This window comes from Pteropus vampyrus, unplaced genomic scaffold, assembly GCF_000151845.1.
Source record: "Pteropus vampyrus isolate Shadow unplaced genomic scaffold, Pvam_2.0 Scaffold349, whole genome shotgun sequence".
In the NCBI taxonomy this organism is placed as follows: Eukaryota; Metazoa; Chordata; class Mammalia; order Chiroptera; family Pteropodidae; genus Pteropus; species Pteropus vampyrus.
Window position 1 is genome coordinate 1408399 of NW_011889130.1, and position 144179 is coordinate 1552577.

A 144179-nucleotide genomic window follows, 5' to 3' on the forward strand; every position below is an offset into this window, starting at 1 on the left:
ATAAAGTTACTTATAACCTGGAAATGTAGTGCACAATGTTAGTGTGCACAGTGTACTCTGAACAGTACAACCTCTGTTACTCGGAAGCCTTGGCGATGCTTTCTTTTGTTTTGCTGCGTTTTCTCAGGTCATAGAAAATCAACCACCCCTTTAATAAGATGCACATTGCAGAGCTGAAGCTATTTCACTCACATATCACAGCAGACAGGGCAGGACAGTGGGCTGTGGGAAGCCCTCCAGGACAGAACTAGAACTTTAAAGCAGAGCCTGCAGCTGGAATAGACAGAAGCCAGGACAAACCTGGACAATGCTGCTGTCCCTGACCTGGCAGGTCCTTCCTATTCCAGAAATCCAATAAGTAGCAATGAGCACCCACTGCTGGCCTCTGTCCAAAGGTAGAGCTTCACTTTTGGCCACAGTGCATTGTGCAGCAGCTATGGTCGTTGACGACTGTTCTGAGAGGTATGGGATATGAAAGATGCTCTTAAAATTTGCCCCCGGAGGCTCAAAGCCAAGTGTGACGTATAAGAGGTAGCAAAGACCCCTCCAGGGGTCTGGTGAGAGAGTCCTGCTGGAGTTTTGCAGTAGAACATTGCAGGAAGGTGAGCAGCAGCAGCAAGAGGCAGAGGTGGGGATGGTGAACCATGTCTCAGCAGCCAAGTCCGAAGAGGGGGATACATCTGGTATTGAGTGAGGTGGACACCAGAGCACCTTGGACTTGGAAAGGGAGATTAAGACTTTCCCTTGGAGCGCTGGAGGCTGGCTGTGCAAGGCAGAAGAAGACCAACGTTCGAGATCCCACACACACCTCTGTAACCCAGGGTGGCAGTTTTATTATCACCATCAGTAGCTTGTCCCTCCACCTGTGCTGATCGACACTACAATGGAAAACGTCCAGAGGGCCATGTCTGTTTGCAGGGAGGACCCAACCCACTGCTCCGAGTTGGGGTGTGGCAGACTGCTACTGAGGGTCCTAGGAGGTAAGGAGTACAGACTGGCTCCTGCTCCAAAGGCTGCTGGGAGAGCGAGTCAAGTTCTCAGATGTGCTATGGTGTAAATAAGTGTCTCTCTGCCCTTGCAATTTTTACTGTTAGCTCATGTACTATTTTTACGATTTACCACTAATTACTATCTTACCACCTATTTTTACCATTAGCACCTATTACTTAAAAGAAATTATTTAAATTTGCCATCAAAAAACATAAACTGCATTACTATCATCAACAGAAACCCAGTAGCAGGAGCCACAAACATGGTGACAAACCAAACAGAGTAAAAACACAGAATGGCATCACGTCTGGCTACACTGGCTCCTCTGCTTTATCATAGGGCTGAGCAGGGGCCAGAGGCCCAGGCACATGCTGGGCGTGTCCACTGGGGCATGCCTGCTGGCAAGAGATGGGGTAGGCAGCCCCCATGCACAATCACACACTGTTCCCACCAGCCCCCAAGACACCATGTCCATACATCCCAACACTGATACCGTGCTTATACATCCCACACCGAGCCCACCTGCCTCCATGCTGATGCCCTCTCCCACGCTGTGCCTGCCTACCTCCACACTGGTATCTTGCCCACTCCACCTCCCCCATGGCACCTGCACACCATGCCGGCAAACCTCCATACAGATGCTGTGTTGGCAAGCCCTCACACCACGCCCACAAGTCCCCTGAGAAGCTGTGGAAGTGGGAAACCCACATCTCTCTGCTTTCATCAGCCAGTTGTTGTACAGGAGTCTTAAGGACTGGCATTTTGTTGTGATGAAGGTAAATGATGTCTGGGGCCACCTGCGACAACTGCAATGTCATATATAGCATCTGTGGGCTCCAACGGTGACACGCCCCAGATGCTGCTATCCCCCAGCCCGCATTCACACCGAGGAAGCACTGTTGCCAGACGTCGATGAAAACAAAGATGCAATTCTCCATCCTGATGTGGGGTCCCCTGAGTTCTGCCCCAGGCCCAGTGTGAGCCAGTGCCCACAGGCCAGGCTACAATTTTACCACCCACATCTCTCTGTGAGGACACTCGCAGGCTTCCCACTTTATACAGTATGCCCTGGGCTCCCACCAAAGGGCAGGTCTGTCCTGCTACCCTTCGTAGCCAGGGGTCTCAATGTTTCAGGCCATTATGGATGCTCCACTGTACCCAGGAGTGGGTTACATGCCTCCAAGTGACATGGAACAACAGAGTGAGAGGGTCAGCAAAATCAATGGAGCTGTGTGCACAAAGGCCTGAATCTCTGCAGGCCAGGGGCCCATCACTGGAGATATGTACTCCTGCTCGGCTTCTAGGGTCCCATAGGCATTGGCCTGGGCCTGAAGCGGGAAGTGCCTGGAAATATACCAGGCTACCTGCCATCCACGGCCTTAGTTGCTTCTCTGAGAAGTGGGACCATGTCACCTGTCTGACTTGTTCTGGCTACTGTCTGATTCAAAGACCCTGAGCTAAAAAGAGCACTATAAGTCACCTCGTAAACTACAAATGTTCATCACCACACCCAAAAACCCCTTGGCTGAGGGTGCCCCAGATAGCCTGTTGTGTGGTCTCTGGAGTTTCTCCAGCACCCCTCACCTGTGCTCACTGCTGTATGAGGCCAGTTGCCTGTCTGGGGGCCACTGGAAAAGAGAGTTTGAAAAACCAAAGTCCTTTTTCCCCCAAAATATTTTTTATTCTTGCATTACATTTGTGTCTCCAATTGTGAATAAAAAATGCTTAGAAAGTGGTTACAAAACAGTGTGAACTGACACAAGGCGCGGACTCGCCTGCTCTGCATGAGACGACATGGGGCCTGGCGTCTGGGTCAGATCGGCCTGCCTGGGCTCAGTCGGGCTTCTCACTTTCAGAATCTAGAAAACAAAACCACCACAGCTCATTATAAGCCCTACATGGTTGCACCAGGCCCTGGAAGGTGGAGCAGTGATGCCAAAGCAGTCACGTTCTTCAGAGGGCCCAGAGGCCTGACCAAAACCTGTGCACCATGCAGGTGGACCTCAGGCAGCCTCTGCCCTCTGGCCACCTTCCACACTGAGCAACTGCCTCAAATCAGACAGGGCGTCCCAGAGCCTGCATGCTTGAGGTAACAGAGAGCAAGCTGCCTCTGGCTCCTTGGGCACATCAACCCCAAGATGCCCCAGCCTCTGCCCAGGGCCAACAGAGATGAAGCCCTAAATGTGGTCACGAGGTCCCCATTCCCTCCATGAGCAGTGGCACAAACCCTGACTGCATCTCAGTGGAAATGTGAGAGCAGCAGATGGGGGCAGCCACCCAAGCTGGGTGGAGCAGGAGGCGCTGTGACTCCCAGCTTGAATGCATGCAGACACACAGACCACTGAGCATGAGGACATCAAGGATAGGTAGGCCAGGAAAACATACTGAGCACCACAGGGAGGAAGAGGTAGAGGGGGTGCGTGGTGGGTACTCTCCCCGCACCGACACCTGTGACATGGCCCTATGCCTCTGGAACAGCAGAGTCCCTTAAATGACTCTGATGGTCTCAGCCTAAATCTTCCTTCTCTCACAAGGCCCAGAACCAGATGCCTCCCCCTGTGCTTCTTCCACAGAGTCACGCAAATCCAGCTTTCTGGGAGAGAGCCAACATGGAAAGGGGTCAGGGATACCATTTAGTTGACCATGAGACTCCCTCTGTCCATGGGTCAGTCCTTCCCACATCGAAATGCAGTTCAGTTTGAATGGCTGAAAGCAGAGGGAATAGGCCAACTCAGGCCTGGAGCTGGTAGAGGCTGGCTGTCCTTGGGGCCCAGGCCACACCCAGTGGGAGCTGTGTGCAGAAGACAGGGTCCCACCCGACACTCCACTCTCATTTTAAGAGCCTGGCGGCACATCATCTGCTACACCTGGCTCCTGCTGGGGAGATGACACCCACCGCCTGCCTACCTACCCAGGTGCCCTCTCCTGTCTTCTCTATAAAGCTGGCTGGTTTGGCTTTTAAGGGACAGAGTAAGAAAAAGAAGTTTCACACTGTTTCCAAGCAAAAATGTTTATTTTTCTCCTTCAAATATACAACCTCTTGGGGATTCCATGCCACTGACCATTTGTATACAAGGCTAAAGTTCTAAAGCTCAAGTTGGTGCAGGGAAGTGGGAGAAGGTGGCTTCTACTGCCCTCAGGAACCTGGCACTGAGACTCTACAAAGGATCCAGGGGGCACCTCACAGAGAACAAAAATCTCTTACTACAGGATTGTGCCCTGGCAGAAGATTCTGCATAATCACCTAGAAAATTCAATTCTAATTGAATTGATAGAATAATAAATTTAAACCAAAATTAGTTAGCTAGTTTTGGTGAGGTCCCAAAGTACAGCAGAACTCTACAATTAATTCACAGCTGGGCAGCCCAACCAGCTGCCTCCCTGCAGAGGCTGGGAAATACTCTGGCTAGTGAGGAGCAGGGCCTTCAGCTCCCACTAGGGGCTGTTTGGTGCCCATTTGGGATGAGTCCTACTGATGTCTCCAGGGGAGATATATCCCTGCCCAGGCAGGGTGACCTTGGTGCTTGGACAGCAGTCTAGGGGACAGAGGAAGGCAGACCAGCCTGCAAGCACTGGGCAGACAGAGACCCAGGTAGCCACAGGCCTCAGTGTAGATGATGGAAAAGGAAGGAGGGCAGGCAGGAGAGTGGGTGGATCCCCAAGACAAAGGGGCCCCGCTGTCTCTGCAGAGTAGCAGCCTGCCTGTGCTCCTGTTCTCACACACACACTTACTTTCCCCACCTCACAGTAGCCCTGCCTGGCTTTGGATCTTTGAGGGCATCTCTGCTCACCTAGCACTTTCCAGCAGGTTCCACACAGCCAAACATAGCTGCTAATGTTCCTTACTAAGAGATTAACTACTACTAGCAATGCCTGGCCCCAGGAACCATGCACCCCTTAAGAACCTCACTGGCAGCGCCTGCAGTACAGCAGTTGAGGGTGTTCATCTGTCTGCTGCCAGTGACGTAAAAGCCCAGAGAGACCTTTCATGAGCATGAAGCAAAGCTCCCCTACCATTTGCAATTCTTCAATATTCAAGGTCACTAGTTCAACTTTTTTTTTTTAAAAAGCCACTTATAAAAGAAAACTAAAAATCAGACTTTAGCTTCAGACTTGTAAACCATTTATGCCTCTGCAATTTAATAGGAAATAAAGATATCAACACACAACACAATTTTAAATGAAATGCACCTTTCCCGATATATGGGTTTTTTTAAATATCTCTTTCCATCAGGGAACGAAAGGCTGTAATTCAAGGTACTGTAATTCTGCAGGGAGATTACAATGTTCTAACCATCAACTCAAGTACAGGAAGTAGGTGCAAAGACTGCAGATGTAGACCAATGGAACCTAAGAAGAAACAGTGTTTGCAGCAATAAAGAAAGCAAGGGTGGCCCTCACGCTGGCCCCTTCACTAGGTACCTTTGGGCAGCCAGGGCAGGGCTCAGAGACCAAATGACAACCCAGTTCCTCTGGGCTGTTCAATTCAGAGCAGAGTAGTTAGAGAGCTATGTAATCTGCAGCCAGGGGTTATGTGTTCTGGCCACTGGAAGCCTTAAGAACACGGGAAGCATGGGCCTATCTGCTACGCCCAGGCCTGGTCCCCAGGTAGGGCTCTGGCTGCCTTCCTGGGCTGCCCAGCTACTCCAAGAAACTGAAGCTGGGAACAGGCTTCTGTACTGGCCCAGAGGCAGTGCACAGGGTGAGGCTGAGAAGCCAGAGAGGGTAGTACCTGGCACGGGCAGGGTCAGGGAAGTTCCAGGAATGACCGTGGTGGGTAGAGGGCCAGGTGCCAGGGCCAGACATGGTGTCCCCACTGCTGCTCGAGGTGGATTCATCTAAAAAACAAGAAGAGGAGGGTACATGTGGCTGCAATCATCTGGCATCCCCCAGTGGCCCCAGGGGTTCCTAAAGTTTCTCTATTCTTAGGCACCTTGGGGTTCCTTCTAATAGCTGACACCATTGACAGTACAGGGCCAGAAGCAGAGACTCACCTTGCCTCATTCCTCAAATGTGCAGCCTAGCCACCTCTAGGCCACACACTCCAGGTATCCACAGACCAGAGCAGGCTCTCTGGGGCCTGATCCCTGAAGGTGCAGTGAGAGACCGCACATCTCAACCCAAAGGCCTCCTGCTTGATTGGTCAGTGCCAATATGAACGGACCAGAGCAGCCAAGGGCTTTAAGGGGCATGTGCCCAGAGCCTGGGAATCAATGGCAGGGAAGCCCCGCTGCTCTCCACACCCCAGAGGAAAGCACAGGGTGAGGCAGTGAACAATGATAGTAAGACTAGCATGACCATGACATAGAACCTTTCAGTAGAGGAGACTACTGAAAGAAAGGAGAACGACAAAGTTCAAACTCCCTACACAAAATGTTGGCAGATCTAACCCAGCAACTAAAAAAGATAAAACATCACCACTTAGTGGGGTGTGCCCCAAGAATGCAATGCTGCTGTCTCAGTGGAAATTGTTACACCTCACCCCAGCAATAAAATGAGAAGGAACCCCACATGATGCTCTCCACAGATGCATGGAGAACATCTGAGGAGTTCCACATTCTTTCAAGGAAAGCACAACAGCCAAGGCCAGAGGCACCTCCTCCATCTGTGAAACGGCTCTACAGAACCCGCAGCCAACCCTGTACTGATATGAAATGCCAAATGCACTTCCCCCAATGCCCCCCGCTCCTAGTCAACGTGCATAGGAAGTCCCAACCAAGGCAAGGAAAGGAAGAGAAGCATAGACTAGGGGAAAAAAAAAAAATCTTTATTTACAGATGACGACATTGTGTACGGAGAAAACCCAAAAGAATGAACAAACCAATTTCTAGAGCTAAAAAGCAAATTTTGCAAGACTGCACAAAACTCAACCATATTTCTATATACTAACATACAATGGGAGATTGTAACTTTAAAACAATACAATTTACAACTGCGTTCCAAAACATCCACTACCTAGAGATACATTTAATGAAATATGTGTGATACCTTTACATTGAAAACTACAAAACTTTGCTTATAGAAAAGACATAAACAGAAATGTCATTTGTTCATAGGAATACTCAATATTGTTAACATGTCAAATCTCATCCAGTTGTATCAAAAGATCCAATACAATCCCAATCAAAATTCCAAAAGGCTATTTTGTAGAAAATGACAGGCTGTTTGTAAAATGTATAGAAATATTAAGGACCTAAAAAAAAAAAAAAAAAAAATCAAGAAATTCTTGAAGATCAACGTAGGAGGTCTTACATTATCAGACATTAAACTTACTATAAAGCCACAGTGATTAAGAGGGTACAGTACTGACATAAGGATAAAAGAATGGCTTGATGGAACAAAACAGTGAGTTTAGAAATGAAGCTACACATATGTAGCCACTTGAAGAATGTTGGAAAGAAAGGTGCTAGAACAACCATATATGCACATAGGAAAAAAAATTGACCCTTAAATCAAACCATACACAAAAGTTAATTTGAGGTGGCTTACAGGGCTGACTGCAACAGCTAAACTATGAAACTTCTAGAAAAAAACAAAGGAGAATATCTTCCTGGTCCGGTAAGAGGCAAAGATTCCTCAGATAGAACAAAAAAAATTACTGAACATAAAAAATTTGATAAACTAGACTTCAACAAAATTAAAACTTCTGCCATTTCTCTTTCATCATTAAAAATGAAAAGACAAGACACAGGCTCATAAAAAAAAAATAGTGGACCTGAGTGGTTCGAACCTGTGTTGTTCAATGGTCAACTAGAGTTTCGATATGCAGTTAAGAATCCACATAGCAGGCTGACTATAGTTATATGTGGATTTTGACTGCACAAGGGTTGGCACCCCTAATCCTCATGCTGTTCAAGGGTCAATTGTATATGGCAAAGGATATATAATGAATTCCCATAAGTCAATAATATAGAGATTTTTCAACTTTTAAATAGTAAAGATCCCTGACCAGGAACTTTACACAAAATGGCCAACAAGAATGTGTAAAGGTACCCAAAGGCAAATGAAAACAATAAGGAACCTACTTCTAGGCTTCAAATTCTTTTTACAAATAAATTTTCAAATACAACATCCCACACACAATTTTTTAATAAGTCACAAGACAAGACAAGGCAATAGAAAGAAAAACCAGGTGAAACAGAAAATGGAAACTGTAAAATACTACATGAAAGACAGAGTTTGAGAATTTGGGCAGAGAGCTGGAAACTATAAAAAAAGATACAGTAGATGTGTGTGTGTTGGGGGATGAACAACAAATACAAAGTCTTCAACTGAAAAATACAATAACTGAAATTAAAAACTCAATGGATAGATTAATAGCAGCTTAGACACAAAAGGAAAAAATTTTGTGAACTAAAAGATCTGAAGAAAATATCTGGAATAAAGTATCAAGAGACAAAAGATGAGAAAATATGTAAGAGGCCAAGGAAAGAGTAAAAGACCTCACATATGGACTGGAGTCTCAGAAGGAGAGGAGGGGAAGAGAGTGGGGCAGGAGCTGTATGGGAAGAGATAATGGCAAAAAAAAAAAAAAAAAAATCCAGATTTGATCAAGAAATCAAGCCTTTGAGTCATGAAGCCCTATGAAGTCTAAGCAGGATAAAAATGTATATTCTTAGGCACCACATAATAAATCTTATGAAAATGAAAACATTTGAAGCCAGAAGAAAAACAATTATCTTCAAAGGACCAACAGACTGGCTGCTTGCTTCTGACAAAAACAAGGGAAGCTAAATAACAGTGGAATGAAAATGTCAACATGCTTAAATAACTGCCAACCTAGAATCGTATATCCACTGAAAATATCCTCCAAGAACGGCGATGAAACAAAGACATTTTTAGACAAAAACTGAAAAATTAATTACTAGTACACATATATTCAATGATATTCTGAATGACCTCAGATGAAGATCAGAGGCAAGAAGGAATGAAACAACACAACTAGTAAAAATGTAAATAGCTGTGGATGAATGTGACTGTATAAAAAATGTGTTGTGGTATTGAAAGTCTATATAGAATTGAGAAATAAATGCCAAAGGGGGAGAAAATGCAGTTAAAGTGTTTTATGGTCTTTGTATTGTCTAGGAAATGGGTAAGAAAAAAAAGATTTTGATAATTTACACTAAATATAAATGGACAAAATAATTAAAAACAGAATTAAAAAACTAAACAGAATCATACGCTATTTACAAGAGATACATCTAAAACATAAGGATATAGAAAGACTGCAAGTAAAGAATGAGAAGCTATATGCCATGTAAATAATAACCCAACATGAGCTACTATAGTTATAGCAATTTCAGACAAAGTAGATTTAAAGGCAAAAATCATAAGAGATACTTCATAATGTTTAAGTCCAACTCACAAGTCTGATATGGCAAATCTAAATTTGAATATACTTAATAACATAGTTTCAAAATACATAAAGCAAAATTCAACAAACTATAAGAAATACACAAACCCACAACTGTAATGGAAAATTTCAAAATTCTTCTTTCCATAACTGATAAAATATGCACAAACACGGAGAAACTCATTAGATTAGGAGTGATACTAGCAAAATGGAAGAGTAGGCAGTTCCAAACTTCCATCTTTCCATAGAAACATTGAAAAAAAACACCAGAAACTGTCAGAACTCCAGGAAGCAGCTAAAGGTTTATAGCACTCAAGCAGAAGCAAAAAGCAAATAGAGAAAAAGGCAAATTTTAAAAAGTAGGAAAGCATTTTATTTTTACTGGCCCTTGGCTCATCCTCTCCCTCGCTTTACAGCAGTCTTGAAGAAGGCAGCCAGCATTCCTCCAGTATGGTTCCCTGGTCTGGAGGGAGCAGAGATCATATTCACAAATTATTTTATATGTCTGTCCTAACCTGTTTGGGGTGGGGGTGGGGGACTTAAGGGCTCACACAGGTGTACTTCTCTGGCTAAATTTGGAACTCCAAATTTATATCGCTCAAAACATTGTAAGGCAATCAAAAAATCCACAGTTGCCAGGGGCCAAAGATTATGATTGAGACATATATAGACTGCCTAAAGCCAGGGTAAAAAAGCACAGGAGAGAGTTTCTTTGGGAAATTAGGGCATTCAAAATTAGAATTTACTGGGGAACTTAGAAAGCCATGTGTATGCCCAGAGCAGGATGCATGTTCAGAAAAGACTTGAGAAGACCTTAAGCTTTCACCACTTGTCTCAATGCAAGCAAGAAGTAAAGGCTTATGCAAATTAAGCTTCTGACGTTCAGTCGAAACAATTGTTTGTGTTCAGCAATTGTTTCAAGGGTCATTGTATATGGCAAAGGACATTGTATATGGCAAAGGACATATACAATTGACCCTTGAAACAATTGCTGAACACAAACAATTGAACACAAACAAACAAAACCAGCAAATACTGGGGAAAAAAGAGAATCTGTTTCCAGAGTTACCACTTATAATATTCAAATGTCCAGTTTTCAATAAGAAATCATAAATTATATGAACAAACAGGAAAGTATGGCCATACAAAGAGAAAAAATAGCAGAAACCATCCCTGAGGAAGTCTAGACTTTGGACTTACTAAATAAGGACATTAAATCATCTGTCTTAAATATGCTCAAAGAGTTAAAGGAAACTATGGACAAAAAAGAAACCAGGAAAATAAAAGATGAACAACATGAGAATGTTAATAAAGAGACAAATTAGAAAAGCAACCAAACAAAAATATCAGAGCTGAAAAATATAATAACTGAAATTTAAAATTCTACTAGAGGGGCTCAACATCAGATATGAGCAGGCAGAATAAATGATCAGCAAACTTGAAACCATTCAATTGAAATTACCGAGTCTGGGGAACAGAAAGAGAAGAATGAAGAAAAGTATACAAAGCCTAAGGTTCTGAGGAATACTATATAATATATGCATTATGGGCATCTAAGAAGGAGAAGAGAGAGACAGAGACAGAGAGTGAGATGGGACAGAAAAAAATACTTTACATAAAGAAAGAGCTGTCAATCACGAATTCTACATCTAATGAAAGGATCCTTCAAGAATGAAGGTGAAATTAAGACTCTGGATAAACAATAACTAAGACAGGTTGTTACTAAAGGATCTGCCCTATAAGAAATGCTAACGGCAGTCCTTCAGACTGAACTGAAAGGATAATAGACAGTAAATCAGAGCCATATGAAGAAATAAAAAAGGTAACTAAGTAGGTAAATTTATTGTACTTTTGGTTTTAATTCTATGTTTCCCCTATATAATTTAAAAGGCAAGAGCAATAAACAATAATTGTAAATCTGTGTTAATGGACAGGTAACATATAAAAATTAAATCTGTAACAAAAACAATACAAAGGGGGAGGGACGATGATGTCTAAAAGTAGGCTGTTTATATACTATTGAAATGAAGTCTGTATTATTCAATCTAGGTCATTATAAATTTAAGGCATTAATTGTAATCCCCAAGGTAACTAATAAGAGACTAACTAAAATTATACAGAAAAGTAAAGAGAAAGGGAATCAAAATTATACTCTACAAAAAAAAAAAAACAAAAAAAAAAACCCCACCAAATATTTGTTTAAAAGCAGTAATGAAGGAATTAAGGAATAAAAACCTGAGACATACAGAAAACAAATAGTTGGATAGCAGAAATCTTTCCTAATCTATAATTACATTATATGTAAACTGATTAAACTCTCCAATTAATAATCAGAGATTGACAGAATGAATAAGAAGTTTGGTTGATCTATATGCTATCTGTAAGAGACTCATTTTGAATACAAAGACAAACAGGCTGAGAGTGAAAAAATGGAAAAGAGAGCTGGGAAGCTATTATATTATCAGACAAAACAGATTTTAAGTCAAAAAAGGTTACAAGAGACAAAGAAGGACATTATATATTGATAAAAGTTTTAATCAATCAGGACATAACAATTATAAATATATAAGCATCTAATGATATAGCCCCAAATTATACAATGTGGAGAGAGAACTGAAGAAATAGACAGTTCTACATTATTAGTTGCAGACTTCAATACTTCACTTTCAACAGAGAATACAAAAACCAGACAAATCTATAAGAGAGAACTTGAATATCAACATAATCCAACTAGTTCTAACAAATATTTACAGAATACTCCATCCAACAACAGCAGAATACACATTCTTTTCAAGTGCACAATGAACATTCTCCAGAACAGGCCATATGTTAGACCATGAAACAAGTCTTAAATTTTAAAAGATCAAAATCATATAAAGTATCTTTTCTAACACAATGAAAAAAATTAGAAATCAATAACAAAAAGAAAACTAGAAAACTGACATATGTGCAGAAATTAAACAACATATTCTTAACCGAAGGGTAAAAGAAATTAGAAAATACTTTGGAACAAATGAAAAGGAAAATACATCACATCTAAATTTATGAGATAAAGAAAAAGAAGTTCTCAGAGGGAAATTTATAGCTGAAAAAGCCTACATTAAAAAAGATTTTAAATCAATAACCTAACTGTATATCATAATAAAAGTAAACAAAATAAAGAATAGAAGAACAATAGAGAAAAAACAATAAAACCAAAAGTTAGTTCTTTGAAAATATCGACAAATTGATAGTTTTAGCTACCATATTGGATAATTTACATGAAATATAAAAATTTCCAGGGACACACAAACTACTAGAACAGACTCAAGAAGAAACAGAAAATCTGAACAGACCTACAATAGTAGTAAGATTGAATTGGTAATCAAAAACCTCTCAACAAAGACAAGCTCAGGACCAGATAGATGACTTCACTGGTGAAGACTACCAGACATTTAAAGAATGAACACTAATCTTTCTCGAACTCTTCTAAGAAGTTGGAAGAGGTGGAAACACTTCCTAACTCATTCTAGGTGGCCAACATTACCTTGATACCAAAGATAAATAAACACATCACAAGAAGAGAAAATTACAGACTAATATTTATCAGGGGATGAATACTGATGCCAATATCCTCAATAAAACACTAGCAAAACAAATTCAGTAGTATGTTAGGAGTATACACCATGGCTAGGTGGGATTTATCACAGGAATGCAAGAGTGGTTTAACATATGAAAATCAATATGATACACCATTAATAAGATGAAGGATAAAAATCTCAATTCATACAGAAAAAGCACTTGAAAAAAGCCAACACTCTTTCATGATAAAAACACTCAATAAACTAGAAACAAATGGAATTTCCTCAATATGATGAAGGCTAAATACATAAAAATCCCATAGCTAATATCACTCTCAACGGTGAAAGGCTCAAAGTATTTCCTCTAAAATCAGGAAAAAGACAAGGATCCTTGCTTTTGCCACTTCTATTCAATATCATAATGGAAGTTCTAGCCAGAAAAATTAAGCAAGAAAAAAAATAAGAGGCAAACATACTGGAAAGAAATAAAATTATCTCTGTTCAGAGGCGACATTTTACATGTAGATAACCCTAAAAAAATCCACACACACACACACACACACACACACACAAATAGAAACAAAAACCTGTTAGAGCTAATTCATGAATTCAGCAAAGTTGCAGGGTACAAAGTCAGTTGTATTTCTAATAATCTAAAAACGAAATTTAAAAAAATTTCATTTTACAATAATATAAAAAGTAATAAAATACTTAGGAATAAATTTAAGGAGTTGAAAGACTAACATCCTGAAAACTACAAAACATTGCTAAAAGAAATTAAAGAAGACATAAATAAATGGAAAGATATCCCATGTTCATGGTTTGGAAGATTTAGTATTGTTAACATGTTAATACTACCCAAAGTAATATATAGATTCAATGAAATTACTATTAAAGTCTCAATGGCAATTTTTTAATTAAAAAAAAAAACTAAAATTCACTAAGATTCTTAAGGGGCTTCCAATAACCAAAACAACATTGAAAAAGAAAAAGAGTTGGATTCACATTTCCTGGTTCCAAAACTTACTACAAAGCTACATAAATCAAAGCAGTATGAAATTGGCAAAAGACATACAGACCAACAAAATACAGAATACAGAAATAAACCTTTGCACACATGTTTAAGTGATTTTCAATAAGGATGCCAAGAACATTCAATGGGAAAAAGAGTCTTTTCAACAAATTCTGCTAGGAAAACTGGATATCCACATGCAAAAGAAAAGAAGCTGAGCCCTAACCTAACACCATATACAAAAATTAATTCAAGATGGAAAGAAGTTAGCAGCTAAACATATGAGCTAAAATTATTAAACTCTTAGAAAGAATTACAGGGGGAAATCTTTGACGTTGGATTTGTCAATGATTTCTTGGATATGTCACCAAAGACAGACACGACAAAAGAAAAAAATAGATAAATTGGTCTTCATGAAAATTAAAAACTTTTGTGCATTAAAAGGTACTAACCACGGAGTAAAAAGTCAACACAGAGAATGGGAGAAAATATCTGTGAATCATATATCTGGTAAGGGATTCATATCCAGAATATATAAAGAACTACAACTGAACAATAAAAACTGCTATTCAAAAATGAGCAAAGGACTTGAATTGTTATTTCTCTAGAGAAGATATACAAATAGCCAAAAAACACATGAAAATATGTCAACATTACTAATCATGATGGAAATGCAAATCAAAGCTACAATGAGATATCGTACCTCACACCCATTAGGATGATTACCATTTAGAAAATCAGAAAATAAAAAGTATTGGCAAAAATGAGGAAAAACTAGAACCTTTGTGTGTTGTTGATGGGAATATAAAATGGTGCTGCCACCCTGAAAAACAGTGTAGCAATTCCTCAAAAAATTAAAGACAGAATTACCATATGATCCAGTGATTCCATTGCTGGATATATACCTAAAAGAACTGAAAGCAGAATCTCAAAAAGATATCTGTACACTGATGTTCATAGTAGCATTATTCACAATAGTTAAAAGGTAGAAGCAACCCAAGTGTCCGTGGATGAATGAATGGATAAATGAAATGTAGCGTATACACATGGAATATTATTCAACCTTTAAAAGGAAATTCTGACACAAGCTACAACATAGATGAACCCTGATGAAATAAACTAGTTATAAAAAAACAAATATTGTATCTTTCCACTTACATGAGGACCTAGAATAATCAAATTCATAGAGAAAGAAGGTAGAATGGTGGCTGCCGGGGGCTGGGGGCAGGGGGAAGAAATGGGGAGGTATTTTTCAATGAGTACAGAATTTTTATGTTGCAAGATTTTAAAATTCTGGAGATAGATGGTGGTAATAGTTGAACAACAATATTAATGTACTTAATGCCACTGAACCGGCACTTAAAAATGGTTAAGATGACAAATTTTATGTTATATGTATTTTACCACAATAAAAAAAAAAGGAAAAAAAAAAAGAATAAAGTTCTAAAACATGCTACAATACAAATGTACCTTAAAAACATTATGGTAAATTAAATAAACCAGACAGGAAAAGTCAAATACTATACGATTCCACTTATATGAGGTACCTAAAGTATTCACAGTCATAGAAACAGAAAGTAGAATTAAAAGTTAACAGGGGCAAGATAACTGGAGGTACCAGAGGGAGAGAACTGGAGAGTTATTTCTTAATGAGTAGTTTCTGTTTGGGATAATAAAAAAGTTCTAGATATGGATAGTGGTGATAGTTGCACAACATTGTGAACATACATAATGCTATTAAACTATATACTTTAAAATGATTAAAATGGTAAATTTTATGTTATATAGATTTACCACAAAAAAATAGCAAAATAAAAACAAAACCTTAGTAAGAATCCCAGCCATCTGAACACTAAGATCAGCAGGGCGGACAGACGGGGCATAGCCCAGCACAGGTGCTGTGGGGCCTGTGTGTGCATGACAAGCCTCCCAGGGTTCAGGGCACAGACCCTACAGGGCCTTGGGTCCATGTTAAGGATTCTCGACTTTGCTGCAGAATAATGGAGAATGGACTTAAGGAGTTAGACAGATGAAGGTGTAACTATCAGGAGGGTGCTGAGGTCGTTCAGAAGAGACTGGGAGTGTGGATATGAGAGGGAATGAAAAGATGCTGGCCCCAAGCATCCATGGACAGTGACCAACACTGACAACTTCAATCAAAACGCCAGTCCCAGCAAATTTAAACAAACTAAAAACACTCAAAATTTGTTCTCTTATTACGGTATAATTAGGCTAAAAAAAAAAAAAAACAGTAATAAAAAATCACAAGGAAATAAATAATTATGTTACTTAAAATCATAGTGGAAATTGCAAAATATTTTGAATGGAAGGTCAAAGAAAACACTACATAACAAAATCTTTGAGATGCAACTAAAACCTTTAGAGGAAATTTTATAGCCTGAAGACTGTCCTTCAAAAAAAGAAAGGCTGGAAATCAATGAACTGCACATCTCAAGACACTTTGTAAAATAAAAAAAGTAACCAAAAGATAGACAGAAAGAAATAAAAGGAAATTAATGAAATATATAATAAAGAATATCATCGAAACCAAAACAAATTCCTTGAAGAGGCTAATAAAATTTATAAACCCCTAAAGAGACTGCATAAGGAGAAAATGAGAGAGAGTGGACTAATTTCAGGAATGAAAAAAAAGACATCACTCCAAATTCTACAAAGGGTGAAAAAAGATTATGGACTTGATTAATTAAACTTAGATAAATTTAGATATGTACCAAATGCTAGAAAAGCAGAGTTTAACAGAAAAAAGAAAGAGAAACTCCACATGGTATAAAACTATAAAAGAAATTGAATCCATTATGAAAACCTTACTACCTTCAAGGGATAGACAGATGTGTAATAAAAACAGCAAAATGTCAATCACAGAGTGCAGATGGGATACGTGAGAGTTCACTACAGAATTTTCAACTCTTCCATATGTTCAAAATTCTTCAAAATAAAAGGTCAGAGGGGAATCTACGCACATTCAAAAAAAAAAAGAACTCCTAGCCCAGACGATCTCATAAATGAACTTTGTTAAGTGTTTCAGGAAGAAATAACACAATCTTGCACAAACTCCTCCAGAAGATTGAAAAAGAGGAAATATTCTTCTAAGTAGGTTTGAAGTCGGCATAGTCCTGACACAGGAATGCATCACACAACCTAAGTAAGAAAACAGCTCCTGACTTCTGCCCCCATGTGGTCTGGGCACACCTTAAAACCCAACAAGGGGTGACCCTGGGTTCTGCTGCTCTTCTAAGATCTGGGATAGAAGCCCTGTTCCCACCCTGTAACTTTGCCGCCACCACACCCCACTTACAGCCTGTATTTCGCCAGGCCCAAGAGCCCAGCCAGCCGTGGCCTCCATGTTGTGCAGCTTCTGTGTCTGCTTCAGCTGGTTGAGTGATGGCTTCAGCTGAGCAACCCCCACTGTCTTGCTGGTCCACTCATCCACCAGCTTGTGAAGGTCATCCGTGAAGGTGCCTTTCTTGTTGTTGCTGTTATTCACCTGAGCCTGGACATGCAGGGTGGGTGGGGGACCCGGCTCGGGGCCGGGGACCAGGCTGCTGGTAGAGGACCCTGGGGAGGCACATACAGGCCAGGGTTGGTGACACCGCTCCCCAGCACCATAGCTGGCCGCAGTCATCCATACAATGGTCTCGCTTAGGCCAGACAAAACCTTGCTTCAGGAGATGGTCTATATTTAAACACAATGGAACATTTACACAGGTTGTGTAACCCATTTCATCATCCAGGCCAGAGGACAGGACCCCAGCTGGTGACAGCCTTACTCGGCATCCACTATGCTCATACTGCTCAGGCCCACCAGACCCGAGTGAGAGAGCTCAGAAAACTCCTGGCACAGACTGGTGGCAGACTCTTCAGGCCTCTCTGTACAGTTTGCTCTAATACGAGGACTCAAAGGGGACAATATTTTGGGCAGAGAGCTCAGCACACAGTAGCTCCCACTATTCTTCGGGCACAGGGAAAATGCTGGCAACTAACCACTGGCATTCCTGTGAATTTAAATGGCTTGGTAGTTTGGAACTGAAGACACAGAAATTATGCCTATCCTCACCAGAGCCTGTACAGAAGGCACTAACAAAGGGCACAAACACCCTGAGCTTTCCGTCATGGGCCTGCAATCTGGGTGCCATCTGAGGAGCTGCTGACCACATTGAGAGGAGCTAGGAGGCCTGGCTGCTGGGGAGACCTGCGGCCAAGGGTCAGACAGCACTGGACAAAGATGAGTGCATTCACCACTTCACTGAAAGATTTGTTTTAAAAAACCAACACAGGACATTTTACTTTTTAAAGAATTGTGTTCCCTTCCCTCCCTCCAACACATAATTTCTGGTTGGTAATTTTGAATAAGCCGATTTTTAAATGTTCTACATTAAAAAAAATAATAAGAACCTAATGACCATCTCTTCAAACAAGCCGTTGCAAAATGTAGTCTAGTGGCTAGTGACGAAAAAGCACAGACACAAACAGTTAAACATTAGTAATGAGATTCCACACACACAAAGCTATAACTACATGAACATTTCAGCCAGAAAAGAAAAAAACAAAAGAAAAAAGGCGCGAGATGAGAGCAGTGGGCGGCCCAGGTAGACTGATACCCATTTTGTCCTGGCATCTCTCCTCTAGGGGCACTCATCTTTAGCACTTCAAGGAAATACTCATTCCTATGGTTTTGGAAAAGGAGCCAATTAACGATTGGTAATGTGTGAACGTTCCGGGGAAGGAGAGCCTGTTAGATGTGAACTGGTGAGAATGCACAAAGTCTAGGAGCCATGGAGATGTGAAGGGGCACCTGCGGGTGGCTGTCCCACCAGGTGGAGATGAAGCGGTGCCCACGGAGGGTGGGTGCAGAGCAGGACCACACCCCGTGGCTCCAGGCCCGGCATTGGAAACCTTGATGTGCGCTAGCCACAATAAAGCCCATGCGATGAAAAGCGGACAAGGGGTAAAAAAAACCCGATAATTACGACTGCTGTGCTCTTTGCCTAGACAGAGACGCTTCAAGGCAGACCCTGCAAGGGAAAAAGAAATGACACAAGACCACAGGATTAGGCAGGACAGCACACACGGGGACAAGCCACCACACTCTAAGCAAAAGTCATCAGTGTGCGAGGAGGAGCAAAGGCCAGCAGTTCAGAGAGAAGGGATTAGCCGCCTGGGCTCACTGGGCGTCCCCGAGTCAGTGTGCAGTTCACCCGAGCTTCGCCGAGGGGCGGAGGTGCAGGGCCAAGCCCCAAGCTTCAGATAGAAGTGTGTGTGTCTCTAGAAGCATATTAAAAAAAAAAAAGAAAGAAAGAAAGAAAACGAAAAAGAAAAGAAAGTAAACAACAAAAAAAGGCAAAGCACACTGCTTGGCTTTAAAATATAGGGCTTTCGGAAGCCCCACTGGTAGAGGCAAGAAAACTCCACTAATGTCAGCCAGGAGAATGCTCACTGCAGCAGGACCTGGCTCCACCTGGCCAAGAGGCCCATGGGATGTTTTCCAAGTGCAAAAAGATACATTGTTTATGCAGGTTTGAGGCCAATCCTGGATCTCCCATAGCTGCCCTGACTAGGCCAGTGGTGGGCATCAAGGAGGAAATACAAGGGGTCCTATCTAGAGAGGTGAGAGGCAGGGCTGATCCATATTCTTTGCTATACTCAGCCCCACCTGGTATTCCCTATCCACCAGGGCAGGGCGAGGCCTCCTTCTCATTGGACCACCATCAAGGGCTGTTGGACCCTGCGATCTCCAAGGCTGTCCATGCTGACAGACAGGTGACACACTGGCTTTAATGCTTGGCATGACCTAACAGTCAGTGCCCATCTGGAGGGCAGACAAGCTGGCCAGGAGGGACTGTCACACCTGGCTTACTCTGTCTTCCCGGGAGCTGGGCAGACAGAGATGGTACAGGCAAAGACATCTCAGGCATCCCCAAGGTCACTCAACAAGGCTGCGCTGCTACCATGAAAGGTCTGTCTGTGCTCCCGCCCATGGCCCCTCACCAGGAGCACTTCACCTTGCCCTGGAGGGCATCGACAACAGCACCATCCCAGCACTCTAGCCAAGGAAGACAAGCCACTGCCTCCTGTTAGAGAACAGGGGGCAAAAGTCAACCCAAGCTCCTTAGGGGAAAGCTGTGTGCATTAGACTTGAATCCAGTTGTTCTTATTTAGTTCATCCTCTGTGCTGAGGCTGACTTGAGAAAGAGAGGTGATGGTCTGCTGGATCTCTAATGTCCAAATGAAAACAGAAGGGCCAAACAGAAGCCGTCTGGACCACTCAGCTAACTCTCAGTGTGGCTGAAGGGCCTTTACTGGTCTGTGTTTTAGATGGAATCCTGGGAACACAGGGCCCTTTGGCACCAGGGCCCACACATGATCCACATGGCACCCACACAAGGCCCACACAGGACCCATGGGAGGCACACACAGAACCCACACAAGACTGACAGGAAGCCCACAAAGGGCCCACATAGGACTCGTACAGGACCCACACGAGGCTACCTGGGGCCCACACGAGACATACAAGAGGCCCACATAGGGGTCCACATGGGGCATGATGGTTTAAATCAGCCCCACCCCTGGTTTCCTGTGGAGAATGGAGATCTCTCTATAGGTCCTAGGAAGTTCCTGGCCCCAGAACTATTTGGGAAAGTGACCACATAGGGCAGCACACAGGATGACCTACAGCATCTTATCCTCGTGTAGCATGCGTCTACAGGAGCACCCCACAGAGCAACAAGCCTCCTGCCCTCAACAGCCAGACCAGGCAGCACCCAGGCCTGCAGTAAGGTGAGGCCCCCACACTGCATGTTCCCATATTCACTCTGGCACAGAAACAGAGGCTGCTCCTGGTGTGGATGGCCATCCTACTGGGCACCTGCCACCTCCCAGACCTTTGGCTGGTTACCAGGAGAATGCCTCAAATTCAGGGGTATGTGATGGGGACAGATTGCTTAAAATATGGGCCAGGCTCTAGAGCCATCCCCACACTTGCCATTTATCAAGTGTTCAAATATTAATGAAGGTCACATGGAACTGAGGCTGCAGCCTCAGCAGAGACCAGCCAGGGCTCCCCACCCCCATGACGACACACATCTCCAGTGGGTTGGCCTTACCCCAACAGCAGTATAGGCACTCAGTTCTGGCACAGAGAAGAAAATGTATTGAGCCACCAAGTTCTTAAGCTGAGAAAAGTGCCAAAACTTATCTGTGAAGCAGGAACTGGGAAGCGATGCGTCTTGGCTCTGCCCTGGGGTGACTTCACCCTGAGCATCACTGCCCAGGTTGCACGGTTCCTGAAGCACAGGGGCTGGTTCCTTGGACAGCCCGCTGTTCAAGCTGCACACAAATTCGGCCTGGGTGGGCTTAGGCATGGTGGGGGACTGCATAGGAGTTGGAGTTTCCTCCCTGGGTGTCCTCCCCTATCCCAGGGCCCTCTCCCACACCCACCATGGGGGGTCCCCACAGGGAGGGAGGGCAGGGCCTGGGGCAGGGCTGCACAGTGGTAGTGGGGGTCCCAGAGACAAACTTGCTGTATTATAAATGTTAGGCCCACTGATGAAGACACGTGAGAAAAACACAATGGCTCCATGTGCACAGAAAGAGAGATCCTGGAGGATAATGGCATCTGCCTCTGGTCAGACAAGGAGGAGCCAGGGAAGGGGAGGGTCAACGGGTCTAACAACAACTTCTGACCAATACGACACCAGGACACCATCACTTTTGCAACCCAACCCAAGCTGCCCAACTGTTCAACAGTGCAAGAGGGGTCCTATAGGATGGGCAGTGACCTCAGGGACTATCCTATCCCCAGGGTCTGTAATGCCTCAGGGTCTGGCCTTCCCCTGGGTCTGCCCATGAGATAGCACGATTGTCTGGCGCCTACCCCAAGGAGGTAATGAGGCTGCAACCTCTCCATTCTCTGTGACCCAAGCCTGGTCACTTCTCCAACATGGGGTCACCTCCCGACCCCCTGGAGGCTGCCTACAGCTCCACCCTGGGCACCACCACCCAGCCTCTTGTATCTTCTCTGAGTTTCAGAGAACTGGGATTTCCTATACTTCAGATTTTGTTTTTGTGGAACCTTATCTCCTGTTCCTTTCAGGACAAGAAACTAAAAATCTCTCCAGCTTGGGCTGGGCCAGATGCCCTGTACCCCACAGCCGTGGCTCTTGGAGCCCAAGCTCCAGCTCCCTCCTCCTCCTCTTGTGGCCAAGCTCTTGGCCCTCCCAGATCAGCTCTGAACTTTCCTGAAGTCTTTCACAGGTACATGCTCTCTGGTCACCTAGAAACTAGCAGATAGTGGCTCCAGGAGAAGCCCCAAGGGCCAGCCAAGTGGATACCGGACAGGAAGGAGCGGGTGTGTGTTCTGGCTCCTCCACCTCCATCGGAGCAACAGGGGAGCTCTGAGTCTTCACACCAGCCTAGTCCCCATGGATGTGGGCAAGAGGGCCAGCGCAGGCCAAGCACTCTCCTCACCAGCAACTTCAGAGCATATAGAGGCCATACTGTGGCCTGAAAAGACTAGGGACTCAGCCAAGACAGCCTGAAAACAACTAGACTGTGAAAAGAGCAGTGTCCTTGTATTCACAGTCAGAAGAACCAAGGCCCAGTAGGCTGACATGTGCTGCTGCCTAAAACCAACCTGCCTGAGGCCAGGTCCCCCACCTGCCACTAAGCTGTGCCTCACACATTCCTTTCCTCCTGACCAACAACAGAAGCAAAATCTTAACTCTTTGTCCCTGCTGTGCCTCAAATTTTTCTTTTATTTTAGAATAAGTAATAGTGAAGCAAAATAAAACCCTTTTTTAAAAACAAAAAAAAACAGAACCAGGTATAGAGTGGTGACAGCCCAAGAGATAAGCATGGTGCTGCTCACTCACATGTTTTTACCCCAACTACCCAGGGGAAACCATAACCTGCTCTAACAAGCTTCCTACATCTGGCCAGCAACCCTCCCAGCAGGGACAGCAGTCACCTGTCTGAGCATGAAATGCCTGGATACCCAGATGCCCTCACACTACAACCTCCCGGGCGATAGCTGTACACATACGGGCAGAAGATGAACAGTGAGTGAGCAAGGAGCCAGGATGCAGGCCTCCTCCCACCCCACCACTCAACTCAGCAACTAACCAGCAGCCCAGTGACACCTGAGCTGAACAAGGCACTTGTCAGGAAAAGAGGAGTGCTGGGTCCCCCGCTGGGCATTTCTACCTAGTCCTGGGCCTCTGAACCATCCCACCTGCCTACCAGGGGAGGATGCTCTGGGCCCTCTGACAGGGACAGATGCCTACTGTGGCCTCAGGTCCCAACAAGCACAATGTATCTTTATTGTACAAGTAAAAAGCCATGTGCCCCAAATCAGCATGTCCAATCCAATTGGTAAAAAGCTTAAGTTTTCTATTAAAAAAATCAAAATCTGAAAAGCCCACAGCTTTTGATTAATTTGCCAATCGATCTGAGGGATGAAACAATTTTGGACAGCCCGAAGCAGGTATGCCATTCCTGGACATGAGTCCTGGGTACTAGGATAGCATTCCAGAGACTCTGAGGACAACTGGGACTAAGTTTTGGTTTTGCAGGGCTTTGAGAAACTGCATAATTGACTTCATCTCTGAGGTCCATGAGATGAGAGGGAAACACACCACGTAAAGTACAGGAGCTAGAGAGAAGACCATGAGGGGCTGGGCCCATATGTGGAATGCAGCAGGAGGCTAGTAGTCACCTCTCCCAGTACTGGAGAGAATTCAAGGTGAACAGAGTGGAGAGAGGGGCTGAGGCATCCTAGCTGGAGCCCATTCTCAACATTTCCACATGCAGGGAGCGGGCAGGGGTAGACAGTACTGGATGTTGTGATATAGCCCTTATACAGAAGTTATACTCTCCAGTGACCTTCTAGCACTGTTTTAGTTTGCTACATGCATATCTTCAAAGTCCAGACACATGTGAAACACACCATGCGTCTAGAGAAGGCCGGGGTTGTCTTTTTGTTGTCGCTGGAACTGGGGACAGTGGACGTGTGTATTTGCCACAATCGCAACAGAAATAAAACTACGTCCAACATAAAAAAAAAAAAAAAAAGTGATGAGAGAAACGCAGAGTGCCTTGGGGGTCTGGGGTGGAGCACTGAGGTCAAGAGTGGGCAGGCCACTGCGCATGCTTTTGGTGCCCAGGCAGGAGCCGAGAGCATGCACTGGTGCTTTCTGGGGCCAGATGCGTGGGCATGGACAGGGCTCCGTTATTTATATTAAATAGATGAGTTCAATGGGGTGGGGTGGCATCCTATAAAATGTGTAGAAGGTAATGAAGACAGGGAGGGGGTGGGGGAGAAACCAAGGGCCAGGAGGTGATAAAATACAAAAGAACAAATACAGACAGATGGACACAGACACAGGTCCACTGAGGAATCGAGCGCGAGGTTTGCTATTAGACTTATAGGTCACTCTCTCAGACGTTGGGTGGTAAACCGTCCAGCCTGCAAATGAATATAGAGGGAAGAAAACAAAGAGACAGGAATCAAGTACAGTCTATGGGCTTCCTCCTACACCACCAGCCACATCAGCCTCGTCACTTAGCATCCACGGCTGCACCTAGCCCAGCCTAGAGGACCACAGCCACTGACCACATAATGGAAAGGAGGAAGCATTGGAACAAAAGAGAAGCGAACCCCGGGAGCGGGTGTGGGGTGGGGCAGGGGACCAGACGCGGCAGCAGTCACCACCGTGTCTCTGGACAGACATGGCACGGGTGAAGCACCTCATCGCACGGCTGCTGCGTCCACGGCAATTCCTCCTCAAGGCCAAATTCCCAGCTCAAGAGCTGTGCCCTTGTCCCCCCAACGGCCCTCCTGACAGAAGGACCTGTGTTTAGCAGGGGGCTTGGACAGGGGAGGCCAGTGCCTGAGATCCAGCACAGAGCACAAAGCAGACACCACATCTGACCTCTCAGTGGTCCTGGTGCCTTTCCCAGGTCGCTCTAGCCAAGCATACCTCCCTCTGAGCCACTTACAGTAAGACTCAGTAATGGGTGGGTCATCCACTCTTTTCATCCAAAGGCTACATCTATGATTACTTCTTTAAGAAGCATTGGCCACAGCTCACGTCCCCTCTACACCACATGGGCCCTACGTGGCTAGCACATGCTCGGAGACGGGCAAACTGAGAATCACCTGGGCCATGCGCTCCGCCTCCATCACTGGCTAAGCCGGAGCAGATGTCTGCAGACAAGGAGGCCCGCACGGAGCAAGGCTGCTGGGTCTGAACTGCCTTCCCACACGGGTCTGATGCTGCCACGGGCCCCGCCCCAGCTTTGGTGGGGTCCTTAGCAGGAGGGGCTCTGCTGCAGTCTGACAAATGACCTGGGTGGGGAGAAGGGGGGACAGGCACCATGAGGCGCCACAGGACAGACCAGCCAGTGCAAGGTGTATCCATCCTCCCTGCTCTTTGCTAGGTGACCTTGAAGAAGCTGAGTCCCATCAGGCAATGGGTATGTGGCTGGGTCAGAGTGTTGGGAAGAATAAAGAAAATGACCACTGTCTCCACTAGTCACCAACACTGTGCTGGGCCTGTGTTGTACAAATACAGTGAAAGGACAGCACATCTGGAGATGCACATCTGGGCTCAAAGTGGGCCTGTAAACTTCCTCCTCACTCTAATTAGTCTCCTGTTAGCTTCAGAATTAGTATGTAATTCATATAATTCTTGCAACTCAAAGATGTGTACCCTGCAAGTCATATACAACACTAAGAGGGATGGCTTATGGTCAGCTCACCACCAGCTTCCCACCTGGTGCAACTGAGGATTTCAGCTCACTGGATCTCTATTCCAGAGTGTAGAGGCTTGGGTCAGCAAGCATCCCCAGTTGCTTGGGCATCATGGTTAAGGGCAAGGGGTCCTACTACCCTATCCTCTCCCTTCCCAAAAACAGCTGCTCAATCCCCACTGTCAGCAGGTGATATATGTCTGAGAATCAGGGTCAGAGGAAGCAGACCTATCCTAGGCAGTACCCTGCAGGGAGGAGTAGGTAGGGGAGAGCAGCCCTCAGCTCTGGAAAACCTGAGCCTCCTCCACCTCTCTCGCACACTGTAGCCCATGGGTGGCCGAGGGCTCTGAGCAGGCCTGCCCACTCACAGCCCTTTCTTCTTACAACAGCATTGGGGAAGAGGCCCTAGCCCTCTACAGCCCACATGGCTTCCCCATTCCTAAGAGAACAGAGTCAGGAAGCACTTTTCGAGGTCTGGGTATCTGCCTTTCATCTGCCCCACTCCCGGCCCAGCCCCTGCCCAAGGGTGGCCAGGAGGGCACAGGGCCAACCTGTGCTGGAGGCCACGACCTTGAGCTGTTGCACCAGTGGGTTCAGCAACTTCCCCGCCTTCAGCTTGCTCTTGCTGGTCTTTCTCCGGCGGCCAGCTGGGGGTGCTGTATGGAAGAGCCCCAGGTTGGGGGGTAGCGGCTTGCCCAGGCGGCGGTACAGGGCCTCGATCTCTTGCTTCTGCTGGCTCTGCAGCTCTGAAATTTCCTTCAGGTGTCTGCAGGAGTGCAGAGAAGGGAGGGCAAGTGAGTCTGCTGGTCATTTCCAAACCACATAATGCCCCTCTAGGACAAGGGTCTAGACTAGTATCAGTCCATGGTCTGTTAGAAACCGGGCCACACAGCAGGAGGTGAGCAGCAGGCAAGCGAAGCTTCATCTGTGTTTGTAGCCGCTCCCCAATGCTAGCATCACTGCCTCAGCTCCACCTCAGATCATCAGGCATTAGATTCTCATAGGAGCGCCAATCCCTCATGCCAAAAAGGTTGAAGACCGCTGCTATAGGAGAGTCCTCGAAGGGTGTTAGGAATGGGGTGGGCAGCCCACAGTAGGGGACACGGGCCTTTCATTTAAATATCGCTTTCTGTTTCTTTACACCTAAACTAAGTGGGCATTACAGGGGGCCCCTGGCATCAACACCTAATGACACGAAGCTGCAGAAGGCCAGCCTAAGTAGATATAAGTTTTCCAACATCCAGATTCATAACACGCTGTATTTTTTATTACTTTTTTGGAGGGGGGTATGGACAACTTCACACATTTATGCTCAAAATACAAACCCTGAACATAAACATAGGCGAAAGGAAAAAACAGTATTCAGAATTGGGAGGTTTACCAGGTGTTACTTCCTCCACTGGAGGGCAGATAGCACCAGAAGCCTCTCAGATGAGAGAATGTGGCAGGTTCAAGTCCAGACACAGATTGATAACCAGGGGCCTGGGGTTCTGGTTGCAGCCCCTCCTTGCCATGGGGGCTCCCAGCTCAGGCAACATCACCCACAGGGCACAGAGCTGAGTTGACAGGCCACGCAGGTGGGAAACCTCCATTAAGTTCTCAGTGGAAGCACTGGCTGTGTGTAAGGGCAGTTTCTAGGACAAGGCAGAGAAGAGCCAGCGGTCCCTGCTGGTCTCCCTTAGGACATAATGGCCGAGTCCCTGGCTACCTTCCTCGTCTGCCTCTTACCTTCTGCAACTAGAGTGGTACTGGGCCAGATACCATCCCTTTAACCAAGTCTCATGGGCCTCTGCCGCCCTGGCCAGAGGGCTCAGCCTCTCAGCTTCACTCCAGGCTCATCTCTATGTGTGCTTACTTGGGAAACAGGTTTTTTTTCATAATTGGACAGGATGAGGCAAGTTCTGATTTTACCTCTTGGGTCTTCAACACCGGCCTGGTTTATTTTAGAAAAATGACTCTCTAAACAGCAAATTGCTATTGCATCAGATTAGCTTCTGACATGATGAGATGTTCTGAAGTGAAAGCTGTTTGGAGAGGGGTGGGGGATACTGAGTCAGCTGGGAAGCATCTGATTTAGAAGGACCTAGGGGAGATCCCCAACTCTGAGTCTCCTGCCCCAAAGCTCATCCTTTCTTTCCACCCAGTCCCAGGGGCTGAAGCCGGCCTCTCAGAGCATGAGGCTCCCAGGGACTCTATGCTGCAAATACTGGTGGGATGAGGGGAGACAGGCACCCAAGCCTCCACAGGGTACCAGCAGGTCTGACACAAGCAGGACTACCTCCTAACTGGTAGCCACCAAGTCTCATCAATTCAGGGCCAAACCTTGCCCTCTTCTAAATGGTCTCTCCAGTCTACTGGGTTCTACGGCCTTCTTATCAGGACAGAGAGCCAGCCCCTCTCAGGCTCCTGGAACCTTTTCCTTTGTGGTGTTTCTTTGCTCTCTCCCTTCCCCTCCTCTGGCCCCACCCCTTCACCTCCAGGCCACACCTTTTCCCCCAAGCTTTAGGCACCCATCACCTCTGACTCTGGCCCCTTCACTCCCAGGCCCTACCTCCTCAGAACGCAAAGCTACTTCTTCCAGGTTTTCTCCCTCCCACCCCTCCAATTTCCCTCACCGTGGAAGGCAGCTGCATCTAGGCTCCCCTGGTCCCCTCTCATTCCTGCTGACCCCAGGCTTTCTGGGCAACACCCCCATGAGAGCGCAGACTAGCCCCTCTGCATGTGTCCGAGGATCCAGTTTGCGCCCCCTGGGACGCCACCTGAAAATGGGCACATTAATGCTGCTCCACACCCAACTATCGGCTGTCATAGGGCACCAGGGGAGAGAGCTACAAGCATCAGGTCCCCCTCCCAGCCCACATAGCCCTGTGGGCAGTTTCCAGGTCCACTCTAAGAGCTCTCAGCTAACAGCCACTCCTTCCCCAGAACACCTCTCCCCACCATGGTAACTACACTGTGGCCCTCTTGCCGTGAAGGAGACTTCAGGGTGCAGCTGCATCTCAGGGACCCTAACCACAGCGGAGGCAGGTAACACTTGCAGGCAGAGGGAATGTGAGGAAGGCCTGAGCAACACCGGGTCTGTCCTGTTGAGGCCAGAAGGGGACAGCCACAGGAAATGGAGAGGCACAGCTACAAGACCAGAAACTAGGCTGGCCAGTGACATTGCCTCTACCCTGTCATCTGGCTCAAGCTCCAAGGGCATGTGGTGAAACCTGGAGCACCCTGACACCATGGCCTGGACGCCATACCAGCCTATTACCCATCCCACAGGACCTACTTCTCTCGAAGACTCTGCAGCTCCTTCCTAATGTCGGCATCCTCAATCTCTGAGTCATTGTCACTGCTGATGTAGGATGACTGGGAGTGAAAGGAGGTCACACTGATGGTAGGGACCTTCACGCCCGTCCTGTTGGGTGTTTCTGGGCCCGGAGAGCCAGCCCTTGAAGACCTGTGTAGGAAGGCAGTGGCCTTCTTGACGAAGTCGCTGGCCACACTGCTGCCACTCCCAGGAAGGGAGCCATGCTTCTGCACAGAAGGCCTCCTGTGTGGGCACTCGTCCCCAGAGTCACTGGACACGGGCTCGCCAGGGCCGACCTCGATGGAAGAGGCCGTCTGCACTCGCCGCAGGGCCAGCTTCATGTCAGGGCTTTGGGGCCCCTCTTGTAGGTACACGTCGGGTGGAGCAGAGTACCGCAAGCTGTGGGGTGAGGCCAGGGTCCATTCGTCCTGGGTGCTGATTACCGAGAACCGGCCCACAGTTTTGGCTGGTGAGCTGCCATCCTGCTGCCGTGGCCGCTTCGGAGGGGACCCTGAGGCCATAATGCCATGTGTCTGGAACTGGATGGCCTGACTGCCCTTGGTCAACATCCCCAGGCAGCGCTGCATGGGCTCAGCAGAGGTTTCCCCAAGGACCCTGCTACTCTGATCTGTGGTTTCCGGATGTGCAGGGATGGCAGAAGTGGGGGCATCCTTGGGAAATAGAGGAAGGGAAAAGATTCCATGCGAACACAAGCAGAGAGCAAACCCCACCAACCGGCCGAGTATCTCATCATCTCAGCAGAAAATTACCTACCTGAGGGGCACTGGACGCTGCAGGTGAACCTGAGGCCACCCATCCTCCATCAGTTCCCAGCATGTTGCTCAAAGATGATGCTGCTGTAGGAACATCAAAATTATTACTTGTACTGGTGCCAAGGACAAAAGCAAGAATGGCTCAAGGCTAGCTGAATCGCAGTGGGAGGGCAGCGTGTAGGAGGGAAAGGAGCCATGAGAAGCTGTACTAACCCCCTCACTTCACAGGAGACATCTTAGAATCTGGGGAAGGGAGGAGGCCTCAGTCCAATACAACTCGGGACCCTGCAGGCACCTGCTCCAGACCCTTAAGCACAGTCAGGCCTTTTAGACACCTGATGGTAACACCCTGTCTCACCTGCCATCTCTATCACCTGACAGTCTCACCCTGGCATGTTCTGATGATAAAAGGGTCTCATGAGGTCCTGGAAGTAGTAGATCGATAAGGCCAATTCCTAACCCTATTGCTCCAGTGTTTAGGGAAGGTCCATGTCATCTGAGGCTGTCTCAGTTTCCCCAACTACAGAATGATACTTCTGACCTGCTTTCCTAAAACTGCTGTGAAGAGTGAATAACAGCAGAAGGAGCTGATGTGTGGGAGATTGGCCTGAGCTGAGACCCACACATGCCAAAAGAAAGCCATATTGGGCAGGCTGGATGGGGGGACTGACATTCATTTCCACAGACAGGGACTTTCTCTCCTTGGGACGTGATCACACCCTAAGATATCATGACAGGCTCTGCCATGTCTGGTTTCCATCCAAGATGCTGCAAGGATGAAGGATGGAGATGCAGAATGCTCTGGAGCAAGGAAGGCTGGGTGGTACCTTGTGCACACTGGGGGCAGGGCCAGTGACCTGGGGCTCATTACCTGCCACTGGTGAGGATGTGGCCTGCTCCAATGTGTCCCCAGGCCCAGGAGCCATTTCTGACTTGTCCGACTAGAGAAAGAAACAGAAAGGAAAGAGCCATGAGCCTCACTTGCTGACACTTCGGCAGGTAAAACTGCAAATCCTCTCCTCCTGTCCAAAGGCTGGGCTCTTCCTCCCGAGGATGCTCGGAGCAGGGCACTTCATACACACTAGGCTGTCCCAGCCTGGTCCTGACCCTGCACACGCATGCCCCACCTCCCCAAATGGGCCACTCATTGTAAAACACCTGGGCAGGTCAAGCAAAGAGGTGGGTCTCTGAGAACAGGATGGCCCGCATAGCCAGGGTGTCTGCTCGCATAGGCTTGAGCTGGCCCCCATCCTTGTCCAGACCTCTGCCCTGTGCCAGCACCTCTTAGAGCAAGGCCAATACTCACCGCAAGCTGGGATAGTAGGGCTGGGTCTCCCCCAGAGGCTTCTGTGTAGGTCCAGTCCCCTCTTGGGGGCTCCATGGTAAAGTCTCGGTCGCCCACCTCCACAGGGGTCCCAGCTGAGGCAGAGGAGGTGGGCACGTGCTCCTGGTAGAGCAGAGTTCGCAGCTTCTCATCCAGGCTCTTGATGGTGCTGTCCACAAAACCCACCCTAGGAGGTGGCCCTTCCCCATCTGACTCCAAGGCTGAAGGTGGCTGCGGGGGGATGGCAGGCCCAAGTGGGGGGCTGGGAAGCTGGGGGGTGGCCAGGCTAACGGCCCCCACCACATTAGGGACTGAGGTTAGAGACTGGCCTAGGGCAAGCTGGGGAGTCCCACCAGGGGCACTGGGCACAGGGGCTGGAGCTGGCAGGATCTCCCCCGGGGCGCTAGCCTCCCTGGCTGAGGCAGGCTCCTCCAGACCTGTAGGGTGTTGGGGGGCCTCTGGAGGGGAGGTGCAAGGCCCTAGGGCCACACCCAGGGGCCTTGTAGCAAGCTGGGCATCATGAGTCTCTGCCAGGGGCTGGGGTGTCTCGTGCTCACTAGCTATCCCCTGAGAAGTCCCTGGACCCCCTGCCTGCACAGCAGCCCCCATTGCTGGCTCTGGCTTGGGGCTGGCAGCTGGTGCAGCCATGTCCTGGGGCACAGAAGTCATGGGAGGAGAGGATGGTACCAAAGGGACTGGTACACCCCCAGGGGCACCCCTGGAGCTTGGCTGGCTCGGAAGTTGTGGACTGGCTGGGAAGCCGGATTTTTCCTTCAAGGACAGCTGGTCTTTACAGGGTGCTGGATCTAGAAGAGATAGGAAAAAATGCCTCTGTACTGGCCTACTCTGTTACTATTTACCTGGCACTCTGCTGGCCAAACAAAATGCCCTCTGTGAGCTGGCAGTGCCCCACATACTGGTCCCTTCTCTTTTTCTCTGATGTGTCAACTTCAAAATGGGGAAAGTTTAACAAACATGTTCCTTGGAAAGAATTATAATTTGTCCCTATGCAATAAATTTAATATCAAGGGCTTCATTAGAATAAGGTAGTTATTTCGTTCTGTCCAAATTTTTAATAAAAAGTAGTAATGTTAACAGGAACATCAACTTTTATGTATCACCAATATGGAATTACACTGAGAAATCAGAATAATCATTCAGCTCTGAGCATCTTACTACATGACGTGAATTATGTATTTATTTCCACTTAAAGAGTGGTTAATATTGGAACAGATAATAGAAGGAAGCATACCTTAAGTTGGAACCAACACAAACAGGCAAATATTTGCTTTGGAAAACATTGTTTTGAAATCAATGGCATTTTCTTCAAATAAAAATAAAGCTATGGTGTAACCACCATGACACTTACTTAAATATTTACAAAAAGTAGACAGGCCACTATCTCTTAAACTTGGCTGCAAAGTGGAATCACCTGGAAGGTACGAAAGAGGATGGTGGGGCCCTTTCACAGAAATTCAGATCTCCCTGTGTGAGGTGGGGCCTAGGCTTCTTCAATCTTATTGCTTTTCTTTCTTTTAATTATTTCCTTCTCCCCTTCTCCTCTTCCTCTCCCTCCCTGCTTCTCTCCTTCCCTAAATTCTTTACATCTTATCCCCATATTGCATTATCTAGGACCTCCAGTAGGGTACTGAAAATAAGTAGTGATAATGGGTATCTCTATATTGTTCTTCCATCTCTAAAAGAAAGCATACAAGATATCATCAATTAGGAATATTTGCTATTGTTTTTAAAATAGATATCCTTTGTCATATTAAAAAAATAAATTTTATACCTATGTTCCTATCATTTAAAGTCATTAATGAATTTTGAATTTTATCAAATGCCTTCCTCCATCTATTGAGATGTTCAAATGCATCTTTAATCTGTGCCTCTGGCAACCACCGTTCCACTCTCTGGTTCTGAGTTCAACTTTTTTTTTTTTCCAGATCCCACATGTAATCAAGATCAGTGTTTGTCTTTCTCTGGTTTATTTCACTTAGCATGACCCTCATGTTCATCCATGTTGTCACAAATAGCAGAATTTCCTTCTTTTTTTAAAGCTGTATAATATTCCATTTACCACATTTTCTTTATCCATTCAACTATTAACACTTTAGATTGTTTCCATGTCTTAGCTATTAGAATAATGCTGCAATGAACATGTGGGTAAAGATATCTCTTCAAGATAGTGATTTCATTTCTTTTGGCCATATACCCAGAAGTGAAATTGCTGGATCATATGATAGTTCTAGTTCTAATTTTTTGTGGAACCTCATACTATTTTTCATAATGGCTTTACGAGTTTGCATTCCCATCCTCACATGTATGAGGAGATATTTCATTATGGTTTTGAATTGCACTTCTCTGATGATTAGTGATGTTGAGCTCCTTTCTAGGTACCTGTTCACAAGTTGTATGTCTTCTTTGGAGATATGTCCCTTTATGCCCTCTGCCCATTTTTTTATTTGATTATTTTTTGTTGCTTTTTTGTTACTGAGGTGTGTGGGTTCCTTACATATTTTATATATTAACCACTTATCAAATATATGACTTGCAAATATTTTCTCTCATTTTGTAGGATGCCTTTTCGTTTTGTTGTTTCTTTTGCTATGCAGAAGATTTTAGTTTGATGTAGTCCTACTTATATTTGCTTTTGTTGCTTATGTTTTTGGGATCAGATCCAAAAAATCATTGTCAAGACCAATATCAAGTAGTTTTTCTCCTATGTTTTCTTTAAGGACTTTAATGGTATCAGGTCTTACATGTTTAAGTCTTACATGTTTAATGCATTTTGAGTTGATTCTTCTCTGAGTGGTGAGAAATAGATCCACTTTCATTTATCTGCATGTGGATATCCAGTTTTCATAAAATCATTTATTAAAGAGACTATCTTTTCCCTATTGTGTGTAACTAGCACCCTTGTCATAGATTAATTGATCATGTGTGCATGGCTGTATTCCTGGGCTCTCAATTCTGTTCTACTGGTCTATGTGTCTGTTTTTAAGCCAGTACCATACTGGCATTGATTACTATAGCTTTGTAATATAGTTTGAAATTAGGAAATGAAGATGCCTCCACCTTTGTTCTTTTTCAAGATTGCTTTGGTTATTTTGGGTCTTTTGTGATTCAATATTAATTTTAAGGTTGTTTTTCCTATGTCTGTAAAAAAAAAATGCCATTAAAATTTTGATAGGGATTGCATTGACTCTGTAGATGGCTTTAGGTAATATGGACATTTTAATGATATTAATTCTTCCAATCCAAGAATATAGGATAGCTCCATTTACTTCAGTCTCTTTTATCAATATCTCATATTTTCAGTGACAGGTCTTCATCTCCCTGGTGAAACTTATTTCTAAATATATTATTGTTTTAATGCTATTATAAATATCATTGCTTTCTTAATTTATATTCCAAATAGTTCATTTTTAGTGTTTGCATATACAACTGATTTTTGCATGTGGATTTGCATCCTGCAACTTCACTGAGTTGTGGAAGTGCTGCCTCCTCTTCAATTTTTCTGGAAAAGTTTAAGAAAGATTGGCATTAATTCTTCTTTAAATGTTTGGCAGAAGTCACCAGTGAAGTTATTTAGTCTGGACCTTCCTTTGTTGGGAAATTATTGAATATAGATTTAAGTCCATTGGGATTTTCTATTTCTTCATGATTTGGTCTTGGTAGGTTATATGCTTTTAGGAATTTATATTTTTTTTTCCTAGATTTTCCAAAACATTGTCGTATAATTGTTCATAGTAGTCCTATGATTCTTTGATGTTACTGTGGTATCACTTGTAAAGTCTCCTCTCTCAATTCAGATTTTATTTGAGTCCTTTCTTTTTTTTCTTAGTCTAGTTAAAGGTTTGTCAATTTTGCTTAACTGTTAAACAAACTAGCTCTTAGTTTCATTAATCTTTTCTATTGTTTTTCTAGTGTCCATTTCATTTATTTTTGCTCTTATCTTTGTTGTTTCCTTCTGCTAACTTTGGGCTTAGCTTGTTCTTTTTCTAGTTCCTTCAGATATAAATTTAGGTTATTTGAGATCTTGTTTCTTAATGTAGTATAAACTTTCCTCTCAATACTGCTTTTGCTGCATCTCTTAAGTTTCAGTATGTTGTGTTTCCATTTTTGTTTGTCTCAGGATATATTTCCCTTTTGATTTCTTCTTTGACCCATGGGTTATTCCAAAGTGTTGTTTAATATCCGTGTATTCATGCATTTCCCAGCTTTCCTCCTGTTATTGGTTTCCACTTCAGTTGGAAAAAATAACCTGATATGATTTTAATGTTCATAAATTTGTTAAGACTTGTTTTGTGATTTAATGATCTGTCTTGGAGATTGTCCCATGTGCACTTAAGAAGAATGTACATCCCGCTGCTGTTGGGTGGAATATTGTATGTGTGTGTGTGTGGGGGGGGCGGTGTAATCTTAGGGCCACTTGTTTTAAAGTCTAATATGTCCTTATTTATTTTCTATCTGGATGCTATTTATCATTGAAAGTGAGATATTGAAATCCACTACTATTAGTGCATTGTTATCTATTTCTGCCTACAGATCTGTTAATACTTGCTTAATATATTTAGGTGCTCTGAAGTCAGGTGCATATATATTTACAATTGTTATGTCCTCATGGTGAATTGATTCCTTTATTATTACATAATGACCTTCTTTGTCCCGTTACAGATTTTGACTTAAAGTATATATTTATCTGATATAAGTATATCTATTCCTGCTCTTTTGGTTTACATCAGCCTGAAATATATTTTTCCATCCTTCACTTTCCTATGTGTGTCATTAACATTGAAATGAGTCTCTTGTAGAGAGTATATAGTTTTGTCTCGTATTTTTAATCCATTCAGCTATTCTGTATCTTTTGATTGGAGAACATAATCCATTTACATTTGATTACTGAAAAGAACTTACTATTGCCATTGCCTCTTTTCTCTTTATTATTTGTGTACCTATTCTAGGTATTTGCTTTTTGATTACCATGAGGCTTACATTAAAAATGTTGCTATTAACAGTCTATTTTAAGTTAACTGCGATCACATATAAAAACTCTACACTTTTACTTCCCCTGCACACATTTAATGTCTTTGATGTTGCAAATTATATTGTGTATCCATTAAAAATTACTGTAACTATAGTTACATTTAATACCTTTTTAAAACTTTTATACCAGAGTTAAGCGATTTACACACAATCATTGTAATATTATTCTGAATGACTACTTACTTTTACCAGTGAGTTTTACACTTTCATGTTATTAGTGTCCTTTCACTTCAGCTTGAAGAACTCCCTTTAGCATTTCTTGTAAGGAAGGCATAGTGGTGAGGAACTCCTTCAACTTTTGTTTGCCTGGGAAAGTCTTTATTTCTCCTTCATTTCTGAAGGACAGCTTTGCTAGTTATAGTACTCTTGTTTGAATGTTAGTTCTTTCTTTCAGCACCTTGATTATATTGTTTCCACTCTCTCCTAGCCTGCAAAGTTTTTGCTGAGAAATCGGCTGAAAACCTTCTGGATATTCCCTAGTATGAAATGAGCTGGGGGTTTTTTCCCCAGTGCTGCTTTCAAAATTCTGTCTTTGATTTATCATAGTTTCATTATAATGTGTCTTGATGAAGTCTTGTTTGGGTTGAATATGCATGGGGACCTATGAGATTCATGTACCTGGATGTGCGTATCTCTTCCTAGATTTGGGAATTTCTTAAATAAAAGCTTTCTGCCCTTTCACTCTCTCTTCTCCTTCTGGGACTCCCATAATACAAATAGTTGCTTTATGGTACCTTACAATTCAAATAGGCTTTCTTTACATTTTTACATTCTTCTTTCTTTCTCCTATGACTGGATAATTTCATATGATGTGTCTTCAAGTTCACATATTATTTCTTCTGCAAGTCTGATATTGATATTCTATTGCATTTTTCCTTCATTCACTGTATTTTCAGTTCCAGAATTTTTGTTTGGTTCTTATTATAATTCTATTTCTCTGCTGAACTTCTCATTTTTTTTTTCTGGTTTTGTTGAGTTGTCTAAATGTGATCTCTTAAAGTTCATCAAGCTTTCTTAAAGAAATTATTTCTAATCCTTTGGCAGTTCATAGGTCTTTACTTCTTTGAGGTCACTTACTGAAAAATTATTGCTTATTTAGTGGTATCATGTTTCCTTGCATTTTCATGTTTCCTGTAGCTTTAGTTGATATTTGTACATTTAATGAAATAGTCATCTCTTCCAGATGTTACAGATTGGTTTTGCTGGGGAAAGACCTTAACCTGTGATTGTGTTCAGGGACACTGGCTGCGTGGGCTGTGGTGGTTCCAGCTACAGGGCAGGCCCAGCAGTGTCATCTCTATGTAGTTCCATCAGCTGGGGTTGGCACTGGCAAAGATAACCGGGGTCCTCAACTGCAGGTAGCTGCAGCAGCTGTGGGGGCTGTTGGGGTCTTCAGTGGTGAAGGCTGCTGGGTACTTCCTGATCTTTTTCTCCCATGGGGGTGTGGTGGTTAAGGGGATCCCTCTTGGCACCAGGCTCAGCTGTGGGTACTCTCACAGTAGTGGTAGCACTGGTGTCTGATGTGCAGACATCCGTGATGCAGAGATATAGAGTAGAGGTCTGGATGCAGTGTTCACAGAGTGATGACTCCAGATCTGGGCACTGGCTAGCCCACAGCGACCATGGCCCCAGTGCCTGAGGTGCATGAGTGTGCAACTGCCATGGAGCTAGGGTTTGGAGTATGGGTACACCCAAAGCAGCCAGGGTTCTGGGGTCTGGCATATGCACAGGGTTGGGGAAGGCAGCTGGCAGTCCTGGTACCCAAGTGGCATAACAGCAGCTCATCTGGAGGCTGGGGAGAGAGTACAATAGCGTATCCCTCCCTGGAGGGGTCCATGGCAGCAATGGCTGTTGCTTACCTCAATGGTAAAAGCCGCCAATGTCTTCTGCAAAGCAGGCCACTGGGGTACATGCAAACTAACACTGTGGGGTCCTCTGCTGTGAAATCTATGGAGAACTCATGGCTGTTTTGAGAGCTGTAGAGATCCCCAGCAGCAGAGAATGATAGGTCCTCCACAGAGCAGACCACTGGAAAGTGTGATGGCATCTGCCATGTGACTGATGCTAATACCTGCCCTTCTTTGTTCCTAGTTCTCTACTGATGTCAGCTAAAGCCACCTCCCCAGCAATCCTTTCTGTGCACTTTTCCCCCACTTTTGCTCCACTGTGTTCCCACAGGATCTTAATTGGACTCTTGATCCCTCCCAGGGCTATTTCTATTTATTTTTAATCTGGGCAGAGTTCTTCACTTCTTATATGAACTCCACTTATCCTTTCTCTTCTTCTCAACAATCATTACCTCTTTTCCAACATTTGGTGAGTCCACCTTTCTCATTATTGTGAACATTTGTCAGTTTTTACTAAGCAGCATCAAGCTCCCTCCTCACTATGTAACTGCACTCTGAATTTCCTCTGGAGAACAACTGTCCCTACTTTCAACTCCAGGGATATAGGAGTCAGTCTCTGCATTCCAGCCACTTGGATGCATAATTCCTATAGAGACAGATATGACTCCTAGTTTTGTATAGTGCAGTCAGGCCCAGAGCTTTGGCAACCTTCTGAAAAGAGTTAATTCCCTTTTCTGCCTGTACTTGAACCTGGAAGGCTATATGCTGAGCTGTTCCAGAAATTTTGCACCACAAAGGGTAAGTATGAAGTTTTTAATTACTGAATTAACTTTTTTATGTTTATAGCACTTTTCAAATTTCCTTTTTCTTCTTATGTAAGTTTGATAAGTTATATTTCTTTCCCTTTTAATCCCTGATATTGACTGTGTCTCTCTTTTTCCTATAGTCAGTCTCACCAGGGGCTTACCAATTTTGTTAGTCATTTCAAAAACCCAACTTCAAGCTTTGTTGATAGTCTATTGTATGTTTGTTTTACATTTCATTAATTCATGCTTACCTGTTTTATTTCTTCTCTTCTTTATTTTTATTAAATTTTCTTTTCTCTTTATAAAGTTTTATAATAAACACACTTTGGTTATTCATTTTTAGCCTTTTATCCTTTCTAACAAACATTTAAGGCTACAAATTTCTGCGAAATACAGCTTTAGCTACATCCCACATGTTTTGATATGTAAAAGCTTCACTTGCATGATTTTAATATTATCATTTAGAATCTTTTCTTAAATTCTATTATAATTTCTTCTTTGCTTCATGAGATTTTTATAAATACATTTCTTTACTGTCCAACATATAGAGACTTTTTAGGTATCTTATCTTCAAATTCTAGCTTATTTCTAACTGTAGTTAGAGAACATGCATTGAATGATTCTAACTCTGAAATTTGTTGAGATTGGCTTTGTGTACTGCTTATGGCTAAGTTTAAAATAGTCTATGTGGGCTTGAAAAAAAAATGGGTACCCTTCAGTTCTTGGGTGTTCTATATTAGAATAAGACTGCTGATTTTATTGCTGAAATCCTTTATATTGACTTTTGTCTTCATGTTCTAAAGGTTAAAACTCCCATGATAATTATAGATTTATCTATTTCTTCATTTTGTTGTTAATTTTTGCCTTATATATTTTGAGACTGTTATTAAAGACACACAAATATAGAATTATTATAGCTTCCTGAAAAGCTGTCTTTCACCATTGTTCTGCCTTAAAGTCTACTTTGCCTGACATAAAAAAGATCTACACTAGCTTTCTTTACTGTTAAACTTTTATATCCTTATGTCTTAGTTTGTTAATCTTTATTTTTTCTACATTTGACAATCTTTTATATTTAGCTCATTTATACTTAATTTAATTATTGATCTAATGGATTAAAACAACCATCTGACAAATGACTCTCTGTGCGTTCATCATGTTTGGTGATGCTTTTCTTCCTCTTTGCCTTTTGTTTTTAAAAATTCTTCCCCATTCCATTCTATCACTATGAATGTGGAAGTTATCTGCTATTTTACAATTTACATAGTGGTATTCTAGAGACTATAATATCCATTCTTGATTTTGGCTCTCCCCTCTGACAATGCAAGAGCCCAGGATCTCTGTAAGTACAATTCCCTCCCCTTGATAAATATGCCCTTACCTTCATGTATGTTAACACAACAAAAATATTTCAAATTTCAGAAGACATGACATTATGTTTTTATATAGTCAACATTCCTCTAGACCTACCCATGTATTTAAAATTCCATTACTTTTATTCCCTCCTGCATTTCCAAACTTCCATTTGGGGTCACTATTCTTTTGTCTAAAAGTATCCCCTCTGTCTTCAGTTGAGATGTGCAGGTGATGAATCCCTTTAGTCTTTATTTCGTCTTCATTAATGTAGGATCCTATCACCACGTAGAGATTCAAGGCTGGCACTTATTTTCTTCAACACTCAGGATAACAGTATTCCTTGGTTTGCTGGCAAACATTTCAACTTTGGAGACTGGAGCTGTCCTATCATTCTCGCTTCTTTAAAGATACTTGCTTTTCTTCTATAGTCCTTTAAATTTTTGTCTCTGGTTGTAAGCACTTTAACTATAATATATTTAAGTATAGTTTTTCTCCTTCTCAAGAGCTTAGAGAGTCTTCTTGAATTTTGGCTTAATGTCCTTCAATTCTCTGCATTATCTTCTCAAACTTGATTGTGTCTCATTCTTCTACCTTCTGGAACCCCAATTATAACATCTTTGACCATCTCAAGGAAACTCCCCTTTTCTTAGCTCCTCTTTTGTATTTTCCATTGTTTTAAACATCTTTATCTTACTCTATACATTTTCTTTTGAGTTACATTTTAGTTTGCTAATTCTTTCTCCAGCAGTGTACAAACCATCCAGTGAGGTCTTAATCTTAACTACCATATCTTTCAGTTCTAGAATTTCCATTTAGGTTTTCCTTCTCTTTTTTTACATAGTTTCTAATTCTTTGCCAAAAACTTTACTCTAGTAATTTATTATTATTTTTTTAACACAGTAAGCATACATAGTTATCTGGTAACTCCACCATTTGATGCTCTTGAGAGTATGCTTTCTGTTACTGTTCTTTGGTTTTTAACCATTATGTTGAAGTATAATTGACACTGTCTTGATTATTATAGTTTTATAATTATTCTTGAAATCAGAGAGTGTTAGTGTTCCAATTTATTTGTTTCCAAATTCCAATATCCTTTCCATTTTCACATGAAATTCAGAATCTGTTTTTCAACTGCTACAAAGATTTCTGAGATTCTGATGGCAGCAGCATAGAATCTGTTGATCAACCGAGGGAGAATTAACACTATAACAACATTGTGTCTTCTGACCCATGAACAAGGTACTTGCTTAGGTCTAATTTAGTTTCTATCTGCAAAGTTTTAAAGTTTTCCCTGTACAGATCTTACAGCTATCTTTTTAGGCTTAACCCTAAATAATTCATCTATTATAAAGAACTGCTGCTTTAAATTTCAATTTTTGATTGTTGCTAATGCATAGGAAATACAACAGATTTTTGTATATTGATCATGTATCCAACAACCTAGCTCACTTGTTGGTTCTGGCAGTTTTTTCGGAAATTCTGTTGGATTTTCTACACAATCTTATTGTCTATAAATAAGGACAGCTTCAATCCTTTGTTTCCAACCTGGATGTCTTTGATTCCCTTTTCTTGACTTACTGCACTGCCTACAATCTCCAGTACAATGCTAAATAAAAAGTTGTGAGAGTGACATCTTTGCCTTATGAATATTTTGGGGAGAAAGCTGTCAGTCTTTCGCCATTGAGTATGATGTTAGTTGTAGAGTTTTATACAGTCTCTTGATCAAGTTGATGAAGTTCCCTTCTATTTTGAGTTTGCTGAGGATGTTTATAGTTGTTAAACTTTGTCAAATGTCTTTTCCGCATCTGAGATAATCATCTGAATTTTTTTCTAGTTTATCAATATGGTGAATTACATTCCTTTCCTATAGCCATTTGAACATATGGAATGAAGTTGTAATAACTATCTTAATGTGCCTATCTGCTAATTCTAACAACTGTGTTAGCTATGGATAGGTTAGAATGTGGATTTTTCTCATATTGTCCTTCCAGGTAATTTTGATTAAATATCAATGTAAAATTTACCTTCCTGGGCATTGGATGAATGTACATGTTGATAAACATTCTTTGTTGTGGGATGCAGTTAAGCTACTCTAAGATGACTTGATCTTTTCAGATCTTGCTTTTAAGATTTGTTGGTGGAATGAGAGTTAGTCTAGGGCTAATTAATCACAATTGAGGCAAGGCCCTTCTCAGTATGAGTTCTAGTACCATTCCCTCTAACCATCTGAGGTGGTTTCTTTTGTGGCATTAGTTTCCTCATGCACAGTACTCTGCAGAATAATCAAGGGGAATCTGTCAATCTCCAGACTTTTGTTTGTGCTTCTCTCTCCTTTCCAGAACTCTACCCTTCAAACTCTTGTTACTGGATTTCCCTAGACTCTCGGGTTGGTCTCCTGACCACAGAAAATCTGATGAGCTCTGCCTGGGTCCCTCTCTTCCTCTCTGCTCTGTGGCATGGAATCCTTCTCAGAGCAGTCAGCTGAGATAATTGTAGTCTTTTCAGTCTTGCAAGGATCAATGTCCCTTGTCTTGTGTTCAAAGCCTTGAAAAATATTGTTTCATAAATTTGTATGCTTTTTTAGTTGTTTTCTGAGGGAGAATAAATCTAGTGCCTATTGTTCCATCTTGGCCTAAAGTAGAAGTGTGAGAATCTCTTTTGTTGACTGTTGTTGCTGCCACTTTTCTTTCATGCTATTTTGCCTCATTGTCTGCCTGTTACTTTTTTCAGCATATGTAAACTTTTTCTCACTTTTTAAATTATCAAAAGTAAAATAGAACACACACATATCCATATAATTACTACCACAACCAAAATACAGAAGAATTCCAAAACCCCCCAAAAACTTCCTTGTTTGCTATCTCTTTATAGTCATACTCTCTCTCCCCACTTAACTCCTGGCAAACATTGCCTATTCGTTATTACTATAGTTTTTTGTGGTGTTTTTTGTTTTGTTTTGTTTTGTTTTGTTTTGAGAATGTCATTATAAATGAGATGGTACAGTATGTACCCTTTTGAGACTGGCTTCTTTTCACTCAGTATGACTTTGAGGTTCACTCATGTTGTTGCATGTATCGAACATTTCTTTTTCAAAACACCACAGTTTGTCCAGTCACCTATCGCAGGACATTTGGGTTGTTTCCAGTTGGGGCAATTATGCATGTAATTGCTATAATCAGTCATATATAGGTGTTTAAGTGAACATGAATTTTCATTTCTCTAGGATAAATATTGAAGAGTGAATTTGTTGTCATACATTTAGTATATCTTTATTTTTAAAATATCAAAGTGTTTTCCAGAATAGGTGTACAATTTTGCATCCCCACCAGCAATTTATGAAATCCAGTTGTTCCAAATCCATACCAAGACTTGATGTTGTTAAGTTAGCCATTCTAACAAGTGTACAGGGATCCTTCACTGTGTCTTTAATTTGCATTTCCCTAGTGGTCAATGACATTGAATATTTTTTGATATGCTTAACTGCATCCTTGTATCCATTTTGGCAAAGACTCTGTTCAAGTCCATTGTCCATTTTTTAATTGTGTTGTTCTCTTATTATTGAGTTTTGAGAGTTCTTTACATATTTCAGGAACAAATACTATGCTGAATATGTGATTTGCAATTATTTTCTCCCAGTCTGTAGCTTGTCTTTTCATTCTTTTAACAGTAGTTTTCACAGAGCAAAAGGCTTTTCTTTTGACAATGTCTGGTTTATCCATTTTTTTTCTTTTATAGATCATGCTTTTGGTATCATGTTTAAGAAATCCCTGGCACAGGTCACAAATATTTTCTCCAATGTTTTCTTCTAAAAGTTATATAGTTTTACATTTTACATTTGGATATATGATGCACTTTCAATTAATTTTTGTATAAAATGCCAAGTGTGGGGCAAGGTTCAATTATTGCATATGGGTGACCAACTGCTTCAACATTATTTATGGAAAAGACTATCCTTTCTCCATTAAACTGCTTTTGCATCTTTGTCAAAAATCAAATGGCAACATTTGTATGGGTCCATTTCTAGGCCCTCTGTTGTGTTCCACTGATCTATGTGCCAATCCTTTTGCCAAAACTACATTGTTTGGATCACTGTAACATTACAGTAAGTCTTAATATTAGGTAATGTGGTTCTTCCAATTTGATTCTTTTTCAAAACTGCTTTAGCTATGTCAATTACCTTTACACATCTATATAAATTTTAGAGTCAACTTGTCTATGTCTACAAAAATATCCTGTTTGAATTGTTATTGGTATTGCATTCAATCTTTACATCACTTTGGGGAGAACTGACATTTTTACTGTGGTGAGTCTTCCAATCCATGAACACAGTAAGTATCTCCATTTATTTAAGTCATCTTTGATTCATTTCATCAGTATTTTATAGTTTTCAACATACAGATTCTATATGTTTTGTTAAATTTATAGCTATGTATTACTTTTTTTGGAGCTGCCATAAATGGTCTCGTTTCAAAATTTTAGTTATCAATCGTTCACTGTCATCATATAGCAATACAGTTATTTTTGTATATTATGTATCCTGTGATCTTGCTAAATTCACTTACTGGTTCTAGGATTTGTTTAGAATCCTTATGATTTTTTTCATATAAAATCATATTTCTGTAAATAGAGACAATTTTATTTCTTCCTTTTCAATCCTCATGCCTTTTATTTGTTTCATTTGTTTGTTTTCTGTTTTGTTTTGTTTTGTTGCCCATGTGGAATCTGGGTAAGATTTCTAGTTCCTTGTTGAATAGAAATGGAGAGAGGGGACATCTCCCAATCTCAGGGAGAACACATTTGGCTTTCAGCACTAAATATCATGTTAGCTGTCAGTTTTCTGTGGCTATCTTTTATCAGGTTGAAGAAGTTCCCTTGTGCTCAGTTTGCTGAGAATTTTTGTCATTAATGAATGTCATATTTTATCAAATACTTTTTCTCTATAAACTAATATATGTGTCTTTCTCTTTCTAGGGAAGTTCTCATTAATATGGTAATTAATTTTTTAATATTGCCTTCCCTGGATACATTCCATTTTGTCATAGTGTATTGCTCTTTTTATATATTGCTGGATTTGACTTGTTAATATTTTACTCAGAATATTTTTCCCTTCTATGTCAATGAGAGATTTTGGTCAGTCACTCTCTTTTTACTGTCATTGTCTGGTTTTGACATCAGGTCAATGCTGGCCTCATAATATAATTTGAAAAGTATTCCTTCCTCTTCTATTTTATGGAAGAAATTGTGTAAAATTGGTGTTTTTTGCTATTTTAAAGGGTTTGATAAAATTTGCTGTGAAACTATTTGGGCCTGAAAAATTCTTTGGGGGAAGATTTTTCACTGGAAACTCAATCTCGTTGATAGGTATAGAAGAATTTAGGCTATCTATTCCATCTTTAATGAGTATTAGTAGTTTTTGGTTTTCATGGAATTAGTTTCTTTCATTAAGTTGTCAAATTTATGTGTATAGGTTTGTTCACAGTATTCCACGATTATTATCCTTTTATGCAGGGTCTGTAGTGATATCCTCTTTTATTCTAGATATTGGTATTTTGAGTCTTTTTCTGGTAAATCTTACAAGAGGCTTGTCATTTTATATTTTTTCTAAAGAACCAATTTTATGTTTCACTGTTTTTTCTATTGTTTTCAAAATTCATTGATTTCTGCTTTTATCTTTATTTCCTTCCTTCTGCTTACTTTGGATTTTGTTCTAGTTTTTCTGGTTTCTTAAGATGGAAGCTTAGGTTATTGATTTGAGACCTCTTTACCTAGCCATTTTTAGTGCTATAAATTTCCCTCTAATTACTGCTTTAGCTGCATCCCACACATTTTATTATGTTGTATTTTCATTCTTGATTATTTCAAAATGTTTCTAATTTTCACGAGACTTTGATTTACAAATTTAGAAGTATTATATAATTTTAAAGTGTTTGAAATTTGTGTTATATTCGTTATTGATTTCCAGTTTATTACATGATATGAGAAGACATATTTGGTATAACTTCAATCCTTTTAAATTTGTTAAATCTTGTTGTATAACTCAGGATATGGTAATTGGTCCATATGCACTTGAAAAGAATGTGCTGTTGTTGGGTGTAGTGTTCTAATTTGATAATTTGATAATTATGTTCAGATCCTCTAAACACTTGCTGATATTCTATCTACTAGTTTTATCTATTACCAAAAGAAGAGCATTGAAGTCTCAAACTACAATTATGGATGTGACTATTTCTCTTTTCAAAAGAAAGAAGTCAGGGTTTGAAGCTCTGCTGCTAGATGCATACATATTTAGGACTATTATGTCATCTTGATGAATTGATCCTTTTGTAAATATGTAATGTTTCTTTGATTTTTGGGTAATTTTCTTTGCTCTAAAGTATATTTTGTCTGATATTAAATACTACTGCAGCAATCTTTTGACTATTGTTTGCATGGTACGTCTTTTATCATCCTTTTTCTTTTAATCTACTCATATCATTATATTTGAAGTTTCTTGTAGACAGCAAACACTTAGGTCAAGTATTTTTTTAAAAATCCATTTTCACAATCTGTCCTTTTTTAATCCTGGGCTTTCTTTATAGATTATTTGAATTTTTTCATATTGTATCTTAGTTTATCCATGATAATTTTGACTATATTTCTTTCCATTTTCTTCATTTGATGAGTAATTTTTGATTGCATTGACTGGATAAGATTAGACTAGATTTTGAATATTATATTTTAAGTTTGTTTAAATTCTATGGTGAATGTTGATATTTTTGCTTTAGCAGGGAATACACCTGGTTAGGTTCAAGCTGCAAGCTGCAACCCACCTTCTATGAGCTCTGCTACACTATCAGTTCAGTTATCTGTGTCTCTGCTATACTAATCTGATCTGAAACACATGTGTACCACTCAGGGGGCAGTTTGGAACCTGGGCAGGAGTCTATCTACCAGTTTGGTTCTGTAAGTTTTCTATATGCTAATTAGGGTCAGATCCATGCATCACAGGTTGGGAGTTCAAAAATAACTTTATGGGGTTGCTTCCCCAAGTTCCTCCTTTCTGTGATCTTGCTATACATCCTGGTTCCCTGGGACTCCCCTTATATAACCTCTGGAGAAACCATCGCTTCCACAATTGTGAGAAGCCGGGCTAAGTGGCAGGAAGACAAAAAAAGAAAAAAAGTAATGAGTTTGGTTCTGAATATTTTTGAGCTCCAGCTCCACTCAATGGAGAGGAAGTCTCTCTCTTCTCATGGTTTTCAATCCTGTTACCCTCTGCTGCCCCTCAGAACTGTCTGTGGGCTAAGTCAAAAGAGAAGGGAGAAAAATGAAAAACAAGAAGAATCTGCCTCCCTTTTCTCTGAGCTTTAAGAGTTCCCTTTCCTCCTTTGCAAGCTGAAATTAGAGGTATTTCATGAAGCTTCTCTGTCTGCACCCAGTGCTCACTCCCAGTATTCATGTTGCTATGAGCTAAGGCCAGGAGACAGCCAAGGGAAAACCAGCTCAATGGTACTTGAAATTCTTTGTGCTTCACCATCCTCCTGCTACTTATTTCCCGAGTTCTCAAAGAACTATGCCCTGCATCAATTGGCCAAGGTGTTTAGTTAGACTGAGTGGAGAAAAGGGGTGATGAGGTGTGCATATACCATATTACCAGAACCAAGACTCCCTATCTATTTATTTTTTACTATGTGCCAAATACTGTGTTCACAAAATTGTTTGTACAAGTAATGTGGGGGTCTAGAATGGCACCACCTTCCTACAAAAAGAAACTGTGCACTTCCACCTTAGTATATGGCACTCCAAGATTCCCTTGCTGAGGGCACCACGCTCTGAGGTAGCTTCTTTCTCTGCCTGGCCTACGTCAAGGTATCCCTTCCTTCTGCAACATAACACTCCAGCAGGGCCAGCCTCCTGGCCTGGGGCTCTGAGACTTTTCTCTAGTCTGGTGAGCTATCGAAGCATCAACACTTGGCCTTTTAGCCATCTTGCAGGAATAAAAAATGCACCCAAGGTAACAGACCAATATTGGGTTCACTGCCTCTAAATCCCAACCTGATAACTCTCCAGTCTTCAGTGTTCCTGAAAATCTTCAAGCAGATGATCTTTATAATTCATCCAACTTTTTTGGTCATCCTCAGTAAATGGTTAATCCAAATTAACAGATCTACCATCATATAAGTGGCTACCTCCTTTTTCTTTTTTTATAAAGAAACTGACTCTGAAAAGTTTCCTGAGGTGAGTACATAGACAAACTAAGGTATAACTCCAGCCATGTCCTCTTAACCACTAAACCATACTGAAAACTAGCTTTATTTTATAAGGGTTTTTCTCCCCTAGTTAATTGGGTGTGTATGTATCAAAATCAAAAAGGAATACATGAACATATTCTTATTTTAAAATTGTGCCACTGCAGCCAGTGCTGCTTCTCCCTTGATCCCTTAGTCCAGGTCGGGCCAAGCCCTTTATCAGAGGTCACCAGGTCTGTCTGTGGCTCCACTAGGGGTTATGAAGCTGACTTTTTCCCCATGGGAATGATTCTCCAAAGGTAAAATGGAAGTCACTAGAAACACATGATACAACATTAAAAATGACTTACATATATTTTTCATGAATATACAGTAGTCTCTCCACATGGGATACACTGACAGAACCCCAACGGGTGCCTAAAACTGTTGACAGTACCAAAGCCTATGTATAGTTTTCTCCTGTACACACGTACGTAAGATAAAGTTTAATTTATAAAGTAGGTGCAGTAAAAGATTAAAAACAGTAACATAATAAAAATAGAATAATTATAACAATATACTATAATAAAAGTACGTGACTGTGGTCTCTCAGCAAACTCTTCATAACTTCACAGAAACTTCATTCTTACGGTAGAGCCTAGCAACCTCGGCATACAATCTTTGATCTCTCCTTATTAAGTCAAGAATGTTCACCTTTCCACTTAAAAGACACTTTACAGCTTCTCTTTGGCATATCTGAATCGCCAGCATCACTATTCTTGTACTTTGGGGCCATTATTATGTAAAATAAGGTGACCTGAACACAAATGCTATGATACCCCATCAGTCAATCTGATAACCCAGATGGCTACTAAGTGACTAAGGGGCAGGGAGTGTGTACAGAGTGGGTATACTGAACAAAGGGATGATTCACTTCCAGGGCAAGATGAAGCAGGATGGCACAAAATTTCATCATGCTACTCAGAATGGTGCACAATTTAAAATTTATGAATTATTTACTTCTGGGATTTTCCATTTAATATTTTTGGACCATGGTTAATTGCAGGTAACTAAAACCACAAAAAGTGAAAATGTGGATAAGACTACTGTACCACAAAGTTAGGTCAAGTTATATAATCATCGGGAACTTTTTCCTGCCATCTAATAGGAAATTAAAGCTTTAATCTGTTTAAGTGATTATTTTCAGGCTCCCAAGGGACCACAAAATGAGAATTTAATAAAAAGCCCCAACAGCAAGATTGCTGGCATCTGTCCACACAGGTGCAGAGTGTCAATATCTGAGTGTCAATTTCCTTGGTGACAATTTAAAATCAGCACTACAAGGGATTTTCCCACCCTGAAACAAAAAGAACAAGCAGGGCATCCCTGCAAGTGGGAAGGGGCAGGGAGTTAGGAGTTTCAAAATGACACTGGTAAAAAAGAGCAGGGGCAGAGCCCTTTCAGCACACACCCGTGCAGCCCCTGTGTGTCACCTGTACAGCAAAGGTGGCCAGCAGGCCCAAGCTGAGTGCTGCTTTCACTTGCATCATTTGGTAGAAAACCTGCACAGGGAGGGATACAGCCGCACAGGGAGCCCTTGGCTTTGGGATGACAGTGTGGGGCGAGCTCCTTGCATTTCACTGTGCACACAGCTCTGGCCAGTGAATTATGAGTGTAAGGAAAGCCAGCCTGAGGACCACAGGCTGTGGAGCAATACACAGCAGAGATGAGGAGCACTGAGGTACTAGACAGGAGAACCGGGGGTTCTGGCCGCTCCTACCTGGGCTGGCTTCTGGCTGCAGGGAGCTCAGAGGAGGTGGGGGTGAAGATTCGGGGGCTTCTGCTGCTGGGTGTTCAGCTACTGGACAGATGATGAACCATCTCTTCCCAGTGTGCAGAACTAAAAGGCAGGACAAAAATAGCTGGTGAGAGCGAGAGTGTTTCTCCTGAGCCAGTGTGACCCTCATAGCTGGCACCAGACCTGCCATAGGAGGGGCTCTGGGGAACTCACCTCACACCAGTGAGGGGATATGCAGCCTACTCAGGGGTTCCTCGCTCACAGCTAGAGACTTCACAAGCACCCTCAGCACAGGCTTAGTTCCCAGGATGCCCGAGATACCATTGGTGAAGGGATAACGCTGGCCAAGGGACTAGCAGGCAGCGGCGAGTTCACACCCTGCTCAGTCCACACCTGAGCCAGGCAGGGCTGCCATCCCAGGGCGGTGGGAAGACTCTCACCACATGCTCCAGCAATCCCCCCAGTGTGATGGTCAATCCACATAACAATACACTCAATGAGACACTTAAAATGCCTGCTGGGAGACAGAAGGGACAATGACAGAACTATCTCTTCCAGGGTGAGCCTGGTGAAGGTGTGGCCCGAGAGACAGACATACCATTCTGCTGATACACTGGGGCATTTGCTTGGGACTGGCGACTCTCCTGAGGGAAGTAAACGGTCAGAAATCAGCAGACTGCATGGACCAAGAAGTGGGAGCACAATATGGCCTCAAAACATCCAAGAGCCTCAGAGTTCAGGCGTTGCCAACTGAACTGAAGGCGCCCACCTCCTAGCCACCTCACCCAATGCCACACACCATGCGGGCTCCTAGAGCAGGCTTGCAATGTCCCAGAACTGTTCTCAGAGCGTGGAGGCAGGGGTAAGCAGGCCCTGGCCCCCCAGGAACCCAGCATCCCGACTCACCTCCCCAGTGCCCAGACCACAGGTACTGAGGGGCGGCGGGCTTGCCCCAGGGTCAGAGCCACGGTCCACATCTGTGTCCTCACTGAGCATGTCCTCCGCCTTGTCCATGATGTCCTTCATCTGCTCAATGAATGTCTCCCGCTCAGCCTGCAGGATGAAGTCGTGCTCCACCTGAAAAAGCATATACAGCCCTGCTGGTAGGGATACACCACAGGGTTGCCGGGTCTTCACTGACTGATTTGCTTGACTTCTCTGTTCTAAACCCCAGAGGGGTGACATGGCCAGAGGACCTGGTTCCCAGGGCCTGCACAGTTCAGCAAGAAAAGCCATGGCTTGAGAAGCAGGCCTTTCAGGTGACAGGGCAGCAATGCCTGGAGCAGGCAGCCACCTGCAGAGGCTGGAGGATGGGGAAGACTGGCAACAAACATTCCCCTCAGCAAGGCTGCCAGAGAAGTACCCAAGGGACACAGAGGAGACAGCCTCACCAACCCAAGGGACCCAGCAAAATGCCCACTTACCATGTAGGTGGCAATCTCATCAGGCGCGTCTCCATCCAGGTCGAACTTGAATGTCACCATCTTGTGGTTGTGTGTCTCCAGCTGACACTCCACCATCTTGTCACCCGTGTTGCACACCTACGGGACACTGGGGTGGTAAGGCCAGGAAGGAGACTGCTCCCAGCCAGCCATGTGCCCACCGGCCCACCACGCCTGGCTCCTCACATTCAGGATGGTCAGCCGGGGACGGCTGGCCCTCTCCTGGCGCGAGCGCGTGCGCGTGGACCTGCGGTGATGTTTCCGGGAGGGCTTGCCTTCCAACTTCCCCCCACCAAATGTGCCCTCACAGCTGTCACTCAGCTCTCTTCCAGAAGTGACGTCAGAACCTCCATAGCTGCTGGAAAACCAAGAATGTTACTGCGCCCACAGAAACGACCTGCAATGCAAGCTGGCCTCATGGGGGAAGTTTGGCTTTTCAGGAAATAGCCAGAAGCTTTAGAATTTCGGTGTACTCAGCTGGAAAACCCATGCCCAGCAGAGAAACCCCCAAGCACACAGCCCCTTTTCCCTGTCCTGAGTGTGCAGAGGTTATGGGGGACGCATGGGCTTTCTGACCCCGGGACCTTGGCACTCTCAGCCTCCCACCTGTGAAGCAGGCCCAACATTCTTACGGTAAACGTCAGGATTAAGAAACAATCCTCTCCCATTCCTCAGTTTCCTTATCTGTGCAACAATAGGAACATGCCAACCACTTGGAGCTGTTGCAGGATTGGAGGAGAGTTTGCAGAGTGGCAAGCTTGATGCTGATACACCAGGGGTTGGGACACAAGGTAACCTCCTATAACTAGTTCCCTCTCAAACGCGATATGCCTCCTGACTGGAAGACTACAGGTACCCAGCAGCTGAGGCACCAGGAAACCCGGGGTGTGGGCTGAACTCTGCCATGCCCTCCCAGCCTCCCCACCAGCCCCCTCTCCTGCTGACTGTCCACGGCCTCTCCCCTCTGGAACATCCTCGGCACCACAGCCTGGCGCGAGGACCCAGAACACAGCTGGGAACATCTGACAACCAAATTTCAACAAGTGCCAACAAAAACCCCAGAGGAACTTCCTGAAGCTCCACCAGGTCAGGCTTCAAACCGGTAATGTTGTTAGAAGCCCTGACACATGAGGGCAAAGCAAGACGGGATCCCTGTGACATGGCAGCAGGCAGGCTGAGTTGGCATAAGGACCCATGCTGTCTCCTTCCCAGCTGAGCCATTACCTCTCACAGCTCTGCAGGAGGCCAGGCTGCTTGTCCTGCTCCTGAAATAAAAACCACAGGAAAGAGGATGGGTCACATTTGTTCCTTCAGGGCACAGCCACAGGCAGTCTGCTATCTTCCCATCTCTGTGGCCCAGCCCACTAACCACTCCCTTTTCTGATTGTAGCAAGCAGACCATGTAGAGTGGTGGGTATGAAGTTTTTATCTTGTTGGAGCAGGTTCCTAAAAGCTGGAGCCCTTCTCTTTCCAAATGCTAAATCACTTTGACCATCCTTGTGAGAGAGCACATGGACCCAGGAAGGCTTGTCGCAGGCCATTCCATCACCTATGAGGGAAAGCACTCTAACGCCAAGTGTAAAAATCACACCTTCCACCAGGATGTGCATTTGAAGGAAAATGTGACATCTGGGGACAGTGGAGGAAGATAAGAACAACACCTATGGTTGTCCCAGGGAACATGCTTCCACCTTCCCCAGAGCAACCCGACTTCTAGGGCTGAGACCCAAGGTCATCATGAAGGGGGCCGCTGTGATGGTGGAGCCAGGTATGACAGTGACACGCTGGGGACCTAGCCCCGGAGGGGAGGGCACACACCTCAGGGGCTGGCTCCACAGTCAGCTGGACAGCCGGGCAGGGGCTGGAGATTCCAGGCCCACTGGGCAGTGGCAGGTTAGCAGGCGGCAGGAGTGCAGTGGTCTGGATAGGCAAGCTCTGAGCAGTAGCCACCATCGTGGGGGCCAAGGAGCCAGGGAGCTGAGGCAGGAGCTCAGGAACAGCAGGCGGCAACACTTCAGGCACAGGAGGGGAAAGGATGGTGGCTGGAGTGGGCACCGTGGGGACCTGGGCGGTGACATCCACGGCATATGGAGACGGGTGGCCAAGCAGGATCTGGGGCACAGACGACAGGAATGCAAGTCAGGGTGCCATCACCATCCTTGAGGGGCCATGGGCATCCTGGGGCAAAGCAAGCGCTTCTCTGTCCACGTAGGTGAGAATACCTGGGGTGCAGGTGTTACAGCATTCCCTTTCAATGAGCCCACACCTCCCACCAGCAAGTCTTGGCCTCAGAGAATGTTTATATACAGATTTATCAGAAACAAATAAGAATAGACATTCTCAGGTCCCCACTCATGCAAAATCGAACCTAAAACCACACTTTACATATGCACCTCTGAGTCAGGCTGAGAAGCCCTAAGTATGATCACTCAGTACCAACTGCAGGTCCTCTAAGGCACCCTGCCCTGCTTCCTGAAGAAGAGGCCTTGGACCCTGGTCTTCCATGGGTGACCTGGGCAGTGGGCCTGACTCTTTACTGTTCTCTCTTTAAAAGCTCTCAGCGCAAATGCTGACAGGGAGAAGGAAGGCCCAAACCCTGACAGGAAGAAGGCAGGCCCAAACCTGAAAGTGCAGGAGACTCTATCCTGCCTCAGTTCAGGGTGGAGGTCAGAAATGAAACAACTTGCTGCCGGGCGTACTGGCATAAGACTGATTGGCCACAGGGAAGCCTGTGGGGAAGCCAGCCCAGTCCATTAATAAAACCCAGACCCTCCACTGGCCAGGCAGAGTGCAGGTCCCTAGGCTTGGCCAGCGAACACTGACTGCACAGTATCTTCTCCAGCCACAGGCTGAGCAAATGACCCAGTGCCAATGATGTGTCCTGCCAACAATGGCAACAAGGTGTCAGTCCAGGCCCTGACACCACAGACCCCTGAGCCTCCAAGCAGGCCTTGACTTTCTTTAAATAACCCTGACCCATGAGTGGGTGTTACTCTGAGTGACGGGCTGTCCAGGCACTCAGTCAGGGCACTGGACTGCTGTGCCTTCTCCTGCCCGTATTTAAACAAACACCACCCGGTTAGTCAATATAAACTGTCCCTTCCTTCTCCAAGTACAAATCCCTTCTGGAAATCAGACAAGAAGCATGTCCAGGAGCATGTGTGTATGCTCAGGACATGGAGTCTTAGTCCAAAGTGGAGTAAGGGGCCCAAGAGCTGGGGGCACCTGGTACCCTTGAAAGCTTTGGGATGAATCTTCCTGACATAATCTAAAGGGGGTGTCAGCCCTATCTTATAGGGGAGGAACCTGAGCTTTAAAAGGCAAAGGACGATGCCCACAGGCACAGGGCTATTAAGGGTTAGAGCCAGGGTGGGGCCAGGTGAGAGGGTCACACCAGGTGAGAGGCCCCCCATGTCATTCCTCTCTTCATACAAGGTTGAAGAGAGGAATGACATACAGCCCTGGTGCTCTAAAACACATAGCGTCTGTGTAGGTGTGTGGAGCCACCAAAGGCGTTGCCCAGCTGACAGAGCAAGTGTCCCTTTCCCCTTCACTTTCAGCACGGAAAGCAGCCAAAGATCCCCCACCTATGGGACATCATCCTTGTCTGCCATGATTACCTGGGAACCAGCAGCCACATGCCCTGTGCACTGCCTGGCCCAGAACTGACAGACCCCCCCGCCCCCCACCGCCACTCCAAGCACTGGTGCCCCATTTTCTGGCTGCTGACATGTGAGTTATCCATATACCTCATTTTGACAGGTGACAAGATGGACAGTGTCAGCCTCTCTAGTGCCCGAAGAGGGCACACAGCCACATGAAGGCTGCCAGGCCCCACTTAGGTGAGGGCAGGTGCCATGACATCTGGCATGTCTGAGAATCCTCCCCTACGAGCAACTGCTACTGACTTTTGCGAAAGGCCCACAGGGGAGCCTTTGGCCATCCTGATTCCCGCAGCTTCTGACACGTGCTGGGAGTGAGAGGAGGCAGCGGACACTCCCACACCAGATAAGAAGCCAAGGCTGCAGGATGGTGCTGCCTGTTCTCCCATTCCCACTCTGCCCGCACCCCCTAGCCAAAGTGCTGAGAAGGAGCAAAGGCCTGCAGATCCCTTGCATCTCTGGGTCTCCCAGTGCCTACCTGGGTGGGCCCTACCTGGCAGATAAATTAATTACCTGGCTCCCTACTCCAGCGGCTGGAGCAGTCTGCTCAGGAAGGTGGGCAATACTTGGTTGGTGGGGCTGTGGCAGCATAGGGGGCACAGGCTGTGGAGGGGCGGCTCTCACAGTCTGTGCTGTGTGAAGGGGAGAAGGTGGGACATCGCTGGGCACCATCTGTGGAAAGGCTGCCTGGAACACAGGCTGGGCTGGAAGCTGGGCCACGGCAGGATGAATGGACAGGGCGGCCACTCCCTGTGGGGCCACAGCCAGCAGAGGGATGGCAGTGGCGGTGGCTGCCACGTTTGGCACAATGGTCCGGCACGGCATGGCCAGAGGTGCCCCAGTAGGGTGGGGCAGCTTGACTGCCTGCAGAGGCAGGGCTGGTGACACAGGCAACGGGGTTGCAGTGTTGAGCGGGAGGCTTGGCAAGATGACAGCTGGAGAGAAATACTGAGAAGGGGGAGGCACAGCGGACCCGCTGGCAGCCGGCAGGTCGGAAAGGGCTGCAGGGAGGCTGTCGATTGAAGCCAGCGGAGCAACGGGGGGGATGACAGGAAGTGGAGGCATCTGAAAGAGACATCAGCATGTCAGCCCCACTGGGGCTCAGCCCCACCGGGGCTCAGCCCCACCAGAGGCATGTCTGCCCAGGCAAGAACAACCACACCCCCTGCAGGTTCTGCCTCTGAAACACTTCTAGGCAGCTGCTGCCAAGGGAACCCAAATGTAAACCCAATTTAAATGGAACCAAGTATATGACATGTTCGACCAGAGAAGAAAACACAGAAGGCTCAGAAGGGCATGGGGAACAAGAATGACCCCTTCGGCACCACCATGGAGAGGCCCACAGGTGGCTCAGAGGACAGCCGAGATAGCTCAGATACGAGCAGTTACAGTAGCGACCACCAGCTTCAGCAAGTTTTCATTCAAAAAGGCTAAGAAAGCGAGAGTCATCAGACAGGCCCCAAACATCTGAAATTACTTTGCTTGATTCATCCTAATCTGTATAAATTCACACTAAGACCAAACTCTTCATCCGGTTCTTTCAAGGAAATGATATCTCCAGGCCCCGCTGCTGGCCGAGCCACATGGCCTGGGGGGAGGGCAGCATCTCCCCACAGTGGACGCTCCCAAACCTTCCATGTCCGGTCTTTTGTCCTAGAGACTCTCAATATCTGACCTCACGGATTCTGCACTTAAAACACCTCAGCAGATTCTCTGACAAGTCTCTCTTTAAAATAAAGCCTTTCTGGTGGCAGGCACATGAAGCATCATATAATAAGTACCTTTGTGCAATTATAAGGCAGCGAAAATATGCCAAATCAACTTCTGTGTATTTGAAAAGCAACTAAATGCCACAACCACCAACAAGCAAGGCAGTGGTTTAACTAGACAGTTAAAGCAACTCTAACACAACATGATGAAGACAAGACCAAATAACAGGTGACAGCTAAGGTAAGAACCTTCTGCGGGGGTGGAGTGATTGCAGGGCACTCACACCTAGCTCATAAAGTAGCACTTCTCATCATAGCCCCAAAGACACACTGTGACAGGATCCATGAGGTGAAAGCCATCCCCACGACCATAAATGGCATAACCCTAAGCACCGACCATGTGCTATCAAGTGTCACTAGTCATGCAATGCCTGCTGCCCCCAAACCCTGCCCCCAAGAAGCCATGGTTAGCATGGCCTCACATGGGTCCAAGGACAGACGGTGACTGTAGCTATGTGCTCACAGCTCTGCTCTGGCTCCTCTGACCTAACTCTGCAGTAAACTTTGCCTGTCCTGGTGCATCTGAGACAGACACAGAGGGAAGATGGGCACCACAACCCTGCCGTGGGAGGAAGGCAGAGGAAGGAGGAAGGACATACCTGCTGAGGGACTTGAGCAAGCGGCTGCAGGGACACCGGTGGCATCTGGAGGGGCTTCAGTTGAGCCGAGGCCACCTGGGAAGTTGGAGCCAGGTATGAAGACAGATGGGGGGGCACTGGTTGGAGAGGGCCCACAGGCTGTGACGCCAAGACCTGTGACAGGGGCGCTGTCTGGGCCAGTGGAGGAGGCTGAAGGAAGAGAGGGGGCTTCTCTTAGACCAGCATCGTGCTGAGATGCCCTAGATGCTTAGACATGACAGAGAAAATCAATGAGTACATGCACATGTACACATACATAGACACCCAGCCGGGAGCCCAGGAAGTGCAGGTCTGGGAGAACCAGGTGTGAGTGGGGCCCCTCCAAGTGCTGTGGATCATGAACTCCATAGATATAAGAGACCTGCCCCGACTCCCATCTGCACCCCAGGCCCAGGCCAGCCAAGACACAGTCAGGGGAGACTGAAGCACCGATGGTGGCCATTAAAGAGAAGCAGTCTACACTCACCTGGTGGACAGAGGGCCTAGGCTGGCCCGGCCCAGTCGGCACGGGGGCAAAGCTCATGGCCGGCTCCGGGAAATGCTGCTGTGGGAGCGGAGCGCGGGTGGGGGGTGGGACAGAGCCCACTGACAGGCCAGGCTGCAGAGGGTGCCAGGGGCCACACTCAGCAGCTGCCCCAAAGACCCCCACCCAGCCACACACTCAACGTCCCCAGAGAGCTGTCTCTCACTCCCCATGCCCATTGTCCTGGCAGGGACACTTTTCCTAGGAACATGAATTGGCAGAAGCAAGGTATGGTGGCCCCTGAGCCAAGAACGACCACAATTCCTAACCAGGGAACGTTCTGAAACATCGGCTCCACAGGATATTATGCAACTGTGAGAAAAAGTCATTATAAGGGCTTTATGGAACCGTGGGAAAACACTTGTTATAATACTCTATGGGGGAAGATATAAATGCATATGCTTCTTGTCTACAGTACTATGTAACACACATATATGTAAATAAGTTCCCAGAATACAGAAACATGGGAACGAACAGCAGGACAGCACTAGACTGAGGGGAGCTCCACAGAGCTGGGGTCTCCAGTGACTCAGCCATTAGGAGAGAAATGGGACCACAGACGTGAGCCCTCATGCTCGGGCACAAGAGTCCCCAGAGAAGTGGTTCTGCTCCCAACCCCTCCACTCTTCACTGGGACATGTCACCATGACAACCCTCCCCAGGAGTCCTGGGTACACCCTAGGGACTCCCTCCAGTCCCTACTCTTCTGTCCAAGCTGTTTTCATGTAAACAGGCAAGAAAGTGCTCTGGCAGAGACATCTGGCCAGCTGGCCCTTGACCTCCCTGTGCCCAAGCTTCCCAGTCTGGGAACAGAAGCTGGTATAGGAGGGTGCTGTTGGAACAGGTGGACAGCACACTGTGGGCCAGGAACATCCTGATCCTGAGCCTGGGAAGGACAAGAGCTGGATGAATGCTCTGGCTCAGTTCCAGAGAACAGGTGAACCCAAAGCTAAGAAACACCACTCTGAGCAACAAGTAGCCTTTTCCTCAAGAAGCTTTCCTTGCCTTTTAAAACTATTTCACTTCATTTTGTGAAGCAAGTGAAACTATAAATACAAATTGCCAGTTTTGACTCTGATCAGTAGAGGCAAACACTTCAATTGCTTTTCTAAAGGGACTTCCTGAACCTGAGTGGACAACAGGGAAGGGAGAAGAGTCAGAGGTGGCCAAAAAAGCTACGAAGCCCGGAAGGATGACCACAGAGAGAGTGCAAGTGAAAGCCCAGGGTAACTGGAGCACCAGGCAGAAGCAACTCCCTTGGGAAGGGGCACTGGTCCTGACCTGCTTCTGGGCCTAGGGGATCTAACTCTCCCTCTGGATCTCACTCCAACACCCACTTCAAGGGCAACTTCTCTATCTGCTTGGGCCTGAGAAGCAAGCAATTGTTTTGCTTTCTATGGCATTAAAAAAAATTGAAAAATAAATGCCAAATGTTGTCCCCTCATCTAGCAATTTCCATTTAACCTATTAGGTTTACAAATTATTCCTCAGGTATAAGCATGAGAACTTTTAATCCTTCTTCCCAAACATTACTCCCATACCTCTAACTTTAAACAGCAGCATAACACCCAGTGGAGAGGTGCTACCGCCTCAGAGATGCTGGACACAGACAAAATCAAAGCCTTCATTACTATGAATGATGCTTTTCCGTCACCTTTGCACCGGTCTGAGTGTAGGACCCTTCCAACTTATCACAGCTTTGCAAGCACTGCGTGTCATTGAGCTCTGTGCTCTGTTTTCTCACCAAGCAGGTCTCTCAGGGTAGATCACAGGCTGCTCCAGCCTGCAGCCCTGCAGTTACCAACAAGGATGGACCTCCTGTGGGCCTGTTTTTGCATGGCCAGAAACTGACCACAGGCCAGTATAGCCTGGCTGGTCCATCACAGACTCCAACGGGGTCTCTGGCTCGAGAGCCAAGCTGACTCACCGCAACAGGCTGCTGGTAGGCTCCCAGTGAGGGCAGGCTATGTGGCAGGATGGGCCCATCGCTCATGCTCACGGGGGGGCTGCACACGCTCTGGGCAGTGGGTGGTGCTGAGTCCACCAACGAGCCCAGCACCACACTCTGCTGGCTGCTCTGTGAGTCCGAGTACACAGTGGAGCCCTGCCCGCTGTCGAATGTGCTGTCAGCTGGGAAGGACAAAGGCACGGCTCAGAGTGGGCACCCCAAACGTCACTCCCACTGCATTCCACACAAAGCTTAAGGAACGCAAACGTGGGCTCACACACAAATGCTTGGCTCGTCCATGTTTTCTTCTGCAAAACAAAGGCTTGGTTGTATTTCCAGGTCATATAAGTAATGATTGTGTGTCATTTTACACAATTGACTATAGAGCAATATGGGGGCTAACTGCACCACCCAGAGGTGGTCCTGGCAGCCCACCCACACTGCCTGATGCCTGAGAGGTTGGGGGGGTGTGCTCGCCATGGGCCACCACAGATCCCAGGGGGACACCTCACACAGTCCTCATAGGCACGTAGGCAGGAAGGCCACTTCCACCATGGCTGAGACAGGGATCTCACATGGCACTGACCTGTACTTGAAAGTGAGCCCTCATTCAGCTATTTGAAGGCCTAAGGGGTCTTGGGAGGCTGACAGGATGTTCAAGTTAGGAAAAGCTCCAGTCATGTAGAGGTAACAATTATTACCTGTGTTTTACAGGGGGAGAGGGTGTCAGGACCCCGACCACCTTTACTTACCATGAAAAAGAGCCTGAAGCAGGGAAATCCAGGCCCAAATCCAGCCCCTCACATCTTGGGCTGGGTCTAACACAGTTGGAAAATGGGGTTGATGAGGCCCCCACCCCGCAGAGAGCCTGTGAGAGGGAACTCCGAGGCTCCATTAGCCCACCCACAATCAGCCCAGCATGGCCAGTGAGACCAGCCACAGTGGACAGAGCCTCCCACAAACATGGTGGGGAGAGATGGAGGGATAGGCAAGACAAGACCCGCACAGCCCGTAGACTCATCTGACCGAATGCACCTAGAAGACAGGTTACCTGTGTGGCCATGTCAGTGAAGTATGAAAAACAAAAACCTATTTGAAATGGCACTCATGGTTTACTGCTTCCAGATTCCAAAAGCTACACAAACATTAAAATTTGTCAACTATGAACACCAAGCTACTTCTATAGGGAGCCACCTTTCAGATTGTCAGCACAGTGTCCATTTGCAATTTAAACAAATAAAGTAAAAGGGGAATCTTGTCAGCTTTGCAGCAAAATAATTTTTCCCCAGAGCTGATTAGAACTCTTTTTAACCTAGGAAGATGTAAGAATGCTGAGGTTTGCTTGTGCAAACCAATTGGATAAGTGTCTCTTATTTTTAATGATGTGTCTGGTAGTAATTTCCACTTACACAGAGAAAGGAGAGAAGCTGAGACAGAGAGAGAGGACAAAAAGACAAAGACACAGAAATAGAATGTGCATGCAGGAGAGAGACAGAGATAAAGACAAAGAAAGACAGAGACAGAGAGACAGAAACAGAGACAGAGTAAAGACAAGAATGGGTACAGACCTGACAAGTTTCACATAAAGCAACTCTGTGTATGTAACATTTAAAATTTTTAAGTCAACATGTTTAACGTATATATAATTAAAAATTAATTTTAAAAATTGCTTTTAAACCTATTGACAAATTAAATTCTTGTAATCATCAGGTGCTAGACCAAGCCCTCTCGCTGACCTTCATTTGGACCATGGTGGGCAGTTAACAGAACAGGGAGACTCAAAGTATGTTTGCTGTACCTTCTAACATATGAAAGTGCATGTGTTTGCCCATCTTGTTACCTAAGACCTGGTCCTTTCTCTGGTGACATGTGTGCTGACTGGCATCCCCATCAGTTCACCTTTATGAAGCACAGCATGGTCCAGCCACCCACAGGCACTGTGGCCAGAGAGACAACTGCGCACAGGCTTTCTGTTCAAAGCCAGAGCAAGGTACTGAGGGAGTGCAAGGTGCTGTGGGTTGTGGAATAGAGGGAGACAAAGGGTATGTGTGCGTGTGTGTGTACATGTGTACATTGGTGCATGTGAATAATTACATGTGTAGGCTATCTCCAGAAGTTAGCGTTAAAAGACAGGTAACATCAGTAGCCTCCAAGGAGAAATATTAACTGATTGTTGCTGTACACCTCTTGGGCTTTTTGAATTTCATATGATGTGAATATATTACCTACTTAAAAAAAATTACAATAAAGGGGTAAAAACGTTTTAACCATAAAACATTTATTTCTCATGGCAGAAAAGTATGGCTGCTGCATAAAGCATACAGAATCCTTCTGAGCTGCACAGGAAGGGGTCTGTTTGCAGACAGAATGACCACCTTGAACTGAACTCATCTGTTGAAACTGTGCTGTCTATACAGTAAGTCGAACCTGCATCATGACATCTGACCACAGCAGAGCATATTCTAGGTCCCAGACTGTGTCTCTTCAAAGAGTGACAAAGGAAAATTTCTTAATTCCTGTATCTGAGAAATTGTTCAACCAACGATTACTTTTGTAAAGTGTGTAGTAACTTTTTCTATAAAAAGTTTACGTTCTTTACTCTTTTTTGTTTTATCAGAAAATGGAATGCAATGATGCTGTGATTTTTTTCTCCAAAGCAAACTTGAGCAGGTTGGAAGGAAGTAAACAGTGAGCAAACTGTCTCAAAGTGATGGCCAGCCACTGGTTTTAATTTAAATAGCCTACTTTGAAGAACATTCAGCTATTTTAATGATAAATGAAGGATATTCCTATTAAATAAATCAAACATTCTATTTCAGTCTTTCCACATGAACAACCTGAAACAGTGGCCTGGGCAGGTTGCTTGGATCTGCAATTCTCTGTGCTTATTCATGGACAGAATAGGCTACAGCCTCCATCCATAGCTCGCAGCTGCATTTTTGGGGACACTGAGGGCAAAGGCAAGACACATTTCTGCCTCGACTTATGGAAGATACTGGGTTCTCTCTTCCAGTGGTCTGAGATAAAGCCAGATGCAAAGCGATCCCACCATTCATTAATAACACTCCCTGGGAAACAGACAAGTGGTCTCAAAGGTTTGGCACTAGAAGAGAGATTATCTTGGGATGGACACTCCTGGAGACAAAGGTCACAGCAGCATGACTGCTCAACCTATGGCCACTGGCAGCCTCAGGATACTGGTGTTCTGGAACAGATGCCCCTACTGGGCCCAGCTGCTATGCTAAGCCCAGGATAAGGAAGAGCCTTCACGTGCCCCATGTGGCCAGGACTAGTATCCTCCAGGCAGGGTAAGTAGCCAATTAAGCCACTCTGTCCCTGCTGGCTCGGGGCACAGGAGGTTCTGGGTCTGCCTCCACATCTGTCCCTACCTGTCCTGAGAAGTTGGACTTCAGCAAGCCATAAATCCCTCTGGTCAGATCTCTGTGCAACATCAAGGATGCTCCCAACAACTGCCCTGGAGGAACATTCACCCACACCAATCATCCACACCTGCAAGATGAGCTGGGGTAGGCACGTGGAGAGAGCAATACTCACAGGCCAGAGAGGTGGCGCTGGCCGGCAGCACAGTAGGGAGAAGGTGCTGGTCAGCCTCGGGTTCCTCCGGCTCTAGCAGTCCAACCTGTGCATGGTAGGTCACCTGGACCTGCAGGGGTGTGTGCAGGCCCTTGGCCTTGTCAGGGCTGCCTGGGTCTCGCTGTTCCTGGGGCTGCAATGCTGGCCAGATCCTCTCCCGCCGCCACTGGATCAATGCCACACGGTCACGAATGGACTTGGCCACGATCTTCACATCACTCTCATGGAAGAACCCTGACTCGATCTGCAAAGGGAGTCAGTCACCTGTCGTTACTGGGACCATCCCTACTTGCACGTCCCATTGCCGGGTCCACCTTGGTGCCTGCACTCCCACCTCCCGCTCTTGTGGTCTCTGCTAAAAGTTACCTCTTCTGGGCCCCTCGCCCCTGTCTTTCAGGGACATTCTCATCCTTCCATAAAGATGGATGTGTCCTTCGAGCCATTGACTAAATCCACGAGAGTGACCATCTGAACATGCACTGGCCCAGCTCCTGAGACACTGACAACACAGCAGGTGCTCTTAACATGGGCTGAGTAACAAAAAGGAAAGGGGGGACCCTAATCTGCCTCCCACCCCAGAGCAGCCCGACAGCTGTGTCCTGGAAGCATCCTAGAGCCCCACACTAAGGCTGCCTGAGAGTGGGAAATCAGTCCTGGCTAAATCTGTGTGCTCAGGGACAGGGACAGGGATCCATAGCCCACACTGTCCTCAGCATTCTCTGAGAAGTCATGGAGGCCAGGGAAAGAGGCACATTCTGTAACTTGAGATCAGGAAGGTGTGTACCATGCCTGGCAAGATTCTGAACCTGATTCGCCCAACAGAGCATTTGAGGGAATTTGTAAAGGAGCCGAGGCTCCCCAGGAAACATCACAGCTCTCTCCAAGGATAACCGTGGCCAAACCACAAAATAGAGGAGGCCAGAGGCTTCTGTGACCATAAGATCCCCACATGGAAAGGGAAAAAACTCGAGAAGGAACCTTGCAGTGGTCAGGATTTGTGTAAACTCACAATTTTCAATGCACGACAGACAAATACACGCAAATGGCGACATGAGCATATGTGCATATGGCAACAACGTACAAAACAGGTGTGTTTCTGAACCAACCACTGAACAGGCCTGGGGCAACCATGACCAACAGCACATGCAGCACTGGAATTCGGACACCGAGAGAACAGGATCCCCAAGAAACAGCAGGTTCAGGTCAATAGGGACAGAACGAGGGGGACTGGACATCTCCTTGTGCCAGAAAGTGAGGACGTGCTTAGAGAATGACAGACAAACAGGAAGACAAGGGAGCCAGCACCCAGGGCCAATCCCTGGCCAAATCTGACATTCTGAGCCTCAAAATACACAGTGACAACATAATGTTTAAAGGACATGTCCACAAATGCACACAAGAAGAACGCAAGTGATCTGTCGTGGCAGGAGGAATGGGTGTCCCTGCTAGTATGAAGTTACAAGGTCGGGATGGGGTAGTGCGGGTTGCGGACACACACATATGTGCATTCTCTGTCTCTGTTCCTCCCTCTTGCTCTCTCTGTCTCTCCCTGCCCCTCTTGCTATCTGTCTTCATGTCTGTATCACTCTCTGAGTCTCTCTTCCTTATTTTGTCTCAGTCTGTCTGTCTCAATCTGTTTCTACTTCTGTCTCTCTTGCTCTGTCTTTTTCAGTCTCAGTCTCTGTCTCTCCCTGTCTCTCTCCATTTGTCTCTCTCAGTATCTCTCTGTCTCTCAGCCTGTGTCTCAGTCTCTGTTTCTCAGTATCCATGTCTATTTCTGTCTCAATATCTCTATCTCTATCATCTGTCTCTTTATGTCTCTCCCTCCTATGGATGGATCACTTGCTCACATGACGCCACATCATGAGTGGCCCTGAGGGACAACCCACCTGGCTAGAAACTAAGTCTCCCACCAGCAGCCTGCTGAGTGAGCCCTGATCAGCCCTACCAGCCCAGGCCAGCCCTGGCCACACTTGTAGGGCCCTGATCCCAAAGTGCCTGCTAAGCCACTGCTAAATTCCTGACCTCAGAGACTGGGGGAGACTGTGTGTGTACATACAGTATGGGGTTGGGTCACTTTTGCACAGTGATAGGTAACTCATCAATGGAGCACACAACCTACTGAATAAATCCAAACCATGAGTCCACAGAGAGTAATAAATGGAAAATTTGGTAAAACCGAGACATTCGCAAAGTTCCAAAGTAACTCCCTACAAAAGTTATTAATTATGACTGCATTTGGAGAACCCTGGCAATACCCCTCAACCATGTGATTACGGGAAGCATGCTTGGTGGGCTAGTCTGTGCCCAGCATTCCTGCAGACGCACAGATGGACTGAGAGGAAGTTGAGCAAGGTGGCAAGCCTGCACCCTTCATGGGAAGACTGCTGAAGATAGACTCAATCTTGATCGGCACTCTGGCCATGAAGGCGTCACTGGACAATTGAGGGCCCTGAGTGGGGCCAGGATGCTCTCCAGTTCTGACCGCCCAAGCAGCTGTGCAGGAAAGTTCTCGTCTGTGGGAAGCAGACACAGTATATTCGGGTTCATGGGGTATCAGACTGCTGCCATGTCATCTCGAACGGTTCTTTGTCACACATTTTCAACTTTTCTGTAAGTTTGCGACTACTTCAAAAACTCATTTCAGAAGATGACTGGCAGAATGAACCATGCTGACTCAAGGCTCTGCCAGGCTCAACCCAGAAAGGCAGAGGTATGAGCAGGGCCACTCATGTAGCCAGGGCAAGAGTAAGCAGCTGAGCTTGGGGTCAGCACCACCAGCCGCCCAGCAGGGCCCACGTGGCAACCTGATCAGAGGCCACTGAAAATAAGGTGCCCCACAGACATTCCTGCCTGCTGCTTCTATTTTTTGTCCATGACCCATTTTTCTTTCTGTCTCTGTCTTCACAGACACAATCCCCACCCCCAACTCCCAGCAACCCTCCAAGGTGTTTCTTCTATTTTTTCCCAAACAGGGAAGAATTTAGCCACCTTCTATGCCACAGTGGAATGTCCCATTATCTGGAAGCTATGAAGACAGAAGGAAGGGCTGGCACCTCGGACTCAAGAACCCCCTGGGCTGGGCCCCAACTCCCCTAACCTCCCCTGGATGTCTGTACCAACATATCAGAGCTAGCCCAGGTCCCAGAAAACCCACCCTTCCCTCAGCCCCGAGAGCATCATCATTCTGACCCATGCCAGCATGTGTTCCCCACCCTCAACTACAGGACCTGCTGGGAGGAGACTTCAGATGTGGATTAGAGGGAGAAAAGAAAGCTGTCCCATCTACCTTCCTCTCACCCTCTGGAGGCCTCATCAGGTTCTGGAACAACGTCCACACCTAACACTCAATGATCTTGGCTGTTAAAAACAAGGCAGCCCAGACACCATTCCACGACCTAGGCCCATGGTACAGTGACACCTCTCTCTTCTGAGTTTCCTTGAGAAATTATCAGCCGTTTATGATAACTGACCCTGTTTCATTCATGGCTGCCTCTGTTACTTTAAGTTTTGAAGAAGTATGTGTGTTGAATTAAAGCTGTGGGTAAGTGACTGCCCTGAAGAGCAGCCAGGGGCAGTGAGCCTCCTCAGGGTCCAGGCACCTGGCCCAGTGATGGCCCAGGAAAGGCCCAGGGACTGCTATCAGGACCCACAGAGAAGGAGGGCCCCAGACTGTAGTGGGTGGGGAGGTCAGAGCTGCAGGACCCAGCACTAACCACAAGGCCCAGCCAGGAGCCAGAAGCAGTGGCCAGTGAGTGGCGCTCACACAGGATAAAGACCCTGTTGAGGGACTACGGCCACTTTCAGCTCATCACAGGCAGCTCTCCAAAGCACTGGACTCCTTCTGCTTCCCAAGCAGAGTGGTAAGGACATGTTTTATTTTTATCCTTTAACTGAACATAGTGATGTGCCTTCTTCTGCAATGGCTACTGCACTGCATGGAGGATGTTCCACATGAAAAGACACTTTTGAAAGAGATGGAGGAAGGGGGAAGGCAGCAAAAGAGGGGAGGATGAGACACTGGGCCCTGGGGCCTCCACTGTGAACTGGCGGAGACACCACCTGCCCTCCAGTTCAGCAAAGTGCCAGGACTTGTGAGGATGAGCCTGGGGTAGGATAGGGGGTTACTCTGCTGCAGGAAAAGCTGGGCATTTTAGGTTGAGATGAGTCCTCTAGGGAGGGTGGGCAGGTCTCAGGAAAGTGACTGGATATGAGAACCCTGAGCCAGAGGAGGATACTGATCTGTTGAGGCACGGATAGTGCTGATAAGCACCACCACGTGGAATCTCACTGTGACAGCGCCTGTTGTCCTCCTTTCATTGGCTCCCACTGAATTCCGAGTCCCTTCTGGGGCAGGAAGGTTCTCCTGGCGCCCTCACAGCCACAGAGCAGGTGCAATGCTCACAGGGGATGGGAGCGCTGCTCTCCACTTGTGTTTCCTGAACTGCTGGCACTAGCCCTTACCTCAGCAGCCCGGAGAGACATAACCAACTCGAGGCCGCCCCAGGGACCCATCTCATTTCCACAGGGTGCCGACCCCCTTCTCCTGCTACCTGGTCAGCATGCACTGCTAGCCAGGTCCCCCAGCCCCAAAGGTCCCTCCAGGACACTCTGCACACAACCTGTACTCCAGAACCTTAGCTAACAGGCTACTGGCCTGCACATCACCTCGCTCATTACTTACGTTTGTGCTTTAAATTTCAGCAAAAAGCAGGAAGGGACCATGGTATCACAGCATAAAGAGAAATGGCAGTGCTACACTCACAGGACCACCATGCTCAATAAACACATAGTAATTCAACAGCACACCACGCAAGGTCATCAGAAAATCCTCCCAGAAGCATGGAGCTAAACAACCCATTAAATTCACTTACAGCAGATGTGCCTGCTTCTGGGCCCAGGGATGTGACCAGCAGCTTGGAAGGTGTGCGGTGGTCCTGACCAGGGTTCTAAGCCATCAGTAGGAACATCTAGCCCACTCACACATGCCAGATGAATCAGGGGCACAGGCCACTGTCCAGTGGAAGGCCGTACCCTAACTGGCTTGCTCCATCTCACACTGACCTGCTGCTCTACCCACACCAAACCCCGTGGTCCATACCCTTCACCCACCATATGTCTGGGCCCTGCTGAACCCACTGACTGACTCTTAGTCTATGGCTCCCACACCTCATATGGGATGGCTAGCCTCAGCTTCTGCATCTGACATGGGCCTAGAGAAGCAGGGGTGGATGTGCTACCCACAGGAGCCTGCACAGGTAGGTAGCCTCCCTCCACTTCTTTCAGCTCACCCTCCAGCACCATGGTCCACTTCCTACTGTTAACACCCACCCAGGTCCAAGGAGTCTAGCTGTGAAGAATCCATCGGTCATACCCTTGTGACTTATGTACATTTTTGACAGATGTACCATATTCATTAAAAGGTTCATTTAAAAAAAGGAAAGGGGAGTGTACTTTCTATGGTTATGACAGGTGCAGCCAAGCACCTGCTCTTCTGCAATGAACATGCTGATTTTTACTTTTGCTCAGTTTTTCCAGTAAAAATGAGTGTCTCATTAATTTCTCTTGTACATCTTTTCTCCCTCTGCTACACTGAGTATCTCCTACACTCCTACACCTGCTGGGCTCTGTGGGCCCCTCAGAAACAAAATGAAACCAAAATCCAAACTCAAAGGCCCACATTTATGCAAAGTCGGCAAGAATCTGGTCAAAACAGGGTCGTTCCTGATATACCAGTCCCTGGGACCCTCTCTGCATGGTTTCTGAGCAGAGAGCCTACATTTGTGCATCTGGGGGGTTCTGACTTATGTTGTCCTTTACAGACACACTCAATGAACAGTCCTCATTCTAAACTGCCCTCTCACCAAGGACCACATACCCCTTCTGACTTTGATCCAATCTTTGGAAACCACAGGCTTTCAAGGTGTGTGCCAGGATTTGCCTTGGCCTACCCACTACCCACCGTCAAGTAAGCTTCATATTACCATCTCCTGTGCCACATCATCTGGTGTCTCCCTCTCCAAGTCAAAGGTGAACTCTATGGCCCCGTTGTCCTTGGGCTTGCCCTTCAGTTTCTTGGGGTCCTCAACCCAGAGCCGCAGGGCAATGGTGGACTTCCTGCCATGATCTTCCTCAGCCAGCTCCACCCTCACACCCGTGTCCTCCGCAAAGAAGGCATGGCTGAGCAAGTCCTTGATCTCGTACCTGAGGAGAGGGAAAATGAGAGGCACACCTGCTGGGGGGACCCTGGACACGGGTGCTGAGCCGCGACCCACCCAGCCCCCTCTAGATTGTGACTGTACTACCTGCTGAGCAGGCTGTGCCCTCCAGGGGGCACTCTACAGCTTACATGTGCATTCCCTAACTCCCAGAAAAGGAAAGGAAAATTAGTCCTGGACAAACCTCACTGGGTAGTAGTTAGGACTCTTTTCTGATTATAAAAAAAAAAAAAAAAAAAACATGCCCACAGTAAAAGACTCAGAGAATCTAGGAAAGAATTTTAAACTGAGCTCACCAGCCCTTCAGCAGGCCTGGGTTCTGCCATACAGACCCAGGCCTGCTGAGGGGCTGGTGAGCTCAGTCATCACAAAGATACCTGGCTGCAGGTAAGACTGAACTGGACCTGGAAGTGTCTATAAGCCCATTTTCAGGGGGTTTTCAGAAGGCTCCTAGGGACAGGAAGGTGCGGCTACATGAGTGTTGCCATGGTAACCACTCTGGCCCCAAAGCTTCATCCCAAATACTAGTTTAGTTCCTGTCCTGGCACGAATGGATCCATGCACTGTCCCAGGCCTAGCTTCCTCCCAGGGTCAAATCTGTGGTCACCATGGGCTGCAAGCTCCAGTAGCCCATCCCCTGTGGACAGTTACTTTAAATGAAAGGGGGACAACCAGGTGAGGAAACCCTCAGTGAGGTCGACAAATGCTATCAGGCCCCTGGGCTCTCTGTAGGTCCTGGTCTGGGAGGTGGTCTCACAGGATCTGCTCTGATGGTTCTTTGGCTCTACATGGTTGCTCCTATACTTTTATTATATGGGTTACATCTAACAATTTTTTAAATTTTTTTCTTAAAAAATGAAACCTGTAGGGCAGGAAAGAAGGCCCAGGGATCAGGACAGGGCCCCTGCCTGAGTAATGATGGCTATGGAAAAGAAAAGTGATCAATGCTGAGGACAGTGATTAGGGTGGCCATCTGTGGGTATGTCGGGGCCAGAAGGGCACATGAAGGGGCAAGGAAGAGGTAGGGCGAGAGGAAGAGGAAGAATGGGGAGAGTGGGGGATGGGCTGGAGAGGAGGGGCAGGGGGAAGAAGCAAGTAGGAGGGAGGGAAGGGAGAAGAGGCAGGGAAGCTCAAAACATAAGCTCAGTTTCCTGGCTGACCAGCTGAGGAGGTGGGGGCTGGTTTTGGTGGTATCTCTGACTTGAACATGATAACCTGCAGTGGGGAATGGGGAAGGTCAGATATAGGTGAAGGGACTATGCAGCCTGGAGCTGAGGACGAAATGAATCAGGGAGCCTGGGCATAGGAGTGTCCTGCAGGCTTTGGGGGAATAGATGTGCCCACCAAGGACAACACAGAGAAAAAGCAACAAGGGGCAGAGCAAGGCCCCAGGAGCCTCCTTGCTCCAGAATGATCCCCAAAGTCAGGAAGCATGTTCCAGGGGCTGCCCACTGACAGCCTGGTAGGCTTGCTGGTACCCAGGACAGGACACCCGAGCCTGAAGCAGCCTGTCTATCTCTTGAAGCTCTTTGCGGGCCAGCTGAACCGACTTCAGCAGGAGAAACACCCCAGACCCAGCACTGCCGGGAACTCACCTCTCTTCCTTGTTTTTGCAGATACACTCCCCAATAATCTCCTTGATTTCTGGATCGTGCACTTTCTCAAAGCTGGCTGGCTTGATGCCCTGAAGATGGATGAGCAAAATCACCTGACACAGAACTGGCATCTTCAAGGTGTCTACTTCTTGCATACTGCACACTAACCGCCTCAGGAGAAAAGGCAGGAAGCACAGAGGCTTGGGGGATAGGTTGGCTGTAGCAGGGAGGTCTGGGGAAGACAGACTAGGGGATGCTCCCTCACTCTGCTGTACAGAGGAGGAGGGTGGGGCAGAGTGGATCTGTTCGAAGCCCTACCTGGCAAGCCGGGGCCTCCAACGTCACCTGGAGGGTCTCAGAGGCTAGAAGAGAAACTGTTCCAACAGCTCGGCCCTTCTTACCACATCTCTACTCAAGAATGCTAGGAGCACTATCTGTGATCACTGTTGTTGGTCAAGGGCCACCAGAGATTGGCCCCACTGTGGCCACAGCAGGGTTGACTTCCAAGGCCTGGCTGCTCAAAGGTTTTGCAAACAGTCCGTGCCATGCAGTTCTGCCATTCAGTTCCATGGCCATGAGTCAGACCAGAGGACTTTCAGGTGCCAGGGTGTGGCCAAGCATCCACACTGACCAGAGACCCAACAGGTGCCAGTGAAGGGCGGCCACTGCTCAGCCATCTGGCTATGGTATGGGGGAAGCAGAACCAGCAAACTGAAGGGATTCCAGAAGCAGGAGTCAGATCACAGTTTATTTGTAATCTACTGGGAGAGGGAGGTTTTTAAACATTTTAAACACACTGAGGGTTCAACCGTCATCTTCTTTTAGCAAAACTCCACCTTCAAAGGCCTGTCCTGATTTCTTTTTTCATGTACAGAATAGGAAGCATACATTTTCCCACAATGAGGGATGGCAGGAAGATGGAGGCCCATCCACAGCCCGGGGACAGACTAGAAGTACAGGATCCACAGCGACTCCCACAAATTGAGGTGTGGCCCCCTGTACCCACCAAACCCCTGATTCCTGGGACCCATGCCTGTAACCAACAGGGGTCGTACTGTGCCCAATATGCAGGGAAGTTTGCAGCAGGCAGAACCCTGGGACTTAGAAGTGGCTGAGGGTTTCCCCTTGCTAATGAGACCCCAGGGCCTTTCTACTGAAGCCAACAGAAGAAGAGGTTTAATTATGCCAGGAGGAAAGGCGAAGATTCCTATGGGGTTGGTGGTCTGAGAAACTATGAACACACTGTCATTTAAATCTCTGAAAGACTAAGGACCTCAAAGCTGGTGAAGAATGTGCCAGAGGAACAAGGTACCATTCTGAAGGGGCTCAGAAACATGGAGTCAGGGCAGCTGAAAGCCAACGGCGCAGTGACCCCACCAGACTCTGGGGCAGGGACATGTGTCGGAGGCTGACCCAGCATGTGAGAGCACAGTGAGGGGCCAGCAGGAACACAAGGATGTCACTGAACGAAGGACACACTGAGGATCAGGGAACACGCTCCCATCTGGTTTCCTCGGGAAGGCAGGGTGGGGCTGAGCTTTGCTTTGCCCAAACCAACACAGGCAACACAGGGCCTTGGGACCTGAGTGTGCTCTGTTTCCTGGGGCCTAAACAGGGCAGTGGAGCTGCTGGGAGCACCATGGTGGCTGAGGAGCATGTGCCAAGGGGGCTCAGTCCCTGTCTCCCTTAGGCCAGCAGATAAACGAGAACAATGGTCTTCGGGCTGCTCCTCCTGCACCCCGGCACTGGCACCTCCAAGGCCTGCAAGTGAAGCCCTGAGCTTCCTCAGGTCCCCCCACCCACCAGAGAACAGTGTCCACAACTCTATCCTGCCAGCACCACTAGGAGCTACACATCTAACTGTGGGCCTCTGACCCGCACTCACAAGTGCCACCAGCTCGAAGCCTCAGTGGCACACAGGAGGGGCTCAGAGCAAACAAGTTACTGTTAACTCAGAATTAAGAATCAAAGGAGATGAGCAATGACCTTCAGGGAGGAGGGCAGGACGAGGGTGGCAAGAACCAGGCCCCTTGTGCAGAAGCAGTGAGGGTGTACCAGGGTCTGGGGTAACAAAGCCAACCCTTGGGAGCCATGTGGTCAAGTGCTGTGGGCGGAGAAGGACAGTGATGAACTAGAGCCCAGAAAAGCCACAGTCCAGCTACCCTGCCTTGGATACTCCCTTGGATACTTCCCAACCAGGCAGGACAGCCGCAAAGGGAGGACAGGATGATCTGTCCAATTAAATCCTGGGGACATACTGGAAGACAGAAAAGCCAGTGGCCCTCAGAGTGGCCAAGAAAAGAGGTTCCAAGGACAGGCAGCCTGGGCACCTGGCGGGGGCCCCAGCTCTGTAGCACTGTGAGGCCCTGACCATCACCTCCAGGCACCACCCCCAGCACCTATGTTATTACTACTGTTGTGTGGTTTCTACTAATACCTAAGAGACCTGAGCAACCACCCCCTGTCTCCTCATCTGTGAAATGGCCTAGTCCCTTTCCTCACACAGCTGTTAGGAGGATTTCATGAAGGCACACAGAGTCCAGCTGGGACACACAGGCCAATGCAGTGGCCAGGGGACTCACACAGGTGACCTTCCTGTAGATCTGGGCGGCGTTCTGGCACTCCGAGTAGGGGTACTCCGAGGTGGCCATCTCCAACATGCACATCCCGAAGGCGTAGACATCCACCGACTCGTCATAGTGCTCCTCGTACATCTCAGGTGCCATGAACTCAGGAGTACCTGGGCCCAGGAACAACAGATGCAGGGTTGGTTGTCATAAGCCTGAGAGCACCCTGGGCCCCTCAGAGCCCCCACGCCTCCTCCCCCATCCACATGCCATGCCATCGGTCCTGAAATCCTGATTCAAACAGAAGTACTCTGCAGACAAAAGTTCTGGAAAATTCCTCCTGCGCCCTCCTAAGTCTGGGTTGGATCAGTCCACAGAGCTGGGAGACTATTACTTCCCAGAAACTGGGTCTATGCCCAAAAAGGCTGAAGGTGCCTTTCATCGGGAAGGCAGAACTCCAGCCAGCACACCCTCCCAGCACAGGCCCAGATAGCCCAGAGCAGACAAAAACTTGTGATCATAACAGAGCTGCTTAAATTGCAAAAACCCAGAAAGGCCCAAATATCCCCAGACACACCACACAGCAGAGTGTCAGGCATCACGCACAATGATCTGAGGGTGGCTGGGCAGGTGCCATTTACTTGGCAAATAATTCAGAGGTTTAAGGTAGGAACTACTCACACATTCAAATCACGAAAGATTTTAAAATAATGTTCACTCTGAATTTTTAAGGACATGAAGACTTACAATGGACTGAGTAAAATAAACAAAATATACACTGCATGTACATGCTGACCTCACCTATACAAAACCACAAGCACAGACCAAAATGACTCGTCTGGCAGATGGGGTTATGGCTGATTTTCTTCTTTAGTTACACTGGTCTGGGTTTTTTAATTTTTCTGTAATAAACTTCTACTTTAAAAATCACACAATCCTTTTATAAAAATAGGTCTGAGCATCAGTCAAGCTGAATGTAAAGAAAAGGGGCATCTACTTCAATGAGACTGCTTTTAACTTCTCTGTTGACTTTGGAAGATTTTCAAAATGTCCCAGTTTTTTAAAACAGCAGATGCAAAATAGCATGAACTAACTATTGTGTTAAAAAGCACATGGTGGGGTCATCAAAATGTTTACACGGCTATCTCTGGGATGGCTTTCGGAGCCACACCTGGAGCCATCGGACCCTACGGCTTGATGTGTCAGACACCATATATAGCCACCCTACAGCCCCTCCAAGCGCTCTCTTTGCAAAGCCAGGAAGAGCCCCTGCCTAGGACCTGGACCTGGTGGACACAAAGCGCCCACTATATGCCAGGACCCCAAATGGAGCCAGCATACAGGACACCAGACGTACCATCTCTACTATGAAAGGCAGCTACAAACTAGGTAGCTTCTCAAAGGAAGACAAGATACACAGAGGCAAAAATGTACAGTAAACCAGCATCCACAGGGAATCCCTCAGCCCCCAGGGCCCACGCACAGACCCAAGGCTTGCTCACTCCAGCACAAACACCCCTGGGAGCCTTCCATGGGCCCCACAGCCTGGGTGTCACCTTGACACCTGCCAAGGCCAGCTCCAGCGTCGCCAACCACAGAATCCCCACATCCCTCTGTCACCTCCTTCCTGCTCCTGAGTACCCAGATATTCACAGGCACCAGCCAGCAGGGCCACGGCTTAGCTCAGGGGCCCAAGGGGCAGTACAAAGGCGGGCTTACCTATCACACTCTTAGCAAAGGATGCTCTCTTGAGGGTGGCCAGGCCCAAGTCGCCAATCTTCACAGAGCCAGTGGGACCGGTGATGAAGATGTTGTCACACTTGAGGTCCCGGTGGATGATGGGGGGCGTTCTGGTGTGCAGGAACAGCAGCCCCTTCAGGATCTGCCGGCACCAGCTGCGCAGCACCTTAGGCTTCATCACCTTGAACCGCTTCAGGTACCTGCAGGAGCGCAGCTCACCAGCTACTCATGTGGGGAAGGGTTTCCCACTGCTGGGGGCCATGTACTTATCACCCAAACAGAGACACTTATAAGGGAAGAGTGCTGGCCACATACCAACTAGGATCGCCCAAGCCATCATGAGCCCTGCACCCTGGGCCAAGCCCACCCTGAGGCCCCGACCAGTGAGCCAGGAGGCACGCTCACGTCTTCAGTGTCCCTGAGGTCATCAGCTCGGTAACCAGCACGATGCACCGCTTCCCCTTGGCACTGGACTCCCAGAAGTCGTAAAAGCGCACAATATTGGGGTGCTGCAGACCCTTTAGCATCTCGGCCTCCTCCTTGAACCGCTGTCGCTCCAGCTTGGTGAGCTTCCGGTCCTAGAGAGACACACATGGCTGAGAGGGATACCGCCATGCTCTCCCACAGAGCCAGGTAATCCTGGACAGGGCCAGCCAGGCTGCCTCCTTTTGCTCAGGGAGTACAACGGAGGGGGAGGACCAACCTGGAGGAGTCCCACACTGCACAAGGAGCTCATCAAAAAGGTCTCCAGGAGCCAGAGACACCTCGAAAACCACTGCAACGCTCACGTACTTTTCTAAAAACATCAAAGGCCTTGCGACCTATACATCCACTGATGGAGTATGGTTAAAACAAAGAATTTATACACAACTTTGAGGATGCATTCATGAACACAGCAGATAAGAACCAGAAAACCAGGAGAGAGATCAGAGGCAAGAGCAGTGAATGAAGACCAGAGTCCCAGCCAAGCCCACGACAGTGCTAGAAGACATGGCACACAAATCTCCTGGGCCTGGGGCCACCTCTACCCAACACCCTCAGCACATCTGAACACCCTCTAACACCCCAACCCATAGGCTGCAGTGTCTCCCCACCACCCTCATCTGCCACCACCCATGCCCTCACCTTGTCCGCCCCAGCAGCCTGGATCTTGGCCTTTCCATTCCTAAAACCCACCCATGGATTCTCAAAACAGAGCACTCAGAATAAACCGCAAGCACTCTGCTACTTCCAATTTCATCTCACAGATGATCCTCACTTCCAAAGGCCCCAAGTGCAGCCTTCTCCTCCTGCCTGAGCACATGACCCCCAGTGTCACCTCTGTCCTAGTCCAACAGGCCACACAGCCCACAGAATACACACCTGGCCCTCCCACCAGGAGAACTCCCAGAGAAACATAAAAACAACTGAACATGGAAGGGGGAGCTTCGAGGAGTTCCAGGAAGACAGAAGAGGTGCATTTGGACAGATGGAGAGAAATCAAAGCTGAAATGAAACAGGCCAAGTCCCCCGGGGTCCTTCAGAAACACTCCGAAGGACATAAAGCCAGACCCCAACCAATCCAGGGAAGAGAGGGGGGGTCCTGGGATCATGATCAGTCATGTGGTTAAGGAATTCTGTCCCAAGTGGCACTATACCCATTTAGGTGCTCTCCTTCCCGCCAGCTCCAACCCCCTCCAAATCCTTGTCAGTCTCTCCATGCAAAAGTGGGAACAGACGGCATGATCACCAACAGAGCAAAAAAAATGCCAGGAGAAACCCTCAGAATGGCTGATCCCAGAAAAACAAATAATTCAGGGACAAAGTCCACTTCAAAAACATCTAGTTCATGTCCTCATATGGACCCAAGAGGCTGGCACACATAAATAAGACCAACTTTATACTTAAAAAGTAACAATCAAGAAAAACCTCTTGCAAATTAAAGCTCGATGTTTTAAAAATAAGATATCCCATAATCTAATGAAACATTAAGCACAAAAAGTCTATGTTGAATGTAGATAATAACATGGAAACATGTTCCATTCATCAAAAATGATGATTTATTTAAGAAAATAAAAGTCAAGCCACCAACTGGGAAATATTATTCCCAATACATGTATTTGACATGGGACTCAGATCCCGAATAAAGATGAACTCCTGTAACTCGATAATAAAAAAAGACTATATGTCACAAAAGAAGAGGCAGAAATGGCCAATAAGCACATGAAAGCATACCCCGAGTCACCAGGAAAACGCCAATTACAACCACAAGATCTCACTCACACCCACCAGCAGGGTAAAATAAAAAGGATCTTTCCAACCACTGGACAGCAGGGAAGCTAAACCCTCCATACACGAGGCTGTTGGAAGTGCATGTGGCACAAGCCTTGGAGAAGCCTCAGCATGTTCACACCCAGCTCTAGGCCCAGATACTCCCTGCCGGGTACCCACCAAAGACAGACAACCAAAGAAGACAAGTATATGGGGTTCAGAGCAGATCCGCTCACAAACCCCAAACTCCAGAAAAGGCAAAATTAATGAGTGGGATTGAAACTACTACAGTGCTTGCTCTAGGTTGGGGGAGGTGCACAAGCTGAGAATCTAGGAGGCAACAGCGATGCTCTACGTGTAACAGAAGACTTGGTTACATCAGCATGTACATCTGCTTGTATACTTATGTGTTTCTTTGTATGTCAGTTATTGCTCAATTTTTCAAACATTAAAAAAAAAGTGAAAACATCCGAAAACCAAATGTGAGAAATAAAAGAGAAACATCAAGAGACATGAAAGAATCAGCTGGAAGACTAATAACATGTAACAGGAGTTCCAAGAAGAAAGAAGATATCAGGAAGGAGAAAGACAGTGGGATAGAATTTCCCTGAGCTGAAGGCAGAACTATTCAGAATAAAAGCCTGTGCCCCAGCCAGGTCAGAGTAAATGAAAAATGATCCACCACCAGACCAGTTCCAATAAAATTCGGACTCCTGAGGGCCGAGAGCAAGCCCACCAAGGAGCTTGGGGCAGTTGTGTCTCCTGGGCAACCCTGACTGCAGTGCAGCTGGTGGGGCAGCCCCCTCAAAGTGCTGCCTCTGACCTGGAACTCTATACCCAGCCAAACAGATGTCGAACCTGCGGCCCCAGGACTGATTCTCAGACACTAGAGAACTCGAAGGTGACTCCCAGGCACCCCAGGTGAAACAGTCCCTGGAAGGAGTGTTTCTGAACAACACAGCACAACACAGCAGAGGGAATGCAGCAAGCCCTGCCTGCTGCTGAACTTGGCCACACTGAGTAAAGGAAGCCAGGCTGTGGGATGTCCCCTGCACTGCTCCTTGCCAGGCAGCTAGCTTTGGGAAATGACATTTCAGTTCCCATTCCCTTCCAAAGGTCCGGTCACTGATTCTAGAGAAAACTCAGAGAATCACTTACAGTATAAATTGTTTTAGCCAGCATTTCAACATCAACCAACAGCAAAGTAAAAGATTTCACTGTAGTCAGAGCAAAAGGTTCATGTTATAAACAAATAACAACTGAGAGAGGAAGAAAGTGCCCTGTATATGCTTCAGTCTGATTTTCTGTGACAGATACGGGCTAATGGCGACAAAGACACAGGTCTTCATGACAGTAGCTCTTGGAGCTGGGCTTGGGGGATGGGGGGTGGACCGACCTTATTTTATGTTCTAAGCCACCAGGCTATTTTTAACTAGGTGACACACTGCTTGATAATTTAAAAGGTCAGTTGTGTGTCTTCAGAGCACTGCCCAGAGCCCGCCTGCAGCGTGCTGCCTGGCATCCCCTTGCAGAGCTGGCCTAAGTCCTTATCATTGTTTGTTGATTGCTGGTCAGCCCCATGAGATCGGCAACTCTATGGAGGCAGAGCCACCCCAGCAACTGGCCATCATCACTGCTTGTGGGATGAATTCATTACCTGACATGCTGGGACAGCTGGAAGTCATCAACCAGGGCAGGAAGAAAGTTCCTGATCTCCGTAGGACCCTCAAGTCCTGCCAGTCGGGTTGTTCTTGAGGTACAGTACTGAGAGGCTGGGCTACAGATGCTCACACGCAGACAGGGAGGGCAGGTCACTTAGCCCAGCCTCCCTGCCACCAAGCCCTAGTGCTGCCTGAATTAGTGGCTCCTGCTCTCCCAGAGATAGTGAAGGCTGATCAGATTACAAAGAATAAAGCATTTTGGACAAAGCTGGCTCTTGTCTCCTACAGGAAAAAGGCCCAGCCAGTCTCAAAAGTCACCCTCAGAGTAGGGACAGTGAGGTGAGACAGGGTGCTTGGGTCAGACAGCCAAAGCGGTCAGAGGAGGAGAGCCCTGGATCTGAAAGCCCTCTCTCGCATGACTCAGGAGTCATCATCTCTGCCCTAACAGCCCCATCAGGGAGAGCTGAAGTCCTCAGACCCAGAAGGCCACCCTCCTGCTCTCGGTGTAGTTCTACAGCCATCTCCTTTCAACCAGGCTAAGCCCAACCAATCTCACAAGGATGGAACTGCCCAGCCATCCTAAGTCCAGCCAGGGGAATATGGAATCCACATACATAGGGCAGAAAGGGATAAAAAGTAGCTGGAAGGAGAATGCCCAGAATCAGTAGAGTCTTGGGGTGACAACCTGGCAGAGGACCTCTCTCCAGCTGCGTTAGGTCATCAATCAAAACAAAATTAAAAAAGGCTTCAAGAGTCTGTTGAGACCTGTCCCTTGTACAGGGAAATCAGGCCAGGACAAGAATCCAGGTACTAAGTCAGCTCAGAACAGGCAGCTCCAGGAACAGAGTTGGCCCAGAACAGGGCAGAGGGCGGGGAGGATATCTGACACTCAGGACAGTCACCTCGGTGGAAAGGGTGCTGCTCTGTCCCCCGCAAACCTTGCACCTGATGGGCAGCGACAGGCCCAACTCAGTCACCAGATGGTCACTGAGGCTCTCGGTTTCAGGTACGGGCTGTGGACAACCTCAGGGGGAGTAGGTAACAGATAAACATGCAATTTCACTGCGGCTAAAAACAAATAAACATGCAATTACACTGCAGCTAAAAACACAGTGAAGAGATGGTTGGGCAGTGCCAGCCAGGGACACTCTTGGGCTAGAGGAAAAGTTCCTGTGGCCTAGGGGGAAGGACAGCCCTCATCCACCTAGGGCACTGGCAGAGCAGGTATTCTAGGAGGAAGCATCTTGCATGTAGGTGTGAGGTCCCAGGTGAACAGGTGGAGTGTGGCTTATGTCCACACAGGGGTCAGCATTACAGGGACAACAAGAAGGTGTTGAGTTCCTACAGGGGGCCGCCAAGGGAGAGACCCTGACAGATAGTGATGTCTCACATTTTGAGCTGCAACCTGCTCCCTCTAATATTTACTGTAGTTTTAAAAATAAACTCACTTCTTTTAACTCCAAGTGCTCTCCTTAACCTTATCTAAGCAATAAAATATGTGAAATCACAGGTGCACAATGTATGCTTTTTCTAACTCACCTTTAAAATAAAGGTGTTAGTATTAAAACAAATAGTTCTCGGGGCTGCTGCTAACACATAAGATACGCCCCCACTCCCCAGTCTGAGGAAGCACGAAAAAGAAAAGATCCCTCTGGGCAGGGGCTGGGGGTAAAATCTCAGTAAGTAGACAGCTCGGAGGGTAAGGCACTCCAGCAATCACAGCTTCCCTGTCACAAGGGCCAAGAAGGTTGTAATTCCCTGAGGAGGACAGCTGAACGTTGCTATCCAGCCACTCACTGCTTTTATAAACAATACCATCTTCTTTAAAGTGGAGAGGTACATAAATGACTCAACACTAGTGTCTTTAATGGGCCTTTGCTCTTTTAAAGGCCATATCAGGACTCCTGCTCTTCCCTCAAAAGGCAATACCACCAGTGGCCAATCCCATGGGCCAGCCCTGCCTGCCACCTACAGGAGACTGTAAAACTAGGTGCCCTTGCTATGTGCAAGCTAGGATTTATGCTACTTCATCGTAAGTTAAGGAATTGTAAAGGACATCATCTCTAGCATCTGTAAATGCTGACATTGTTTTAATGCTCTTTGAAACAGTTCCCATGGAATTTGATAGTCTCTCCAGCCATTTTACAAATACGTGAATAAAACTCCAGTCCGGATCTGTACTTCCACTCCCACAGACCTCATGTAACACAGTTTTCCTGACAGCCTTTTATTGACCACCTGACCATACTTCTCTGTCTTAAAATGATGTTTATTGGAATTTCAGTTTTTCATTTCCTATGGTCATACTGCTCTGAGGGTCATATGTTTTTCTGGATCGAGTTACTGTGACAATCAGTAGTTTGCAGTTGACCAAACAAATAACAAATGTGACTGAACATGCTTTACTCCCAATCCCTTCATACATCATCCACAGTGAACTAATTATCACCAGAATGAGCACAGGCCAGCATTGCTTCTCTTCACCTCAGGCTCAGGGGTAGGGGAGCCAGTTATGCCATGTCACAGAGCTCTCTAGACTCAATCCAAGTGTGTCCCCAACCACAAGAAATCCTTCAGGACCAGCTGGCAGCCCCATTAGGGCTTCCTCTGGTTCTATGGACACTGCAGTATGAACCCCCATCCACGGTGGCCACCATCCCCAGGCCTTCATTGGGATCTGGGCAGAGCGAGCCATGAAGTGAGATTCGGGGTAGGTGGGGATGCCCCCTGCCTGCCTGTCAGGGAGCTCCCATCCCTTGCATAAGCACAGCAGGTCAGTTTTGGGACAGATCTTCTGTGCTGGGCACTCTTGGGACAAAGGCCTCTGCCCTACCCAAGCCCTAGGCCATGGGCAGGCTGCAAGCCCCTACTGACCCCAGGCCTGCCCAACCTCCTCATCACGGAGCACAGACAGTGTCATGGTAGGAAGCCAGTAGAAGCGGTTACCACACAGAGGGGACAGGCTGAGGAGGAGCCCAAGAGAAGGAAGAGCACCTGGAGGGGAAGGGGGCAGGGGAGGACTCCACTCCTCTGAGAACAGGCAGGCTAGGCGGTTGAGGGAGGATCTACTTGGGAACACCACCACAGGTCACCAGCACGCCCAGCAGCAGCAGAAAGCTAGGCAGGCCTGAGCTCTCCCACAGTGCCCGTCCCTAGACCTTCCACCCCACAAAACCTCCCCCAGGGACCTCAGGCCTCACATAGGCCATGTGTAGACCTGAACCAGCCACAGAGATGGTCCAGGGCAAGGACAGACAGCCATGGCCAAGACTTGCTTCCTCCTGACACAGCCACTCTCAGGTGGGACAAGAGAAACCACTGAGGCCAGGTCAGCAGACAATGTGCAGGATGGTGGCATCGAGGAGGGCTTTGCTTTTCTCAGGGACATGTCTGCTCTAACCCCAGGACCTGGGACCTGGGCCAGAGCAGCAGGTCATCATGGTGTGAAATGCAAACAGGAGCCAGCAAGAGAACACCCACCAGCAACTCCCTCCTCAGGTTCCCAAGAGGACATGCAGGACCCAACCAAGAGTGCTGGCACTATCCAAGGTGACTCTGAAGCCCAGCCTACAGAAGCTGGGCGGTGGCCACCCATGCAGCTGACTATACCACATGTCTGTTTTCTAAGAAAGGCCAGCCCCACCCTAGGCCACTGCCCGATGGGGACACCTAAATATAGATGTGGATGCATCATGGACACAGTCAACGAAGACATATACTTCAACCAAGGACCATGCCTGTGGGGGGTGGGGGACAGGGTAGCCAACACCCCACACACCCAGGGCCAGACTGTTGACAGAACAGCCCCTTTGGGGTGGGGCCAGTCAGGAGCCCCTCCCTTTTGTCAAGCAGCTGCCCCACTCATTGCACAGGGTCCAAAGCCTGGGACACCCCAGGGTAGCAATCTGCTGAATCCTATATACCCTTCCCCAGAAAGCAGACACCCTTCACACATCTTCCACCCCAGGGAACACCCAGACCCCCAGCTCTGGGTCCTCAGGAACACAGAAGTGGGGGACTCTAATGCCTTCTCTTACAGAAGGCCCCATATGGCCAAGTCCTCTAAACCCCACCCCCAGAAAGAAGTTGCCTGGACCTCACACTTCTCCTGTCCAGAGACTCTATGTGGCCTAAACATCAACAGATCTAAGATGACCTTTCAGGTCAAGCAGTAGGGATTTTGGCCATTGATGGCCTCAGGCTGGTATCTGCTGAGTGGACATGCGGCCAGGCCTAAACATCCACAATGTCCTCCTGAGGTAGGTGCTACACCAGGGTACAGGGCAGAGGAGTGTCTCTCTGGGCCAGGCACTGCAAGGTGTATGGTAGTGGGAAGAGAGCATGGATAGATAAACCAACACATGTGAACAGGGCCACAAAGGACCATGAAGCCCAGGGTAATCTGGGGTGAGGGAAAGCCCTGCAGCTCACATCTACCCCAATCCTGTGAACTAACTTCTTGGTTCTTCTCCAAGCTGGCAGCAAAGCCTTGGGGCGACAATCCAGGTTAGACAGCAAGCACACAGTGCACAAGCACGTGATGAGCCACCACGTCAGGATATGACTTCTCTGGAGAGAAGGGAGCCTCCACATTCAGCACATTCTCCTCTAGAGTTATGTGGTCTGAGATAACAGCTATGAGTACTTGAGATGCAGCTAGTCCAAAATGAGATATAATCTAAGTGTAAGATACACACTAGATATCTAAGACAGTATTTTTTAAAATGAATTTTAAATTTTGTATTAATAATCTTGTATTAATTACATGTTAAAACAATAATATTATGTATATATTGAATTAAAGAAAATACATTATTAAAATTAATTCCACCAGTCTTTTTATTCTTTTAATGTGACTATTAAATTGAGTATTATATACGTGGCTTACGTTACACTTCTATATTAGAAGACAGTGCTATACTAGAGTGTCAGCACTATGCATTAGACTAGAAGCTGAAATGCTAGAAAAAGCTTCCACAGTCTGACAGGGCCTGCTAAGGAAAGAAGGCCTTGGGGAATGCCCAGGCTTTTGCTCTAGATCAGGAAACAAGACCAAACAATAGAAAATCAAGAGGGAAAAAACAGGTAACAGCACTATACTATAGTTATCAGACACAGACTTTAAAATTATCATGATTAGTATGTTCAAGAAAACAGATAACAAGATAGATAATTTCATCAAAACTAAAATCTGTGAAATAAGAATTGATTTAAAGCTAGAAGAAATGAAATTGGGAACTCAATATATGGGTTTAACAGTAGATTAGACATAGCTGAAAACAGGATCAGGAAACTGGAAGACATGTCAATAGAAATATATGAACTAAAACATGGAAAGACAAATGGATGGAAAAGATGGGAAAGAGGATAAAGAAAACTTAAAGAACACAGTGAAAAGGTCTATCCTATGTATAAATGGGGTTTTGGAAAAAAAGGGCATAAAGAATGGAATAATGCAATATTTAAAAAACAAGTTTTCCAAAACTGAAGCAAGACATCCAGACATAGATTCAAGAAGTGCTATGAACCCCAACCAAGTTAAACACAAAGAAAATCACACCAAGGCACATTACAGTAAAAAACATATAAAACAAACAAACAAAAAACCTCCTGAAAATTGAACACACAAAGAAAATCTCAGAAGCAATATCACAAATGGCAGGCGGGGCGGGGGGAGATGGCGTTCAATGTTCTAAGGTCTACTAGTTTATATCAGACTTTAATAATCAAGGAAAAGTGTTGTAATCTCTAGTGGAACCACTAAAAAATATATATATAAGAATGCATAACAAGCTTTCAAGTACAAACTTTAAACTACCCAAAGCCCAGCACTCCAAGAATGGTTCACCCAATTAAAGGCAGACATATCTGAGACCACACCTCTACTGTTAAAATTATCACTACATGGATACTATATGCGATAAAATAATGACTAAAAATTACAAATGCACAGAGAAATGAGCATGCAATCCCGTTACCCTGCTCTCTGTCATCCTCCATGCTGCCCTTTCCAGTTGTCTAGCCCCCACAGAACAAGTCTCCCTAGGGCGTGCCCATACAGAAGGACAGCTATCCTTGTTGCCTTGATCACCTATGGGAAGATGGCACGTATGTCCTTCCTCAAGATTGAACAGAATCCCAAATCCAATGAAGAGCCTGTGCTCGGTGGAGTTCCTTTCCTGCAGGTGAGTTCACACCCCAGGTGATAGTAAAGCTACCTCCCCATCTCATGACTGAGACCTAAAGAAGCTATGTCTGGCATCCCATAGGGGCTTCCCCATCTCTACCTGTGATGGCTCGCCTTCAACAGGTAGGAACAACCTGAGACCCAGGAGCAACTCTGAGGTCTGACACCCTGTGAGCTCAGAGTGTGGAATGGCCCCACCTCCTCCACACCACATCTATCTCTCCTTCAGGCAAACTGTTACTGATGGCCATGACCTACTGGACAGTCACTCACCAAGTCCGTGAAGATGACCCTGAGATAAGACCTCTGGCCCCAGCACTCACCCTTATGAGCCACACAAGTGTGTAGTACCCCATTTACAGAGAGGAAGCTGAGGCTCATAGAGGTTCAACACCTCTGGAAGCAACAGGTCAGAACATGACCCAAGGCCAGCCTGGCATCCACTGTGTCCAGATGTGTACAGGCCTGGCTGAAACAAGCAGGCCTCTATCAGGCAGAGGGATGGGGCGGGGCCAGTCCCTCTGGGACACTGCCCTGCTAACACACATGGTATGACCACACTAGGTATGCAAGCTACCCCAAGCACAGCAATGGGATCTGCTCTAACACCTAAAGCCAACGCCCCCTTATCTCACCTTCCAACATCTGGCTTTGCCAAAAACCACAGCAGCCACAGAAAAAAGGTAAGGAAATCCCTCTGTTTTATGGTTCCTCGTGGGGCCTAAGGATGTCCCACAACTGATGCATGAGAGCCAGGAAGTGAATGAAGGAATAAATAAATTTCAAAGAGTCAGTGAATAAATGAATGATGAAAAAGTAGATAAATAAATGAAGGAGCAAGTGAATGAAGGAATGAAAAGTGGGATTAATAACTGGATGATGAATAAGTGACTGACGCCCCTCACTCTGCATCCCCAAGACAGGAGTACCCTCCCAGGTATAGGGCCTGTTTGCCTGCCCCCCACTCATCTGCCAGGGATGTGGACCTGTAACCTGGCCTGCCGGCTCCCAGGAATGTGGGTGGTTGGTGTAGGTGAAGCAGGGCTACAGATAGTGAGTGGGTCTCAGTCCAAGTGGAGTGCATACATTACTCTGGACCAGGAGGCTTGAAGGGACCTAGGATCCCTGCACACACAGAAAGTACCCACCCACCAGCTCATCCTCCACAGGGCCACTTGGAGACAGTAGAGTCATGCCCTTGAAGGCACCCAGCACAGGAGGCATCCAGCTGCCCCATGCCATCACCTCACTCCAGAGCCTCTTCTCCCATATAAGCACAAAAGCCCTGCCTCCCCAATATCCCTAGTAGTGTAGCCTGGTGGGAGAGAGTCACTTAGCAGGGAGGGGTGGGGATACCACTTCCGTGAGGAATCCTGCATGGAGCAGTCAGCAAGTCACCTCAGGCACGAGGGTCAGGGTCCAAACACTGTCACCCGCATAGCACCTCCTCTCCACCAGAGCACACAGTGCTGAGAAAGTTCCAGCACTGTCAACATCCTCAGCGTCTTTGTCACTCAGGCCACAGGTGGGCTCTTCCCTCACTGTGCCAGAGGTGCCCACGACACCCTGGCTCAGGGTCCCACACAAACCATCCCCATCAACTTCCTCACCATTGACAAAGGAACCCTCATTCCAGGTCCAGGTGTAGACTCTGGGCCAACGTAAACACAGGACATGCCGTGCTCCTGACCTCCTCAGGTGGGGTCACCATCATCCCTGCGACTCCCAGCACACCAGACACGAGCCTGGGGGAGGGTGTCCTGCACAGTCAGTGCGCAGCGCAGGTTTCGTCCCCTCTGGGAGCTGCTCTCCTCAGCAAGGCCCTTCAAGCCCTATAGACCCTGGGGCCCATGGGCAGCCATGGACTCGGCGGCTGCATGTGTGTGAACACGCACAAGCAGGACAAACACAGGAGCACATGTGACAGGAGGATGTACTTCTGACCTATAAAAATCTATTTCTGCTATTGTTTTCAAAATATTTCTAAAGGAACTATAAAGAGGGTGGCAGATTAACATAAAAACTCCATTTTCACTCACAACATGACATTCCAGCAGGTGCTATGACACTGGAAACCAGCAGAGACATACACCCACAGCCGTCTCCAGAGTCCTGCACACTTGCCTGGGACTGTCACCCTCGGGCTCCCACAGAGAAGTCCAAAACCTCGCTGCCTGTGTGTATGTCTGGGATTGCTCACAGGATGGTTATTTATAGTCTTGAGAAATAACCAACATCCCGAGACAGCCTGGTGGCAGTGATGAAGGCTGTGCAGTTCTCAGGGCAGCTAGAAACCAGGCAAGGGTGAAAGGCAGCAGGCTGGAATTTAATAAAAGTCACCTCAAGAGAGCAAAACAACACGCGAGAATGGGGTTGCGTTCAGGGTGAAGAGCACAATACCTTCTCATCCTTCCCCGTTTCTTGGGTTCTCTATAGTCCAGCGAACTTCATGAAACTTCTGACTATGTTCGCCTGTTGGGCGCTCTCTCCTTGAGGGGCAAAGAAGAGGGGCAGGCCCTACCCTGTGAGCATGCTCTGAGAACTAACTGTGTGTTGAGTGGCAGGAGACACAACTTTTGAAGGAGCTGGGGAAGCTGGAACTCCTGCCTGTAGGGCCAGCAGCCAAGGACCCAAGATCTGGGCAGGCAACCCTCAGGTCTGAAGGTGGGAGCTTATCCAGGTCTGAGGGTTTGAGAGGAAGCTAAACATAGGAGACTTCCGATAATAACTGGGGCTAGGACAAGATTTGTTAATCATTCTAGTCTCTACTTCCTAGCCTGGAATTTCCAAGCTGCCATGTCAGAAATAACAACACTGGGATGTTCTGGCTCTCAGTAAACTTCCAGCATGGCTGGCCTTGCCCCTGATTTGGATGCACCAGGCACAATCCTCTCGGGGCAAGTGGACCAGGTGTGGGCACTGTGGCAGCCCCATGGCCCCCTCACTCAAGCAGATGAAGAGGTAGAGGGGTCAGAGCAAGGTGCCCTCACTCAGCTGCCCTCACTCAGCATATGAAGAGGTAGAGGGGTCAGGGCAAGGTTCTCAGCACCCTCCAGGGGCTGCCCATCTAGTTGCTTTCACAGCATTCCCCAAGGAAACTCAGGAGAGGGGGCGTGATAAGCTGGGGCCATGCCAGACTGGCCTTGCTCCCTCTCTGATGGTAGCAGGCACAACGTGGACCATCCTCAGCACCTGCTCCTCGAGGGCAGGCCTGGCACATCGGCCCCAGTGCTGGGTCATAGGATGACCCATTTACCCACCGCCTGGCCCCTACCTAGCAGTCGCCACTGTTCCTGGTGTCCCTAATTAAGGATACTTGGAAATCCACCGCCCTCACAGCCACAACGCCCAAGTGTAATCAGCTAAGCAGGATAGCTCCCACACCCTAAGGGGTGACACTGGGTCAGGATGGGTGCCAAATACTGGGATAACCTGTGCTCAGAGCTGCCAGGACCAGAACAAGAGGGAAAGCATCCCTTACATCCAAAGAAATGAGGGAGGCCCACACGGTAGGGGAAGAAGCTGACCCCAGACACCATGCTGTCCACCTTGCTGGGCCTTGGGGAAGCAGGACTATGTCTCAGAAGGAGAAGCCAAGCTGAGAAGCCTGGGACCACCCCCTGGTGGCATCAGTGTCCTCATTTATATAACAAGCCTGAGGCATGATTGCATAACAGGCCCCATGAGGCCCCACATGGGGTCTAGGCTGCGGTTGGTGCCTAAAAAGCAACTGCCCTGGGTGCAACAGATGAACTGTTATTGTGACTATGGACTCAGCCCCAAGCCGAGGGGCTTCGCTCAGGCTAACCTCATGTCCAGGCTCACCCACCCTAAGATTCTCCTGTTATCAGAGACACTGTCCAGAGCCCCAAGTACAACCTGTGACCCCCATGATCAGCTGCCCCAGAGGCTGCACAAGAGAGTCAATGTCTCTATGCTGTCTACAGGACCCCACAGGGAAGGGTCACATCTACTGGACCCCAAGAAGAAGGGCCATGTCTACAAAATTCAGTGGCGAAGGACCATGGCAACAGGACCCCATGGGGAAGGGCTGCACCTCCAGGGTCCCATAATGAAAGGTCGCATCTACAGGACCCTACAGGGAAGGACTTGCATCTACAAGACCCCATGCTGCAGCCCTCACACCAGCTGCCCTCAAGGCAAAGTATCCTTGAATTCTGCTCCCAGCTCCCTCAGTGTACTGCTCACTCAAAGAGTAAGTCAACACCAAAGATAAAATAAAATAAAATCTCCGCAGTGCCAAAAATACCTCCCCACGGGATGAGGGAGCAGGTGCCAGCTTCCACAGCAGCAATAGTTGCTATGGATACAGGGCTCCAGCCGGCAGCGGGTGGGGACAGAGATGGGAGACAGGTGGGGGAGAGGGCACAGAAATGGAGGAAGAGGGACAGCAATGTAGAGACCAGAGATGGAAGGAAAGGGGCAGAGATAGGAAGAAGGGACAAAAATAGGGTAATGGGGACCAGAGGTTGAAGCAAAGATTGAGGAGGGGGAACAGGGATGTGGGGTGGAGGAGCAGAGAAGGGGGAGTAGATATGGGGAGGGGGGAAAGAGATGGGGAGGATGGCTGAGATATGGGGTGAGATGTGGGTGGATGTGTGTATAGATTGTAGGGAAGGGAACACCGATGGGGGAGGAACAGAGAAGGGAAGGAGATGTAAATGGGGGAGGGGATAAAGATAGGTGGGGAAAGAGAGATGGGATAGAGGACACAGATGCAGAGGGGATGCAGTAGTGATGGGGAGGGAGACAGAGATGGGGGAGGGGCAGAGAGGTGCTGGCCAAGGGCAAGAGAGACTGCCTGTCAGTGGGAAGGAGAGAAGGTGCCACCAAAACACTCAGCCAGCCCTGGCCCTCATGCCCCATGCCCACTCACTGGTAAAGGTGACTTGCAAATACAGACTTTGGGGAGGGAGGGTGCTGAACAGTAACATTAGTACCAGGAGGAAAACAGGATCTCCCACAAACTTGAACACATTTCTGACTTGAGTGTCATAGGTCCAAAATATTCTAATATTCCCTGACTCCTCTCACCTGTGGGCTGGATTTACTCTTGGCCTGGGGTGAGCAACGGGATGGCCCGCTGGCCCTGGGCTATGGCTCTCTGGGCACCAACAAAAACAACGGAGATGCCCGAGGGAGGAACCCTGAGGACACAGGCCCATTCTCCCCTCCCTGCTGGGGAGACCCCAGCCCTGGCAGGTGAGTTCCACTCAGCCCCCTGGCGCTGGCACACATTGACCCTGTTATGGAGAACAGTGCACATGTCCTCCTGTGCCTGCACCCCAGCTTCAACCCAGCCACCCTGCCCAAAGGTTCTGCCCCACGTGCTCAGGCTTCTTAGAGGCTCTTCCCAAAGGCCTCCCTGGCCCTCAGAAACCACCTCTCCCCAGTGGCCATAGGGTGTTCTTCATCACAAGCAGCCTTCGGAGGCCTCACTTCCTACTGTTGCCCCCAGTAGGAATGTGAGCCAGGAGCCAGAAGGCTGCCTGCATGGACAGGTACCTGGAGAGGGACCACCGCCATCCTCTGGGTTGTTGCTCCTGGAACCTCACACATAGTCATCAGATCCTTGTCCTCGAATGCTGTTTCCATACCACCCCCAAGGGCCGAAATGGCTCCTTATACCCACTGACCAGGCATCCCCAGTGTGGCCTCAGGTGAGCCCTTCCTCTCCAGGATTCACTCCAGATACCCCACCCCAGCCAGCTGTCCCTGACACCTGCCCTCGAGGAACACCAACCTGGAACACCATCAACAGTTCCAGGCCCACTCAAAGCAAGCCTTGCCCATGAGACTCCCATGTGCCTTGCCACAGGCAGTCTTTCCCTTCCCTGGGCTGCACTCTGTCCACTGGGAAATGTGATGGCTTCCTATCACTCCCACAGTAAGTCTCCAATACTGCAGCCCAAACAGGACAAGAAGTCACACACACGGCTGCCTCCTCCCTAAGGCTTTGTGGGGAATTGGCACCTTGTCTAGCTCCTAGAGGATGCCGAGTTCCCTGGTATCTTCCATCACTATGTCTCCCTGGGATCCTCCTATATCCTTTTATAAGGACCCAGGTGATGACGCTGGGCCCATCCTGTAACCCAGGATCACCTACCACCTCAGGGTCCTCAAATCAACCACATCTACAAAGTCCCTCCAGCACATAAGCTGGAACATTCCCAGGCTGGGGTGTGCAACCTTGGACGCCTCCATCACCCAGCCTCCTATATCCTCCTTCCCCCCGCCACCCCCCACCCCTGCACCTGGACATGGCGGCCACCCTTGCAGGATCCCTGCCAAACTTCCCTGGGGCCAGCCATCATGCTGTATGTTGAAGAAGTGCTGCCATCTTTTATTTTGGTTTTTCCTTCTGTAAGTGAAAAAGGAAGCCCCATGTCGGCCACATTTCATCTGCATCCCCGGCTACTACACCCTCTACTACTGCCTACCTGGCCCCTATGTCCACGGGATCATGCCTGCACCCCCTTCTGGCCACCACATCTTCCCCTGAGCCACACGTAAGGAAGGCTGGTGTCCTCACCCAACTTTCATGCCCTAGCCAAGCATGTGCATGGTCCAGACAGCACCCCCCACCCAGACAGACTACTGGCCCCCCAGCTCAGGCATCACCATGGGGGCTCTGAGAGTGAAGGGAACCAGCAAAGGCAGCCCAGGGCAGCACAGGCCAACTTCATTATAGCCTTTGTGGGCCTCGGGTCCCCACAGCCCAGGGCTATACAGCAAAACTCAATCAGAGAATGCCAGCATGCGTAAGCAAGGGCCTTGGTGAGCTTTCAGGAAATTGCCTAGTCTGTCATCACGGCCATTAGTAATTATACTCAAGAGATGAAGGTCTTTTGAAACTCTCATGATTCAATCTCTACCAAACTGTACCTACCCCACCCCGTCCTCAGTATTTTCCTTCTCCCATAGAGAAAACACAGCAGAAACCCTTTATTGAAAGGCCATCAGTCATGGAACACTGGCCCCTCCCCAGTCCCTGCCTTGTCCAAGAAAAAAGGCTCTGCTGCCTGACAGGGCCCTGGTCCCACCTCCAGGACCCTGGGCATCAACATTTCCTGGGCAAGGCTGCCTCAAAAAACTCGTCATTCCGACGGAAGCACCTACAGGGCAGGCAGGCCTCTTCCCTGGCAAGCAAATCCAAGACAACACATGTGCCCACACAAGCTAGCAAAGCCTAATAGGGTATTTCTACTGTACACACAACCTGTGCACCAGCAGCGAGTAGACAGGGAAATCAGGGTCAGGTACCGTTGCTGCCCCTGTAGGCCATGTGGGGCAAGACCATGAGGACATACAATGCACCCATGGCAGCTCAACTGAGCCCAGCAGGGCCCGACAGTCCAGGCTGGTCAATGACCCCTCTGCTATACATACAGTTAGGCGCTCATGCCAAACCCTACAACTCCCAGGCCCTCTGAGCCTTACCATGGGCCTAGGGCCAAGGGTTCGTCCCAAGTGAAGTCTGAAGGATGAAACCCTACTGTGACCTCTGGCCCAGCCGCAGCCCTCTTGAAGGCCCAGCTGGTTCCAGTTGGCAAGGCTGCTTCTGCTCCACCTTGCCAGGCAGCCAAAGAGCCCTGTTCTGCTCACAAAAACAAAGGGCCTGCCTCAAAAACTCATCCATAAACTGCTTCAGGAAGCAGCCAGCAGGGCTGGAACGTTCCAGAGTCACTGTCTCACTCCCCTCCAGGAACAGAGCAGGCCTTTGTGTTTTATCATCACTGTCATCAAATATTTACAGAGGCTGACAGACCATTTCAAGCAGGCCAGACCTGAGCCAAAAGTACTGCGCTTCCCAGGACCCTCAGAGGAACAGACAGACAAGCGGGGCAGCAAGAGGGCCAAGAGTCTGGGTCTTTGTCATCTGGACATGTCAGCTGGCAGGCTGCCACCACACTAACCCACTGCAAGAAGGATACAGGAACTGATGAAAGGCCCTCCAGGCTCAGGCGCCTGGGAAACCAAAAGCATGGGCCTGAGTGTGTGTCCACCCCAGGCCAGGCAAGCAGGGGCCTCATGCTGCCAAGAACCAGGGAGAGAGCAGCCCCAGATCCCCAGGTCCACCTCAGCCTCCCCTCTCCAGCTCGTGACACCAAGGCTGGAAACTGCCCAAGTATCCAGCAGTGGGTGGATAGACGATAGACTGCTGGTGCCCACATGGTGGACAAGGGATCGACTGCCGATTGGTGCAGCCAGGGCTGAGTCCCAAAGAGCATCTTGATGAACACAGGCAGCAAGAAAGGCTAAACACTCACTGAGACCCACGTGCAAGAAGTTCTAGAGCAGGCAAGCAATCCATAGGACAGAGGCAGCAGCAGTGCCTGAGGTGGGGAGTCAGGAGAAAGCTCTGCCTCTGCTAGGTCAGCACACTGACCTAGGTTCCAGCAGTCTCACCTCCAAAACAATAAAGCAACGTGCCTCTGTCCTTCAGTGTTTTGTTTTTATAAAATATTATCTATCCATTTCTTTTTTAAACTCATTATTTCTTTTCATCTGCTTTTACTTCATTTTATTTCTAGCTGATTGCTTTCAACATGTTTTGCCACTTCTCAATTCATCTATCTTCTTTCTCTGAAGTACACCCAGCTGAGTTTACTTACTTTCTGGCCTCCTTTTTAATCTTCTCTTCATAAATTGCAAACATGGCCATCTGTGCAGACCTTCCCTCATGCAGCACCCTGACCCCACACCAGGCAGACCAATTATAGGCCCCAAAATGCACGCTGGCCCTGAAGGTACCCAGGAATGCCATCCAGTAGATATTTACCCCATACCTGGAAAGGTAGCTGAGCAAGATAGGAACAGACAAGCCACCTGAGGACCCAAACCCCAGGAGACGCTGCCACTGGGGTCCACTAGTGTCTAGAGGCAGAGAATCCCACAGTCAGCCAGCAACACCAAGGCCAGGAGACCAGAGGCAAGGCCCAGAATGCCCCTGGCCTCATGTCCCCCACCACCCGCTCCCAGTGGGCTCACACTCATTCTGCAGAAATCCAGATGACTCATGGCAGTACACATACATGAACAGAGAAGCCACGGAGTTCTCCATTATCCCGTGGTCAAACCAGAAACCCCAGCTGCCCAGCCCTCCCACTGGAGACACCAATAGCCAGCCACCCTACCCACACAGCACAGCCTCTCCCTGCGGGACAGCCCCCTCCCAGCACGAACAGTTCCTCTGCAGCGTGGCAGCTCCAGGTTGAGGTCCAGTTGATGCCCGCATAAGGCCCACATCCCAGCCCCCACGCCCTCATCTCAAGTCTTCAGCCAAAACTCTCAAATGCCAACTCAAGATGGCTATCGCAGGGAAGACCCACTCTGCTCAGACGCCCCTAAGAAAATATCTGGAAGCCTGACAAAAGACAGACAGCCACCACTGAGGGCAGCCTTTGTCCCCCGGAGAGCTCAATTGTGTATGTGACAAGCCAAGCCCCTATATCATGTCATGGGGGCAAACCACCCCAAAGCAAGTACTACCTCAGCTCACACACAGGTCATGGGTCCAGTGTGTAGCCAGAGCCAGGCAGGATGCTGCATGTCCCCAGGGCCCAAGAACATGCAATCATCTAGACCACTCCATACATAGCATTCTCTAAAGCTGGCCCTCTCTGCCTGTGGGTGTGGCCATCCAGACCCAGACCTCTAGGAGCCTGCTCCCAGACCAGGAGCATAGGCTGGCCCATGACATCTTAGGGAGGACAGATAAGAGTGGCCCTCCTCCAAGGGTCTTTCAACAGTGGCAGGGGAACCTCACTCTGATAACCAATGACCCTGTAAGTCCCATTAAGTCAGTAACTGGTATTGTGGAAAAAGGTTTCAGGATGATGGAGTTTTCCCAAAATCCTAGCACACAGGGGCCCCCAACACACCCAGGAGATGTCCCCGTTACTGCATCCCTACCCTGTTCCCCATACTCTCTCCTCCACCCTTTACGTTTGTAATGATTCTTCCAAAAAAGTCAAACTCTCTCTTCTGCTTAAACCTCTTAATTAAACAGAAGGAATTCTTCAGAACCTGTCTGGGCAGGTGTCAGTGGGTCTGTTGCTGGCCAACCTGACAAGATGGCTTCCTGGCCTAAAGACACAGCTTGGCGGCCACCTTCATTCTGGGGGTCCCTGGGAGCCAGGCTGAAAAGCCGCACCCCACATGGCACAGGGGGAGATGTCCCAACATATTGGGCCCCAGCCCAGAGGCAAGAGGGACATGCTAATGACTGGGCCCAGCTGTAGGGGCAGAGCTGTAGCTGAGCCTACCCTGAAATCACCCCAGGGGACAAGGGAGGCTGGTGGGGCCACTCACCCCTAAGCTGGGCTCACAACAAAGCTAGGGCAGGTGGGAGCCACAGGGCGTGTGGGTGGTTCACCATCACAGGACATGTTAGCGCAGATGCTACAATTATGACTTTGCAAGAATACCCAGTAACATTTAAAAAAAGAAGAAAGAAAAAAAAAAAAGACAGGCTCATATCAAAGTGAAAACTGCTGTGTCACAGGAAGGGAGATTTGGGGCAGTTTTCTCTTTTTCAGATTTCAGCATCTGTCACGTCCATCACGTTTCGAGGAACTTATGTATCTAGAAACATCTCCCATGCAGTGGCTTCCCTGTCCTTGGCCTGCTACCCTCTCCATCCTCACAGCCCCTGCTCATTGAAGTTCCAGTGCTGGTGCATGGGGGAACTCAGCTCTCCCCTTTCCCACTGCTCCCCCAACCTCAGATAAACAGGAACACTAAGTAGATGCAAGCCCCAACTGTAGCAAGCCCTGAGGACAGCCCTCTGGAGGTCAGGGTCCCCCCAACAGCAATCCCACTGCAAGGCATCCATCTCCTGCAGAAATCCATGCAGTACAGGGCAGGGGCTCAGGAGTACAGCATCAGTGATTCAACTTAAAACAGGCAGGACTGCTCTATTCAGGTATTCAGGTTCGGAAAGGCAAGATACTGCGCAGTCCTGAGTCCCAGGAGGACCACACATGCAGTCCGGCCTCCAAGCAGCATCCCCAAGCAGCCTGGGTCAGGTCCTGGCTCTGGTACTGACTGCTCATTGGGAGGGGGACCAACATGATCAGATTTGTCTTTCCAAAAAGCCTCAATGATTCCAGCAGGATCATTCCCAGATGCTGAGGCCCAGGTCAAAGATCGTGGGGGCAGGAGAGTGACCCCCTGCAGTGTCTCTTCTTCATCAGCTGATGTGGACTAGCCCTGGCCAAGAGATCCCAATTGGTATTGCCTGCAGAGAGCCAGCCTGACCGGAATCTGTGATCCTAACCAGCACCACACAGTGTGATCCCATGGCACCCACACAGAAACACAGCCTGAGAGTACTCATGTGGGAATGCCAGACAATCCAGAACATGGTCTCTGTAGAAGGAAAAGGTAAGACCGCAAAAGATTCGACACTAATGATAAAAAAAGTAGAGGGACTATTCTAGATTTAAAATGACATGGCAACCAGATGCAATGCACCACTTGGTCCTGGATCCGAACAGGAAACTATGCTGAGCACAATTGGGGTGTACAGTCTACATCAGATGTGAGACTGACAGCATCCAAGTTAGATTTGAATGTGACCCAGCTGCGGTTTTGTGGGAAAACACCCTCATTCCTATAGGAGATGCTGCTGGAGTCTTCAGGATGATATGCAAATGGGCCAGAATAAAATGTATGCAGAGATACAGAGATAAAGCAACTGTGGCAAAGTGTTGACAACTGGTATTGCCAACTTTCTTGTCTAAAATTTTCAAAACAAAAAGTTTGTGGAGAAATGTAAACTGGAGGCCAGGTCACAGGAGGAGAAGGGGATCCCCCCAGAAGACTGGAGGAGGAAGGTGGGTGGGTGGGGAAGGAAGGAGCAGGCACTCCCTGGATGTATCCAGAAGGCCAGGCAGAGAAGGGCCTCATCAAACATGGGTACCAGCAAGACCTTGGGGGATGAGGTAAAGAAGACAGAAACAGGCAGGTGTCCTTGCCCACAACCTGCAATCCCTCCCTACCAACGAAACCCATTGTCCCCAGCCCCAAGGAACAGACTATCATCTGTCTATGCCACCAAGCCTTTCCTAGATGCCCTTATAATAAATACGATTCTAACTAGAGAGAGCAGAGAGGATTATCAGTGAACACTGCCCTTTATAGATTAAAATGTGGACACCTAAACCTAACCTTCACCTAACCACCTGCTTCTTGCTTTCAAATGTGGTTCTGATGCCTGGAGCTTTGGCAGCCTTTCTGCTGCCCTGAAGCAGTAAGACTAAGGACAAATCCAACATGGTGAGAAGAGAAAGGGAAAGTACCATTGTCCTTGCCGACACTACTGAGTTGCTAGGGCCCTCCACTGGTCATCTCCAGGTTTCAGACTGGGGATGATCAAAGGACTGCATTGCTTAGCCACATTTAGCTTATAGCTGAGAATTTTCCCAGCACATCCCCTCCTCAGCAAGCACACACAGAGCCAGGAAAGCAGGGGCCTGGGGGAAGAGTGAACATCAAAGGGAGGATAGGTTCTTCCAGGGCCAGGCTTCTCACCTGAGACAAGTGGGAAGTCTCAAGGGCAGGGCCAGCTTTCTGTGTCTAGCTCCAAGCACTGCCAACTCCAAGGCACCACTGATGAACAGGAGGAGAGCCCCACAGTATTTGGGTCAGAGCCAAGACATGCCATTAAAACACTGCATCTCTACTGACAGCCCGACACGCCACTCCCCAGAGTCTATCTTGGTCCCATGAGACGCTGGGAAAATACAAAAAAAAGTAAGGGGAGGGGGGTGGATTGCACAGCAACAAAAGCAGGCGTTTTACAGGCTCTGAGAAGTCCCGCAATAGCAACGCCCGCCCAACCCAGGAATCCCCAAGCCATTACATAGCCCAACCCTTTGAACATACATGCAAGATGGCCATCCAGGGGAGAGGCCTGGGGCATGCCACTGACTAATGTATCACTCTGTGAACTTGGATATAACCCACCTCCCCTAAGCCACCTTCCTGTGAAGAGTCCCGAGACCTCTTGAGGTGGTTCTGAGGACCCGATGAGCTCACACGTCTAGGAGTTTGAGAAAGACTTCATCATGCCAGAGCTTCCTTCCTGCCCTCCCCAACCTGCATCCTGCCCACAGCCAGCTGACAGCCAGGCCTGGACCTCCCAGCCAAGAAGTCCAGCCCAAACAGCCCTTTACAAACAATCAGGACTCAGGGACACCAAGCCTCTCACTCATTGTCTCCCCACCACCCCACTAGCTCCTTCACCCATGAGTCTGGGCAGAGCTCACAGCACAATGTCTTTAATTTCCACAGCCACAGAAGGGGAGGTGGGCATAATGGAGACCACATTCCCAGGGCTCACCCAGCATGGAGGCCCCTGGAAGCAGACGCCCAGAGAGCCTACAACCCAGAGCAGCCTTCCTGTGGCCCAGGAGGTTCTGTCCAGTCCCCAGGCTACCCCAGGAATGAACAGAACTTTCTGGAAAAGCACTCTGTGAAGATAAGAGCAGCAAGCACGAAGATAGAAAAGAACAACCGAACCACGGCCTCTCCTCACAAACCAACAGTTTTATGAGACAGTCTAGAACCAAACAAAAAGATTTTAAAGCTGTGGCACCCAGTGACTGCAGTTGGATTTATAAAAAAAAAGATTTATGTGTGTATGAACAAATTTCAAGGTAATATGCAAAAATAAATTATATTCACTTGGATTATTTTTTCACTTCTGCAACCTTCTTTAAGGTAGTCGTTGCACTTTGTTTTTTAATTAATAGACTATTTTGTAGAGAAGTTTTAGGTTTATTAAAAAGGTTGAGCAGAAAGTAGAGTTCCCACAGATTCATACACATACACACACGCACACACACACAGCCTCCCCTATTATTAACATCTTGCATTAGTATGATAACATTTGTTATAACTGATGTGCCAATACTGATACCTTATTATTAACTTAAATCCATAGTTTATTATGGTCCACTCTTGGTGTTGCACATTCTACGGGTTTTGACTAATGTAAAAGGACACGTATCCATCATTATTTTATCATACCGAGCATTTTCACTGCCCTCCTAGTCGCCACTCCATGCCCCTCAAACCTTGGCAAACAATGACCTTTCACTGCATCTATAGTTTTGTCATTTCTAAAATGTCATATAGTTGGAATCATACAGTATGAAGCCTTTTCAGATTTGCTTCTTTCACACAGCAATATGCATTTAAGATTTATCCATGTCTTTTCGTGGTTTGATAGCTTTTTTTTTTTTTAATCACAGAATAATATTTCATTGTCTAGATGCACCACAGTCTGTTTATCCAGTCACCTACTGAAGAACATTTTGGTTGCTTCCAAGTTTTGATGATTGTGAATAAAGCTGCTATAAACATCCGTGTGCACGTTTTTGTGTGGACATAAGTTTCCATGTCCTTTGAGTAAATGCCAAGCAATACAATTGTTGGATTGAAAGTAAGAGTCTGTTTCATTTTGTACAAAACTGCCAACTGCCTTCCAAAGTGACTGTACCATTTTGCCCCACCAGCAACAAGCGAGAGTTGCTGTTACTCCACATCTTCACCAGCATTTGGTGTTGCCAGTGTTTTGGATTTTCATCATTCTAATCGGTATGTAGTAGTATCTTTTTGTTTTAATTTGCAGTTCCCTGATGACATTGGAGCATGTTTTCATGTTTATTTGCCATCTGAATATTAATGAAGTGATTTTTAAGGTCTTTGGCTCATTTTTTAATCAAGTTGTTTGTTTTCTTATTGTTGAGTTTTAAGAGTTTCTTGTATATTCTGGATAACAGTCCACTATCAGATGTGAATTTAGCAAAGATTTTCTCTCAGCCTGTATTTTGTCTTTTCATTCTCCTTTAGTGCCTTTGCAGAGCAAAAGTTTTTCATTTTAATCAAGTTCATCCCATAAAGTTTTCTTTCATGGATCATACCTTTGGTGCTGTCTTCATAGCCAAGATCACCTAGGTTTTCTCCTATGTTATTGCCTAAGAGTTTTATAGTTTTGCATTTTACATTTTAGGTCTGTGATCCATTATGAGTTAATTTTTGTGAAAGGAGTAAAATCTACATCCAAATTCATTATTTGCATGTGTATGTCCAGCTGGTCCAACACCATTTGTTGAAAGAACCACCTTTCAGTCTACGGCCATGCTACCCTGAACAAGCCCGATCCTGTGGGATCTCGGAAGCTAAGCAAGGTTGGGCCTGGTTAGTACTTGGATGGGAGACCACCTAGGAAGACCACGTGCTGTAGGAGTAAAAAATAAAAAAATAAGGGATTGTAAGCTGACAAGGTCCTTGCAATCTGTGAGGTCGACCAAGGGTTGCCTTGCCTAAAAAATAAAAAAATAAAAATAATGAAAAAAGAAAGGATTACCTTTCTCCACTGTATTGCCTTTACTCCTTTGTCAAAGGTCAGTATATTTCTGTGAGTCCGTTTCTGGGCTTTCTACTCTGTTCCAGTGGTCTATTTGTCTATTCTTTCACCAAAGTCTTGAACTCTTTGTTTTCCAAAAAACTCAATATATATTTTTAAAAAGTTGACATAAATTAGAGGTAGTAATCAAGTATTCTGGATTAACAGAATTCAATACTCCCGAGCGCAGAACCAGGTTTGAAAACTCTTTGAAACAGGAAAACCTGCAGCCAACCCTCAAGTTGCCAACCTCAGATGGACTGTGCTTCTTTTCTGAACGGTCCTCACCGTGGGCCTCTCCACCCAACATACAGCCCCTAGATTGTCTGTGGCTAGAGGCAGATCCTAACCTGCTTCTTAGAGATCCCAGCTGCTACATTCACACCCTTTCCTTATCTACAGCTGGACAGACTGGGCCAGGTGCTCAGCCTGCCTGCACCACCCAGGAAGCCAACTCCTGCCTACAGGCAGGCCCCCACTGCTCCTCCAGGTTCAGCTTGCTCTCCACTTCAATCTCTGCTTCCTAAAATTGTTTACTTGAGAGGGAGCAAGCATAGAGTGAGAAAGGCTTCACTCTGAGTGCCTTCTCTGTGCTCAAGACTGGACACATTTCTCAACAGTCTCCACAGCCCTGAAGGTTGGGAAGCACTATCCCCATTGCAAAAACAGATAAACTGAGGCTCACAAAGGTAGGTGCCTTCCCCATGGCCTCCCTGCTGGAAAGCTGTGGGGCTGGGGTCTGAATGTAGCAGGTCCCCTGCTTCTGGAGTGTTGTGTACGTGACTGCAAGGCTCCTGAACTCCTTCCTACCACTCCGGCAGACGCCAGAGCCCAGCTTACCACTCAGCCAGAGCAGACCACAGAAGAGACCCCAGCAGGCAGTCCAAACCTCTGCTGGACCAGGTCAAGTTCTCTTCCATCAAAGCAGTGACCTGGAGCTCCATGTCATCACCTTGGGCATCATCCAGCTCTGGCCTGAAGCCAGCCCAAACCACAGGCACCAAGAGATGCCTACAACCACACAGAGGGCTGTTAGTCCAAATTGTTATGCTAGGTAAGTTTCAGGCGCAGGCAAGTCTTCCAGCTCACGTCCATAAGACAGGCTCTCCCCACACCTGTCCCTCTTTCAGGCTTCTCACAAATGCCCCTCCATGAGGTCTGTCCTGCTCACTATGGTACCCCTGGGATGGAACCAGAGCATAGCTCAACAAATGCCAGCTGAGCTAGTGAGCCAAAAAGCCTGCACTGTTGAGCCCCAGGTATGGGATCTAGCGTTTGTAACCTTCTGAAATATGCGCTCCTTCTCCTCTTTGCAATTCTTTTTCTCACCACCATCATGTTACCGCCAACAAACAACCCAACAGCAAGCTCAGTCACCTAATAGTAAGTCCCCAGCCACCACCTGGAAATGGCATAGGGGTGAGGAGACACCCACTAGCCCTCTCAGAGAATAACATGGTCTGGGTGTCCTCCCTCTGGGGCCCAAGTCACTCGAAGCTTCAGGCCTGAACTGGGCTCAGCTCGGTGCCCTGCACATCAGGACCTGTGAGGATTCCCAAAGGGGCACATGCTAGGTCTTGGGAGCACCCACTTCCAACGGGGAAGGAGCCCTGAGTGCCCAATGAGCCCATGAGGGCGACCTGAAGCTCAAGCCGCTCAATCTTCATCACTGACCATATCCGTCCAGCCGACACCACTCAGGGGTAGGGGCAGGGCCTCTGGGTGCTGGGCACCCACATTACTGCCAGAAGAGTGGGAAAGCCATCTTCACAGGCCTCTAGGCAGCTAGCACCAAACTTTCTCACCAACTAAACCGGAACCGTAGTCGGTGTAGTATGTGGTGTCACTTGGGAAAACAAGCTCAGTGCTGGCATCAAACTCATTTCAAAATATAGCTCTCCCAACAAAACTAAGCTCTTAAGAAATTAATAAAATTAAAAAGCAGGGTGACCACTTGCCAAATTGACTCCAGCCCTTTCTGAGCGTCGTGCTCTAACATGCAAATGCTGTCTTCTCAATACATTCCCTCCACTACAACGACTACGGTTCCGGTTTAGTTGGTGAGAAAGTTTGGTGCTAGCTGCCTAGAGGCCTGTGAAGATGGCTTTCCCACTCTTCTGGCAGTAATGTGGGTGCCCAGCACCCAGAGGCCCTGCCCCTACCCCTGAGTGGTGTCGGCTGGACGGATATGGTCAGTGATGAAGATTGAGCGGCTTGAGCTTCAGGTCGCCCTCATGGGCTCATTGGGCACTCAGGGCTCCTTCCCCGTTGGAAGTGGGTGCTCCCAAGACCTAGCATGTGCCCCTTTGGGAATCCTCACAGGTCCTGATGTGCAGGGCACCGAGCTGAGCCCAGTTCAGGCCTGAAGCTTCGAGTGACTTGGGCCCCAGAGGGAGGACACCCAGACCATGCTATTCTCTGAGAGGGCTAGTGGGTGTCTCCTCACCCCTATGCCATTTCCAGGTGGTGGCTGGGGACTTACTATTAGGTGACTGAGGTCCCCTCAGAAAGCAGACTAGGCCAATGAGGGGACCTTCCAACCGTGGCCCAAGGCTTCCCAGTACTTCAGGGAATGTGCCTGGCCTATCCATGAAAGGAAATGGTACATATGGAAGATCAGGTGTGTGAGCTCAGTGCTGGTAAAGGTGAGGGTGCACCGACAACAGGCAGACCTCTGAGGACAGTAAATGGACCAGTGCAGTCAGCATGGCCCCATGCAGCAAGCCCCTTCGTGCACTGTCCACTTCCGGAGCTCAGACAGGTGAACAGGGCACTGACATCTGGCTGGGGTGGGTGAGTTGGGAATGCATGGTCCCTCTGTGGTCACATAAAGGGGATGCTAGCAGGTCACACACTGAGTCCTGTGGTCCCCACACCTGCAAGCCCCTCCCCAGCCTGGAGCCCAGGCCGTCACCACCCCACAAGAGCCCAGCCACCTCCAGGCAGCATAGAACAGCAGGATAGCTTCATGACAGCACCAGGCGACCTGGAGCCTATCCACAGAGGCATGGCTCAACCCCTATGTTACCCTCCACCCCATGACAAGTCCCTAGCTCCCCGAGCAATGATGGGACAGGGTCTGTGTGGGACCAGGACAAAGAACATGGGGACATGGGAAACATGAGCCAGAGTGAGGACAATGGTTCTGGGTGCATCTGCACTTCCTCCATTGCTACTGTAACATGTTCCGATGCCAGGACTAAAGATTTATTCAAAAGAAAAGAAACAGAGAAGTAATACTTTAGAAGTGCTTTCCCCCAAAATGAGTGTCATCTCTGGACATCTGGAGAAGTCAGTAGGTGACACATATCACTGTCCTTCACTATAAGATGAATACGTATTGCTCTCTCTGCAAAGCCCTTTCATCACTGATTTGGAAGAAAACTGGAAATCACAGGGATATTACATCCTCCAAGCCAGACTCCAGGTCCAGAGATGGCAGCCTTTCCTTCCCTTGGTAGGGAACCCTGGAAAAAGCAAGCAGGCAAAGCCGTCTCAGTTCTGGGGGAGGCCAACAGTGCCAATGCCTCCCTGCATCCCAAGGCTGAGAGAATGAAAGACGTTGGAAGGTGAGATTTGGGCATTCCAAAGCTGCTGGCCAAAGCACTTCTCGGGTAAGAAGAGGGTGTGAGGGCGAGAAGAATCCTACAAAGCTCCCTGTGCTGAAGGCCATGCTCCAGGTGACCAGCCCTCCACTGGGAGGGAGCTCTGATGCCCGGGAATCCTGGGAGCCCCTGAATGGAAAAAGAACATTTCCACACAGTGAATCCCTCCTCAAGCACAGTCAGAATGCCACCTGTTGCCCTCATCCCAATGCACAGTGGTCCAAGAGGACTAACCTGGCACCCTATCTTCCATACTCATCTCCAATCCTAAGTAGATGGCCATACCACACTAGGGGCCTCCTGCCATGATGCTGCGATCCCCGTCTGCCATCTATGCTCCCGCCGGTGACCTTGGGGAGCTCCTCAAGAATAAAGTGGGGTAAACAGCAAGCCTCCTGATCAGTGAGGAGGAGGCTAGACACACAGCAGGTTCTCAGCTGCTGTCCTAAGCTGGTCCCCCTCAGCCCCACCCAATAGAAGGTAGCTGATCTCAAATGTTGCACATCGGCCTGGGGCGAACATTAACAGTACCCTCTTATTGGGGAAGGTAAAGGGGCGGTTTCCCTGCCCAGCTTAAGGCTCCCGGTAACTCCTGATGAATGAACATCACCAGACAGACAGGAAGCCATCTCTGATCTTTCCACTACCACCCAGGGTAAAAGACCCCTGAACAGTAGCAGCCTTCGCCTCTGTGAGCTCTGCACAGGAACCTAGAGGCAGAGCCACCTGCCTTGCCCTAAAGGGAATGGGAAATAACAACCTCCTCCTCCAAGGGTCACAGCACCTATAACACCTCAACCAGATCGCCAGGGGTCCGCTGCTAAGGTCTAACCCAGATCCTACCTGCCACAGCACTCCTACTCCTGTCTTCCTTTCTGCATGTGCATTCCACACAAAGCTCGAGTGGGTGCTTGGAATGCCACACCAGGCCGCTTGGCAAGAGTGAGAAGGTGGGGAGGGAAGGCGCAAGGCCATGCTCTCGAAATAGGAATCCTCTCCCGCACCCTCCCCCCCACCAATCTTCCCTCTCTGATGCCCACTCATTCCCATGTCATCCCAATACACCCCAAGTACTCCAGGCCACCTCTCAGCAGGGCCATGGGGAGAGGAACTGTCAGACTCTCCCGAAGGACTCTCTGGGATGCCCACATTTCCATGGCAGAACCAAGGGGCTTCAGGAAGGAGTGACCTCTGGAGTTCTTTGTCTCAAGAGAAAGGCTGAGGGCAGGTCAGCACCACCAAATTAGCCCAGCACGAGCTCATGCCCCGCCTGTGGGCCCCCCACCCCCACCCCGTATGTCTGTCTGTCTCTTTCTCTCTCTCTCTCTCTCTCTCTCTCTCTCTCTCTCTCTCTCTCTCTCTCTCTCTCTCTCTCACACACACACACACACACACACACACACCACAAACATGCGCACAGCAGCAGCAGCAGCAGCAGCAGCACCACCACCACCACCACCACCACCACCACCCCCCATCCCCCATCCCCCACCCCCCACCCCCACCTCAGGCCAGGGCCTGGAGGGCAGAGCAACCAAATCCCATTTCTAAACCAAAAGACAGGAGGCCTGCAGTGTGGAGACTGGCCCTGTGTCAGGTCTGGAAAGCCTGGCTAACTTTACAGGGTGCTGGGGTAGGCTTACACCCCTGAGGCCAGCCCCATGCTGGACAGCTGCCTCCTCAAAAGAGAGAGGGCCAGTAAAAACCCACTGTGACAGGCACTGCTGTGGCTGGCCTAGGGCAGCTCGGGTTACAGTTTATGTAATCTTCCAGGGCAGGGGCTGACACAGCCAACCTAAGGGCAAGGTTATGAAAAATGCATGCCCAGAGCCTTTGCATCCAAAAAAACCCAACCCACCCGCATTTTTCATGGCATGGTGTCCACTTTGTGAAAGAATGGGCTTTGAGAGCTCCAAGAGGCCACTCAGAGCAATTCCAGGCCTTGCCCCACAGGCCCAAGGGCCCAATAGGCCCCACCTTAAACATTCAGAGGATGCTCCTCAGGAACCCTGAGCTGGGGCACCTACGCTTCACAAGACATGGGAAGGTTCTCAGTTAAGAGCAGCTCAGAGTTCCCAAGTCACCAAGTAATTGCCTGGACATAGGGCCCTGCTTCTGCAAAGACACCAGGATCCAGAGAGACTGGGTCAGTACAATCCCAAAATTAGGAGTCAAGAGGGAGCCGCACTGATAGACACCTGCTCCAAGTGCCCACTTTCCAGCCTGGGCCACACTGTGCCACACTTAGATGCCACACAACAGGAAGTCACACTTCCAGCACGCAATCTGTACCACAGAGAGCCCCACCCCGCCGCCGCAAGCAGGCCACCCACACAGAGGATGACACTGGGCGGCCCCAGGGCTACCTAAGACTAGGCAGGAGCCGCGCAGGAACAAGGACACACACCAGGCGGACGAGCGCGCGCCAAGACTCACTTGCCCACCGCCCACTTGCAGCCAGCGCGCCCCTCACCTGCAGCTCGCACCAGGCCACCTCCACCCAGGTTTCCGTGTCCAGCCCTTTGTACACCGTCTTGAAGGAGCCGCGGCCCAGCTCGATGTCGAACTTGAGGAAGCGACCATCCAGGGAGGTGGCCACGGCCTTGAGGTCATCTTCATCGTCCTCCTCCTCCTCGGGCTCGTCCCGGCGTGCGCGCCCGGGCTCAGGCCTTGTCTCCGGCACCCCGGCGTCCTCTTTCCTTGCTGCCGCCGCCGCTGCCTCCTCTCCCGGGCCGCCGTCGGGGGCGGGCGCGGGGTCTAGGCCGGGCTCCTGCACAACCGTGGGCTCTGGGCCTGGGGCGCTGGGGGCGCTGGGCGGTGTGGCGAGAGCAGAGGGAGCAGGGGCGGCGGGGCGACCGCGGGCGCGCTCGGCAATGAGGCGGCGCGTCTTGCAGAGCAATAGCACGCGACGCTGCAGCGGCTGCGGAGGCTGAGCGCCTGGCGCCTCGGCCGCCTCCAGGCCCGGCGGCTCCTCCTGGTCCGACTCCACCACGCTGCGCCGCAGGAAGCGCTGCGGCCCGGGCCTCGCCGCCCTCGCCCGCGGCACCGCCGGCGGCTCCGCCATGCCCGCGGGACCCCCGCCGCGCCCGGCCTCCATCCGCGCGCCGAGGGCGTCTAGGCGGCAGCCATCGCCGTTCATCTCTGCGGGCAAGGGCACACAGGCCCGCGTGAGCGCCAGCCCCGCCGCACCTGCCCAGGCAGTGGGATGAGACAGCGCCGCCGCGAGGCCCGCGCCCTGTCCTCCCCGGCCGCGGAGGGGTCTGCTCGGCTCTCCCAGGGGAGGGGGCTGCAAACGTGACCCAGAGACCCAGGTTGGGGGGAGGGGATCGTACCCTGCTCAGCCCTGCGTAAAGGGCCTGCTGGGTGGTCCCTGAGGGCCCCGAGTGAGGCCGCAGAGGGGACGGGGAGGTTGAGGAAGAAGGAGGCACCAGCCAAGCTGCGGCTCCACAAAGGACGCGGCCCGGGGCGCAGGAGAGGCGCGCGGGGAGGGGGCTGCGGCGGCGTGCGCACAAAGGCGGCGGGCGGGGGGGCTCAGCACTCACAGGGCGAGCGGGCGCCGTCCATGCTTACGGCCCCGCGGCCGCGGCGAGCGAGACGGGCGAGGCCGCGCTCCGCGTCGGGATCGGGTCGCGGCGCTGTTCCCTGGAGCCGCGGAGTGCGGGCCGCGCTCCCGCAGGCTGCTCAGTCTCCGCGCTGCTGCGCTCTGCACCCGCTCAGACCCGGCGTGTTAGGAGGGCGGGGCGTCCGTTGCCCGCCCATGGTCCGCGCGGTGAGGCGGAGCCTGGCACGCCCACCTGGCCTCCGGCGCTCACGGCCACCTGCTAGCCGGCTCCCAGTCCCCGCGTAGGCTCCTGTCCTGGCTCCGCAGCTACGCAGATCTGCAGCGTTCCTCATGCTACCGCTCCAGGAGGCACTCGTGGCCCCCAAAGCTTTTTAGACTGCCCCGCGTAGCTGCTGGCCACGGAGGGCCCCATGTGTCTCGGAGAAGAATCACAGGCTCACCACCTCACCTGGTTCAGCAGGTATGCCAGACCTCGGTACCCTGTGCCAGGGCAGAATAATCAAGCTAGAAAACGAAGACCCAGGGCCAGTGATCCCCCCATCCCCCTTCAAGAAGACCTCAGGAAGACGTCTGAGCCCCACCCCCATCCCAACAGGGGCAAAACTTGGTTGAGGGATGGAGTGCCCTTCTCTCTCTTCACCGGGATCCATCAGAACCTCATCACTTCACCAGGAGGGCCAATACTGTAATCATTCCCATTTTGCAGTTGAGCATACCGGGCACCCAAAGGCAGAACTTATCCACCCTAAATCCCAGAGCTCCTAAGACAGGCTGAACTTGGATATCAATGGATAGGGATGTGGAGAAGCTTCCAGAGACCCCTTGGCCCACAGTATTCTTCCTCACCCACCTCTGTTAAATGCTACCTCCCCCACTTCTCACAGATGGGCTCTTCTCTTGGGCATCTTGAACCTTGTTGCAGAGAGGTGTCTTATGCCAAAGACTACATTCCTAGTTTCCAAGTCCTACTTTATGCAAGGCCCTGAACTCACACCTCTTACCCTGTCCTCTGTAAGCCTGTGATGTGTAGTCATTGGCCCACTCCAGAAGAGGAAACAGAGGCAAGAGGAGGCAGCTGGCCCAGGGGAGATGTCAGGCTGTTCTCACATTGGTCCCTGGCCCCTAGGCTGGCACACTGTCAAACACACTCAGACATGTGGTATGCCTGTGGGCTGCTGGATCTGGAGCCTCTGGCATAGAGTAACTCAAGCGACATCAGACCATCACAGTTGGAGGGGAGTGGAGGTGTCAAGCTGACTTACAGGAGCAACAGGACTTCCTGAGGCCTTGCAGGGTACTGGCAGTGAGTACTGGAGCCAGCAGAAACAATTGGGAGCCAACATCTCTTCCCAACTCTGTTCAGTGATGCTTGGTGATGCTGGGAGAATTTACACCATGGAAATGGGCAGACACTACAAACTTGGACTTCTCCTCCCAGAGAGTCATGGTTCCACAGTGTAATGGCACTGGACATTTGATACATGCCTGCTATATACAGACTCCAGTCCTCATGTCTACTTGTGAAACAGGCATCCTGCCCAAAGTCCAGACAAGGAAGGGACAATAGTAGAAACCAGCTCTGCCAAGCTGAGGAGACCCTCTGAGGTGGGGATCTGAGCAGGACTCCCCAGAGTGGGGGCCTTCCAAGCAGAGGTAGGGTAAGAGGAGATCTTTCTGTCTTCCCTGTGGAGAATAGAGACCCCCAACCTTGCGCTGCCATCTGCATGACCTTGGGCAAGTCTCACTCTCACTAAGCCTCAGTATCCCCTCTGAAGAATCATCCTGACCATCCTAGTTTGTCTTCCTTGTAAGGCTGCAAGTTTCTCCAAGACTTAGTCCTCCAGGTCCCCCTGAGTCTTAAGCCTGTGACAGGTGTGCCCAGACCTGTCCAAGGGAAAACTGAGAAGAGACAGAGCTATGCATATTCCAGATAGATGCACACCAGTCTGGCCTCCTCCTTGCTCCCAAAGGGGCATACTGGGTGGCATGCAGATACTGTGCCTACCTAGTGATGGAAAAGACAACTGGCAATTCGCATTATTGCCTGTGGGCTGCTGCTCCCCCTCAGCTCACAGATGTGCATAGTATGGCAATAGTATCCCCATACATCACAGGGGCAGCCCAGGTACTGGGGGAGCAGGGAGAACCTGCCCTGAGTGCTATGTGCACTCTGAGGCCCTAGGGGTAATTTCAGGCACACTGCTTACACGCCTCCTGTGATAGGAAGCTTACCTCCTCTGCTGACCCATGACCATTGGAGTCCACATCTAAGCAGCTAATGAAGTCACAGTCTCCTTTGAAAGGAAACTTAGGCTAGGCCCTGGAGCAGGTCCTGAGATCTGGGAAGGGGAAGCCTGAGGCATCCATGAACAGACCTTGGGAACAGAACTTTGCCAGGATCACTTTGTGTCCTTAGCCAAGTCATTTGATATCTCTGAGCCTCCATTTCCCTGGCTCTGACAGGGAGAAGCCTATCTGTTTTACTGGTTGTCTGAAGGCTGGTATGAGTCAGGCCTGTAGAAGACACTCTGAAAATTGTGCTTCAGGCTGGTGATGACCATACCTCTCTTTGTTGCCTGAACAGCCATCTCAACAGCTGTCAGGCCAAGTGGGTTGATTATCTCCATGTCACAGATGAGTATCTTGAGGCCCAGCCCAGAGACTTTTAGACTTTAAGTAGCTTGCTCAAGGCCACAAAACCAGCCACAGTGCCCCTCCCACTCTCACTCACCACAGTTGTCATCTCAGCTACCTAACGCTCCAGTGCCAAGGGAGCCCCAAATCACCCCAAGTCCAGCCTTCCCTGGTGCCCCAGCCTGGTCAAGCCAACAGACATCTTCAGGCACATTCATGCAGATGCACTTCTGGGGTCAGAACCCAGCAGGTGACAGAACCATGTCATCATTTTGCTCATCTATAAGATGGACATAATAGTCATGACCAACAGTGTTGGGGCGCTGTCAGTGTTCAATAAAAGCTCAGTCATGGAGGCAGGGAGGTAGGGGTAAGGGCTCACATTCTGCTTCTGTTCATCAGGCTTCAGCAGGCTCACCAGCAGGAAGTGGAGGGTCTGGCCTTGCCCAAGGAAGCCCAGTCACCAGTTTCTGCCTCTGAGTGGACTCAGGCAACCCAAGGCAGTCTAAGTGGTCAGACCCAGCACAGCTGGGCCACTTCTTAAGCCCTCCCACAAGCCACAGCACAGGGATGACTCCTTACCACAGGGGACCACTGGCTCACTAGACCACTATGTGGAGCCCACTCCAGTAGCAGCAAGACAACAGGGAGCCCAGGTCCTCTGGGAGCTCAGGTCCCATGGAATGGGAGGGCAGACCTGGAAGAGCAGAGTGGGAGGTGGTAGGAGTGTCCTGGGAGGACAGGGATGGAGGCAGGGTTGGCCTCTCAGGGACCCGAAGGAGGGGGCAGGGGGCAAGCGTGTGGGGTAGGGGTTATGTGAGCCTCTGAAGCTCACAGTGAGGTATGTGCAGCTAGGAAGGCAAATGCTGGGCCCCTCTGCTCTGACCCCACCCAATGGGGCTCTCCACCCAATGGAAGCCACGGCATATCTCACATACCATAAAATTCACTCTTTTAAAGTGTAGAATTCAATGGTTTTTAGAATCTTCACAGAGTTGTATGACCATCACCACTCTCTAATTCCAGGACATTTTCATCTCTCCAAAAAGAAACTCGTTCCCATTAGCAGTCACTTCCCATTCTCTCTTCCTCAGCCACAGGCAACCAATAATCTAATTTCTGCCCCTATGGATTTGCCTGCTCTGGATTTTTCATAAATGGAACTTTACAGTATGTAGTCCTTTGTGACTGGCTTCTTTCATTCAGCATGTTTTCAAGATTCAGCCATATTGCAGCAGATATCAGTACTTCATTCTTTTTTTATGGCAGACTACTATTCCACTGTATGGATTTACATATTAATTTCTTAAGATCATGTCCTCATTAAAGAAAATCTATAAAACAGAAAAACTGAATAAAAATTTTCAGTTATCCATGTGTTTCTACCCAACTGTGACTCCTAGGGTGCCCCCTGTAGCAGGCATGTGTCTGCTGGTGGTAGCTGTCCTTGCAGGAGACTCAACAGGCTCGTATCAAATAAGTTATTGATATCCTGTTTTGTTTGGTCCAGAGAACAGATATCTTGAGATGCACAGGTGTTTGAAATCTGCTCCCCACCACCATCTTGCTGAACAATCAGGCCAGATGGAGGAGAGGCCATCAGCCCCCAGCATTCCCTGAGGGACCACTCCCAAACTATGCCACTCAGCTCCAAGACCCAAGAATTTTTTTAATGGACACAACTCTTAGAAATAGTTTATTTCCATTTTCTCTTTAAGAGTCTAAGAAATAACCACTAACACTCAACGGTCATTCCCACTTGTTCAGCAGCCTGAGCGAGGGGGGCTGCAGACTGGTCTTGGTGGGGAACTGCTGGGTAGGTACCAAGGGCACCCGCACACTTTCACAGCATCCTACAACCTCAAGGGAGTTTTGGCCAATTCAGGAGCTGGAGCAATGCATTAGCCCTGATGTTCTCTGGGGTCATAGCCTCCCTTGGCTTCTCAGTCTCTTTTGGACTCAGTAAAGGTAGATCAGGCATGAGAAGGTGCTCGCAGGAGGAGGTGCTGGTGTCCACCACCTAAGACCTGCTGGGTAAGCCCCCTTTCAGCATCCCAGAGCCAGATTCAAGTTGGTCTGCAAACAGAAGGGTCAAGTAGTCTAAGAGGACTGCATGGATCATGAAATACAGGGATGAGTAAGAGAAAACACAAGCCATTTTCCACATTTTCATCTCTCTTTAAAGCCCCAGGAATTTAGCCTATGGATCTTGAGAAACTAGTAGCCATCCAAAATGCGGGCAGGTCACTGAGCCCAGTGGGTTGTAAAGCCACAAGTAAGTCAAGCAGCTGAAATAAAGGTAATGATGATGATGCCAGCACTACTGAGTATGTGGTATGTGCCCAGCACCAAGCTACATCTTCACAGGACTTCTCTTGCTCGCCCCATGGTGTCCTAGATGTGCCCTGCCCCATTTGCAGATAGAAAGCGGCAGAGAGGTGACCAGACCTGCCCAAACTCAACACCTATAGACAGTAAGACTTGGAGGTAAACCAGCTGGCTCGCCCACAGCCCACCCTGAACTGTCTCTCAGCCTGCAGCCACTAATATCCAACCTCCTTCAGGCCCCTATGGCCAGTCCTTGCACTTTGGCCTTTGTTAACTCCAGGCACTGGCCCTCAGCCAAGCTGATACGTGGCCCTTGGAACCCATTTTATCAACGTCTCTGTCTATGCAGCTGGTGTTGATGGCGGAGGTACTGAAAGGAGATTGAATGGGAAGAAAGCATCTTTTCCTGGTTTTGGTTACCATCAATATCTACTGGGCAGAGGGGACAGAAGGCTTTGGCCCCAGAGCTGGTCACACTGCACCCCTCTGAGGGAATAGTGAGCACATAGCAGCCACCTCCCACCTACCAGGCCCTGAGCACCACCTGAGGTGGCCACCCCACTGAGCTCTAGGCTTTCTTCTGCCCCACCCAAGTGCAAGCTACTGTCTAGGCACTGCAGAGCACCCGTTGTGCTCACTCAGCATTCCAGCATCTGGCACCTACTCCTGGTGTGGAACCTCTCTACTGAAGTTATCAACGTGGGTTCTCTTTGCTGAATAAATGCTCCATCCAATCTCAGCCTCAGCTCTAGTTTCTCTGACTGTGAACTCCTTCTTCTTTGGGACTCCATCTTAATGGACAGGCCATGGGGTCAGGACCCTCCCCCCTTAATTCTAGTTTGATGTCAGGCCCAACATGTCTATCCACTGTCCTCCAGGGTGGCCACCATTCGGTGAGGCCTTGAATTCTGGCTATGTTCACCTCTTGGCCTTGACAGCTCATGCCAGCATTCACTAGCCGCAGGGCCACCACTCCTGTCTTGTCCTGCTGCCTTCAAATGAATTCACTGGGCAGATTAGCACAGGCTTCTTGGAAAGCAATTCACAGAGCAAGGGTCTAAAAAATGTTCACACCTTTTACATCAGTAATCCCCTTTTGGATAATTTACACAAATGAAGTCACCAGCTATGCAGACAGTGGTACGTAAAGATGTTCACTGAAGAATTGTTTACAATAAGCATCATGGATAATATAAATGTTCAGCAATTAGAAAATGGTTCAGTAAACTATGTTATTCCTACATAATCAAATATGATAAAACGCTTCGAATGCTATTCGTATTTATTATGACACAGGAAGTGATTAGAGATAATAGAAAGTGACAGTGTACAGGAGAAAAATCACACCAAAATGTTAGTAGTAGATACTTTGCTTTTGTGCACTTTTCCTGCACTTTGGACAAGAGATAGCTCTACCTAACTTCTGACCCACGTCCTTGGGAATTAAAACTATGAAAACTCTCATGATACCATGTTCCACCAGCAGGGTGGCAAAAATGAGGAAGTCTGAGAGTGATAGGAGGCACAGCCACAGGGACAGACTCCTCCAGTGGCAGCAGTCCACTGTTCGTTCACATGGACAACAGTCACGAACATACACACCCTTTGTTAAATGAAATCAAAAAGAGTGTGGAGGCTTTGCTAGAAATAAATGATAAAGATTTATTCAAAGGTCTTAGAGTTGGCAAACTAGGAACACAGCTAGGCAAAAAATGCAGAAATGTTCTGAAGAAGAAAGAAAAGAAGTAAAAAATATGTTCTTGAATATTATCAGTCCTGCATTCTATTATTAACCCTAAGCAACCCAAAGATGGTTATCAGTTCAGATGTCAGGCAGACAGGATGATGAATGCCAAGTGGTCCAGAAGATGGGTACCAGGAGGTCTGGTCAGTCCCAGTGGTCTGGATAATGGATGTCAAGTAGATGTATATGTGAGTCCTTCAAAGACTAATTTGCGTGGATCTGTGAATCCTTCAGGGGATAATTTGAGAGTTACTGTAGGTCCAGATGCATATTCAGGTATTGATGCAGGAATGGAAAGTTCAAAAAAGTTTAAGTTCTCTAATTAGTTAGAATAAGAATGGAGTCCTTCCTCATGACTCAACCTTCATAATGTTGATAATTTTAGCATCTTGGTTAGAATGGCTCATTTTATATATTCCCTATCTTTACTCCTTCCTCATCTTGGACACAAGGACCCTATCCCCAGGAATTGACCTGAGCATTTACATGTTGATGCTCAAGGACAGAACAATTTATTATAAGTGACTTTATTTTTTTCCATATTTCAGTAGGGCTCATCTGGATTCCTTTAGTTACGTGTGTAGAGGGTGCATTATCTCCACATATTACTTCCTCCAATGTCTGGGAGTGAGTCCCTCCATATGTTAGATGGCAGCCTGTTCAAAGAGCCAACATGCCAACCTCAGGCATCCCTCTGAGGTGGAGGACAGAGGCTTGGCCTGCAAGCCCACAATGTGAGTGGGGGCCAGGAAGCTAAGTGGGGGCCAGGCCCAGGTTTCAGCTTTTTCAGTTCATTCCAACTTTGTGCTTTCCCACTCCTGGCAGCACAAAGATCCCTCCCAAACAAAGCCAGCAGATTGGAGACACCACATACCATGTGGACACGGTGAAGCCATCTGACACACCACAGATAGCCTTTCATACCATCACAGGGCGTGTCCCCCAACACCCTGCAAGTACTGTCACTCCCTGGGTTGGGTTGGTCCAAGCCTAACACATAGTCCTGATTTAAGGTACTGAGACCACCCCATGAAGTAGAAATCGTGACCACATTTTACAGATGGAGAGGCCAGCCTCTGGGATTCCAATCACTTCCGCAAGGTCACAGGCACATGGTGGGTCCATGGGGGGATAGATGCAAACTGAAGCAAAAACCCAGCCACCCCACAGGTACCCCACAGGCGCTCCACAGGCAGGGCGGGCAGGGCAGCAACTCTTGCCTTAAGGTACACAATATAGCACCTCCCTCAAAACCCCACTGTGGCTAACACAGGGTTGGCATGAGCTTGTTTTTGTTTTTCTCAACTTTTATTTTGAAAAACTTGAAACAAAAGAATTGTGAGATTTTGCCACCATTGCTTTTTTATTCATTCTCTCTGCATACATAGCACATGTTGATCATTGCTATGCTCTTTTCAAGCGCTGCTGCTTCTGCCCCCTCTGCCCCTTACCTGTCTTCTGGACTAGTCGCCTGCTGGGACCTGACAAGCTGTGGCTTCTCTTTTCTGCTCGCAGACTCTGGGCTCAGAACTAAGAATACTTCCGATTCTATTTGTGTCCCCTTCTAACAGTGCACATTACTCAGGACACTTTTCTTGCAAGTGAAAAAACTCTAGCTGAAACTAGCTTAAACCAAAAGTGAATTTATTGATTCATTTAGTGGAAAAACTGATTAACATCTGCAGTTTCAGGTGTGGCTGGATCCAGGTGCTCCAGTCATTTGTCTAGAACCTTCCTTCTCCCCTCTTTAAACTCTGTTTCCTTCTATGATGGTTTCATGTGCAGTTTGACCTTTCTTAGATATGTCACCCACAGCCTCTGGAAGCTCCATTCCTTACTTGTCCATTGATGGCCCTAGGAAAAGCTCTGGGACAAATCTTATTGGCTGACAGGTCAAGTACCCATCCTTAAACTATCCTCCTGGACAAGGTTGGAATGCTCCAATGGGCCAGACCTGGGGCACATGCCTCCTGTGGATGGCAAGACCAGATGTGAGAGGAAGGCTTCTCCAAACCGAGGGGATATCAATCCACCTACACCCTGACCTTGGCCTTGGAGAAGCAGGCTGGGAGTGTCCCAGATAACCTGGTACACAGAAGGTGCTCCTTAAATGCTAACACCACCTTCCCAGGCTCAGCACTCTACACATACCTGCCAAGGGAACAGATGGTACCCTCGCGGGCTGTCAGGCTATGAAGTCTGTTTTTCTAGGTTTTATGTGAACTGCACATCCAGGAATGAAGTCATTGATTAATAAACCGCAGCAGTGACCATTCAATGAACAAATCCTTATCAGTCTTAGAGATAGAATTGCCATTTTGCAAGATAATTGGGCACCAATGACCTGAAGCATCCTCTGCTTTAAATAAAGATCTGAAATAGGGCTGGCCCCCACAGAGCGCCAGCAGGGTACTCCAGGCAGCCTCAGTCCAGGGGCATTGTCCATGTCAGCACCACAGGAATAGTCAGACCAGAGCCGAGCCCTAGCGTCACAAGATAAGGAAAGTGGGGCAGCATGTGCTGCATGGACATGACGTGGCTCTGGTCTGTATCTCTGAGGATGTGGAGCTGGGGTGGGAGTGGAATGGAGCAGGGTAGCCTTGGGCCTGAAGCTGATGGGTGGAGGCCAGCACAACTGCAGACAAGAGCAAAACAGGTATTTTAATGGATGGAGAAACCAAGTCCTGGAGTGGAAAAGGGAGCTACCCAAGTAATGTAGGGAGGAGGCAAGAGAATTAAAATGTTAATCAAGCCACATTCAGAGACTGCAATATGTTGATTAGCCCTGCAGCCAGGCCAGGACAACACCTTCAGAACAAAGGAAGAGTTCTACTGGGATTGCTAACAGCCCATTCTCCACAGCTGTGAAGGGGAGACAGGAACCAAGTGTTATTCCCTGTGGCTAAAACCATGGGGAACCTATGGATTAAAGGCAGGAAATTGCCAGCAGGCCTTTCACTCTACGTATTCTTACCTTTTCACACTACATACTCTTCCCCTTTCTCACGATATGTACATATCAAAAGAAATGGGAATTAAAGAATGACATATAAACTGAATTCTCTGAATGCTCAGGGTCCCTCTCAGTGCCTTTACTCTGTCTGTCTCTTACACTATCCCTCTTACTCTCTGCCTCTGAGAGGAAACCACACTCTGTCTGTGGAGTGTAACCCCTTTTTTATAGACTTTCCTTTTGACCCTAACTTTGATATGTGTGTTGAATTCTTTCTTCACTCTTCACCAAAGGACCCTCTTCTTCTCTCAGTGCAGGGCTTGGTCTCCCCGTCACTTGGGGAAATTTGTCCTGTCTTGCATTACAAGGGCTTGCAGTGAATAGGCCACAGAACTAGGGTTCCAGGTCCTAGGGAGGCTTTGTCCCACCCAGAGGGAGCTTGCTTCGAACATTCATCAGATGTATGCGTGTGTCAGTTTCTGAACAAGAACAATGGGGTGCTGGGGCAGAAAAAGAACGGCGTAGATGGTAGAGGTTCTGTTCATCCCTCTGGCGACCAAATCAAAGTTGTGACAAAAACGAGGAGCAAACAGCAAGAAAAAATCACCTAGGATATAGATAAACAAGCCATACAACTAGAGAGAAATCCAAAAAATCACTCTGCAACGGCAGAAGGTAGGATGGGGCGAGGATGCGAGGTTGCCCGATCCCAAGTGGCTGAGCGGGAGGGAGGCTCTGGAAGTGGCAGCAGCAGATGCCTCCTAAAAGGGTGCATCGGTGAGCGGACTTTTGTGGTGACAGACCTGCTCACTCTCAGCATCGGTGCTGGTTGAACTGCGCTCAGGGGGCACCAGGGACTTACAGTGGGACACTGAGTCGTTGGAGTAAGGGCCAAGGCAAGACTCACTCTGTACAGAAGTGCCGGCAGTATCCATTGTTCCTCTGCGGAGCCCTCTCCACTCCCAGTGCGTGAACTCAGTGCTGCCATAGCTGTGACATCATCATACTGGATAACGGAGGTTGCTCTGCCCAGAGAATTCCCTGAAACTCCGCCTCCCCCAACTCACGGTCCCACCCAAGCCACCTCTAGCTGTGTCCTCAGCGAGTCAGGTTCTCCTTGCTGAGCAGCGCCTAGACTCACACTGAAGGCAGCTGGCCTCAGTTTCTGGTGTGGCCTTTTGAGGCAACTATAAGCACAACATGTGTGGATTGCTTGCTGAATCTTCACAGGTGGCCCCAGAATGGCACGGGCTGGGGCTAAATTTGGCCTACAGCTAAACCCCTCTCAGGATTGGTCCACTGGACACCTACACAAATCCACACTAATAAGACCAGCTCCATTGGACACCTACACAAATCCACACTAATAAGACCAGGAGACTTAGGAGCTTTGCTTAATACATAGAAACAGACATGGAAAGGCTGCCAAAATAGGAAGACAAAGGAGCAGAAACCATATGAGAGAACAGAACAGAGATCCAGAAATAATGGAGTCAAGCAATCCAACAGATGCAGAGTTCAAAACACTAGTTATAAAGATGCTCAATGAACTTATGGGAAGTGTAGATGAATTCAGCGAGAACTTTAACAAAGAGATAAAAAACATAAAAATGGAAATGGAAATTATAAAAGGGAACCAGTCAGAAATGAAGAACACGTTATCTGAGATGAAGAGTATATGAGAGAGAATCAACAGAGTGGATAAAGAAGAGGATCAAACAGCCGATATGGAGGATGAGGAAGTCAAGGACACTCAATCAGAATGGCAAGAAAAAGAAGCCAAGACTATAATAATAATTTAAGGATCCTATGGAACACTATTAAAGGTAAAAATATCTGTGTTGTAGGGATACCTGAAGAGGGAGAACAAGAAGTTGAATATATATTTGAAGAAGTAATGATGGAAAACTTTCTTCACCTGGTGAAGGAAATAGACACACAACCCCAGGAAGCTCAGAGAGTACCAAGAAAGAGGAACTCAAAGGGGCCCACACCAAGACACATCATAATTAAAATGCAAAGGTTAATTACAAAGAGAGAATCTTAAAAGCAGCAAGAGAAAAGTAGTCAGTTACCTACAAAGGAGCACCCATAAGACTGGCAGCTGATTTCTCAAAAGAAACTATTCAGGACAGAAGGACTTGGCACAAAATATTTGATGTGATGAAAACCCAGGACCTACAACCAAGTCTCTTTTATCCAGCAAAGCTATCATTTAGAGTTGAAGGACAGATAAAGAGCTTCTCAGACAAAAATAAGCTAACGGAATTTATCACCACCAAGCCAATATTACAGGAAATGTTGGAGGGACTTCTTTAATTAAAAACAAACAAACAAACAAACAAAAACATGTATCAAAAACAGGAATAAAGAATGGTAATAATTACATTCCTATCAACAAGTACCTCAAGTGGAAAAGAATTAAGTGCTCCAACTAAAAGATAGAGTGGCTGAATGGATAAGAAAACAAGACCCTTACATATGCTGCCTACGAGAGACTCACTTCACATTAAAAGATGCACACAGACTTAAAGGAGGAGGATGGAAAAAGATATTGCCTTGATGGACCTAGAGAGTATTGCGCTGAATGAAATGTCAGATAGAGAAAGACAAATACCACACGATTTCACATACATGTGGAATCTAAAGAACAAAACCAACAACAACAAAAATGGAAAGAAATTCATAGATACAGAGAATATGTAGAGGGATACTAGATGGGAGAGGGGTTGTGGGGACAAAAAAAAAAGACAAAGGGATTAAGAGGTACAAATGGATAGTTGCAGAATAGACATGGAGATGTAGAGTACAGCATGAGGAAATGGTTAATAATGTAATAAATATGTAAGGGGGAAGAGGGGTACTAGATTTAGTGGGTTGATCACTTTGCAAGTTATGTAGATCTCTGATCACTATGCTATACAACTGAAACTGGTATATATTGTATGCCAACTGTAAGTGAAAAAAAACTCATTGAACTATACAATGTAAATACAAGCAACTGATTGTCTATTAGATTTCAACAAAGACAAAAAAAAAAAGAAAAATGTAGGGCTAGGAGAGGGGAAGAGTCTTACAGAGGAAAAGTAAAACTGATGAAATCTAAAATATTCTGAAACAAGGTTGAAAGGCAGGCACTCACTTGAGGTAAAAGATTTGTAGCAGATATGGAAGGTAAGGGGGCTTGTCATTAATATCCAAAAAGCTCGTGTGAGGCAATACAGGTTCAATGTGGATGGAAAAGCCCAAATCCCAAAAGGAAAGAGAGCAGAGGACATGCTCAGACAAAAGGTAACAGAATGCATAGAACCCAGTTTGGTCTCAGCAGGAACTATCAGAAGGCATCTTCACGTGGCAATTAGTGGTCCTTGCTTTAACAATAAGGCCTGGTGCTGGCAGAGGGGCCCAGAAGGCAGGCTAGTTGGTCTGACAGCCTTTCAGAAGAGCTGCTTGGCAAACTCTCACACTTACTCTTATTCTTGGACCCCCTTTTGGAATCTACCCTGAGGAAAGCAAAGATATAGGCCTAGAGTTGTTTATCTCAGAGTTATCAAAAAGGCCAAAATTGGAAACAATCAGTTTCTACCAAGAGGGCCTGGGTACACCCCTGCCCTACCCCTAAACCCCCCACTTCTTCATTCCCCCACCCTTATCCTAAACCCTGGGCTTTGAGACCATCCGTTACCGCCGCTCGGACTGATACACTCGGCACTGGGTTCTGGGGACAAGAAAGCATAGCGTATAGCAGAAGCTCAATAAACAATTGTTAAAACAGCAAATAAAAGAATAATCTCAGAGAAAAGTACTGCAAGAAAATATACCAGATATCAGCAGTAATTACATCTGTTTGGTGAATTTCATTTTCTCTTTGTACCTCTGTTATTTATCAATGGCAACCATAGCTGTCCCACAGCAGTACTGTGTGCTGCATGTGTGTGGCCACCCCTGAACCAGTTGCTGGGGCAGCAGTTTATGCATTTGTAATTGTGATAGATTTTACCAAATCGTCCTCAGGAGAGGCTGTACCAATTTACCCCCATCAGACATGCAGCCTCGCCCGCAGAGCATGTTAATTGACTTTGCATTGGAGAAAAGTGGCATCCCAGCCAAGCTCTAATTTCCATGTCTTCTATTAGGCGTGAGCTCAGCCTCTCCCCTTTGATTCAGGGCCTCTCAACCCTCCCTGCCCAGGTTCCAGCTGTGAGTCCTGGGTCTGGGACAGAGTGCAGCAGCACCTTCAGCTGCCCGGATGAGACCTCCTGGCCTCCACACATGTGACTACGCACATACAGGGAGGCTTCTCTCATGCTTATGGAGGACACAGTGTGGACGACCCCCTCCCACAGAGCAGACAGGCCAGCTATGCCCATGACTGGGCCCAGCCATTTGCTCTGTAAATCAGGAACCAAGTATGTGCCTACTCTCAGACCTGTGGGAAGACTCAACAAGCCAGACAGTGCCTGGCCACAAAGGGTTCTGTGTTTTTAATATCATCTCTGCTTACCAAGGGAGAAGGTGAGGCTTGTGGTGCAGTGGCTTGTCCAGGCCCCCAGTCAGTTCATTTCCTAGCCGTCTGCCACCTGTTACCCTAAAATCACCATCAGCACTGCATCTGTCTCTCCCCTGACAAATAGTCAGGTCCTAGCTAGGGGACCCACCCCTCTGGTTCTAGCATCTCCCTCCCCCCAGCATGACCTGAGCTGGTCTGAGCTGAATGGGCTGGGTAATGAAGCCATCTCATCCTTCCTGGGACCCCATGAAGCAGAGTCTTAGCCCCAAGACAGTGACCATGAGAAGTGAGACCTAGACTCAAGTCCAGCCCCTGGGCCATTCCAGGCCACACCTAGGTTGGGGGCACTGCCTCAAACTGAACCCTCAGGCCTCAGTTTCCCATCTATATACTATATCATGGCGCTGCTGATCCCCAAGGTCACCATGAGGGTGACAGAGTGGATGTCTGCCTGGTTGGAGCAAGCAGCCCAGGCCAGAATGAAGGAGGCTGAGTCACTGAAGTCCCACAAGGCTAAGACCTCATGATCCTGAGCCCCCCGGCCACCCCTAGATCAAACTTGTGCTGGGTCACATCTTCCCTCCCAAGACCCGCTGTCAGCCTATGTCACAGCCCGGGTTGGGGCAGCTGGATTGACTACTTAGTCCATGCCTGGTCCCCACCAATCAAATCCACACCCCACTGGTCATCAGGCCTGTCTTCGGCCATGCTCAGCATTGGTGATAGAGGCAGGGGTCCCTCACACTGTGTGAATGAATAACACCAATCAGATCCCAAGGCAGTGGGGCCATTATCACCCCCTTTTAAAGCACACAATCCAGTGGCTGTCAGCACAGTCACAGACTCTTGCAACCATCTCCACTAAGTCTAGCACATTCTCATCACTTCAAAAGAAGACCTGGCTCCCCCGGTGAATCCCAGGGACCAGAGGACAAGTGGGACCACGTCCCTATAGAGCTGGTGGCCCTGGACTACCTTGATCTGCTGCTTCAAATTCAAAGATGAAACTTTATTGTTTGGCTTGAAAATCATAAAACCAGACACTACCAGATTGAAGACAGGTAATTTAGAAAATATCCAGAGCAGTGACAGGCTAAGTTCTTTGAAAAGTATCTCAAAGATGTTAGCTGTCTTATCTAGATTCAAGAAGCTTTAGCTGTTGGACTAGGATATGGTGATAATGCTGAAAAATACAAGGACTTGGTACCTGACAATACAAAAAATGCTGACAATGCAACCACAAATGCCAGGCCCTGGTCAATGTGGATATAAATAATTCTGATTTTGAGGCTGATGTCACTCTGGATCCCCTTCAGCATCAGCACAGTTCTCATTGTGGTCCAGGAGGCCTCACACAGGACACAGTTGCTAATGCAAATTAAACACCTATAGGGCTTACCTATTGCTTTAGACAAGCATGTTCTTGCTTTTGACACAGGAGATGCAGCTCTTAATGGAGCTGCTCCAGTTCTGCAATTGCTGCATATAGAAGAGCTCAGAGAGCTACAGTGAATGGAGCCATAGTGGCTGTTCAGGCAATTACTGTGGATGCAAAGACAGACCACAGGTTGGGGAAAGTCGGATGATGAACAGTTTAGAATTTCAGCTTCTCACCTGCTTCATACACTCTAGCATGTGTTTGGAAATCAAAAGCCACATTTTTGAGGGTAAAATCCCAGACAATTGACTTCTAGAGATTTATCATCATTACTTTCCTTTTAATAACATTTGGGAAAGCGGGTGGGGGAATAAGACCCTATCAAGCAGTTACTCTCCACTGCCCATTCCCTTTCCCAGACCCTGACAACCACTAGCCCACATTTTGTCTCTGGATCTGCCTATTCAGGACAATTCATATAAATAGAATCATACACTATGTGGCCTTTGTGTCTGGCTTCTTTCACTCACATGATGTTTTCCAGTTCATCCACATTGTAGCGTGTGTCAGAGCTTCATTTCTTTTTTGGCTAAATATCATTCCATTGTATGGATAGACCACAATTTATTTATCTATCACCTGTTGATGGGCATTTGAATTGCTTCCACTTTTTGGCTACTATAAACATCCATGTGCACATTTTTGTATATACCTATGTGAAGTTGCTGGGTCATAAGTTCACTCTATGGTAACCATTTAAAAAACAGCCAGACTGTCTTCCACAGTGGCTGCAGCATTTTACATCCCCACCTGCAGGATATGAGGGTTTCAGTTCCTTCACATCCTTGCCAACACTTGTTTTCCATTTTTGTGATTCTAACCATCCTAATGGGTGTGAAGTGGTTTTGATTTGCATTTCCCCAAGGTTAGTGATATTGAGCATTTTTTCATTTTTGTTGGCCTTGGGTATATCTTCTTAGGAGAAATGTCTGTTCAAGTCTTTTGCCCATTTTTGAATCCAGTTGCTTGTCTATTTGCTGTTGAGTTTCAGGGGTTCCTTATATATTGTGGGCACTAGACTTTGGTCAGATCTGTAATTTGCAAATAGTTTCTCCCATTCTGTGCATGGTCTTTGCAATCCCTTCATAGTGTCTCTTGATGTACAAAAGTGTTTAATTTTGATGGAGTGTTTTTGTCTTGGTTGCCTGTGTCCAACAAAATCTTGAGCTAAATTCTCCACACTCCCGTGGCTAAGTCCTAGGCCCTCTCCAAGCTAAGTCCCCTGCACTGCAGGCCCTTTTCCTGGCCCCTTACACTGCACCCCCTGCTGGTGCCCAGCCAGGAATCATGAGAGCATAATCAGGGCTATAAGGCTTAACTAGGCTCCTAGAACTTGAGGGTAAGAAATACTAAACTTGACAGAGCACCATCTGTGCTCAAGGCTACTTTTTCTCTTCTGAGAAGGGAGGGAGAGGAAAACATTTCTGCTTCTCCAGTCCCATGACTGTCTCTCAATGCATCCTACCACGGCACTGTGAAGATTGTAGTCCCCATCCTACTGAGGAGGAAACTGAGGCTCTGGGAAGTGCATTAAGTGCCCAAAGTCTAGAGTTACTGCTAGGGCTACAGGGAAAGACTAACTCATTTAGTCATTCAACAAAGATTTGAGAGGACACACCCCACACAGACCCCAGCAGAGCCCCGATGAGCTCACAGTTCCATAGTGGGACAGAAGTAACAGATTGGCGCCATAGTGGAGTGCATGTCAGAGTCCCAAGGACCCCAGCCTGGGCTAAGAATTGTGGAAGAAAAGCGTGGAAGAAGGGATGTCACCATCCCCCACCTACCTGGCATGCCAGAACTGACCCTGTGGGAAGAAACCCTGCGAGGGGGATGTCTGAGGCCTCATTGGTTCTGCTCCTGCTGTGAACGGACCTGTCACCAATAGAGCCCCTGAGACCCCCAGGGGTTGGTCAGGTGAGTCCTGTCACTAAACAAAAGAGTTAAGGAAAGGTGCAAAGTGCAAGATTGTGAGAATGCGGTCTGATCTCATCCATGTGTGTGAATAAAGAACACATGTCCATGTCCAACTTGCTGCTTACCAACAAGAGATTTGGAAGGAAACACAAGCCCCAAAGATAGTGGTTACTTGGGTGTGGGAGCTACTGAGCGGGGCTCGGACAGGCATGGAGGGAGGCCTTCTTAAAATGTTTGAGTCATTTGAATATGACTAGTCAAAAATTAAATTAAAAATAAGGAAGAATGGCTAAAGTGTCCAAGAACTACTTATGGTAATGGACGTATAACACTGAATACATTTAAGTGGTATACACTTAAGTGAGTGAAATGTAAGGGTATGAATTATGTCTCAATCAAGCTGTTAAAGAAGGAAAGTTGTCTGTGATCCTGCATGCTGCCCAATGAAGCAGCACTATCAGTAATGAGTGGGCTTCGACTGACACAAATGAGACGGGTGTCTTCAGGCACATATACATTTGCCTCAGGCTTTAGTTGACTCAGAAACCCCAAGGGCTGGCTGAAATGCTAATTCCTGGCCTCACCCCCAGACAGGGGCAGAGGCCTGGATAGCTGCATTTTTAAAAATCCTCTCTGATGCTGGGCTGGTCCTGGGACCCACTTTGAGAATTGCTGGCCCTTTGGGGAGTAGAGAGGGAGAGAGAGATTTCACTACATGCAATTTTGATCTTCACATTGCATGATCAGGCTACTAAACAAAAAATGTATAAATAAGATTTAAACTTTAGAAATTATTAGAAGTTATTAGAATTAGATATGTGTAACAGAGATGCTTAAGTGCCTTCCACTGTCCATTCTCTCCTTCCTCTATCATAGAGACCCTGAACTTTAATAGGGAACATGAGTGTTTGGAATAGAAAGTCCATCTCTCCACTTTCTTTGCATCTAGATATGGCCACATGGCTGAGTTCTGGCCATAGATGTGAGTGAAGCTGTCCAGAAACATCTGAGAAGTGTGTTTGAGTGTGGGGTGCACCCTTATTTGTCTCTTCCTTTTTCCCACTGGCTGGGATGCAAGCACAGTAGCTGGCACTAATGCAACTATCTTAGACCACTAAGTGGAAGCTATGTGTTGAATGTGGCAAAGCAGGAAAATAGAGGAAACTGGACTTTTGACCACATGCAACTGCCACACTGGCTCTGTCCTGCTTACCTCAGGCATCCTGTATGTAATAAGAAAGAAATGCCTTTCTTGTTTAAGCAACTGGTACTTTGAAGTTTGTGTCACTTGTAGTCATACTTGCCATATGTGATCCAGTATATAAAGTATCTGGCTCATGGATTGGAAAGATTAAAATTGTTAAAGTGATCATGCTACCCATGGCAATCTACATAGTCAATGCAATCCCTATCAAAATACCAACGACATTCTTCTCAGAATTAGAACAAATAATCCTAAAATTTATATGAAATTACAAAAGATTACAAATAGACAAAGCAACCTTGAGAAAGAACAAAGAGGAGGTATCACACTCTCTGATTTCAAACTATACTACAAAGCTATAGTAATCAAAACAATATGACAGTGGCATAAAAACAGACACATAGACCAATGGAACAAAATAGAGAGCCCAGAAATAAACCCTCGCTTATATGGTCAATTAATCTATGAGAAAAAAAAGGCAAGAATATACAACGGGGAAAAGACAGTCTCTACAATAAGTAGCAAAGAGAAAACTGGACAGATATATATATATATAAAGAAACTGAACCACTCCCTTACACCATATACAAAAATAAATTCAAAATGTATTAAAGACGTAAATGTGAGACCTGAAATTCCTAAAAGACAACATAGATAGTAAACTATTTTATATCAATCTGAGTAATATCTTTTTGGATATGTCCCTTTGGGCAGGGGAAACAAAAGCAATAATAAATAAATTGGACTTCATCAAACTAAAAAGCTTCTTCACAGAGAAGGAAACCATTAACAAAACAAAAAGACAACCTATTCAATGGAAGCATGTATTCACAAATGATATATCCAATAAAGACAACCTATTCAATGGAAGCATGTATTCACAAATGATACATCCAATAAAGGGTTAATGTACAAAAATATATAAAGAACTCATACAGCTCAATAATAAAAAAAAGTTAACAATCAGATCAAAAACGGGGCAGAGGATACGAAGAGACATTTCTCCAAAAAAGAGATACAGATGGCCAACAGAAATATGAAAAGATGCTCAATATCATTAACCACAGGGAACACAAACTAGAACCACAATGAGATATTACCGCATACCAATCAGAATGGCTATTATCATAAAGTCAACAAATACCATGTATTGGCGAAGATGTGGAAAAAAGGGAATCCTTGTGTACTTTTGGTGGGACTGCAAATTGGTACAGCCACTATGGAAAACAATATGAATAATCTTCAAAAAACTGAAAATAGATCTACCATACAACACAGCAATTAGATCTCTGGGTATTCATCTGAAGAAAATGGAAACATTGATTTAAAAATATATATATATCCAGTCTACGGCCATGCTACCCTGAACAAACCCAATCCCGTCTGATCTCAGAAACTAAGCAGAGTTGGGCCTGGTTAGTACTTGGATAGGAGACCATCTAGGAAGACCAGGTGCTATAGGCGTAAAAAATAAAAAAATAAGGGATTGTAAGCTGACAAGGTCCTTGCAATCTGTGAGGTCAGCAAGGGTTACCATGCCTAAAAAAATAAAATAAAATAAAATAAATAAAACAAAATAAAATAAAGATATATCCACCCCCATGTTCATGGCAGGATTTTTTAAAATAGCCAAAATGTAGAAGCAACCTAGATGTCTATTGATTGAAAAGATAAGAAGAGATGGTATATATACACAATGGAATATTACTTGGCAATGAAAAAGAATGAAATATTGCCATTTGTGACAACATGGATGGAGGATATTATGCTAAGTGAAATAAGTCAGACAGAGAAAGAAAAATACCATATGGTTTTACTTATATGTGGAATCTTAAAAAATGAAAGAAACAAAACAAAACAAAAACAGACTCACAGAAACAGATCCAAAGAAACAATTGCCAGAGGAGCGGGAGTAGGGTATGAGTGAAATAAAGTGAAGGGGAATATAGTCAATGATATTTGATAAATTTGCATGGTGACAGAAGATTAGTAGAACTGGTGGAGTGATCACATTGGAAGGTATATAAATGTTGAATCACTATATTATACACCTAAAACTAATATAATATTGTACATCAACTACACTTAAATTTAAAATAAATTTAATTTTAAAAAATAAAATTAATTTTAAAAATTAATAAATAAAGTACCTGGCACAATGTCTGGCCTGTCAGAGGCATCCCAGCTGAGGATCTGACCTAGTCACACTACTATTACTGAAGTAGGATAGAAATGAGCCAAGACCTGTGAGCCTGGGAGGGGCGCTGACACAGAGGAGACCACAAAATCCCACTGCCCCCACCCAGCTGTTGTTCATTGGTCCTTAATCTCTGAATGTCAGCGCCACCTAATGAGACTACATGTGTCAAGCCATATGCTTTTCTGACCTTACATTTTTGTCAACTAAATTAGATTTTTCTCTGGTTGATAGAATCTTTATTTCCTGACCATTTTCTGTTTAGGTAGCAAGAAAGTCCTCTGGGTGCCAAAGGAGAAGCAACCCAGAGTTGAAAATGTCCCATGGATGTCCCCAGGAGCAGAAGGTTCAATGGCGGTGTTTCCAAGGAGGTCCTGATGGCTACATCACATGCAGAAAAGTCGGGTCTGTCAGTAGATGTTTGAGCCCTAGACTGAGTCCTTCCCATTCTGGAAGATCATAAAGGTAGGTGAAGATCAGCTAGGAGTGGAGGGTGTGTGTGAGAGAGAGAGCACATGTGAACATGTGTGTGTTTGTGTGTGTGAGTGTGTGTTTATTACATGTGAGCATGTACATCTGTGAGAGTGTGCGAGCATGTAATTGTGTGCGTACATGTGTGTACACATGTGAGCAAGTAATTGTGTATGTGAAGTAGGCAGCAAGAGTGTAGGGGGAGCAAACAGTGCTCCCTTCCCTCGGGTCACCATTGGCAGCATAACATAGACATGGCTCAGGTTGTTTGTCTTCTGGGTGCAGCTTTGGGGGTTCCACCCAAGCCTTCCCACATGGCCTTCCTGACCCTTGCCTTCCTCCTCTTAGCATGAAGCAGACACCCAGTTAGCAATAGCCGTTATTGATTCCTGCTGCAGTCATCGACATAATGTGTCTCATACTTGCACTCCTAGGTTCACAGCAGCACTATTCACAACAGCCAAGGTAAATGGATAAAGAAATGTGAGTATATGTATTTCAGCCTTGGAAAAGAAGGAAATTTTGACACATGCTACAACGTAGATGAACCTTGAGGACACTATGCTCAGTGAAATAAGCCAGTCACAAAAAGACAAATTCTTAGAGACAGAAAGTAGGATGTGAATGCCAGGGGCTTGGGGACAGGGATAAGGAATTCATGTTTAATGGGGATAGAGTTTCAGTTGGGAAGATGAAGAAGCTCTAGATATCTATTGTGCAACAATGTAAATACACTTAACACTATTGAACTGTGCATTTAAAAATGGTTAAGATGGTAAAATATATACATATGCATCTCATGTCTCAGTGGTAACAGACCTTCTCAAAGAGTATCTCTGTGGCTTTGTTGGTCTGTGTCCAGTCAAGAGGTAGGGACCACACAGAGATCTGAACAGGACATGTAGTACAATGAGATAGTAAGCACTGAGATATAAGAAAGCTCAAGGGAACCCCAAAACTGAGAGACAGCTAACTTGGAAGTGGCTAGGCCTCAATGGAGAAGGTGTGCCTGAGTCCACTAGACGTCAGGGAAGTCTGCTGGTTTGTGTGGGCCAGGCCGGTCTGCAGCCACCATGGTACAGGCTCTATACCTGATGGTCAAGCACACAGTGGGTGAGCTAAGGGTGTCAGGAAGTAGGCGGAGGCCTGGAGCTCAAAACGTGGATCAAGAGGCTATGGGGACACCAATCAGTGCTTGTGGCTGAGCACCAGATGTCTTCGCCCTCACACCATAGACCCCCGGCAGCAGAGCCCCTTCCTCCTGCAGTGTCTATCTACCAAGTGCCCTGACACTGCCCTCACTGAGAAGGAAAAATGTCACCACAGAGAAGGTATTGAAGGGTGTTTGGGGCTCAAAAGCAATGAGCTAGTACAGTGACCACAGGGGGAAAGGGGCCTCCTAGACAGGATGCCAAAAGAAATAACTGTAAAATCTGACAAATTGGACTTCATAAAACTTAAAACTTCTGCCTATCAAAAGATAGCATTAAGAAAATAATAGAAAAGACGGACTTGGAGGAAATATTTATAACACCTATATACAAAAAAGAACATGTAAGCATAATATATAAAGAACTCCTCAGAGAAAGATAAATACCATATGATCCCTCTTATATGTGGAATCTTAAAACAACAACAACACAAAAAGCTCATAGATACAGAGAACAGATTTGGTGGTTGCCAGAGGCAGGGGCGAGAGAAACAAAATTTTTAAAACTTATAAAAAAATTTAAGGAATTCTTTTAAAAATCAAGGCTAAAAAGATGAATAACCCAAATTTAAAAATGAGCCAAGACTTGCATAGACATTTCACAAACGAAGATATACAAATGTCTGAGCACATGAAAGTGTTCTTAATGCCATAAGTCACCAAGTAAGTACTCCTTAAAGCCTCAGTGAGATACCTCTGCAAACCCATTTGTTAAAGGAGGTCATCAAGAGGATGTGACCACCAGTTGACCAGCAAGCTGAGCTTGACAAAGTCCTTGGAATGTATGTTCTGCCCACCATTCCCACATTAGGAGCCATTTTCAGAGACGCAGTCTTTAGAGCGCCATGTTTTTGAGACCATCTGGACAATACATGTGATCAAATCCAGTTAAGGCCTCTTTATAAACTTTAAGGTTCTGGTGGACAGAGCGGAGGTCTATTCATTTTGTGGCGCCTAAGACAAGCCTAATAAATATGTATCATAGTATGTATGTTCTTAAACCTGCCACCTACTGATTTGAAGTCATCTGTTCTGGCCTTCTGTGTACAAGGGCCATTTTATGAACCAACAATTGGTGAGCCAGCCAAGAGACCATAGAAATGAGCCTTGAGATAGAGGCATCCTTGGGGGAAATCCCGAATTGGCCATTGACCTCTAAGTTGAGGAACCGCACATAGTGCACGGGCAAAGGAGAGAAACAAATGACTGCCACTGTGGGCTGGCCTCCATCGTGGGCAGTTTGGCTGGGCACCAATGCCCAACTAGAGGCTGAAACTCAAGTGAGAAAGTTGAATAAAGAGCTGAGACTAGAAAAGGACATAGGTTGTCCACTACTCTATTAGCTTCAGGGCTGGCAAGCAAAGTGGGAGAGCAGGACAATAAGTTGGAGACCTTAGCATGCTGTTTTACAAAGCTAGGAGGGCACAAGCTCCATAAATCAAGATCCAAGAGCTTGTGACAAAGCATGATTAAGACATTAAGACATGCAATCCCTGGGAAAGTGAGGAGAGCAAAGGGGAGGATTTATGGTGGCTGACTGATAGTACAAAGGATGGAGTATTCCAGGCCATCCAACTCTTAAAACAAGGGGAAATTTTAAATAGCAATTATCCTAGGCTTCTAATAATAGAGAAATATATCCCATAACTCCTAGGAGAAAACTTGCATTCTTTCTCTGTCCCTTGAAATTCTAAATCTTATACTTTTGAAATTTATACATCCCAGGAACAAAAACATTGCCTGTGATTGCCTGAAACTGAAGGAAATAAAGGGGTAAAGAGGCTTTTAAAATATAGACTGCTGTAGAAGCTCCCTTGCCCAAAATCTATTCTACGGTCTCCATAAGATTACTCTAAAGTTTTGGAATAGAAGCTATGGGGTTCGTTTGTGTCTGTTTGTATATTTAGGTATGTCCATGGATACATGTTATATGCATGTGATTTTTTTTCTACCTCCAGAGGGTATTGCCAAAATTAATTTGTAAAAGAGCTCTATTGAATTGGCTTAAAGAAAAATAAGCTTTAATATCAATAATGTACTTATGCAAAACTGAAACAATTTTATTTAATCTAGTAAAAGGACAAAGTGTTCGTAGACTATTGGTCTATTTTTGATGGAATAGTGAAAGGTATTTCTTTACCTTTTAAGTAATTTGCCATGAAAACAAAGATTCTATGTTTTAGCAAAATAATTTTCTGTGTTTCATGTTATCTTTATCAGGTGTTTGATTACTTAAAAAAACCTGAGTTTTCTCAATATTAAAAGAGCTAAGCTTTTTTTTACAACTCTGTAACTTTCTGTATTTGCCTTCAGAGTCTTTAATCGTCACTTTGGTTAAGTGGGTAAATAAATTTTGTTTCACAGTGACCAATGAAATGTTTTAAATCTTTTGAAATTTTTGACAGACTTCCCCCAAATCAAATTCTAAATGAAGTTTTGTTGACCTTAAACTAACTTTGAGCTTTTTCAGAGGGCCCCTGGAAGATCTCAAAAGATATCCTCTCTCTCCTTAAAAAAAGGGAGATATTAAACTAATTAAGCTTTTTTATGTTAAATTACATGGAAAGCATTATCAAATGAAAAATGATGCTAAACTTTCTTTAGGGTATATTTCTATGAAAGTCTTAAAAACTTGGTATGTCTTGGTATAATGTTTTCAGTCATAATTCTAGTTATAAGTTTAAAATTTGTCACAGAAATAACCAAATTTCTTTGTCAATTGCAATATAATGAACTCTGATCAGATTTTTAATCATGGTCATTTTTAAGTCTCTTGTCATTTGTGGACAGTTGTTTTACTCAGATGCTTTTGCAAAAATATTCCTGAAAAAGTGCTTCCTCTTCAAGGAGATTCATGGAAACGCTTTGACAAGGACAGGTTTCTGATAGCTAAGATCAATTGCCTTAAGGTGTGAGAGGCACCAATAGACCTTTCAAGCACTTCCACAAAGCTATCTGCACAGCCCATAATATGTCATGGGATGATTGCCTAAGATCTTTTCCTGTTCTCCTTCCCCAAATCAGTAAAATGTGCCCATTATACTGACAATATAATGTTCACATATGAAGATTTGCCTCTGCTGGAAGACCCTGCAGACTTTGCTGGAACATTTGCCCCTCATCTCCCAGGCACCACCATGAGGTTTTTTGGGAGTCATATGGTTGAGTAAGACGCACGTTGTCCTAGAAGCTGTGATCTATAAGGTTCAAGCTCGTCTATCCCCTAAAAAAAAGAAAAATGGTCTACGGCCATGCTACCTTGAACAAGCCCGATCCCATCTGATCTCGGTAGCTAAGCAGGGTTGGGCCTGGTTAGTACTTGGATGGGAGACCACCTAGGAAGACCAGGTGCTGTAGGCGTAAAAATTTATTTAAAAAAGGGATTGTAAGCTGACAAGTTCCTTGCAATCTGTGAGGTCAACTGAGGGTTGCCTCACCTAAAAAAAAAGAAGGAAAGAAAGAAAGGAGGAAGGAGGGAAGGAAGGAAGGAAGGAAAGAAAGAAAGAAGAAAAGAAGGAAAGAAGGAAAGAAAAAAGGAGGTACAAGCCTTTGTGGTGATTTGGGGGCTTGAAGGACTTTTATTTCCCACCTGGCACAGTGCTTCTGTCTCTTATACTGCCTGGTGAAAAGAATACATGTGGAACTAGAGATCAGAGAAGCAAGCCTCCTTTGAGAAGGCAAAAATACCAATAAAGCAGGGCTACCACTCAAGTTAGATGTGTTTGTGACTCTGGAAGGTATGGGCCAGTTACTGTAGCAGAGGCAGTAGAAGGGTAGAGTTCCCCTAGGATTTTGGTCCCAGCTGTGGAAGATTAGAGAAACCTGAAATATCCGGTAGAGGAGCAATTCCTAGCAGTGTACACAGTGCTCCTCCAGGTGGAGCCTCTCAGGAAAGAAGGAACCACAGCCACCAGTTTGACTGGTGACCACTCATGAGCCATGGCTGTCAACCCTTTGCATTGATAGCTGAGTCATTTTGAAGAGATTAACCCTGTGACTTGGACAATGGGAAGCTAAGGGATGGATGATCACAAATGTAACTTGTGGGGTCAGGATGTGTGTGGGGGGGGGGGACATTTGAGTTTACCTGCAAGAGCCTGAGGAAATCCTCATATTTTTCTACATCTGGCTCATGAGGCACTGACACCTCTGCCAATCAGGAAGCTGATGCCCTAGGTTGGATTTGATTCCTAGCAACTAGCCCTTGTAGATATAGCAGATTGCTTAAGTAGAAAGAACAGCCACCACAGTACTCCGGTGGGATGATTTATTGCCAAAGATACAGCAATTTGGTTAATGCGGTGACAGCATGTCCTGTGTGTTCTCAACAATGCCCAAGGCAACTGCCAAAGGAAACTAGGGCCATCCACCAGAGCTACCAAACAGTGAGAGATTGGCAAATTGATTATTTTGGCCCCCTCCCTCTGAGTCATGGTTCTAAACATACCCTGGTTTGTGTGACACTATGTCTGGCTCTAACCCAAGCCTTCCCCTGTCACTCTGCAAACCAGGCTGCCACTATTAGGGGATTAGAGAAGATAAATGCCATGTATGGATACCTTTGCAGAATAGATAGTAGTTGAGGGTCACATTTCAGAGGTCATGATGTGTAAGACTGGGCAAAAGAACATGACTTTGGATGGAGGTTCCATCTATCTTATAACCCACAAGCAGCAGGATTAGTAAGAAGGAAGAATGGAATATTAAAGCAGCAGATTAAGTTACTATCAAGTAAAATCACCTTGGCTAGGTGAACTGAAGTACCGTTTCAGGCTTTAATACATTTGAATGATCAGCCAGCAGAGCCTATTGCCCCATATGCCAGACTGGGGACCACTGCCCAGACACTATACCAAAGATATGGCAGTCACAGAAGACATGTCGCCAATGCCCCAATTCCCACCGTGGAGCAACGAGCTATACTGCTGAGAACACCAAGTCCTGTCAGCCCTGGGAAAGGAGTTATCGACTGGGATTTTCAATGAAACATCTCATAGATGGGTGGCTTACTCCGTACCCCTGAATGAGGGGGAATTACAGTCTCCACTGAGATTTTATTGTCCTGCAGCAAAGCTAGACATGTTGAAACACAGTACACCTGGAATGGAACATTGTTGACAGAGGGGAGAAGGTGGGGTCCTGGTCTAGCTTGTCCTGCCCTCAGCCCATCTCCTTATGTCTGACAGTGCTGCTTCCCCCAGCCAACATGTATGATTTGTGCAGCCAGGTTACATTTTTAAAGCTGCCAACTTCTTTCTCCTCTAGCTAGTGGGCACTATCTGTTTCCCACTGGTATGATTATTTTGACACTATCATTGTCCCCTCCATTGTCCTGGAAGACATTATAGCACACATAGAACCCATGACTAAACTCACCCAATAGGCCTTAAATGATAGCCAACAATGCCTGTCCTTACTAAATTTTGAAATGTCTCTAGTAAGAAAACTTGTCCTCCAAAATAGGATGGCCTTAGAAATTATTACTGCCTTGTAAGGGGGCACCTGTGCTGTTATCAGGGTGTTATATGTTCAGACCTGATAAGTCTGCTAATGTATCATTTTTATTAAATCACAAGAGGACACAAGTGAATGTTTTGAATGATCCGACCCACAGCCTAGGGGAATTAATAAATCAGTGCTTCAGATCATGGGTCTTTGGATGGAAAAAATGGTTTGGGAAATCATTATCTTAATCTTGCATGTGCCTTTCCTATTCTATGGCCTCTGCTTCCAATGCAACTGGATAGATGCCAAACGAGTCACCTCCATGCTAATGAAACCCCTTGTAGACTGCTTGGAGCACACTGTGTAAGAGGGCTACACACAAGATTTTACAAGCTGGTCATGAGGGGTGAAATGTTGGAGGAGGTCATCAAGAGGACATGACTGCTTGTTGACACACAAGCTAGACCCCAGTAATCAAAGTCTCCTCGCTCCACCCCTGTGTTGGAATGTATGCTCTGTCACCATTCCCACAGCGGAACTGTTTTCAAGGACACGGCCTTGAGAGAGCACCATGTTGTTGAGAATATCTGCATGATACCTGTGACTGAACCTGGTGCAGGCTTCTATATAAACTTTAAGGTTCTGGCGAGCAGGTGCGGAGGTCTGCTTGTCTTGAGGCACCCAAGACAAGCCTTGTATGTAAGTTCCCTCATTTGTTAAACCTGCCACCTGCCAATCTGGAGTGATATGCCTCTTTCTTCCATTTCTCCTTGCCTTCCATGTATGGAGGTCAGTTTACCAACCAACACCATTATAATGGCTAAAATTTAAGAGAGAAAATACCCAGTGTATAGGGAAGAGCTGAAGCAACTGGGACTCATACTTTGCTGGGTTAAAATGGTACAGCATCTTTGAAAATGGTCTGAAGGTTTCTTATACAATGAAATACACACTTACCAGAAACTCCACTCTATTTTCCCAGGAGATGTGAGACCATATGCTTACATAGTCCATACAAACAAGTGCCAAGAATAACTTCATTTACAACCACCCCAAACAGGAGCCACCTAAGTGCCTGTTGGCAGATGAATGCATAAACATGCTGAGTGTCCCCACGGTGGAGGAGAGCTCAGGAATGAAGAGGATGCTGCTGACACTGGTAACAACAGCAATGAATCTCAAATACATTTGGTGAGTAAAGAAGCCAGGCATAATAAATGATTCTGTTTATTTATGCTTCCAGAACAAGCAAAGTAAATCTATGGCGGAAAAAATTGGAAGAGCAGTGGTCTCTGTAGTTGGGAGAGAGGGTTTGACCACAAAGAGGGCATGAGGAAACATCTGGGAGATGGCAATGTTCTAAGTTTTGATATTCATGATGGTCTATGCATACTATTGTCAAGACACATTGATCTGGAACTCCAGATCAATAAGTGCTTTCTTGGTGTGTGTGAGCTATGATTCGACTAACATGTAAATCACTTCTCACCCTGTCCAGCCCCACCTGGCCCACAGGATACCACAACCTGAGGCCTCCTTTTTGAGAGTTCCCTGGATCCATTAAAGGACCCATAGGGGGGATCTACAATGGAGAGGGCCAGACGTTTTTATCTGGAGAAGAGAAAAAGCCTCATCTTACAATCAAGCAGAGGAGTAGTATTTCACCTCGTTGAGGAGTAGAAAGCCAGGCAATGGTATTCCTAAATCAGCATCTCTCTAACAGCCACTACTCCCTCCTTTCTGAAGAACAAAACTCCGGTGGTGGGTTGGTATGTGTCAAAAAATAATAATAAACAGAGCCACTTTAAAATGGACCCAGAGCTGCCATGCCAGAGAAACTGCCTCACATGTCTTCCTCTTCAAACCTTTGGAATATTAAAACAGGGCAAAATGACCTTTGGACTAGGCCTAAGAAAACTCATGTCCCAAAGAACTGCTTGCAAAGATAAAAAGAAAACAGATATTATGACTACCAAACTGATGACCATTGGACTGAAAATTTTAAAAATTGTTTAGCATTAACATCACTATGTTATGTTATCTGCACCAATAGAAATGCCTTCCTTCTATTGCTGTAATTGTTCCTTTTCTCTTTCTCATAAATATCCATTGCTTTTGCCTCCTAATTGGAACACTATTTGGGCTTCTGCCTGAATCAGCACTTCTTGAATAGCTATTCTTATTGATCTCAAATAAACACTTGTTTGCCTCTCACTTTGAAAGGCCTTTTTATTTTTAAATTAACAAATATTTGAAGGTCCCCAAGTAATAGAACTTAACAGAGAAGTCATTCTGCACTGGAGTTGGGCTCTCACCTCTTTGAGATCTTCAGAGCCCAGGTTCCTTCCCCCTTGGGGCTCCGCTTCCTCCACAAACAGCTTCCACCTTGTGGTCCAGATGGCTGCCTCCATCCTGCTGTGGCATCTCCATGCCAGCCAGCAGGAACAGGAAAGGGCACATCCCTCCCCTTCACCACTTAACCAAGAAGTTGTGCACAGCATTTCATTTACATCTCACAGGACAGAACATAGTCATGTGGGCATACTGGGCTGTAGAGGGGACAAGTCTTTATTTGAGGGTAACTTGGGGGTTCAGTTACTAAAAATCAAGAAGGCAAGAATGAATATTGGGTAAAAACAGACAGCATTTTCAGACCAGATAATAGATCAAGATTGGCCTGATTCTGTTCCGTTTTCTCATAGCATCCCTTGCAACTAGGGTTGGCCATGAAATCTAAAGGCAGTCTGCCAGGGAAATTCTGGGCTTTGCTTTCAGAATAAAAGGAAGCTGATATGGCTATTGGGCTCCTCCCTGTTTCTCTTAGCCTGTATAGACACGATGTCTGCAACTGTGGCGGCTGTATTGTGATCATGAGGCAGGAATCTTGAGGAGACTAGAATATCCCTGAGGTACTACTCAGATAACATTGAGCCTCTAAGTGAGGCAGCAGCTGCCCAGGTCTGATGTAGTAATAAGAGGAATAAAAACATTTCTATTATGTGAAGCCTCATTCATTCCTAACGGGTGGACATACTTAGCTTATAAACCAGCTCTGACAGCTGCCCCCAAGGGTGTGTTCTGAGGATTTGGTGAGTACTGCCAGTGCTGTAGCCACTGTCTCCCAGGTCAGGCTGCAGACCAGAGAGAAAAACACATTTGGTGCCACAATTTGCCATGCCACCTTAAAAATTCACTCCTGCTGCCTTAATTGGTTTTATTTATGTCTTGACCTCAGAGTGAAGGTTGAGTATCTCATTTACCTTGATGTTTCAATGACCCCGGCCTTCTGTTGCTCCTGGAAGCCATCTCCAGATGAGTCAGGTGCCTCTTTCATCCCTGGCTGGGCTGGGCCATGAGCCCAGTGTGGAGGGAAAGAGGAAAAGAGGTTATCTAATGGCCATGTGTTTTTAAGCAATTTCTGGAAAACATAGGAAAAAATAAAGCAGAAAAATAAATGCTTTCATTTTCAAATATGGCTGGAATTTTTAAAAGAGAAAAGAGCTTCTGAGTCCTCAGTCCTAATGTCTTTTGGATACCCAAGGCCAAGGGTGACACCACAGGCAGACCTAGTATCAGTAATTGCTCCTGTCCCTCACCACAACAACCAAGGCAGCAGGGAGCCCACAGGAGTGAAGACAGGACCTCACTCATGAGCATCCTGTATCTACTTCAATAGGGAACTGGGCACCAGGGTCCAATGGCCAGTGGTAGAGAATGGATCCAGGTCAAGGAAACCCTTTATGTCACAAGACTACTTGCTGGAGTCCCTTATGTAACTTGAACCAGAGATGCATTGCACACATACCCGCAAGCAGTCATTGTATGGCTCGGCTCTCCAGAGGAGCTCAGAGCCTCCATACAGTCAGAAGGAGGTGGGCAGTAGCTTCAAGGGCCGACTAGACCATGCACAAGAGTCTACAAGAGGCAATGAGGGTTTCTTATCTTCCTCTACTTCCTGAGTTTTCCTCCCTCCTTTTCTCCCTTCCTCCTTCCCTTTCTCTCCCTCCTTCTCTCTCTTTTTCTCTCTTGCATCAGTGGGGTGAGGCAGTGATAGACTGAGAGCTGGGCTCTGTGTTAGAAGGACCTCCGACCCGGTTGTGTGACCCTGAGAGAAGCATTCCCTCAGCATCAGGTTCCATCTGTGAGATGGAACCAGATGGACAATCACATGGTGCTCACAGGGCTGAGGTTCCTCTGCTCCTGGTAGTCACATTATAGCACAGCATTGGGCTCTCACTGGTCCTCTGTCTCTCAGTCTTCTGGCCCCTGGTTTCCCCCAGGCCCTGAGCCAAGACCCAGTGCCTCAGGGGACATTGGGCACACCATGGCCGTCACCCTCCATTCCTCCTGTTCAGGTCTTCGTAGCTCCCACTGCCAATGTCTGTGGCCCTTATGGCCCTTACTCCTCCTCTTTCTGGCAGATCTGGGCCACAACCACCACCTTCTCCCTGGGAGGTACCAGCCACAGCCCCTAGCCCAGCACAGTGACTCTGGCCACCTCTGGCCCACACCAAGCCTCTCTGAAATCTGAGCTCTTATGGTGGCACCAATCATATAGTCATGGCCTGAGCCCATTCCTGTGCCCCAGTCCTTGTGAGCCTGGCTTACGTCAGCATGGGGCTGAGACAACCTACCCAGCAGAGGCCACCTCCTCACAGCCACCAGGTGAGAGTGCTGTGGGGAGGGGAGGATGTGGGCTCTCAAGCCCTGCCCTCAACCTGCTAGCTATACCACCCTTTGGGCCTCAGTTTTATCATCTATAAATGGGATAATAGCACCTATGGTTTGGCTTGTTATGAGGGATACGTGCCAGCTGGTCGTCTGACTCTAGGACATTGACCACAGGACCACAGGTGTGCTCTCCTCACTGCCCAGGCCTGGGAAGGCGGCTTCAACACTGGCTCTTCCCGTGAGGTTCAGAAAGTCAGACTACAGCTGAGGCCATGTGGCCAGAGAGTGGAGGTCAACATTGACACGAGCAGGTCCCAGCTTCCTCTGCCCAGCTCCAACCTTACCATGGTGACTAACTTCTGGATCCAGGAGGCAACTGTCGGCTGAAAAATAATATTGACTAGGTGATTTGTCACAAAAAAAGGATTTATTCAGGAAAAAAGAAAGAGTTGCAACACAGCACATGCAGACATGGCAAGCCACAGCAAGCCATGTGCATATTCTGGCCTGCGTGACAAGACGGAGGGGTATTTATGCAAGGGAAAAGGAAGTTAAGGGAAGGGAACCATAGAGTTTTATTATAAACATAGAGTTCTTCTTGTAGGGTTCTAACAATTAAGTAGAGTGTGAGAACTCCTCTCATAAGCCCTAGCTCCTCCCATAGACCTGATTATATTCATTTTAAAGTTCCAGTCAGTCTTTACCACTCTTCTGGCCTCAATACTCAGGGATTCCCTATGGGGCAGGAATTTCCCCTAAGAGGTGCATAACAGAGAGTGAACTCAGCCAGAGGTAGGATGAGAGCAGAAGCCACCACTGGGAGCCCACTTAGTGTCATCATGGTGCCAACAGCATAATGGGGGCCATGGGCATGATGGAGGATGTGGGTATCATAAAGGATGTAGGCATCCTGGGAGATGTGGGCATAATGGGAGATGTGGGCATCATGTGACGTGGGGATCGGGGGGCCATCAGCATCTGGTGCCATTGGGGTAGGAGATGTCCCTAGCCTTAGGCTAGGTTCTCACTTGAACTCAAGTGGCAGCATCCATGGAGGAGTCCACGGTGGTCTCTACCCAGTTGCTGGGGATGCAAGACCAGGACCCTGGTGCTCTCCAAAGAGCCTTCTTTCTTGCCTGGCTTGCACCCCCTCCACTCTTGGGTAAGATTTGGGGAATACTGGGAAGCTGTCATCTGAGAGGGGACAGTGAAGCTAGTAGACGTGCTTCTGATTAGAAATCAAAAACACCAACCAGCATCTTTTTAAGTCGCTTCTTTTTCCTTTGTTGTCTGAATATAAAATAACATATGAAGTTTTATACATAGATCTGTACCTGACTGAGACGTCTTCTAAAGAAAGCATTTTATTATCTAACAAATGGGTGTATGGAGGGAGAGACCAGCAGACTTACAAAGGTGCCTCATGCCCACTGGAGAAAGCTTGGCAAGTCGAGAAAGTTATAAAACAGGAAGATCCCATCCCACCATCCAGAGGAAAACATGCTTAACGTTTTAGTGCTTCTTTTCTCTGTGTATTATTGAACTTATTTAACTTTTCCTCATAACACTGTAGTATCAGTTATGATGAGCTCCACTGCAAGCACTGCTTGTTATTAGTCACATGATAGTCTATCACGGAGGTGCCATAATCTACCCTTTCCCTGGCATACATTTAGGTTGCCTGCAATTTTTCATTACTTTAGATAACACTATGGTGAATTATGTGTAAAGTTTTATCATATTAAAGAATGCCTCCTTAGATAGATTCCCAGAAGCAAAATTATTTTGGTCGGAGGAAATAATTTAGGCTTTTGATACATTTTGTCAAATTTTTGTGAAGAATTGCTATTTGCAAGTGTTTATCTTGTAGCAACTGTGGAAGTTTTGATACTCTCAGGTTTAAAACAATAAAAAGGTTTTTGTTTATTTTGTTTGAAAAATTGTGAATCATGGCTTCAATATGTATGTCTTTAATTCTGAGGTTATTTTTTTTTAAACAGGTAGTAGCCATTTATAGTTCTTTTGATTTCTATGGCAGAGATAACGCTCAGTTTACCTAATTATTTTCTCAGTTCTGTATGTCTGGGTGTGATCACATGACTAATCTTACCACCTGAATGTAAGAGGAAGTGACCTGCTACTAGATTGAAATACACTGGGTCCCTAGGTGCCTCTTTGTTGACAAGCAAAGAGGAGCCCCTACCCATGTCAGATGTGCATGAGTGAGAAATAAATCTGTGTTTTCCACCAAAATCTGGGGTTTATCTGATACCACAGAAGAGCTTGGCTTCTTGACCAAAACATTTGTTGTTTGTTATCTATCACTGTGAGACAACTTACCCTAAAACTTAGTGTCTTTAAAAAGAAATCATTTAAATGGCTATGTGTAGAGCCAGAAGGGTGGTAATCGGGAGATTGTTTCATAAGCTATATAAATGTCAAACCAATGTATCGTACACTTGAAACTAATAACAAAATAAAATGCTAAAAAAAAAAAAAGGAACCATAAAAAAATCATTTAATGTCTCTAACAGTTTCTGTGAGCCAAGAATTCAGTAGTGACTTTGCAGGGTCCCTCTGGTTCAGGGTTTCTCTTAAGGCTGAGGTCAGATGTTGGCCAGGGCTGTGGTCTCATCTGAAGGCTTGATTAGGTCTGGGGATCCATTTCCATGTGATTCACTCCCTCATGACAAGCTGTTGCCAGCTGCTGGATGGGGGCCTCAGCTCCTTCCCACGTGGCGCTCTACTCAGCACTGCTTGAGGTCCTCATGATGCTGGCTGGCTCCCCAGAATGAGTGACCCAGGAGAGAAAGGCAGAAGCCACAATGCCCTTTATGACCTAGCCTCAGAAGTTGCACACTATCACCTGTGCTGTAATTTATTGGCCACACAGACCAACCCAAATTTACTGAGCGGGA

General features: G+C 46.9%; 1 protein-coding gene, 1 non-coding gene and 2 pseudogenes across 14 annotated transcripts; 3 read left to right on the plus strand and 1 right to left on the minus strand.

The window, feature by feature from the left end:
* Positions 1–2659: 2659 nt before the first annotated feature.
* On the minus strand, positions 2660–108683 carry WNK2 (WNK lysine deficient protein kinase 2). Of its 13 annotated transcripts, none has more exons than XM_011378924.2 (30): positions 108520–108683; positions 107451–108118; positions 76241–76413; positions 75815–76035; positions 74111–74268; positions 71529–71617; positions 69700–69919; positions 63677–63959; positions 60101–60303; positions 58117–58248; positions 57612–57800; positions 55757–56308; positions 53400–53693; positions 52806–52846; positions 51768–51939; positions 51564–51680; positions 51046–51216; positions 50738–50783; positions 50122–50241; positions 31059–31882; positions 30624–30693; positions 29754–29836; positions 28959–29650; positions 26233–26447; positions 25089–25277; positions 24297–24395; positions 18904–18948; positions 17232–17491; positions 5723–5828; positions 2660–2849 (listed from the first exon to the last, which is right to left on the minus strand). In XM_011378924.2, the coding sequence occupies exons 2-30, from the start codon at positions 108114–108116 to the stop codon at positions 2824–2826; spliced, it is 6456 nt and encodes a 2151-aa protein (XP_011377226.1). In that variant the 5' UTR covers positions 108117–108118; positions 108520–108683; the 3' UTR covers positions 2660–2823. The 13 variants fall into 13 exon arrangements, with proteins under 13 accessions (XP_011377226.1, XP_023378345.1, XP_023378346.1 ...); XM_023522577.1 differs by having other exon boundaries at positions 51768–51936; positions 107451–108166; XM_023522578.1 differs by having other exon boundaries at positions 29754–29833; positions 107451–108166.
* Positions 101095–101213, plus strand: LOC111731118 (annotated as a pseudogene).
* Positions 108684–128612: 19929 nt separating the features above from the next.
* On the plus strand, positions 128613–128731 carry LOC111731119 (annotated as a pseudogene).
* Positions 128732–134386: 5655 nt separating this feature from the next.
* LOC111731116 lies at positions 134387–134505 on the plus strand. Its single transcript, XR_002776962.1, has one exon. It is a non-coding gene; the product is annotated as a 5S ribosomal RNA (ribosomal RNA).
* The last annotated feature ends 9674 nt before the right edge of the window (positions 134506–144179 follow it).

Excerpts from the sequence above, each read along its gene's own strand:
- WNK2 (XM_011378922.2), bottom strand. The coding sequence starts at position 108,541 with ATGGACGGCGCCCGCTCGCCCT. Across the intron at positions 31,883-50,121 it reads GCAGCCAGAAGCCAGCCCAG|ATCCAGCACCCTGTAAAGAC; the intron begins GTAGGAGCGGCC and ends TATCTCTTCTAG. Across the intron at positions 25,278-26,232 it reads GGTCGTGGCCTCCAGCACAG|GTCATTTGTCAGACTGCAGC; the intron begins GTTGGCCCTGTG and ends CTCCCCACCCAG.